The 144,179-nt window shown below is 36.0% G+C and overlaps 1 protein-coding gene and 1 long non-coding RNA gene across 2 annotated transcripts; both read left to right on the top strand.

Annotated features, from left to right (window-relative positions):
• Nucleotides 1-7,409: 7,409 nt before the first annotated feature.
• On the top strand, nucleotides 7,410-10,335 carry BTG1 (BTG anti-proliferation factor 1). Its single transcript, XM_074271154.1, has 2 exons — nucleotides 7,410-7,870; nucleotides 9,013-10,335. Exons 1-2 carry the CDS (start codon nucleotides 7,723-7,725, stop codon nucleotides 9,378-9,380), a joined length of 516 nt encoding a protein of 171 aa, XP_074127255.1. The 5' UTR covers nucleotides 7,410-7,722; the 3' UTR covers nucleotides 9,381-10,335.
• Nucleotides 10,336-60,686: 50,351 nt separating this feature from the next.
• On the top strand, nucleotides 60,687-111,969 carry LOC141544706 (uncharacterized). The gene is made up of 5 exons (XR_012482762.1): nucleotides 60,687-60,929; nucleotides 87,536-87,646; nucleotides 91,388-91,521; nucleotides 99,520-99,677; nucleotides 111,850-111,969. It is a non-coding gene; the product is annotated as an uncharacterized LOC141544706 (long non-coding RNA).
• The last annotated feature ends 32,210 nt before the right edge of the window (nucleotides 111,970-144,179 follow it).

The raw sequence follows: 144,179 nt of genomic DNA, 5'->3' as shown, positions 1-144,179 counted from the left end.
AGAGAATAGGGACTTTCCTTTTTTGGGGGGAGGGGGTTAAACTCTGGAACATGGCACCAGAACCGCAAATAGTGAGCACTTAATAATACTTGTTGACTGGCTTTGGAAGCCCTTTTCTACATAATATGTTATTATTGTTAAATCCTGTCCAACTCTTTGTGATCCCATTTAAGTTTTTTTTTTTTTTTTTGGTTTTTTTTTTTTTTTTTTTTTTTTTTGGCAAAGAATACTGGAGTGTTTTCCATTTCCTCCTCCAGCTCATCTAACAGACGAGGAAACTGAGGTAAACAGTGTTAAGTGACTTATCTCCTGGGACACACAGCTAATAAGTGTCTAAAGCCAGATTTGAGCTTAGAACTCCAGGTCTGTGCTATATCTACTGCACCACCTAACATACCAATCAACAAAATACAAGGAATCGTTCTAGAGACACAAATGCAAAACATGAGAATTGATTTGCTAGTTGTAAATAATCCTCTTTTCTTCATTGGATCAAGTCCCAGAGCACCTTTACTTGCCAAGGAGCTAATGTAGTTACATACTCAATGAGTCAACTTATCTCTAGCATATAGTGGTAGTGCCTAAAATAAAAAGTGCAAGTCCTGTTGTACTCACACAAGAGCACATGACTACAACTGGAATATTAAAGTCAGGTATAGATACCATGTTTTAAGAAAAACTGTTAACAAACAAGAACGAATCTCTGGGAGGCTAGGAAGAAGACAGGAAATGAAGTCACATGAGAACTCTGGATGAAATACGAATATTTATTCTGGAGAAGAAAATATTTAGGATAGGTACCAATAACCATTTTTGAAAGATAGTTAGGTTCTTCAAAGAATAGAGTCCCATTCCTAGAGTCTGGAGAACCTGAATTCAAATCCAGTCTCAGATATTTAAAAAAGGTCACTTGGGTGACCCTTAATTAATCCTTTTTGCCTCAGTTTCCTTATCTGCAAAATGAGCTGGAGAAAGAAATTAATCAGCATCAGTTCATGTAAGTCTTTCCAGTTTTGTTTTGTTTTTTTTCTGAAAGCCACCTGCTTTTCACTTCTTATAGCACAATAGTATTCCTTTGCATTCATATGCAACTTGTTCACATCCCCTCAATTTACAATTCTTTGCCACTACAAAAGGAGCTGCGATAAATATTTTTGTGTATGCAGGTCCTTCTCTCTCTTTTTAATTTCTTTGGGATACAGACCTCGTAGTAGTATTACTGGATCAAAGAATATGCAGTTTAGTTGCCCTTTGGGTATAGTTCCAAATGTATGCAGATGATTCTCAAAGCAATCCCATCCTAACTTCTCTATTGATCTCCACTCTTGCATCTCCAAATGCCTATCTGAAATCTAGAATTGAATATTTAATGTCATCTTAAACTCAATATGTCTCAAACTGAACTCACTAGCTCCCCCCCCCAAACCTCTCCACTTTCAAACTTCCCCTTTACTGTTAAAGGCACAATCAACCCTAGACTCAACCTAGGTGTCATCCTTGATACTTCACTAATTGCCTCTCTCTCAAGCCATATTCAAGCTGCCAGTTTTATCTGTGAACACCCTTTTCAAATAAACCCCCTTTTCTTCTAGATACTGACACCCCACTGGTGTAAGCTCACACATATTACAATAAGATAAGTAGCTGGTGTGTCTGCCAGACACAAACTTTTCCACACTCCAGTGGGTACTATGGTGAGGTGTTTTGTTTTGTTTGTTTTGTTTTGTTTTGTTTTGAATTTGTTTTAATTTGTTTTGGATCTTTGATAGAAATACAGCCCTTGTTCTCAAAGAGTTCATGATCTAATGGAGGAGACAATATGCAAACAGTTATGTACAGCAAGCTATATACATGAAAAATTGAAAATAATCAATAGAAGGCAAGCATGAGTATTATGGGGGATATCAGGAAAGGCTTTCTATAAAAAGTAAGATTTTAGCTGGGACTTGAAGATAACCTGTTTCCTCATCTGTAAAATGAGCTGGAGAAGGAAATGGCAAAACATTGCAATGTCTCTGTCAAGAAAACTTCAAATGGGGTTTCAAGGAGTCAGATTTGACTGAAAATTACAGTGAAGAAAACTAGAAGCCCAGGTAAGGATGAAGAGCACTTAGGTATCAGAATCTCCAACTGCCTGGGCTTAGAAAGTGGAATGTCTTGTTCACGGAACAGCATGGAGGCCACTTGCACATAAAGATTTACAGTAGATTATTTGCTTTTTGAAAATTCTCCTAAAGGTTCAGAAAATCAAGAATTAGAATAATAAGAACACTGGAAACCATGTCACATGAAAACTCTGGATGAACTAAGAATATTTAATCTGGAGAAGAAATTATTTCCCTACTTTGCATATATTTTCTAGCTTCATATCTTCCTTTAAAAAATAATAAAAGTAAGGCTAGATCTCAGTGATGGCATATGGTTTAAATCATAGGAGATTTTCTTGGAAGAATGAATTGATCTGAATTGAAATAAGTAACCCCAAGGGTAATGGAGAAACATGTGGGGCTGTATCAAAGGTAACTTGTGTCTAGATAGGAGCATAATAAGAGATGTTTTGGGCCATATAAACAGGGAAGAGAAAAGGGGTGAACAATAAGAAATAAAGTGGGCAATCTAATCCTTGAGATATTAAGACCTGAGAAGGGTCTCCAATAAGTAGGATAGAAATTCAAAGATATTAATTAGAATCATAGGATGAGGGGATATGGAGAATCATCCTGCTTAGTAGAAAGAAGAAAACAGCCTTTTATTATTAAGCTATATGCTTCTGACTTATCAACAAGGCAGGTGAGTGGCACAGGGGATAGAGCATTGATCCTGGAGCCAAAAAACAACACAGTTCAAATCTGATCTCAGACACTTATTAGCTGTGGGATTCTGGGTAAGTCACTTGACCCTGTTTGCCTCAGTTTCTTCACCTGTAAAATTAGCTTGGAGAAGAAAATGACAAATGACTCTAATAGCTTTACCAAGAAAAGCTCAGATGGGATCATGAAGGGTTGGACATGACTGAATAAATGAACAACATGCAAATATTTGCTCCTCAGAACAAACTTAGGAGCTGATTGATGGTATTATCTGCATTTTACAGTTGAGTAAATTGAGGCCAGCCCTTGGTGTCCAAAGTGGGATTTGAAGTCAGGTCTTCCAGACTGTAGGCCCAATACTCTGTCCTGTATATCACCTAGATGCCTTAGGAGCTCTTGTATGTTCCAAGGGAAGACTTAGAGCATTGATCACTATTTCAAATCCCCTTGTTAAAAATGACTTCTTAAAATTATGGATAACTGGTTCACATATCCATCGATGAATGATTCAGTTACATCATCTAAACACCTTCCAGATGTCCCTACACGTTTAAAACAAATGTAGACTTTATTTAAACTTCTTGAGGGCCAGGATTCTTATTTTTGTCAGTTTTCCCAGCTTTTCATATCCTACTTGGTGCTCTTTATCTTGGGTACATGATATGAGCTTAATAACAAAAGAATTAAGTTAATCTGAACACATGAACCTCAGAGGTCATCCAATCTATTATTATTATTATTACTTTGCAGCTGTGAAAATGGAGGCTTTTTTGAAGTCATGTAGTGATAAGTCACAGAGACAGAATTCACACCTAGGTCTTCAGACTCCAGACATAGATGAGAGATGATTAATTACTCCCTAAATGTGTCTAGGAGCTAATCAATATAAAGAGAATTTCTGAATAGTCATAATTCTCCAAAATCCAGCATTACCTTTTTAAAAAAACGTTAAAATAAAAGGACTTGATTTTGGCACACCTTATCCTTTTGTGAATTTCAAAGCCATATTGCTTTTTTTTTTTTTTACAAAAAATGAAATAATTCACGGGAGTGGGTGATGGACCTGGCACATTCAGGAGGCAGATGTACAGTCTGGCTAGAGACCCTTGGGAAGTGTTATCAGGCAGTATGCAAGAAAAGGGGGTATGTGTAATATGTGTATATGCACACATACATATATACAGACAAACATATGACTACATGCATAAGCACACTATATGTAAGTGTATTATTTTGATGTGCATGGATGACCTGAGAGGCAATTGCATTTGTGTTTGTGTAGGCATGTGTGTGCATTCAATCACAAATCTTTCCCTAGTATTCCGGAGATGTCAGCATTCCAAGGAGGTTATAAGACTCCGAGGACCAAACCATGTTACCTAAATCTGCATTGACAGGCATTTTATTTCCATTTGATATGCAATCCAGTCCTAAGAGCCTTTACCCACACATGCAGAATTGGTGTGACTATCTGTTCATTTTTCATTGCTATGGAAGTCATAAATACACAATTACTCACATCTCCCTCCACTATTTCCCCCACCTCCTTAGATATTTACTCCCTTCCAGTTTGGGGATGGAAACACAAGGCTAACCCCCTTTTCCACTTGGCAAACTGCAAACAAGAGATTTAATATGAGTACGTGTATGTGAAGAAAACTAGCAGTTTGGGCTGTGCACCCAAATAAAAACCAAAGAATGATTTACTTTTCACTTTTTCTGTAGCTATAGAAGAGGGAAAATCACCATTACCCAGCTTGGATGTATTCTTCAGAAGTAGCTTTGTCTTTGTCATTCAGGACAGAAGGGTAAATCTTCCCATCTCCGCTGCCCTTTGAAATTCCAATTTTTAATCCTGCAGTTCACTTTCACAGAGTTCTCCCCCAGAGCTGTTTGGAGCACCATCTCTGGTGAAACCCAGTATCTGCTTTTTATTTTCAAAGTTGAATTTTTTTAAAAAACAGTTTATTCTCCTGTGAAATTCTGCATGTATGGCAAGGGATTTTTGGATGCTAGAAATTTATTTGGAGATCTTTTAAAAAGTAATATCAAATGACAAAGCTATCGTACTAACATTTCTTTTAAATTTAAAAGCTAAGGCGAAACACTTGCATTTTACTCTCCCTCCTCTTTTGTTCCCCTCCCCCACTGGGTTGTAGCTCATCATTAGATTTCTGGGAAATGTATATAATTTTACCAAATTAGGAACTACTCTAAGGGGCGTGATCTTTGACACTTATATATATATTTTTTCTTTCACATTCTTTATTTAGATTTATCTCTTATGTAACTCTTTCAATTTTCCAGGTAAGTAACTGGGGAGAGAAATTATGTTTTCAATGGCAGGGATCTCGATTATGAAACAATTGTCTTCTTGACTCTGAGGAACAATAAGATGATAGACGATTTAATGTAAATATGATGACCACATGCATAGAGTTCCATGGCAGTACAGTTAGAAGGGACCCTAAAAAGTCTTGTGTAGCCCGGTCATTGATTTAACAGATGAGGTAACTGAAGCCCCGCTCAAGGTCACAGACAGTATCAAAAGTGGCATTTAAAACCAAGCCTTCCATCTGGAAATTTTAAGGATAAAACATTGTGTGCATTTAAGCTACAGGACAAACTGCTTCTGACTAACCATGTCATCCTAGTCCTTTGTCCCAAGGAAATATGGGCCTGTTTGTTGAAACCAAGTTCTTACTCATTTAAATCCTTTCCTAGAAATTGACAATGTTGTACTAGAGATTTAATGTTTACTAAGTAAATTACATCAATTTATAAATAGAAAATGAAATTGAGTGTGTGTGCACTGTGTAAGTGATCACCCATTCTTTTTCTCCTTGGTTACGGTACAGTTTTTTGTTTAGCTGGGGAAAAAAAATCACAAAGCGTTTTGTTCTGCGGGACTGACGACCACCTAAACTCAGAGAGAGAAATCGTACGTTCTTTCCCCCGTCTGCCGGGAATGCAATGCATTCTTCCAGCTTCCTCCATCAGCCTACTCCTCTCATCTCCATTCCTCCCCACCCCCACTCTCTCCCTTACGGTGCTCAGGTTAAGTCTCCCCTGGAAGATCGAATCCATCTCCTTAAGCCATTTCCCTAGTTAGCAGAGAACAATAGTTCCGTGGCTTGGTGGTTCTCGAGTTCTGCAGGGCAGTTTCACCAGCAGAATCCGGACGCCTGGTTCGCTCGCTTCCAAAAGTGACTTCAAAACAGTCAGGGCCCCTCCCTCCCCGCCCCGGAGTTGTTGTTGTAGTTGTTGCTGACGGAGGTAACCGAAAGCTCGCGCACCATTTTAATCCAGAAAGGCTGCACTCTTCATTAGCTCCGCTTTTTCTACGCAAATTGCGCCTGTTTTCCTTCGGTGCACGGTTCACTCACTTATTCTCACCTTCTCGGAAGTTGAGGAAATGTCTTTTCTGAAAGACTTATGGCTAACCTGGGAGAGAAATGCTCTTTGCTCAGGTATTGGCCGTTTCTTCTCGAACGCTCCGGGGAGGCATTTGGTAAACTTGCAATTTCAACTTCGCACACACACACACACACGCATGTATGCCCACATTCGCCCTCATGCATGCACTCATGCACTGCCGCATGCACGCGCACGCGCGCGCATACACACACACACATACGCAGACACAGAGACCCGGACTTTATTCACGGCATGTCACAGCGCTCACACAGCCCGCAGGCACGCGCACACTCACGCGCGTGCCCTCACAATGCACACGCACACACCCGGACTTTATTCGCGGTGAGTTACAAGCGCTGGTACACACATCCCTGCATGCACGAGCACACAAAGACACGCTCCCACATCCCCAGATTTTATTATTCATGCTAGGTTGCAGCACCAGCACACGCACTCCCAGCCCCGCATGCACGCGCACACATTCCCACATGCACACGCACACGCAGACAACACGCTCGCACACACACCGGGACTTTATTCACGATCGGTTATTACTGCGCTAGTTCACATACACACGCATGCACGCAAAGACATAAATACACACACACACGCTCTCGGACTTATTCACTACGCTACGCTAGCCCCCTGAAAGGAGAGACCACCGACCACCACCACCGACCCCCATTTCTGGTCCCCGCGCTCTTGTGGCTCTGCTGAGCAGCCCTCCACTAGCCGGACAGGGGCGGCAGCTAGAGGCTCCGGCGGAGTTCGGGCTTGCCGAGCCGCGGTTATCCCCGCATCCGGAGCAGGCCAGTCCCAGCCCGAGAGCCCGGAGCATCCCAACACTAGCAGGAGCAGGGGGCGGAGCCTGGATGAGAGGGGGCGGAGCCTGGGTGAGAGGGGGCGGAGCCTCAGCACGCGCTCCCCCTTTCCCACTCCAGCGCCGCCGGCTCTCGGACTAGCACCAACTCAGGCTTTATTTGTTTACAAGCGGGTGACGTCAGCTCCTCCTCTTCCTCCTCCCTCCCTCTCTTCCCCGCCTCTCGTCCCCGCCCCTTTCTCCCCTCCCTCTCCGAACCTGCTTCCGTCACAATGGTGCGATCGCCGGATTGGCGGGCGGCCCCCTCCCCTCCCGGCGACGCCACTTCCGTTCCGTGGGCCTATAAGAAGGGGAGCCCGGCGGCCGCCTCTCTTCGCCCGTCGGAGCTGGAAATGCAGGTGCTGGGATCCGCGGTCGCTGCGGAGCAGGAGGCGGAGGCGGCCGAGGGGGCTCGAGCGATGTGAACAGGCCTTCGCCGCTCTCCTCCTCCCTCCTCCTCTTCCTCCTCTCCCTCCTCTCCCGCCGCCCCTTAAAAAAAATAACTTTTTTTTTTTACTACAAAAAAAGAGGAAAAAAAAAAGTCGGCGCCCGGGCCGGGACCGCGGAGCCCCCCGCCCGCCGCCGCTCCCCCGCCTCGCCCCGGCGCTGGCTGGCCGGCCCCCGCCCGCCGCCCCCATGCATCCCTTCTACAGCCGGGCCGCCACCATGATCCGCGAGATCGCCGCCGCCGTGGCCTTCATCTCCAAGTTCCTCCGCACCAAGGGGCTCACGAGCGAGCGGCAGCTGCAGACCTTCAGCCAGAGCCTGCAGGAGCTGCTGGCAGGTGAGCGGCCGTTGGGGGCGGGGGCGCGGGCGCTGCTGGGGACCCTCCCATCCCCCACTCCGCCGTGGGGCCGTTGGTAACGGAAGAGGGGGGAGGGGAAGCTCCCCCTCTGGACGGGAGGGGTCCTGGGGGAGACAACAGGGGTCTCTGTCAAAGGGGGACGTCCCGGGACAAGAGGAGTCCTCGGGGAGGGAGAGCCCTCCGCGACAAAAGCAGTCTTTGGAGAAAGTGGAGCCCCTGGAAACTGAGCTCTTCCGGGAGGAAGATAGCCCGGGACTTGGAAGTCTAGGGATGGAGAGACTTTGGGACAAAGGGGGTCTTTGGGGAGTGGGGAGGAGGGAGTCTCTTGGGCGCGCAGAGATCGTTTCTGCCCCTCCCCCATCCTGACCGATAACGGCGGGTCCCTCCCTCCCTACCCCCACTTACCCCAAGTATTGATCCCACCTCCCTTGGGTGCCCACCACGGTCCTGCTCCTCCCTTTCACTAAAGCTGTGCTTGTTCCCCTTGGGAGGAAAAATGGAGGTAAAAAGTAAGAAAAAAAGCTTCACAGGAGCAGCGCCCACCCCTTTGTATGGTGTAATGGGGGGAACACAAAGGAGGCGCTTCTCTCTGGTTCTCCACCCCCTCCCCAACCGTTGTTGTTTTTGCCTGGCTGGTGGGGTTTGCTTCTGGGGCCCCCTGAAGCCCCGATCTTCCCGTGTCCGCAGTAACCCACGCCATCCGGGACGTGAAAAGAGAAAAGGGTCTAAGTGCTCTAATCCCAAGGCATTTTGTGGGTGCTTGTGCCTTTCCTGAGTTAGTCCCGTAGCGTGCGCCTCCTTCCAGAGCCACAAACCCTATTGTGTGTGTAATTCGGGTGGGGTGGGGAAAGTAAACACCGCAGGGGTGGGGTAGGAGGAAGTGAGCCTGGCTCCCAGTTCGGAGTCCAAGCCCCCAGCCGCTCTTTTGTGGGGTCCACCTCTGCGGAAGCGATCTTAAGCTGGTAACTCTCAGTCTGATTCTTTTCAGTGTCTCTCCCGAAATAGGCACAGCTCTGGAGGAGGGAAGAGAAGACCGGAGCGGAGCGCGGCAGTAGCGATCCATCCCGAGTTAATTATGACATCTAAGCATTGTCTCTCTCTATGCTTCCTTTCTTTTATAGAACATTATAAACATCACTGGTTCCCAGAAAAACCCTGCAAGGGATCAGGTTACCGTTGTATTCGCATCAACCATAAAATGGATCCTCTGATCGGACAGGCCGCACAGCGGATTGGACTGAGCAGTCAGGAGCTGTTCCGGCTTCTTCCAAGCGAACTCACACTCTGGGTGGACCCTTATGAAGTGTCTTACCGTATCGGAGAGGATGGCTCGATCTGTGTGTTGTACGAAGCCTCGCCAGCAGGAGGTAGCACTCAGAATAGCAACAACATGCAAATGGTAGACAGCAGAATCAGCTGTAAGGAGGAACTTCTCTTGGGCAGAACTAGCCCTTCCAAAAACTACAATATGATGACTGTATCAGGTTAAGATATAGTCTATGGATGGATCATCTTATAATGGATGGATAAATTTGATTTTTGCTTTGGGTGGGCTCCTCTTGGGGATGGATTATGGAATTTAAACCATGTCACAGCTGTGAAGATCTGGCACAAGATAGAGTGGTAAATTTTTTTAAGTGACAGTGCCATAGTTTGGACAGTACCTTTCAGTGATTTAATAGCCTGTGAGTCCAAGTCAATGATCACTTTCTTTGCTAGGGAGTGAGGTCCTAAGGTGGTTTTGGTTTCTCCCAGACATTTTACTTAATTTCTACATCAGTCCCTTCAACCCAAATCTGTATTTATAAAGAATCTTTCTCTGCAGTAGATCTTGCGGAGTAAATTTGCACTATTACATTTAAAAATTGTTCTAGTTAACCCTTTTGGCAGCTCAGTAGCAAAGCTGAATGTTTTAAACATGGTAGTACTGGAAATTGTATGACAGACTTTTACCTAGCACTTACTTCACAGTATGTATAAATGTACATAAGACAATAAACTAGAGTAAGCATGACCTGGGAAAATGGTCAGACCTTGTATTGTGTTTTTGGCCTTGGAAGTAGCAAGTGACCAGAATCTGCCATGGCAACAGGCTTTAAAAAGACCTTATAAAGACACTGTCTGAACTGTGGTGTTAGCACCAGCCAGCTCTCTGTACATTTGCTAGCTTGTAGTTTTCTAAGACTGAGTAAACTTCTTATTTTTAGAAAGTGGAGGTCTGGTTTGTAATTTTCCTTGTACTTAATTGGGTAAAAGTCTTTTCCACAAACCACCATCTATTTTGTGAACTTTGTTAGTCATCTTTTATTTGGTAAATTATGAACTGGTGTAAATTTGTACAGTTCATGTATATTGATTGTGGCAAAGTTGTACAGATTTCTATATTTTGGATGAGAAATTTTTCTTCTCTCTATAATAAATTGTTTCCTATCTTGGCATTTTAATTAATCTCTTGTCATGATTACATAGGAACAGCTAAACTTTCTCACATGTTAGACTATTAAAAAGGAAATGTGAATGTGGCACACAGGTTATGCTGGGAAACATTTGATAAAGACATGGATTAATGAAGACTTCTGGGGCAGAAATATTTGGGAAGTCTAGGGAAAACACGGTGGTGTTGCATGTTTGATTTATTAAACTCTATGGAAACTTAACTCAAGGGGCTAGTAATTCCACAAGATGAGGATGAGGGAAAGAAGTAAATGTGCTACCAGAGATGACTCATAATAAACCCAGAGGATTAAATTTCAATGATTTCCTGTCGAATTGAAGACATAACATAAAATGTCCATTCTGACCCACCTTTGAAAAGCTCACAGTTTGTCCCTGATGGAATGCCTTGCTCAAATAGAAAGTCCTGGGATCAGTGTCCCATAGTCTTAATGAGCAGACTAATCACTTCTACAGAAAGATTGGTTGCTTTTCACTTCATCAGACGCAAGACAGTTAGAAAAAAAAAAAACACTTAAGCTGGATTTCAACAAAAGGTATGTTTTCTAAATTTTTTATTTCTCCCAAAGTGAAATAATTGTCTACATAATGGAAGACTCCATTTTCAGACTTTATTTCAGATCATTTTCTATGGACTTTGACCATTGAGACTGCAGACAGTGGTGTTTGTTCCACTAACCATATAATAGTCTTGGTAATTCTATGATTAAAGAAGAACAAAAGCACTTCTTAAGAAGGACTGATAAGTTTCACAGTAAAATGCCCAAGATTAATCATTATGTATTTGGACAGGGCTAACATTTCCAATAGAAGTATTTACTGCAAAAATCTATAAAAACGAACACATTTTAAATGGGTCACCTTAGAATTTTATTAAGTGAGTCACAATTTGGAGACATTGCTGCTACCCAGTTCAGACATGGTAGATGGTGGTAGTGAATTGCTTAGCTGCATATAATATGAAAGTTTATTCAGCTGTACCTATGTTCAGAATCCAAACAATCCTCTGCTGTTAATCTGAGAAAGGCCCAGATCCTCAAGCTTTAGTATGAATTGCTTTTAACTCTACAAAGTGAAGTTTTAATGTGCATTTGGTGAACATAGGTCTTCTGGTCAATAGGGTGCATCTCAATTATTTCATTTACCCACCAGCTGTTTTCTTCAAACATGGGCTTTTATATGTTCAAGGTGAAATTTGACTAAACCTCTATGGTTTTTATACTGGTCCCCACACTATATTAACCTTGTTACCTGCTTACGTGTTAAATAAACTTTGAAACTAGATAACTTTGGCATTAAGTTTCAATGAGACAGCATGACCCAATTGATGTGAAATGCCCTCAAATTCAGGAGCCCAAATTTTCAGTGGCATGAGTAGTTTCCATGTTAACTCAGATCAAGTTTTACAATTTCAATATTTACTCTTGTCGTTTGAAGACCCACATTGAAGTCTCTTGCAATATAATTTTGTCAGGTCTTAACCTAATTTTTTTCTATAACTATATAAGCACAACCAGAATAATTTATTTTGAACAGCTTTAAAGCCTCTCTGAGTAGTCTGTATTTGTTAGCAGTGATGGCTTTGTTCATTCCTCAAACAGGCAAGCAAATAGAAGTGTAGGTAGATTGGTAACTATTGTCTGCAACTTCTTTGTGGCAAATGTTATTCAGAAACAGCATTTTTATGCACAGAGGTGCTTGCACTTAAACAAGTTAAAGACTAAGTAAAGCTTAAGAACAACTATTAAGATCGATAACTTAAAGGTTACTAATGGTTTAATCTGTAATGTATTAGTTACAGCTTGAAGCAGTTTGATAAGTTAGTTATTGGCACAGATTTTCTCAGTGGTGCTTTTCTCCCCAACCACATTATGCAAATCTTTAGCTGCTTGTAAAAAGACATTTTCTTTGCCTCCAACTGCTGAGGGCCTTTATTTTTCTTCTTTATGGTACCAGAGCAGAGCTGGAGTAATTTTTTTAAAATCATGTGGCAAATTAACCACTAAGTTTCTCCCTTTGCTGTATTTACACAGAAAATACGATTCTGCCATGGCTTGAAATTTTTGTAGTATTAAGTTGGAAAGAGCACATACTGCTTAGTTGTACAAATCGCTTCTTCAGATCTCAGTAAAGTGTAAGCAACTGAAAAATAGTGAATGGGCATGAGCATTTCAGTTAATGGGGAATGAATGGTCAAAATCAAACATTTTCCCTGGTGGCTTGGAGAAGGGGCTTTTTTTGATTTTCACTTGACAGAAGTAGTTTTTATGTTTCCCTTTTAATGTTGAAACAAATGGTTTCTAGGATTCCTCTGTTTCAGGGGTGCTTACAAATGTTCCTGCCCTTTCATTCTACCCATTGGTTTTCTTAATCCAGGGCAGGGATATAATGTAGCTGATGGCAATGATAGTGCCTATTGAAACTGACTTTTTGTGTCTGCCTCAGTGACTGTCACCCCTACTTAAATCAGATGGTCTCTGGAGCACCAAGGAAAAGAGAGCTTGACTTGTCCTGAGGGACCATGATTGGTGTATGGAACACCAGCTTTGCAAAAGTCATATTTCTAGACTGTAAAGAAAGCTGACTTTTCATAGATCTTAAAATAGCCAGTCTGCAGATGTCAGCTTTTCCTTAAGCACTAGATCCCTCAAATTTAATATACAACACCCTAGATTTAAAACAAAAAGAGACTACCAGAGACAGGAAGGTAACCCAAGGTCACTTAGTGGTGGGAGTATCAACAAAAAAGTGCTCGCTCTCTCTCTCATATGATGCTGTTGGGGGATTGTATTATTTTCACCTTGAAAATTACAGATCCTTGGTTGCTCAAAACCTTTTGTAAATATGTTTTGAAGATAACTTCTAGGATCAATTTTTCCTTTTGGGTTTTAGACCCGTGTTTTACCTTCTGAAATTGAATAAGCAGACTGCAACTAAAACTAAAGAGTGAATATAGGAATTCAGTCACCCACCTTTTCACTTCTATCAATAATGGTTGCATAAAATGAACATTATAAAAACAGGATGTTTGCTAGCTTACAGTTTTTTTTTTATTATTAAAAGCTAGGTCTTGGTAAATGCTTTGTAAATGGTACTGATTTCATTTTTCCTTAGCAGACTGTAGGAGGTATAATTAACATAATAACTTTCACAGTGCTTTAATTTTATAAGTTTTTTGGTCTACTCTGAGATGAAAGAATTACCATGGGAATTGTAAAGGATAGGAATGTTTTCAGCAATCTTTCACCTCAAATATTTTGGAGTTTAAAACTTCAAAAAGGACTTAGTTTAATGCCCTAATTTCTAGATCCACCTCTTTGCTTTAATTTTAATTGTAAGTTTTCTGGAAAATACCACAGTTGTGTAATTGGAAGAGGCTGGAGCTTTGGAATAATCGAAGCTTCTGCTTTGGTGGGCACAAAAGGATGCTTAGAACCAGAAGAAGCTGCCAACAGAGTGATTGGAGGTGACAATAGAAGAATGGGGGGGGAATTATCTCAGTGGGAGACTGTAGGTGTGAAAGATGAAGAGGAAAATAGGTGGTGGTAGGACAGAGAGGGTGGGAAGGAGATAGGTTGACAACATTAAATGGATGTTGGGTGGTAGGACATAGGACAGAGAGGGTGGGGAGGAGATAGGTTGACAACATTGAATGGTGATGTTCTGCCAACAAAAATTCCTTGGCAGGAAGTTTGTGAACCACTCATAGAATGGAGCCCTTTTTATATATTAACTTCATGAATCTGGGGCTAAACCTGTGCTGAACTTAATGCAGTAGATCCCACAGTGATTATATTATGAAGATTTATAACTTTAGAATTTGGTCTGGGAGATGGTGACAGAAAACCTGTACCTAAAACAAAGTTGTTAAAAGGCAAGGGATGTGGAATGTAGTAAATAGCATTTCCTGGTTATAAACTTAATTGACAAACTTACACTTTGGAGCTGTAAAGTCCATTTGGTCTTTGCTATTTTAAGTAGTGGTTTAGAAAGAGGCATAATTAGCTCTCACAATTACCTAGCATCACAATAGGAACCACTATTAAGCTGGAAAGAACCAGCTCTACCTGATTTAGTGAGTCAAAACATATCCTTATAAGTGACCAGGCACAAATGGAGGTTATTTCAAGAAATGCTAAGATTACCACTATCTAATATTTAATAGGTCTCTTATATTTCTGACTTCATACAATTTTCCAAAGCAAAATGAGGCACAGGTATATGCACATAGGTTTAAGTTTTTATAAATTTTAAGCTGCCAGTAACTGGTCAGGGATTAAATGAGCAGTTTTTGAATATAGTATTTTTCCAAAACAATATGCTTCCCTCCTCCAGTGACAAGTGTTAAAAACCAGAAGCTCATGAACATCCAATTGATTTCTTTTAACTGGACTTAAACTGTTTGCAGATGAATCTGTCCTAGAATTTAAAAAAAAGCAAAAGCAAAAAACCTAATAGTGATGACTAAGCTAAGTAATGATCATCTAGGACTGTAGTTCTTTTTGGAACTTCTTGGCAAGATCTTCTGTATTTTCTGAGACCAGATGACAGAGCTTATAAAAGACCTTAAATTAAATCATAAGTGCCATACAAATATAAACTCTGAGGGAAGTGCTTTTCTTCTCTTTTGCCACCTTTATTTAATCTACTTGTATAGGATTCAGAATTAATTATTGTTAACTTCCACATAAGCATTTACTTGTATTTTGATTAGACTATTTTCACCTAGGAGGAAATGCATTTGAATGGGATGGTAGATATAAAGCTGAAAGGGACCTCAGGAAGATCTGGAAATAACATCAGAATTTGGACTCAGGTCTTTAAGTCTCCAGAACTAGTTGTCTTTTCAATGAGTGTGAATGCATATATGTATGTATTTTGGTGAGCATGGCCTACTGCCTCCAAATTTCAAAGGTCCTTAGTGTTTTCCACTGGTTTTTATTAACTTTGGGTTGTTTAATATTAATATTTAAAAAGTAATTGTAAGTACTTTATAAGCAAAAATTTAATGTTTACAAATTTGATTCAGCATATGCAATATTTTAACAAAGATTTTAGTGATTATATTTAATCAGGAGGTATCACCTAGATGTTTGTGTTTTAATTTTAGCTGTAGTCCCCATGGGAAGAGGGAGAGAATGGTAGTCAGGATCAGATTTATACTTGGGTTTGGAAGGATGTTGGAAAAGACTGTAAATTACAAGCCAAGTCATTCACTCTACTTTGTTGAAAAGTATGTTATCAGTATCTTGAATCTCTTAACTTCAAGTTACCATTAGGTTATCATCAAACTTTCTATTACCAAGACTTCGGACTCCTGCCTTCCATTTTCATCTCCCCAATCCCAGGCACACACACAAAACTATGTATTATTGTGATGATTAAAAAGGATCAAGAGACATAGTTTCTGAGTAATTTGATCATTTTATTAATAAGGCCACCAGATTATTAAAAGGATAGTCATTTGGCTGTCTCTTTCACATCAAAGACAGTTCAGACAGCAGATACACCGTTTATATTCCTTTTAAAATTTCCCATAACAGGATATGCTTTGTGGAATCTATTAGAAGTCATGTAGTCCAACCCCATCATGTTTACAGAATAGGAAACTGAGGCCAAAAGAAGTGCTCCATAGCTGAAATAAGTAAATCCAGGGCTGGAAACTAGGTATTAGACCCCAGATCCATCCCTCTTTGCCTCATATCATGTACAGAGCCCAACTGTTTGGTCCTGAAGTGCTTTCTAAAACACAGTAAGATGCCTGAGGACTTGGCTCCCTCTCTTAGATTACAAGTCAGTGCATTTGAGAGTCATTTGACTCCATTATTTGAGAGTCAAAGCCCTGCTTTGTCACAGTGACTGTGATAACAGTTTAGTGAGCCTGAAATTATACCTCTCTCTTTTAGAAATAAATTTTAAAACACTTAAATGGCTTTTTTACAATGTGACCCTTTGTATCTGAGAAGGGTGCAAATCTTAGTAGAATGAATTGGATTTAAGTCCAGTCTCTTAACCATATTAACTGTGTGTGTCATGAATAAGTCATAACTTCTCTAAATTCCTGCCAAACTGGTAACTTAGTGGGAACTCCCAGGCAATAATGAAATCTGCAGATTCAGACCAAATCCAAATGTATACAAGCAAGAATACCTATTTTGAGATGGAGTGTCAAGGAGAATTAAGTACTTGTCAATTTCTGTTAGGAGTTTTCCACTTGGTTTTTTCCTAACCTTTTAGAATTGAGCTTTTCCCTTAAACCAAAGTGTTTCATGGTTGTATTACTTCCAGTATCTAGAATGAAGAAACCTTTAAGTTGAGAAGGTGATGCACACTCAGCCTTTGTTCCAACATAAACTGATGATTTCACTCAGTATCCCTCAGCTTCTATCTAGCTCATGTTTGGGTAGAATTTTTAGCACACAGTAACTCTTAAGGGTTTTTCAAACAATGCAGCAGAACTGAGTCATTAGTTATGTGATCTCAAAATCTGGAGTGATCTAGCCACTTTTCTTTGTGGAAAAGAAAGAGCTCTTTCCTTCCCTGTACATTATCAGTCTGGCTTTAGTTTCATCTTCTGATGTAACCTGATGCAACATTTACTTGCATCAATAATATAATGAACCTTGGTTTTCCCTAGTCATGAGTGAGTCAGTGATCATGGGGTATTTTTTCCCCCCAGTTTTGACTCTGATCCTTTTTTTTTTTTTTTTTTAAATCTAAAGATAATCTCCTGGAATAGCTTCCATTTAGAATACAGCTAAATACTTCAATGCAGTAGATATTCATCTGGCTGTTCCCATGCTAATTTATTTTGCAGTATAGAAAGCAAAGGGCCTATTTGCACTTAAAAGAGTTGGGGAGGCACAAATTTTCTTTTGACTCTTTCTGATATCTTCAGTGGAAGATTCTTTTTATCACTGTTCAACTTGTGTGGTTTGGTCTCTGTGTGTAGTTGGATATATCCCCGTAAATTAATCGGTCAGTGTGCCACTAGGATGATTGATTCAGTGATCTAAGAATAAGAGCTTGGGAGATCAATTAGGATAGGTTTCAGATAATGGAAGCTGTGGCTGGACTTCCACTATTTCTTGGGATGCCCCTTGAAGCAGTAACACAACAGCATCACCTATGGGGTTCAGAAGGGTGAGTGACTCAGTATTCTAGGCTGAAGATTTGGATTTCCTCTTCAAGTTTCCTCTTCCTCTGAAGGCTTATCCAAGATAACCTATTTTATAGTTGGATAGAGAGATTTCTAATTTGTTGATCTGTTGCTGATCTGGAATAGTCTCTCACCAAGGATGCTTTGTAATAATGGAATCTCAGTGTTGTATTCTCCTCCTCCCCAAAAAAGGATTGTGACATTTTTGTTGGGTTAAAAATAGAGCATAAAAAAGATTCACTAGTTTTTTGGCAAACAAAACAAAATACTAAATTTGAAGCAGTGACTTTCAAGTTACAGTCCAGATGTGTGTGTGTGTGTGTATGTAAGTTTATAAACATAAATATAGACACACATACACACATATATACATATAACTCATTTAAACAAAAATTTTGAGTGGAATGGTCTTCGGTAATTATTCAGAGACCATGAAGTATTTCCTGCTTGACTTGGAATGATTTGTTTTGAATTCTGTTTGGGAAGCTCTCCATATGGATCATTTCCATTTCTAATTTGTGTGTGTGTGTGTGTGTGTGTGTGTGTGTGTGTGTGTGTGTGTGTGTGTGGTATTTGAGGTTAAGTGACTTGCCCAGGATCACACAGCTATAAGTGTTAAATGTCCGCAGTCTGATTTGAATTCAAATTCTCCTGACTCCAAGGCTGGTGCTCTCTCCACAATACCATCTAGCTACCCCTAGATCATTTATTCTCTCAATTTTCTTATCTATAAAATGGGAATAATCACTATTTCCCTTTATAGTTGCGAGACTCAAATGAGAATGTTATGTGAAGCCTTTGTAAACTTGACAAAGATCCAGTTATGTTGGTTATTGTTATTTGATAGTAGGGTGTCCATAGAAGAGCATCTACAAAGAAGGTCACTTGGATTGGACACTCCCTAATTATTCAAGAACAATGGAAAGCTACATAAATAAAACTTGAGAATCATTTTGTTAGGTCATTCAAGTTGGGTAATAAGTTATGAAGTGGCCATGTTTGATAAAAAATTCCTTAATCTTGAAAACTGTAGTGTAATTAACTCTCAAGATTGAGGTTTGTTTGTTTTTTTTAATCACTGAATAGATTTCAATTCACATAAATCTGTATATATTTTGCTGTTTTATGTTTCCTCTTTGTGTGTTTGACAAACTAGAAGTTTTATGCTAGTTTCACAATTTGGTTTAATTATGTATATTCCATTCTTACCCTCCTGAAAATTATTTGATTTCTTATCAATTGACTAATCAATATCCAAAGAAAGTTAGGTCCCAGATTAAAATGAAGTTGCTCTTTTCAGTATCACTTCCTCAACACACACAAACACTGTTTATCACCTACTTTTGACTGCAAAGCATGTGGCAATAGTTAGTTTAAACAAGAAACAAATTATTACAAGATGAAACCATTACTTTTCAACTAGTCATGATTTAGTAGTTACTAATGTGTATCCCTGCCCATTTTCCCTATGATTTTTATCCTAAAATGAATAGTAAAGTCTGAGTCATATCCTAAATCCCTGAATCATCCAATCACTTGACTGACTTAAGAATTGCCAGATATATATAGTTCCAAGGCTTAAACTTCATTGAAAGAGATACTCTAATAGCGTATTGGTTTTTCATCATCTACTTCCCCCTCAATCCCCTTTTCACTTGATTATTTCCCTATTAAATGATGGGAAGAAGGAGTGGAGATATGGGAAAATGACTTTAATTTGCATTGAGATTCTCACTTCATCTGGTGATGGGACCCACCTGGATTTATGCCAAAGCTTGTGGTCACACTGCTAGAAGCTGGAGCCAACATTTGTCCCATTCTTTACCAATCCCTTAATGCTTAAAAGTAGAACTACCATTAAAGTGCATGTAATATATTAGAGAAAAGAGGATGATTTGCAAGTGATGGATCAAGGTAGATTTCCTTTCTTTTCAAAGTTCTGTTTTAAATCAGTAGTCTCTGCCTCCAGTCCAGAGATAAATTAAATTGAGCAAGATTAGATGAATACCTACTTTACCAAAGTACAGTTAATCCTTATCATTCAGATTTTGTATTTGAGGATTCGCTTACTCATAAAAATTTATTTGTAACCTCTAAATCAACCCCCAGGATCATACTAGGACATGCTAAGAGTGACCCCCTGCCTCCTTGCTTCAACTATCATTCTGTAAGCCAGTGCCCCTCTTTTTTTCTCTAGTATTTAATGCCAGATTTGTTTTTCTTGTTTTTGTGCTTTTTTTCTTGATAATTTGGCTATTTAAATTGACCCCAAAAGTGTAGAATTGAAGTACTATCTAATCTCTTGTCTGTTCTTGTACCAATCACAAGAAGGCTTTAATGTGTCTTGGGTTAGATAAGCTTCATTCAAGCATGAGTTAGAGTGCTGTTGGCCATGAGTTCAATGTTAATGGATCAACAATATCCTACATGTAGAAAAAGGAAAAGGAAATTTTTTGATCTGTATGTGATGCCTCTCAGGAAAGTCCTTAAGTAAATGTTGTGACTAAGAGGCTGGGAGGAACCTAACCCTGTATTTACCTTAAGAGAGTTGGTTCAGTATTTGCTAATTTAGTGTTCACAAGGTGACTTTATTGAACATAACTGATGCAAATGATGAGAACTGACTATATAATGCAATGCTAAATACTAGTTATTTTGCTAGCAAGCAAAAAATTCATCATATTGACCATTTCTGAATATTTGTCTCCTGCATCCTAGGAGCTACCTCTTTTGTTCAGAAGCAAAAAGCATATTTCATCTTTTGTGTTTCAAAGTCTTGATTGGTTATTGTGTAGATAGGTTTAAAAACCTTTCTAAATAGTTTATATTGTGGGATTATAGATCATTTTCTCCTTGTCTTTTCATACTGAATCAGTTCATACAAATCTTCCAAGTTTCTCTGAATTCTTCATATAATTTCTTAGTATGTACTAGATCACAATTTGTTCAGCCATTCTTCAACTGATCATCTTATTTCCAGTTATTTGTTGAAACCCAAAGTACTGCTTTAGAAGCTTATAAGGTTTTTCCTTTGTCTTTGGTCTCTTTGGAGTATGAGCCTGGGGATGGACTAGATAAAGCTACATACAATTTAATGTCTCGACAGAAGGAATGTAGCAATTCACAGTTCCACGAACAGTGTCTTAATTTTACAGTCCTCACACAGCTCCTCCTACGTTTGACATTTTCATTTATTGAAGGTTTCATTTCACACCCAGGAGATTGGTAACAAACAACAAAAGGTCAAGAATCTCAAGAGTAGCAATGGAAAAAAAAAAAAAAAGTGGGAGGAAGGGGATCTATCAACACCAGATTTCAAACTGCACTTATAAGACAATGATTAACATGATTTTAGTACTGGTTAAAAAAAAAAAAAAAAAAAAAGAAAAAAAACAGGCCTGTGGAACAGATTACGTATATAAAATACAGAAACCAACAGTAATGTTTGATAAACCCAAAGACCCCAGTCACTGCAGGAAAAACAAACTATTTTGTAAGAAACTTGGGAAAACTGGACAGCAGACTTGCCGAAATTAGGTTCACACCATTGGTTTGCACAATATATTGAGATTAAACTCAAACACATAAACATAAAAAGTCACATCATAAATAACTCAGAAGAGCTTGGAGGAATAACTTTTTTGATCTAAGTATTGGGGAAGTGTTCATGACTAAAGTAATATGACATTTGATTCAATATAGTTATTCACACAAATCAAATGTTGTAAAAATTAGGAGGCAGAAAGGTGACTAAAGAAAAAACTCTGAAGCAAATTTCTCTGATAAAAATTTCATTTCCAACATATGTAAAGAACTGATTCAAATTTGGAAAAATTTGTAAGGCAAAGAATTTATCTTCAATGGATAAATGGTCAAAAATATGAATAGACAGTTTCTAGAGAAGTGATCCAAGCTGTGAGTGTTTAATTGCTAATTATTTAATTATTAGCAGTTTTTGATTGAGTATTACATAAGGAAATGCTTTGAATTAATAATAATTAGAAAAATGTAAATAAAAGTGAGTTTGAGTGTTTAGTGCATACTTAGCAGATTAACAAAGAATGTTATAAGTACAAATTGAAAAATATTGGTTGGGCTGCAGGAAAATAGATATATTACTGCACTGTTAATGGAGCCGTGAATAGAGCTTAGAAATTCTGAAAAGTGCTTTGGCTCTATGATTTAAAAAAAATATCCAGCTCTGCATTTCTTTTGACATAGCTTTACTATTCCAAGATCTATACTTCAACAACACCTCCAAAAGAGAATGATTTATATATACAAAAACACTTGTATCTCACTCTTTGTGTTATAGCCAAAAACTAGGAAAAATGGGTTATTGGGGAATGGCTAAACAAATTGTAACATATGAATGTAATAGAATATTATTGTACCATAAGAAATGATGAAATAGACGATTTTAATTGAAACTGGAAAGAATTTTATAAGCCGATATTAAAAAGAAATGATTAAAGCTAAGGAAAACAATTTTGACAGTGGTAATATAGGAAAAAACAACCTTGAATGACTTTAAAATTTGCCAAGAGTCCAAAAAAATGGGGAAGAGGGAATATACTATTGAGATAGAAAGGTGGCAGATCTAATTCTAGAGATATAAACATTGAATATGACTAATGATAAGAATTTGTTTTTCTGGATTATGTTAATAACTATCTAAGGATTTGTTTTTAATTTGTTAAATTGTCTCATTAGAGAGGGGTAGTTGAAAATAGTAAAACAAAACAAAACTTATTCTTAAAAAAAGAATTTTTACATTTATTTAATTTTACTTTTTTTTTTTTTTTTTTTTTAAATTAAGATGTTACTACTTTCAACAAGTTTTGGCTCCATCAGAATACTTCACTTATTCATTCATTAACTTTTACATAACATTCTTTTGGCTTTTTTTTTTTTTTATTACTTTGCACTGTTTCATGAAAAGTCAATCCAACTTTTCTTAATATTTTTTATACTTGTTCTTCTCAATGGCATTAAAATGTTCTCATATGTTGAGGTGCCTCATTTTATTAAACCATTTGTGACTGAATATTTATTTGCATTGCTATCAGTTGCTTTGTGTTTTTCTTTCAAATTATACTAATGCTGCTGTGAGCATCTTTGTAATAATAAAGGCGCTTTTGATAATTATAAAAATAAGAATAATCCACTGTTAGATAGTCCTTTAGTTAATGGAGTACTTCTGAGTGGAGTGACTAAGGCTAAAGCCTTCCTTCTCTTGTGCATCTCTAATCTCTATTGTTTGTACTGTGTTGTTGGACTGTTTGCATGTTATCCTCATTGGACTTCTAGCTTCTTGAGGGCAGGGATTGTCATGACTTTTTGTGTTGCATTTAGCTAGCACTAGTGCCTGACACATAATAAATGCTTAACAAATGCTTATGGGCTTGATTTGAGGGTTTTGGAAAGCTGAAGCGATTCCCCATTGTCCCATATGACTTTTCTGATAAATTCAATGTCCTTTTCACTAGTCCATGGACCAATAGATTTCATGTGTAAAGTATTTCTGTTTTATATTTTCATTGACTCAACTGTGCATTAAAGCAAGGAATCTTGCATATTTATTTCCCTATTCCAAGATGGTAAAAAACCTTCTTCCTCTAAGGATACATATTCTTTTTCCTTTAAAGGTTGGCTCAGGTTGGTGATTATGATTTTTATTATAAGGAGAAAAAGTATAGGTACAAAGCACAACCCATAGAAAAATCATCCATACTTGGAGCAAAATTTCCCCTGGCACTTTTTTTTTTTTTTTTTTTAAGCAAAGCCCAAGTAAAGTAGAGACTTTGGGAATTTAATATTAGAGAGTATAGAAGTTTATCAGTCATCTAAACTCACTCAATACAAAACTAAAGAAGCCTGGATGCCATTTGTTAACAGAAAATAGAAAAAAAAATTGTCCTTGTTTATTAAAAGCAAAAAAATAAAAAAATAAAAATAAAAAATCCCCTCTCCCAATAAATATTAACTAGCTATTTCTAATAGCTTTGATAGAGATGGTTAGGATAAAAGGTTGATAAGGAAATGAATATTAAGTGAGTAATGCCCAGGTAGGACAATGGTTCCATTCCCAAGCATTTTAGTTCCTAAAAGTTTTGACCAAAGAAAGGCCAATATTTACTCAAGGTGCCTTGAGAAGTTTGGGGTCATAATTTTAAATAATATCTCTTATAATCCCTTGTTTCTGTTGACTTTTCATGACCTCATTTGGGGTTTTCTTGGTAAAAATGGTGGAATGGTTTACCTTCTCCAGTTCATTTTTTACATATGAGGAAACTGAGGCACATAGGGTGAAGTGACTTTCATAGGGTTACACAACTAGTAAGTGTTCAAGGCTGACTTCAGGCCTGACACTATATCTACTGTACCACTTACCTCTCATTTATAATTGCAAAAGCTATTCTTCTGTCCACAATGGTTTCAGGTCATTCCAAGGACCATGGCATGGTATAATTATGTTGGACTTGATGTAATAAAAAGAACTAGATTCAAATCCTCCCTCTTTCCTCATCTTTCGTAAAATAAAAAAGACTGGACCTGTGTTCAAATCCTATTACTTTTGTGCTCGAGAAGTGACTCATGATATATAAAGACACCTTTCTATTTTTTCCCTCTGATTATCATCTCCAGTTTGTCTTGTTATCTATTTGTACCTAAGTCTTTGCCTATTGTCACCCCATTAGACTGGGTTCTCTTCAAAAATAAAGGCTCTCTTATTACCTTTCATATTTCATATTTCCCAGCATATTTAGCATGGTGCTGGCAGATAGCAGTCATTCAATAAATGCTTGTTGACTTTTAATTTTTTTTTTTTTTAAACCACATCCTACAGAAAGGTAGGCTGCTATTTTTTTTGGAATATTCAATTAAGAATACAAAATATTGGTATATTGAAGAAATAATACTGCATATTATTAAGAGCTTGACCACTAATAACTAATTAGGGTCTTTAGGCTATTTAAGATAAAACTTTCATTATAGTTTCTTTCAAGTTTGAAGAGTATGCTAGACTAGCCTGGAATTAGATGGAGAATTCTTTGGCTCTGGCAATCCACATAAAACAAGGGAAACTATTATTGATCTCAACATTTCATGTTTTCATATACATTTCTCTAGCATAATCATAAACTTTTAGTATTTTTGGTAATGCAACCTGAACCCTCTCAAATATGGAAGCCAGTATTACCTATGCTGACAAATGAATGTGAGTTTTGCTAACTTGTTCATCTCTTGTATAATATTTTATGACACTTTTCAAGGAGATTTTTCAAAATTTCAATTAGTGCTTTTGATAATTTTTTCCTTTTCTTTTCCTCTTTCTCTTACTCCCTTCCTCTTTTTGTTTTTTCCTTTTCTCACTATCTCATTTTTTCTTCCTTCCTTTTCCCCTTCTTTCCTCTCTTTCGTCATTTCCTCTCTCCCTTTTTTTCCTTCCCTTCCTTTCTGTCTTTGTCTCCCTGTCTGTGTCTCCCTCTCTCTCTAGGAACATACAGGGAAAAGGTAAGTGATATTAACAATTGTAAATTATTTGTAAATTAAAAAAAACAAACCTTGAGATCATAACATAGTTTTGTATCAGAATGGAAGTTGTGATAATTAGTGAAGCCTGTTCTGTGGGAGAATTTAATATCCAGTAGTCCCAAGACTCAGGGACAAGAGACTTAACTTTAGAGCTCTTTGTTATGGTATGTATTTGCCCTCAAAACATAGGTTCCTTTTGGAGTTTTGATCCTGTTCTCTGTTCATTCCATCCAATCCCTCCCCCATTACCATCACTACCACATTAAAAAAAAAAAAAAGTGGTTTAGAAATAACTCCTTTCTGAAGTTGTTCCAGTGACTTAAACATATACCCCTCAAGGGATATATGTTTTGGGCTTCCTTTGAAAAGGACTTGATTTCATGCCCTGATTACTTAAGTTAGGGACAATAATTAAACTTATAATTAACCCAACCATGTTCATTTGATCATTAGTCATTTATTAAATAACAATAGAATAACGTCACTCTATTGCACTGAATTCTAGATTGGCTAGTAGAGGTTTCAGTTCATATCCAGCCACTCCTTGCATCGCCTTAGGCTGGTGACTGACAGCTTTCCTGGGTCCCTAGTTTCCTCAGCTGTTAAATGTGGAGGTTGCAAAGAAAAGATTCTAGGGCTTCTTTCCAATTCTCAATCAAAGATCCTGCTCCACTCTGCCTCTCAAAAATCCTTAACTTTTGCACCAGAAGAAAATGCTCCCAGAAGCCTTCAACAATCTTTTCTCTTCTTTGGATTTATTTTCTTCTGTCTGTATTACATAATAAAGCACAGTTTGGTGCAGTGACAAGAGAAGGCAAGGGAAAGAAACCAGTAATAAAGGAGCCTTGGAGGGAGGAGGAAGATGCCTTTCATCAGATCAGTGAAGTCAAAACTATTAAGATTTAAATAAGACTAAGATGTAAATTTCTAACATGGCAAATATGGATAGATATAACTCATAAACAAAAGCTCTTGGTGTGGGGGAGGTTGTCATCAATTTTTAAGATTGTAAAGGGGTCTCGAGAACTTTAAGTTCAAAAAGCTGCTACCTTATCTAGTGCCTTCTCTTTGTTAATTATTTCCATTTTATCTTGTATTTCTCCTAGCTTGCTTTGTATATATTTGTTTGTATATATATGTTGTCTTCTTTATTAGATTGTTGTCTTCCCCCCCTTTAGACTGTAAGCTCTTTAATAGGTGTTTAGCGATTGAAGGCTGGTCTTCATTAGATTGTAAGCTCATTGAGGGCAGGGATTGACTCTTGCCTCTTTTTTGTATTCCTAACTTAGGACAGTGTCTGGGAACTTAGTAAGTGCTTAATAAATGTTTATTGAATTGAAAATCACTGCTTTAGTCCCAATGCTATTTTCATTTCTTACTCCCACCTCTGCCCTAATCAAACCCAAGGAAAGTGTTACAGTTCTGAGGGCAGGCACTGATTTTTATGTTTTTGGTCATCTTGTCCCCTGCACTAAGCCCAGTACTTGATATGCAAAAAATGCCTTCTTTACCTTTTGTTTTTTTACTTTGCTGTAACCAGCATTGCCAAACCTTGAGTCTCCACCTCCAATAGCCAGCGTCCCCTTATAAATAGGCATTCCAAACATTGCTGACATCATATTAGGTTAGGGCCTATGATCCATCCACCCCATCTCCAGAATGGAAGGAAGGTGTATTTCATCATTAATCTTTAATCAAATTCTGATTAGTGATACACATCCCAAATAATGTGACTAAATTTCTTGAATTAACATATAAGGTAGACTTTTTAGGTTCCTGGAGCTAGATGGTTCAATTTCAATGTTACACAGATAAGAAAAGGGAAGAAAAGCTTAAGAAATTCTGTAAAGGTCCCTAAGGGGTATCTAGAACAGAAGAGACCCTTTCTAGTCCCACTTCTTTAATATATAGATGTGGAGACTGAGGCCAGGGAGGTTACTTGGAGGCACAAGGTCACAAAAATATTAGTGTCAGAGACAGGATTGAACTCAGAGCCTATAATCCCTAGAAATGGGATTTGATTTCAAAAGTAATAATTCCTTTCTTCCACTCCAGGGATTCTCAATTTTTTTTTTTTTTTTTTTTTTTTTTTTGGTAACATGGACCTCTTTCACAATCTTTGGACTCTTCAGAATTGTGTGTTTCCTTTTTTTTTTTTTTAAAGCTGGATTATAAAGGAAATTAAAAGCGATTATGTTGAAATACAGTTAAGTTTTTTGTTTGTTTTTTTTTTAATTCATGGATTCTCAGGTTAAGAAACTATTCTGTACCATACTTCCTTCTGAACTGATTGCATTGATCTTGTATTCACTCTTTGCTACCTATGATAAAGACCTCAAGGAAATCTCTTCTGAAGCTCTCTGGCCTTCAGTTTGTTCATCTATAAAATGAGTGACTTGGTCTCAAGTCAATAAGCATTTATTAAGGACAAGATTATTAAGGACCTTGGAGAGATACAAACAAAAGCAAAAATGGAGGCTCAAAGGAAGATAAAAATAATTCCTTAAGAGTTCACATTCTAATGAGGTAAGAAAACACAACTGTAAAAACACAAGGTATATATCATGTCAGTTGATAGCAATCTTAGAGGGAAGAAGGACTCTAGTTAAAAAGTAGCATTTGAGCAGGGACTTAAAAGGAAGCCAGGAGGTAAAGATGAGGAAGGAGAAAAGGTCTAGTTCTGCACTGAAGAAGATGATCTCAAAGGTTCTTTCCCCTACTCAGTGGGACCATAACCTTGTATATTATTCAACTGTAGGTCAATGTTGTTTTTGTTCAGTCTTGTCTTTTGTGACACCATTTGGGGTTTTCTTGGCAAATATATTGGAGTGGTTTGCCATTTACTTCAGCTCATTTTACAGATTAGGAAACTGAGAGAAACAGAGTAAACTAAACACAGCTGAAGCTGGATTTGAACTTGGAAGTGGGCCACTTCCAAGTATAGTGTTGTATCTTCTAGAGCATCTAACACCAGAGGTTAATGTTCCTGGAAAGCAAAACTTGATTTCTTTTGGTTGTTTAGGGCCAGAGGATCACTAAACGAACATTATTAGACTGATGAATAACCAATAAATCATAAAAAAAAAAGGAGGGAATGGCGTACCATTACTTTCAATAAAACTTTGCCCCTTGACTAGGGGAAAAAAAAAAATTTAAAAAGGGGGGAATGAGTTTGTGTATATTTGAAGACAGTAGTTAAATGGCACAATGGATAAGAATGCTGAACCTCATCTTTGTGAGTTCAAATCCCACATTAGATACTAGTGTATGACCCTGGGCAAGTCACTCAATCCTGTTTATCTCAGTTTCCTCATCTGTAAAATGAACTAGAAAATGGCAAACTGCTCCAATATTTCTGCCAAGAAAACCTCAAATGGGGTCATGAAGAGTCATACACAATTGAAAAAGGCTGAACAACAAATATTTGAAGCTCTGCCTTGGCACAAATCTAGATATCAATGGACATGGGTAAGGGTATGGAGATGGGGAAAAAGCAGACCGTCTCCTGGGAGGCAACTGAAGAAATGTCCAATGCTTATGGTTTTTGTATTCTACAAAGTTCAATTTATTTCCCCCCTTGCTATTGATGCAATTTTTATTTCAATGAATGGTTATTAGTCTATGTCTCCTTATCCCCCCTAATAAGAGAGGGACAATAGCTGCTTTTCTTCTTCATGGTGTGCTTATTATGCAGAAACTTTGAAAAAAAAATTGGACTAAAGTACATGTAAAGAAAATGTACCAACAATTTGGACAGCACTAATAAAAACTTGGAGTTGAGTAACTTCGTGGGTGAGGCAAGAAGTCTGAGTTTCTGGAGAGAACTGGCAGCCAAGGCAAGGAGGGAAGTAAGGGGAGACAAACCACTGGTTTCAGATGGGCCTGGGGTAGGCCCCTTTGGAAAATTTGATGTGAACCTGGTAGAATGGTGATTGAATACATATGTGCTGGATTCCCATAGAATGAGGCAGTGTTTTCCTTATAAGATGATATGCCTACAATTGGAAAGGACCTTGGGATTCATCCAAATCTAATCTCTCACTTTACAGATGAAGAAACTGAGGTTCAGGGAAATTAAGTGACTTGTTACAAGAAGGTATCAAGGTGCACTTCGGTAAGCGTTAGAAATGGGTTTTCGGAAGCTAGAGCTGCTCTTCTATAATAATATACTGCTCAGTGTATGTTTGTGTGATTGAGAGAGAAGTGAATAAATTCTAAATTATATAGTATATTAATGTAAGTTATGTGGTGATGCTGAGCTTTAAGATCAAAAATTTTTTTATAAAATTTCTTTTCACCTTATCTTTACAACTCTTGAGACATAGATGCTATTATTCGCATTTTTTTTTTTTACACTTGAGGAAATTGAGGCAGATAGCAATTAAGTGATTTGCTTAGTCACACAATTAATTTGAACTCGTTTTCTTGAGTCTAGGACCAGTATTCCAGCTGCTTTGCCAATTTGTTTACAAGGTATTCCAAAAAATCTTAATGTCATTTTAAGCTCTAATAACTTAGAATTTCACTAAGACTTTTGGCATACCCTGTATTACATAGAGATAAATGTACACTGTAAATAAAATAACTCCTGTCCTCCTGGAGTTTATAGTCTTAATCTAGTCAGGTCTTAAATATCCATCACATTTTGTCCAAGTGTGAAAATATCCCAAACCTGAAAGAGTAGTTTTAAAATGCTCAAGGAATTACTCAGAGGTTTAAGTAATCATTGACCATTGATTTCAAGTGAGAAAGCCTTTTAGACACCAGCTAATCCAAATTATTCATTTTATGGATGAATAAATCAGGCCTTGAGAGTTTAAATGATTTGTTTTTGGGTCTCACAGGCAGTAACATCAAAGGTGGGTCCCAATACCAATGAACAAGGAGGAAAAGTACAATGATGACTGTAGGGAATCTAAAATTGGGACTGGTTAAATATATGCAAATGGAGTTCTGGTACATATATTTTTTCTCTTTTATAGAACCAATTTACTTGGTGGGTAAAAGTACTAAAACTCTGGAGGCAGGCCTTGTGGAGTATAGGATATGGAGGGCTTAGGTTAGATGAGTCCCAGTGGTTCAAGGGAGAAATACTTTATTTTAGGCCCTTTGTCCTGGTCGGATGAGATCATCTGAAATGTCTGGCTCACATAAGAAAACATGATGTTTAGAGAATGTTTTTGTCTGGCTGTGTCTGACTCTTCGTGACCCATTTTGGAGGTTTTCTTGGCAAAGATACTGGAGTGTTTTGCCATTTCCTTCTCCAGCTCACTTTACAGATTAGGAAACTGAGGCAAACAAGATTAAGTAACCTGCCCACTGGTCACAGAGATAGTGTACATGTCTTAGAGCATTCCTTTGTGAAGGCAAACTAAGTCATCTTTTGCCTCAATTCTTGCCTGGTGGTCTCTATTTATTGAATGGGCATTTGCTCTCACAAAAACCTTAACTTAAAAAGGCTGAGATTTCCCACTGCCTCCAGGGCCATTGACAATAAATACTCTGGAGGAGAAAGTAGAGAGCTAAGAACTTTGTGCAGCTCTACCTCACTTAAATCCAATCCACTTGCAAGTAAAGATATCACCCTACTGATGCCATTGACGACCTTTGAGAACAAAAGGCAACACTCCTTGCTCCTCACCAGGTGCTCTTTCCACTGGACCCCCTAGCTGCCCTCCATCTCTCAGACTGACCTGTAATTCCTCTTCTAGGATTCTCCAAACTATCAGTGAGAATACAGTTGGTTTTGAGGCTCACCCTGGACCTTCAAGGTACTCCATGCTTGCTATTGTTAGCTTTCTTGCTGGGAAAGGGATGTTAGACTTAAATAGTTAAATAGCATTGTTTTATCTAGAACTTTATCTAGCACCTCCTTTTGATATGGAATATTATTAATATTGAGTCAGCTAGGTGGTGCAATGATTAGAGTTCTGAGTCTGGAGTTAAGACCTAGCTTCAAATATGAATGAGATTTCAGACACTAGCCATGTGAACTTGGACAAGTCACTTTACCTTGTTTTTCTGTTTCCTCATCTATAATTTTACCCATCTCAAATATACCCATCTGGAAAGGGAAATGGCAAACTTCAAAATTTTTGCCAAGATAACACGTCCAAAAAAGGGGAGTTGGACATGACAGAAAATTGACTTAAGATTTACAAAACACTTTCCACATCTTATTGATCCTCATAATCATCATGGCAATAAAGTGTTATTTTACAGATGAGTGAAATGAGGCAGACAAGTCTACATATCTAGTGTTCAAGACTAGTCTTGAATGCAAATCTTTCTGACTCCATCTTTGACCTCTGATCTACTGAACTGCTGAGTGGGAGTAGTAGATACCACCCCAACCCAATTATTATTATTTTAAACAAATAAGGAATTTGAGAAGGTTGTAAAGGAATAGAGATCATCTGGTCCAACTTTCTCATTTGAGAAATGAGAAAACTGATGCCCAGGAGAGTTAAAATATTGCTGTTTTTATTATTATTGAAGATCAGGATTTAGGTGTTCTCTGAAACCAGACCCAAGATTCCCATTTTGTCATTACTGTCTGCCTAGGAAAAAAGCAATGACAAAAATTAAAAGAACTTAGCATCCAAAATAAAAACCAGCCTGGAGTTTTAACAACTTTTTTTGTTTACTTTGTAATTTCACCCCCAAGTTGTTTTTTTTTTTGTTTTTTTTTTACTCATTGATGAAATAAATTTGTTCAGTCCACAATTGCCATGAATTTTTTTTATCGGATTTACATTTTCTCCCTTTAATTATTCTATCTTTTTGAATCCAGTAGAACATACATTCTTATCCTACCCAAAGTACCTGAAAATAATGTAGTCAATTGATAGAAAATAGAAAGATTGCAATGGACACAAGGTATGGGGTGGAGGAATGTTGAAGGGGGGGGGGGAGGAAAGGCAGAAGGAGGAAATAATAAAAGATCTCTTATCTTTTAACTGAAAAATATGGGGAACATTTTCCTTGCCCTTCCTTGAGAGTACTCCAAGCCCAAGGAATGCACTTGAGAACAAACCAGTCATCCTCTTCTCTCAAGAGTTTTGTTTGATCATTCTTCAATTGAGTTACCTTGACATGTGAATTCTGTTCTTTACCTGCAAATACAATTAGTTTGGAACCTTTTGGACTATCCACCTAGTTCTGGAAAGGTCCTAGAATACTTGCATTCCTCTGGAATAGCCATAGTGGGAAATACATAGTTAGAAGATAAGGTTCCTAGAAACCAGGACTCCCTTAATGGAATCCGAGGTCATGTTTCCATGTTTGGGCTGCCATATTACATTGCCAACTCATTGAGCTTGCAGTTCACTAATATCCACAGATCTTTCCAAATTTTTGTCTAACCATGTATCTGGAGTTACGAGACTTCAGTTTGAATCTCAGCTTTGCTGTTTATTGTATAACTTTGAGCAAGTCAACTATATCTCTCAATTTAATCATCTATAAAATTTTGACTAGGTAGTCTCTTTAAGTTCCTGCTCTAGATTGAGCATTCTGTGACCCAATAGTTAGGAGTAGGCTAGACCCAGGCTCTTATCCTCTTTAGGTTCAGTTGTGAAATGAAATATGAGGCGTTCTTAGGTCATTCTATAGTTTAAAAAAAAAAAAAAAAAAGAGGGTTATTTGGCTATGGCATAGAAAAGATAATAAAGAGAAGGGAAGGGAACAAGCATTTTTAAGCATCTACTATATTGCTATGTATGAGCATCTAAATGGCTTGGAGGATTGAAAGCCAGGCCTGGAGTCAGGAAAACTCATCTTTGTGAGTTCAGACACCATGGGAGAGAGAGAAAGTAAACATTATTTATATTTTGTTGATTTATATTCAATCTTCATAGTCCTTTTTCTGGATGCAGATGGCATTTTCTGTCCAGAGACTACTGGAATTGCTTTGGATCACTGAACCACTGAGAAGAACCAAATCTTTCATAGTTGATCAATCACATTCTTACTGTTATTGTGTGCAATATATTCCTGGTTCTGCTGCTAGTGAGTGTCTAAGGAAGGATTTGAAATCAGGTCTAAATGATTCTCAGACCAACACACTACCCATTATGCCATCCAGGTACCTCTAAAGACAACATTTCTCCCTCTGCAGTACATTATTCTCTTTTCTGAAGATTCTGAAGAGGGGGGGAAGTCATTGAGAAAAGGGGGAAAATATTACAAATAAAGGTTCAGACAGAAAAGTGGGAAGGCAGGCCCGCAAACAAGCATTTGTTAAGAGCTTACTATGCACCAGACACTGTTGTGGATATAGATAAAATCAAAAACATAGTTCCTGCCCTCAAGGAGCTTACATCATGCTTAAAAGTGGCTCAAGGAGGTGGAACACAGAGAAGGCTCTCTAAGGATAGAGGAGGATATTAGTGACAACTAGAGAGTCAGAAACCCAGCCTGAAGAAGAGCCCAAAGCATGGTCATTCTGGGCTGATCCCCCAAAATCTCCAGAAGGGAACCACTGAAATTTATTGAGCAGGGAAAAATCGGGTCAGAGTTATACTTTAGGAAGATTATTTGGGAAGCTAATTGGAAGATGTATGGGAAAGGGAGAGCCTTGGAAGCAGAGAATCAAATTAGGAGGCTATTTCCAATTATCTGGGCAATCTGGTTGGGATGGAATGGGAGAAGAGGTGACAGTTATGAGATATTATGCAAGCAGAATCACCAACTGATTAGATATGGGGTTTGGTGACCTTCTGGACTTCAGTTTCCTGCTCTGCAAAATGAAGAGCTTAGATTAGCTCATCTGAAGCTCTGTCTAATGTTAGTGGAAATCAGAATTTAAAATGTGTCAGCTTCAATAGCCCTAACAGGCAGTGGTTGCTTTGGAAATGAGAGTTATCTGAGCAATCCTTTCTCCCTGTTTTTCATCTGCTCTTGATATGACAGCTCTGAGAGACAACGCATCTTTCCCCAAAGAAAGCTTAAATTTGAAGCATGCTCTGCTTACTCTTTCAGGCATAAACTCTGTACTGCTTCACTTCCCCCTGATAAGTGAGCTCTCCGGCTTACTCTTGGTAACATTCAATGCCTAGTCTAAAATTGGTCTTTATAGTCTAAGCTTGTTTCATCTTCCATGAAGTTAAAGAATACCATTTTTTTTTTTTTAAATGGACCAACATTCATAGGATAGGGGCTAGATGGTGCAATACAGAATACCAAAGCTGAAGTCAGGAAGATTGATCCTGAATTCAAATTACTAGTGGGTGATCCTGGGCAAATAATTTTATCCTGTTTGCCTCAGTTTCCTCATCTGTCAAATGAGCCAGAAAAGGAAATGGCAAATCACTTCAGTATTTCTGCCAAAAATATCCCAACTGGCATCATGAAGAATTTGACCTGATGGGAAAAAAATGACCAAACATGTACATACATATATGCCCATGTGTACATACATTTCATCTTTCAAAAATCTAGTGTAATTTAATGTTTACTATCTTAAACTGTACCAAGACTTTGGGATACCTTGCATATCCATACATATACAGATATACATTATTGATGTTTTCCAATCATTTCAATTTTGACATTTTTTGGCAAAGATTGTAGAATGATTTGCTATTTCCTTCTCCAGCTCATTTTACAGATGCAGAAATGAGGCTTAAGTGACTTGTCCAGGGCTACACAGTGAGTGTCTGAGGTTGGATTTACACTCGGGTCTTCTGACTCCTGGCCTGGCATTCTATTCACTGTGTAATCTAGCTGCCTGATACATAAACATTATATACACTTATGTATGCATTATGAATCTATTATAGATATAAGTATAATCCTAGTCAATTGTTTGAAAAGCAGGATTTATGTGTGTATGTGTGTGTGTATATAATATATATATATATATATATACACAATATAAATATATGTGTGTGAGTGTATGTATATATCTTGACTAAACAGTTTATAGAAAGTTTAACAGGAATGTTCCTCTTTGTCTTTGGATTACACATGTCTCTCTTCTATAAACACATGCTTCAGTAATTATTTTAATAATTGTCGATCTATCAATTTCAAGCTTGATAATAATTGCCTCACTTGAAAAACCCTTATTCCCCATTAAACATGCTTGCAGACCCCTTTTCTGACTGTGCTAGAAGTTTCTTAGGATTTCAGGTCTTTCCCTCTATTATAGTATGGATTCATCAGCACATTAGCAATTAGGATTCATATAGCTATGGGATTCATAAGAGACCAAAAGGACCTCTAGTCTAGTTCTCTCATTTTATGGCAGCAAAAGTGACTAAGGAGTAAACATAGTTATGGGATTCATAAGAGACCAAAAGGATTGTTAGAGACTTCTAGTTCTCTTATTTTATGGAAGCAAAACTAAGGAGTAGGAAAACAAGAGTAAATGATGTCCTCAAAGAACCTTATGATGAGGGGAGGCAATATAGTAGAACTCAGGATATCAAATTAAAATAGAAATGGAGGCCATTTAATCATATATAAGAAGCCCTGCAGAATGCATATTGACTTCTAATTTTTATTATTTTTTAAAATAAATTATATTTTATATATAATTATATATATTTTATATAATATGTATTATATTTTAATCTGGCTTGGGTACACTTGGGAGTAGACAGGCCTCCATGGCCCATGAACCTTATGATTGACATGTTTGGGGTAGTAGATAGAGTAGTTGAAGTCCTGGGAAATCTGACCCTCAGAATCCTTAATTTGCTCTGTGGCCTTGGGAAAACTACTGATTCCCTCTGAGCTTCAGTTAAATGACTTAATACTCCATTGCTTCTTTCTAGTTGTAAGTATACCTCAAAGGACAGATACTGGATTTTATCCCTTCATTGCATCCTTCTAGCTATTAGTGTGAGAGAGAATTGACTGGTGATATGTCAAAGGTAAGGGTGATACGGACAGTCAGAGTATCATTGGTACCCATGCTGATATCTGGAGAAAACAAGAAAAGCCTCCAGTATTTTGGGTAACCCTCCGGTGAATTCCCTCGAGGATGTGGATGAAAGTCATGAGGATAGAAATCAATCTGTATTATTGGAATCCTAGATTGACATCTCCAGAGCTACAGCTGGTGTGGACCCCACAGGCTGCCTTAGTCCCATCCAACTCCTTCATTTGAACAGATGGAGAAACTGAGACCACAGACAAAGGTGGTCAGCATCAGAGTCGGGATATAAATTCAGATTGTCTGGCTTCCCAGTCAAGGGTTTTTCGGGTATTATATCTATTCTTTTTCTAAATTGATAAGATCAAAGAGTTCATTTGAAGGAAAGAAACTGAGACCCCATTCAGAGATGTTCAGATATTCACTCAGTTATATAAACAATAAACTGAAGATCTCAGATTCTAGCCTAGTCCCTCAAGGCTAATTTTAGAGGTTTTTTTCCTTCTACATTAGACTATAGATACTAAGATCAATAGAAAACAGAAATGACTTACATAAAATTCATTCAGGGAGTGACTAGTGGAATAAGAGTATCATCTTAGCCTTTGATCTCACATTCTTATTTCTGTTTTTTTCTTATTTACTTTCAGCTTAAAGTGGTAGGATGCTCTTATACAATGAAACACTTTGGGTATAATCAAAAGGTATAAACACCTTTTAAAAAATTCCTCCAATTGCAATTTTAATTTTTAAAAATTTTGAATTCCAAATTCCATCCTTCTCTCTTCTCTCTGTCCTGAAAGAGGGAGCAATGTGATATCCACAGTACATTAACAGGCTTTTGTAAGCACTTCCATGCTTGTTACTGGGAATGTGGAGGCCAAAATGACATCTTCCTGGCTCTCGGGAGCTTGCATCCACTGGTCAGACACATGTATTATGCTTTGACTGCATCTCATACAGGGTTTTGATATTCATTCTTTGAAAAGGAATTCATGTCCTCCAAATGGAGTGGCCATATATATCGGGACATTTCAGCAAAGAAGAGTTTGAAAAGATTTGGAAAGGAGAGCCTGAATGGAGATGATTCTGGTCATGAACTGGTCCACTATGACCTAGAAAAATGTCTAGCATAGAGGACAACAATATCATTGGAGAAAATGCAATTTAATTCAATTCAAAATGAATGTATTGAACACTGCAGTCAACAAATAGACATTTAACAAATAATTTAAGTAAATTCATAATAAGTATTAAATGTAAATAATTTAATATTCTGTTGGGGATAAAAATCAAAGAATGAAGCATCCCTGCCCTCAGAGAGCTTATATTCTAAGGGGAGAGACAAGTACATATATAAGGATATAGAGAATAAATATAAAGGTTCATTACAAACAAAAATAACAATGGCAGCTGTGGTAGAGAATGTAGAGAACTGGTCCTGGAGCCAAGAAGAGTTGGATGCAAGTGCTACTTCTAACAAAGGCTGGTGATGTGATCTTGAACAAGTCACATAATCCCTCCGTGTTCTAATGCTGTAAGTTTCAGAAAAGGTGCATAACTGCATTTGTAGAGATAGTTACCTGATTCAGTAGCTCTTTATAACACTGAAGTCATAGATTCAGTTCCTATCTTTTCTCTGGTAGGAAAGAAGGGCTGCATTTGAGAACATTCTGAACAGAAAATATATCTGAGGATCAGCCTATCCCACTGAGAAAGGCCTCAAATAACAGGTGTTTTTAATATCTGGGGGGAGGAGATGATTTTTGTTGACTACATTGACTCATGAAATAAGTCATAGCATGGAAAAGGTACAAACTACATCAATGAAGTCAGGATCCTAAGGGTTTGCCATATAAATTAAAATGGCTTTATTGTACCTCCTCATCTCTTCTCCCTTGATGTCAGCCAAGCAATCAACAAGCAATGTTTGCTATGTGCCAGGTCCTGTGCTAAGGGCTAAAAACTACGAAAGGTAACATATATATGTATATATAATTTTTTAAAAAAAATTTTTACTGTCAAATTCATAGCTTAATGGGAGAAGCAAGATACAAACAACTATATATAAACAAAATATCAATGGGGAGAATGTATGACCATGTTTGGGACTGGGAAAGGCTTTTGGTAGAAGGTAGGATTTTACTGGGGTTTTAAGGAAGCCAAAAGATGAAGAATGAGAGGACTCCATGTATGGGGGACATCCAATGAAAATGAAGAATTGGGACATGGAGTATGAGGAGCAACATGGAAGCCAGTGTCATTGGAACTCAGAAGTCTTCTGGTTTAAAACTTCATTTTAGAGGCAAGGAATTGAAGCCTAAAAAGATACAGCAACTTGACTTGAGTGATCTTGAGCCAAGGTGGAATTCAGACATCAGACATTATACTCCATATTCATATAAATCATTTGTTTCCGGTGTTCTTCCCTGTATGCCATAAATAAATTTCCTATTCCAGATAGAATATATAATTTAGAGCAGGGATGAGGAAACTTTTTTCTGCCAAGACCTGCTTGGATATAACATCGTATTGGGGCTATACAAAAATTATCAAATTATAGAACTCAAGTAGTGGGAGATTGTTGTACCTAGCTTTCAGTCATAATTTTGCTGGCCTTATTCAGCTGTGGGCCGGACGTTCTCCACCCAGTTTTAGAGAAAGAAGATGAGATATCAGAAAGACCTTTAAAAGTAATACAGTAAAACAAGAATTGTTTCCAAAGAGAATTGATTAAAGGAACCCTTACCTTAAGAGAGAAGTTTTTTTTTTTTAATTTTAATAGAATTTTTGATATTAATATGAGAATTTCAGATGAACTCTACCAATGGAAATCAAAAAAAGCTGCACTTTGGCACCTTAAAGAGTTGGTATCTAGGGGTGTTATTTGCCCATGGTCACACATTACAATCAGTCAATCAGCAAGCATTTATTAAACTCTTACTCCTGAACTTTACTAAGTATAGGAGATATACAAAGCAAAACAAAAATAGTTCTTGCCCTCAAAGGGACACAATTAATGTAGGGGAAAAAATGTTTGTAAATGAGTTTATGGAACCATATCCTAGAAAGGGAAGTCTTCTAGTTAGGGAGTTAGGGAGACATGAAAAAACCTCCTTTAGAAGATGTCTTTTGAGCTGACTCTGAAAAGAATCAGGGATTCTAAGAGGCAGAAGTGAATAGAACATTCCAGGAAAGGGGTAAGCCAGTACAAATGTGCAGAAAAGGGAATGGATGGATAAAAGGCAGTTGGGAAGATGGCTGAGCATTGTAACATCATTTGATAATGTCTGAGAAGTTGGATGGAGGACTCTTTTGAGGTGAGATAAGAGAAAAGCTCATTTAGCTGAGCTCTGATCCTTAAAGGAACATTTAAGATTACAATGGGAAGAGGAAAAGGATGGTCAGAGATCATTTGAAAATGAATGGGAGTGAGGTCTAGTACCAGGAATGAGGAGTTGAGGGATCATTTATCAAATTTTTCAGAGAGATGGAATGTTTTATGCAAAGAACTACGTGTTGGCCAATATGGAGGGATTATAGGATGAGCTAGAAGCCATACTTGAATCTGGGTCTTCCTGATGCAAGAGCTACCTCACAATCTATTATCCCCCACTGCTTCTTTTAGTAGTATTTTTGGGATCACATACACACACAACCCCAGGAAATTTCCTAGGAAACACCCATTGTTGGGAGCAAGCCAATGACAAGCAATGCCTGAATGATGTGAATACAGAACTTTAAAATAATAGGAAAAAATTAAATATATACATATATATTTTTGTTGTTGTTGTTGTTGTTTTTGTTTTTTCTTTCATTTGACCATTCTTTTCCAAAACTTGTCTGTAGCTGAGTATGTATGCCAAATTCTGGAATTCAGAACATTTGAGTTTACTAAGGGAGTTTACACAGAATACTCCTCTCAAAATTGGCACAGACAAATTTAAGACAATCAGACTGGTGGCAGCTTATTTTAAATGGAATTTTAAAACATATCACAATGTTGTTCTTCCAACAATAATTTAAGAATGAAAAGTAAATTTGACTTTTTAAATGAGATATTTGATGATTTTAAGCTTTTAAATTGTAAAATAAGCACCAGTTTTCATTGGCAGAAGGACTATTTATATACTAATGAAATGTGTAGTCTAGAGCCAATAGGGAATTTCAAGAAAAAGAGATTATTAACAACTAGGATTGGGGGTGGGATGGAGTGAGGATCCAGATGGAACTTTTGGAGAAAGTGACACCTGAACTGAACTTTGAGAGAAGCTAGAATTTCTAACTGGTGGAAGGAAGTAAGGAGGGAGTGAATGACAGGCATGGAAAATGCGCAAATTCATGGAGATAAAAGCTAAAATTTTTGTATGGAAAATACCTAGCAGATTAATTTGACTAAAACAGAGTTTGTGAAAAGTAATATGAAATAAGAGTGGAAAGCAGGTCACTGAATAAATTTCTTTCTCTCTTGTTTCTTTTCCTTCCTTTCTTTCATGCACTAAGATAGAAAAGGGGTTATCATTTGCTTTGGTGAAGGCAATATCCATACCATGGAAATGGCAGTTATTTAAATATTAGGTGATATGAATGATTGAGAATGGATGGATGCATGGATGAAGTAGAGATAGCATGGTTCTGTGCAAAGCATGCTGCATTTGAAGTCAGGGGACGTGGATTCAAATCTCAACTCTGTTTCTTCTATGTGACTGTGGCTAAAACTCTGGGTCTCAATTTCCTCATCTGCAAAACTTTGGGATTAGATTAAATTACCTACCAACAATTCTAATGCTATGATTCTTAAAAAAAAAAAAAAAAATGATACACGATGACTAGATGAAAATTTGGTTACCTATAGATCTCTTATAGTTTAAAAACATCACCATTCTTTGCTTCTCATTAGAATCAAAGAATAGCAGAAAATAAGAGCTGGAAGGGATTCATAGATAATCTAATCTGAGCTTTCATTTGAATGAAGACGAAAGAACTTCAGAGGCAGAACAACTTGTCTGAGATCATACAAAAAAGTCTCCAATTTAAGCTGAATTCCTGGTTTTCAGCTCCATGTTCTAAAATGTAAGCTCCTTGAGGGCAGGGATCATTTTATTATTGTTTTTCGTTGAATTCCTAGTGTCTAGCACTGAATCAATCCTTGTTGAATCATCTCCACCAATAAAATAAAATAAAAAGTTATGAAATTGAGAGCAGATCAAGTAAGAAAAATCCAAAGTATTAAGTCAATTATATGAGGGCTGTTATTCTTGTTGTTTATATCATCTAGAATTTAGGAAACCAAACCTAAAGTTTAGTTTTAATGAAAGTGATGATTGATATTCCTTAACGTTTTCCAGATTTTTGGAAAGATGACTTTGTTAGGGCTTGTGAAACTTGGAGAGAGTAACTGAAAAAAAAAATTGACTAGAATACTTAGGGATCATAATTCTCTCAGTCACTCAGGCCCTCTCACCTCCTTATAAAGATGTGGACCCTTATCTTGGGAGTGAAGTAATTTTCCCAAGGTCATGCAGAGAGTAAATATCAAAGATAAGATTTGAGATAAGTCTTTTGACCCCAGGTTTAGTGCTCTTTCCACTGTTACCATTTCCTCCAGCCTCTGATATGTACAAATTATTTAATGGATTGAAATCATTTAGTTATCAAGCAAGTTTGATTGGTTTTATTGATAGTCCATGAGAGGCAACATGCTGTACAAAACTTAATATGTTATATAAATACCTTTATGTCTGAGAAGCAATGTAACTTACTTTCTGGAGAGCTAGCCTCTGAATGTGAAGGACTTGGGTTTTAATACTGTCTCTGACACATACTGACTATATGGCCTTGGGGGGCCACTGCCAGTAGTATTGACTTATTTTGGTACTGGACTCACATGATTAGTGAAGAGAGTGAGGCTGATAAGTTTGCTCTGCTCTGCCTTATTTAAATCCAAATCACGTGAAAGACGACTTCTTGGTCCTTCTGATGCAGGGTAAATGAATCTGTTGATGCTCTGGGAAGCTTTATAAAATGTTAATTGGTAGAGGAGATATCAGACTGAATTGGACTGAAGGAGCATAATTACTGGGAGCTCCTTATACCCAAGAAATAACAAGGTTGATCAGGGTGGAGGGGGAGAGTAATTATTAATGAAATAAAGAAGCAGTGACATTGTGAATAATTAGCCACAGAGTCAGAAAGGCCTGGATTCAAGCCTTCTTTTATACCTTCTGTCTCTAATAAGAAGAGCTACTCTCTTAAGACAGTTCTCTAACGATTGCTACCTTGCAGGAACTAAGATAGCAGAAAGAAGCCAGAAAGTTGCCCAAACTCTCCCCAGTTTCCTCTCAGAAAGAATGTTAGATCAAGCCTAGAAATAGATTCTGAAGTGAGAAAATCCACATAAAGATGAAGTAAAACAACTTTTCAGCTTAAATAACTTAGAAGTACTTAAGGACAGATCTATCTCATTTGGGTAAAAGGGGAGTAGAGCTCTGCACAGATGGAGTCCAGGTAAATCAGTGGGATGCTCTTAGCCACAGCACAGATTAGCAGCTGAGGCTCAGCAGGTCAGTGATATAGCATGCCAGCTGTGATGCCTCCAGCTCCAGTACAGGAGCCAAATTTCAAGCCCTGAAACCTCGAACAACAGGTGTAACTAGGCTGGGCCATCCCCACCCAGTGGGAAGCCACAAGTACCTGAAGCACCATTGTGGAAAGACAGTGGTCCAATTCCTGGCCCTCATCTTAAGAATCTTGGATCAGTGCACCCTTTACTCTAGGAGCAAAGTTTAACTTTAAAAGTTATTCAATAGGCTAAAAAAATAAAAAACAGAAAAAAGTTTTAACTACATAGAAAACTACTATGGTGACAGGGAAGATCAAAATACAAATTCAGAAGATAACATTGTCAAAATGCCTACATGTGAAACCTCAAAGGAGAATATACATTGGTCACAAGCTCAAAAGGTTCTCTTGGGAGAATTCAAAAAATATTTTAAAAATTTAGAGAGGCAAAAGGTTTTACAAAGGTTAATATCGGGGAAATTACCCATGCATATGTTTTGTAGATAAAAATCTTTAATAAAATAAATGAGAGGTAGAAGAAAAATTGGGAAAAGAAATGAGATATGCAGAAAAATTATGGAAAAAAAAAGGCAACAGCCTGAAAAAAATTCACTGAAGAAAATTCCTTTAAAGTAGAATTGGGCAAGTGGAAACTAATAACTTTATGAGGCAAGAAGAATCAGTCAAACAAAATTGAAAGAAGAAAAAAAAAAAGAAGAAAAAGTAAAATACTTTATTGAAAAAACAACTAATTTGGAAAATAGATCCAGGAGAAATAATTCAAGAATTATTGGACTACCTGAAGTCCATGATCAACAACAAAAAGCCTGAATAGCATGTTTTAAGAAATTATCATGGAAAACTACCCTGATATCCTGTAACCAGAGGGGTAAAGGTTATTGAAAGAATCTACCAAATACCATATGAAAGAGATCCCCAAATGAAAACTCCAAGGAATATTATAGCCAAATTCCAGAATTACCAGATGAAAGAGAAACTGTAAGAAAGAAATAATTCAAGCATCAAGGAGCCATTGTCAGGATTACACAGGATTTAGCAGCTTCTACCTTAAAGGTTCAGAGGACTTGGAACCTAACATTCTAGAAAGCAAAAGAGCTTATATTATACAGCCAAGATTCAACTGCCCAGCAAAACTGAGCATAATCTTCCAGGGGAAAAAATAGACATTCAATGAAATAGGGGACTTTCAAATTTTCCTGATGAAAATATCAGAGTTATACAGAAAATTTAGTCTTCAAATACGAGACTCAAAAACAGGGCAATATAAAAGCAAAGGAAAAAAACAAAACAAACCTCAACATGTTGTTCAAGAAGGTGAAACTATACTTGTTGATGATACTTGTAACTGTTGAGAACTGTATTTCTACTAAGGCAGTTAGAAGTATACTTTAAACAGAGAGTGTGGGGATTTAAAAAAAAAAAAAGGATTGTACAAGGAGAAGAGGAAAGGAGGGGCAGAATTATATTATATTATTTTATATTATAATTATATTATAAGAAGTGAATTATTATATTATAATTATATTATATAAGAAGTGAAAAAATATCTATTATTATAGAGGGAAAGAAGGGAAGGGGTTTAACATTATTAACTTTATTCTCAATGGATTTGGCTCAAAGAGAAAATATCATGTATACTCACTTGGTTATAGAAATTTATCTTAGCCTATAGGGAAGTAAAGGGGGAATGGGGAAGGAAAAGATGGGGAGCTGATAGAAGAGAGGTCAAAAGTGAAACAATGGTGAGGAGGGACAGGGTAAAAGAAGAAATGTATAAATGGAGGAAAATAGAATGCAAGAAAATATACCTGTGAATGTGAATGATATGAACTATCCCATAAAACAGAAACTGATAGAAGAGTGGACTAAAAACCAGAATCCTATAATATATTGCTTACAAGAAGCACATTTGAAGCAGAGAAATATGCATAGAGTAAAGTAAAAGCCTGAAGCAGAATATATTATTTTTCAGCTGAAGCTGAAAGGAGGGGGTAGCCATCCTGATCTCAGACAAAGCAAAAGCAAAAATAAATCTAATTAAAAGAGATAAGGAAATTACATCTTGCCAAAAGGTACCATAGATAATGAAATAATATCAACACTAAACATATATGCACCAAGTGCTATAGCATCCATATTTTTAGAGAAGTTAAATGAGTTACAGGAAGAAATAGCAAAACTATACTAACAGGGGATCCTAATCTCTCTTAGAACTAGATAAATCTAACCACAAAATAGACAAAGATGTTAAGGAGGTGAATAGAATTTTAGAAAATTTAGATATGAGGGGTAGCTAGGTGGTGCAGTGGATAGAGCACCAGGCCTGAAGTCAGGAGGACCAGTGTTCAGATCTGGTCTCAGATACTTAACACTTCCTAACTGTGTGATTCTGGGCAAGTCACTTAACCCCAATTGCCTAACCCAATATGTGTGTGTGTGTATGTGTGTGTGTGTGTGTGTGTGTGTGTGTGTGTGTGTGTGTGTGTATGGTATTGAGAGTGAAGCTCATGAGTTTGCTCTGGAGAGCAATTGAAATTGCTTTGGAGAAAACTGAATGGAAATAGAAAAGAATTTCCCTTTTTTTTTCCTTTAGCAGTACATAATAGTACACACATAAAAACTGACTGTGGATTAGAATATAAAAGCCTCACAATCAAATGTAGAAAGACAGAAATATTAAATGCATCCTTTTTAGATTATGATGTGGTAAATATTATATGTAATAAAATGCCATGAAAAGATAACACTAAAAACTAATGGGAAATTAATCTAATCCTAAAGAATGAGGTGATCAAACAACAAATTATAGAAAAAATACTCTCATCAAAGAGAATGTCAATAATGAAATAATGTATCACAACTTATAGGATGAAGCCAAAGCTCTTCATAGAGAAACATTTTATGTCTTTTAATGCTTACATGAATAAAATAGAGGAGATAAATGAATAGGGTATATAAGTAAAAAAGCTAGCAAAATAACAAATTAAAAATTTCCATTTAAATGCCAAATTATAAATTCTGAAAATCAAAGGATAAATTAATAAAATTGAAAGAAAAAACTAAACTATTGAACCAATAAATAAAACTAAAAACTGGTTTTAGGGGAAAATAATAACAACAACAAAATAGATAAACCTTTGGTTAATTTGATTAGAAAAAAAAAGTGCACGTCAATTATTTTCATTTTCTATTTTGTATCTAAGTTTTAAATAAATCTCTATATTTTTTAAACTAGAAAGAAGAAAACCAAATAACCAATATTGAAAATGAAAAAGGTGAATTTACCATCAATGAAGGTGGAATTAAAATAGTAATTAGGACCTTTTTTCCCAATTGTATGTAGTAAATCTGACAATCTAAATGAAATGGATACTTACAAAAATATAAATTGCCTAGGTTAACAGAAGAAAAAATAAAATACTTAAATAGCTCTGTTTTAGAAAAAAAAGAGATTGCGAACAAGCTATCAATGAATTCCCTAAGAAAAAATCTCCAGAGTCAGATGGATTTACAAGTGAATTCTACCAAACCTTTAAAGAACAAATTATTCCAATACTATATAAAATATTTGGGGAAATAGGTGACTCCTTCAAATCCTACCAAATTCTTTTTATGACACAAATATTATGCTAATACCTAAATCAAGAACCATCAAAACAAAGTTATAAATTAATTTCCTTAATAAACAAGTGATGCAAAAAAATTAAATAAAGTATTACCAAAAAGATCACAGTAACTTATCACCAGGATAATTCACTATGATCAGGGAGAATTTATACCAGGAATGCGGAATTGGTTTAATATTAAGAAAACTATCAGTAAAATTGACCATCTTAATAGCAAAACTAACAGAAATCATATGATTATCTCAGTATATACAGGGAAAAAAAAAAAAAAAAACTTCATATAAAATCCAGCACCAATTCCTGGAAATTATAGAAATATCTGAAGTTTCCCTTAAAAAGATAATAGGAATAAGCTAAAAGCATTCCCAATAAGATCACAGTTAAAAGAAGCACATTCATTATCACTACTATTATTTAATATTGTGCTAGAAATATTAGCTTTACTAAATAAAGAAAAGAAATTGAAGGAGTTAAAATAGGCAATGAAGAAACAAAACTATCACTCTTTGTAGATGATATGATATACTTAGAGAATCTTAGAGAATCAATTTAAAAAACTACTTGAAACAATAATTATAACAAAGTTGCAGGATATAAAATAAAGCCACATCAACGAATGTTGCAGTAAGATATAGAGTGAAAAATTTAATTAAAAATAACCATTGACAATAGAAAATATTTGGGATTCTACTTGCCAAGGCAAACCCAGGAAGCTGGTTTGAACACAATTACAAAGCACTTCTCAAACACAAATAAAGTCAAATTTAAACACTTAGAAAATTATCAATTGCTTGTGGAGAGGTCAAGTTGATACAATAAAAATGACAATTCTACCTAAATTAATTTACCTATTCAGTGCTATATCAACAAAACTACCAAGAAATATTTCATAGAGCTTAAAAAATTAATAAAATTCATCCAGAAGAACAAAAAGTGAAGAATAACAAAGGAGTTAATGGAAAAAGTTAAAATAAAGGTGGCCTGGTTGTACCAGATCTAAAACTTTTTTTTTACAGCTATCAATACTATTTGGTATTGGTAGAATATAGAATATTGGTTCAGTGGAATAGATTAAGTACACAAGACAGTAGTAAATGACTATAGTAATTTCCTATTTGATAAACCTAAAGACTTCAGCTTCTTGTATAAGAATTCACTATATGACAAAAATTGCCGTGAAAACTGGAAAATAGTATGGCAGAAACTAAGGATAGACTAACATTTCATGGCCTATACAAAATAAAGTTAAAATGGGTACATGATTTAGACATAAAGGGTAATACCATGAGAAAATTATAACAAGAAATAGATTACTTGTCAGATCTATGGAGAAGAATTTTTGACCAAACAAGATAGTGAACATAATAAAATGCAAAATGGATAATTTAAATTATATTAAATTAAAAGGTTTTGCACAAGCAAAACTAAAGCAGTCAAGATTAGAAGGGCAGTAGAAAGCTGGGAAATAATTTTTACAGTCAGTGTTTTGATGAGATTCTCATTTTTCAAATATATATAAACCAAATCAAATTTATAAAAAATGTCATTCGTAAATTGATAAATGGTCAGAGGATATGAATGGCCATCTATAGTCATAAGAAAAAATGCTCTAAATCACTACTGATTAGAGAAATACAAGTTGAAACAACTCTGAGGTACCAGCTTACATCTATCAGACTGGCTGATATGACAAATGAAAATGATAAATCTTAGAAAAGATGTGGGAAAATTGGAACAATAATATATTGTTAGTAAAGTTGTGAACTGATTCAACCATTCTGGAGACTAATTTGAAACTATGCACAAAGGACTATCAAACTGCATAACCTTTGATCCAGCAATATAAGTTCTAGGTCTATATCCTAAAGTGATCACCAAAAAGGTAAAATGACTCATGTGTACAAAAATATTTACAGCAGTTCTTTTTTTTATGGTGGCAAAGAAGTGGAAATTGGGAGATGGCTAAACAAATTACAGTATATGAATATGATGGTATATGAATGTATTGTTCTATAAGAAATGATGAATAGGCAGATTATAGATTTGGAAAGATACACATGAACTGATGCTGAGTGAAGTCAGCAGAACCAGGAAAACATTGTATACAGTAACAGCAACACTGTGGGATAAATCAACTATTATAGACTTGACTCTTCTTAGTAATGCAATTCTAAGGTACTCGTGATGGAAAATGCTATCTATATATAGAGAAAGAACTATGGAGTCCAATTGAAGATTGAAGCTTACTATTTTCACTTTTTTTTTCCCTTTTGTCTTTCATTATTCTTCCTTTTTGATCTGAGTCTTCCTTCACAATCTGACTAATGGGGAAATAAAATATATTTAACATTACACATGGATAACCTATATCAGATTGCTTACTGTCTTGATATATACCTGTCTTGTTATCTTTGCATGCAATTGGAAGAAAATAAAATACTATTAAGTAAAAAGAAAGAGATACAGAGACAGAGAGGGGGAGGGGAGAGAGGGGGGGAAAAGAGAGAGAGAGAGAGAGAGAGAGAGAATCACTCTATCCTCTTATCACTCTGGAAGTTCCTTATGCAGTGAAATCACAGGTCCATTTTACAGCTTGCTGAGATTTTATATATATATATATATATATATATATATATATATATATATATATATATATACTTCACAGGCCCATGGTTAGGTACACACACACAGAGACATACACACACTATACACACACACACACACACACACACTCTCTCTCTCTCTCTCTCTCTCTCTCTCTCTCTCTCTCTCTCTCTCTCTATATATATATATATATATATATATATATATATATATATATTTTTTTTTTTTTTTTTATGAATGCTTTTCAATATACTGACTTCCTTGGTCATTGGATGTATGTTATTTGATACATTTAAAATTCTGAGAAGGGGACATCACCAGACTTCCAGGATGCAAACAAAGTTAAGAACCCTAGGGGTTAAAGGAAGTCTGCTTTTAGGAATCTACTCCCTCAGCTTCTGCAGGGAATAGAGTTGTGAGACAGGAGGAAAGAGAAGCGGGAGAGAGAAAGGGGACTTGGTGTAATCTTTGAGAAAAAGTTCTATTGAGGCTTTACAACAGTTTCACTGCTTTGAGGCTACCAAAATTGAGATGGAAAGTCCTCTTAAAGGACTTTCTTAAAAGAAAGGGAATACAATGAGCCTGTTGGAAATCCAAGTCCTTCATTTCAGGGATTGGGGGACTGGGTGGGGAGGGGTGAGGAGATTGTCCATTCAGTTCTTTTGTCCTTTTGTGTTCTAAAGTTGGAAGGGAAAATCAAAAGCTATCAGATGCTCGGGAGTATCTTTCACCCCACCTCCACCCTCTCACCCTTATTTGTCAATTGAAAACTCACTGTTCAGAAAGCTCAGTTCTGAGTACAGTATAGACACAGGCTTTTTGGAAAATCCTTATTAACCAGCCTTTCAGCCCCCAATTCTCCCTTCCCCCTCTCCAACAAGATTATGAAGGAAGGCCTCAGCTGAAAATGGGTTACTGAGAGGGGAAAAGACTTGACCTGATTGTCATTTTGAGAGGGCCTGATTCTTTTCCAAGTGGGATTAAAAAAATATCCTAAACTATGCATAAATGGAAGAAAAGATTTGGGTGGGACAAAAGAACACAAACTGGGTTTAACAAAGGCGTCCACCTTATTCCTGCTTCCCCAGCAAGTTTGGAGGTGGTGGGTGGGATAGTGGAATGGGGTTAGGGGGCCTTCAGCATTCAAGGCCTCCCTTTTCCCCTTCCCCCAGGTCTCCGTAATTGCTAAGAAATAAAGCAAACAAAAAATCAAATCGAGTGTCCTTTTCATGGTCTAAAGGCTTTGTTTTCATTGGAGATCCTGGGAGGCACTTTTGCTTGCTCCTGCTCCCCACCCCCACTCCTTCAGTCCCCCCAAGCATCCCAGCCTAGGTCAGACAATTGATCTACCCGATAACCAGGCTCACAAGCCCGGTGGCTGGAATTAACTGTTACACCAATAAATAAAATAGGAGAGGAGGGTTTTCCCCCCTCCATCACGGATGGCCTCTGCTTTTAGTGTGCCAGATGGCATTATAGCCCTGAAAAGGAGGCTGGCGGGTGGGGGAGAAAGCTACTGCCAGTTACTGTGCTGATGGGGCTGGGTTACTTTCTCTCACTCACTGTTTAGGTCTGTCTTTGAAGTATTAAAAAAAAGTCCTAAGATAAAGAAATGTGCTGGCTTTTGGTTAATGGCTGGGAGAGTACAAGCTCTCCCCACAACGGTACTATCAGCCTGGGGAGAGTGGGGAGAACCCTCAGCCTGGGGCTGGGCTGGCTCTGGACTTCTGGCTGAGCTCTAGGTGGGCTGTTGTTTTCCTTTCTTGAATAGGGGTGGTGTGGGCCCTGGACAAAAGGAAAGATCTGTTAAGTCATTCATTACCTCCCTAGTAGCCTGGGAGTTGGAACCAGGTAAATAAATGATTTAAAGGGCCACACCACAGAAACTGCCATTATCTGAGGTGGCTCAGAGCTGTTCCCATTGGTAGCTACTAATGAGAGATGACATTTTACCCAAAAGGTTTTGCAGTTGAGGGTCAAAGGTATAGAACTGGAGTGGAGCTTCGGGGTCTAATTTCCTCATTTTGCAAGGAACTTATTAAGGTCATAGATTGTATGACATGAGAGATACTGGCACAGGATCGCCAGCATGATGTGCCCTCACAGAGAAGATGCAAAGCAGAATCAAATGAACGCAAAGGAAACCGGAAATACTCAGAATGAGGGAAGCCGTCCCAAATGTTCATATGGACTATGTGTGTCTGATCTATGGCAGATACTGATCTGATCAACCATAACTTGACTCTGACAAAGTGATGTCAATTTTGGTTCTCTTCAAAAACCATTTTGAAGGACAACATGAAATTGCAAAGGAAGAGAAAAACACAATCACTACTCTCAAGAATCTCAAATTTTAATCAGGTAAATAGCATGTAGATAGATATAAAATACAAAAAAAAAAAAAAAAAAAGAACAAATAGAACAAATAAAAGGCAAAATAATCTTGCACACAATATACATAGAGTATGAAAATAAAATAATAATAACCAACAAATATATTGAGGTGAATTTTGAACCCTTGATTCTTCTCTGTGTTGTTTTATCCCAAATCCGATTTTTTCTGACCCCCTTTGGAATTTTTGTGCAAAGAGACTGCAATGGTTTTCCTTTTTTTTTTTTTTTCTCCAGTTCATTTTCACAGATGAGGAAACTGAGACAAACTTAAAAAAAGACTAAGTCATTAAATATCTGAGGTTAAATTTGAACTGAGGTCAAGCCTGGTACTACACATCTACTGGCCCAGAAGTATCCATTATCAACTCCATTTTACAGATGAGGAAACTAAGTCCTAGAGACTTTAAGAGGAAGTAAGCAGGAAGACCTCCAAATCCAATTTGGGTTCCAGTTGGGTCAAACCCTCAAGCTGGTAGTGAGGAGACTGAAAGATACAGCAAGGAAATGTGGGAGAAGAAATTTCAAGATGATTGACTCCAGATTTCTCTTGAAGCTAGAAAGTATAATATTAATTCCAGCCTGCAGCATCGACCCAATTACATGTATTATATGAATGTATATAGATCTATTTATACATATACATATTGGTTATTTATGTCATAAGACCATAGTTTTAAAGCTTTTTAAAAGACTCTTTAAGGAGTCCTCCCCACTTCCTTGAACCCCAACCATCTGAAACACTTTTTGACAAATGGTCATCATAATTCCCTCTTTAAAACCTCCTGGATAAGGAACTTCCTTCTTCTGCAAGATTTGCAAAGATTTGCACAATCCCTTTGTGAGGTGGTAGATCCTGTATCAGTTGCTAGCCAATGTGACCTTGAGCAAATAAATCACTGCTGCACTACCTCAATTTTCTCATTTATAAAGTGGGTATAGTAATAATAGCACTTCCTCAAAGCATGGTTTTGATAAGTAAACCATTCAGCAAATTTTAGAGCACTATATAGTTGTTAGCTATTATTAGGGAATCAATAAACATTAATTGAACACCTACTATGTATCAGTCACTGTGCTAAATACTTAGTTGGTTCTTCCCTTCATTCTTGAAGAGGACCAAAATTGACATCTCTATGTTGGTGATACCACAAATACCTATAGATATATATGTAAAAAGAGATACATATTATCTTCCTCCATTCTTGGTCTGTAGAAGGCAAATGTTGAGTTGTTATAAGTAAATACTTCCTATAGATTAGAGTCTAATCAAAGTGAAAAAGGCTTCCTTGCTAAATTCCTTATTGCAAAAATGGGTTGGATTCAAGGGAGGGAAAATTAAATTAAATACCCTTTAGGAGTCTTTCCAGCCCTAAAGCAGTAGTCTTATGATATAAATATGACAATATGCACATGTATAAATAGATTTAGATTCATGTATATAAAACATGTAATTGGGTCAATGCTACTGGTATGGATTAATATGATTGTGCAAGACAACTACTTTCCAGCTTCAAGAGGGATCTGTACTCAATCATCTTGAAATTCTTGTCCCATATTTCCTTGCAGTATCCTTCAGTCTACTTACTATCAGCTTGAGGGCTTGGCCCAACTGTACACAAGGAAATGCCCTGAGGGAATCTATTGTGTTTGTGGTTCCAGACATAGTAAAGAAGTGGGTGGAGAATAGAGGAAATCTCAAGATAAGAGACCTCTGATTTCTGTCTCCCCAGCCCCTCACCCCTCATTTTCCAGAGTAGTTTTGCAGATCTCAAAGGTTCCAGAAAGATATTCCCCAAAGCTGACTGTTTATCTGAGTCAAATAAGAATGGGACTAATCCAGATCTTTTTTGACAAAGCCTCTTTGCCTTATTTGGCTTCCAAACATTTTTTTCCTGTAGACTATGGGTTGCCTATATTTTTATTTCAGTTTCATTCTATTTGTTATTAAAGATCACTGGTGACCTAATCCATACCTCTCTGAACAATATAAATTTGGAATTCGAACCCTCTTCTTTTTGGAAAGTTTTTTGGCTATGTCTTTCTCTGAATGATTGCTGTACAATTAAATTCAGTTCCAGTATGTTTCAGTGGAAAGAGTTAAGGACACAAAAGATAGCTTCCAAAACCCAGTTCTGTCGCTTACTACCCTTATTGTCTTAGTTTCTTCATCTGTAAAATGAGGTAGCTGAGTGTGAAAGTGGATGGATATAATATTTGTAAAGCACTTAGCATAGTGCCTGGCACATATTAAGGACTTATTAAGTGCTCATTTCCTCTCCCAGTTCTAAATCTCATTCTACTAAATGTAAATTCTATGGAATACACCTTATTAGGCACCTATTATGTTCTGTGCTTTAATACTACTTAATATTTATACAGTACTTTAAATTTTATAAAGATCTTTCTATGTTTTTTTTTCTCACTCTCTCTTCATAATACTCCTGGGAATAAGTGCTATTATTATTCCTATTTTACAGATGATAAAACAGAGGCCGGGAAAAGCAAAAATGAAATGCAAAAAAATGGCCACTACTTTCAAGAAGGTTAAATTTTTATAAAGTTATGAGTCACACACACGCACAATTATGATCCAAGCCAGAATGAGAAAAAACAAAATATACTTTGGTCAAATTGAGGCATGAGATGTTATAAATAGAGGGAGTCCATTCTTTATTATGGAAGGGTGTAGTAATCTTCATTCAACTCAGAAGAAATAAGAGATCATTAGACTCCTGAAAATTGATTCTAGAAGCCCTGTTGCAAAAACAACATTTTTGTTTTTATATCACAGTTATTTCCAGGTATATTTACAACTTATTTTCCTTTTTAAGTCCTCACTGATGAGGTCTTGGGTTACTAGGTGGGGTTGGCAGAGAAAGCCTGACGTACTGATAAGATTATTCCCTGAGGCAAGCAGGGAAGGGCACTGATGGGGATCAGCTCATCCTTACAGTCTCTCACACCCTATGGAGGTCTTGGGTAACCTTACCTTACTGGATCCAATTAGAAAACTCAGTTATAAGGTCAAACCTCCAAGGTTAAATTTCCTTTATAAATCTGTCCATGGCCCATGCCATCTTTTCTGAATCTCTTTTGGATTAGCTCACCATGGTGTTTTTCCTTTTATTCCCCTCACCCCACATGCTTTCTGTTATCTTTTTCCTTATTATTTCCTTATTATTCTCAAGGGTTTTTTTCTCGAAAAAAAGGTACATTTACTTGTAAGAGGTTACAGACAAAATGAAGAAGTAAAACAGACCTCAGGAGTGGTAAATAGGAAATTGATTTAGGAGAGTATATAGTTAGTTAGCAAGGCAAGGGGTTTTAATGGAAAAGACAAGTTCTCTAGTGGATCATAATTTTCCTTATTATAGCTTACTAACTCTTTTAGGGTGCTAAACTCCTCTGTGGATTTAGCCTGCCAGTTAATGGCATACTCCCACCTCATGGTGAATTCCCTTTCTCCTGGTTAATTGTGAGTTCCACTAGAGAACTTATCTTTTCCTTTAAAAACCCTTACCTGGCTAACTATATGCTCTCCTAAATCTATTTCCTATTTACCACTCCTAATATCTGTTTTACCTCTTCATTTTGTCTGTAACCTCTTCTTATAAATAAATATACCTTTTGGCAAGGAGAAAGCCCTGGAGAATTCTTCACAGTGAATAGCTATGGAATTCCATCATTTGCTGGCAAACCTCATACTTTGGGTGCCAGTTGCTTTCCTCAATCTCATCATTCATCTCAAAACAGTTGGGCAAATGCAGCTAACCCAGTCTTGTCTGAGATTTTATGCAATATTCTGCATCCATACTTGTCAATTATTGGACTAAAGGAAGAAAAGATATTTCGTGATCTGTTTCATATGACTAAGATGTGTCATAGTTAAATTAAACTGAGTTTGGTGGTCTTTTAGAGTGGTTTTACTCATCTGGCTATCAACCGAGTTCCTCTCACTGTCTGCCTGTTCCCAAGTGCTCATTCACAATAAACCTGAGATTTGGACTCCCTACCTGAGTCTTCCAGAATCCAGATTCTTAGACCCTGAGGAAATGAATTCCCTCATCTTTGGTATTCTTGTCCTAGGGCTCAATCTAGTTGAATGGTGACTGATTGTATAGAAATCATTCTATTTACTAACCCTTTACCATGCTAAAGCTTTATATGACATTTGGACATCCTTCCCTTTGTACCTCCTAAAAATAAAACGTTATTTCCCTGGTCACCACTAACCTAAACATTTTGAATTCACCTATTATAATGTAAACTTCCTGAGGACAAGTAATGCCTCTTTTTAAAAGAAAATTCTTATTGTTTATACAATGTCTGAAATATAGCAAACACTTTATATGTGTGTGTATGTTTTATATGTGTTTTCATTTAAATGAGATAATATTTGTTAAACACTTAGTATAATGCCTGACACTGTGCTCTATGAGCAAAGCCAAATTGTAGTAACTCAAAACAAGAAACATGAAATGTGTTTAGATACATGTCCACTCAAAATGTTCATAATGACTATTTGACCCAACATGTGACTAATTCATATTTGTTTGATTAGACATATTCACACATTGACCCCGACATAGTAATGTCATTTTGATTCTCTTCCAGAATAAAAAACAATACTTAAAATACTTATTTTTTCCCATTCATTTATTTATTAATACAATAAATAGTCATCGTATGTATGCATTTACATACTAGATATCTGTTTTCCTGGTTTTGTTTCCACTATTCTGCATCAGTACAGATGTAGAATAACTCTTCCCATAGTTCTCTGTTTTTCTGAGAAATTCTTATAGCTCAGTGAAATTCTGTTGCATTCACATATGACACTTTTCCTCCATCCATTTTTCAATTGATAAGCACCTACTTTGTTTCTAAATTTTTCCTGGATTTCTGCTCTGAGTACATTTGCCATATATTGACCTTCAGAGATGATATGCTTTGACACCCAAAGTCCATGGGACAAATAATATCCTTAGGTAGGTGCTTGCTAAACAAAAATCCCCTTCATCATCTTCCTCCTAAGTGCCATAAGGAAACAAATGACATAGTTTCTTTTTTTCATCTCTCCCTATTTGGTATGCTAATTGATTTAAACAAGGTTTTTGTTTGTTTGTTTTGTTTTGTTTTTCTTTACTGTCCCATGTCTCCTTTCTTCAGAGCTGTTTAAATTCATTATGCATCAGCACACAGGTATGAGCAAACAATAGATTATAAACCATTTTTATGCAGTTTCCCAAAGTCAAACTTATTATGAAATAATAAGCAATACTTTGCTTGAAGTCAGTATACATTGCGTATGGCTTTGTGTAATGTGAAATTGGTTATGATGAAAATAACAGATTGGAATATATGGAGTGTGTGTCTTTTATTCAGTAATTATATATTCAATTTTACTTGGTACTTCCTTGAACTCTTTTATAATAATGCACAGAAACTAAATTTGAAAAAAAAAATTAGTTCCAAGGGAGATAATAACAACGTTTATTTCCCTTTACAAAGTAGAATTATATTTAACAAAGTGGGGAGATAGGTGCTGAATTATAGGAGTGCAAGAAATTTTAAGAGGTCATTTAGTGCTCCAAGCAGAGCTCCATCTTAGCTAGTCTGAGTGGAGAGTTCTCTATTCTTAAGGCTTCCGAATGGAAGCATTTTCTGAAGAAAGTACTGAATCTGAACTCCCAATGGCCATTAAATCCAACTCCTTCATCTTATAGATGAGGATATTGAGGCATTTTCGTCATGTCTGATTCCTTAGGACTCCATTTGGTGTTTTCTTGGTAAAGATATTAGAGTGGTTTTGCTATGGCCTTCTTCAGCTCATTTTACAGATGAGAAAACTGAGGCAAACAGGGTGAAGTGGCTAAGTGTCTGAGGCCAGATTTGAACTCATGAAAATGGATCTTTCTGATTCCAGGGCCAGCTCCTCTTTATCCATTCTGTCATCTTGCTGCCCAAAGCCCTCCACAGGCCAAAGTGTCAGTGGGGACCACGACATAAAAAAGTTTTAGATTTTTTTCTATGGATAAAAAGAAAGGTTTTCAGTTATGGAACGTATATGTCCGTATCTAGATATTCTTACTTCCTAACCCTAATACACCCTCGTGGAATGGATAAATTGCAGGAAATTTAGTCAGTGGACAAAGACCAGCTATTCAGCATGGATAAGTTCTCCCTTAAGATGCTTTCTACAAAATTATGGAAGTCAGAAGTATTAAATGCTGTTGAGTGAGACCAAATCATCCTACGTACTAAAACTGTGTGTACCCATGTACTCAACTACTCCCATTACTCAGATTTACCAAAGCTCCTTCTCCACACTCCTGTAAAGCAAAGAGTATAAATACTGTTTCCCTTCAATTAATAGGCAAAACAATTAAGTCCCTGAAAGTTAAATAATTTGCTCAGGGTTACACATCAATTCTATGGAGGAACTAAGAAAAGTACCTAAATCTGTTAACTGAACTCTGAGAATGCTTCCAGTTGTTTGAAGGGGCTCAATGTCTCTAAATACAGATTCACCGAGTTCCTTAACGTTGTTCCTTAAGGGCTGGAAAAATACCAAATGCTCTTGTTGAGAATTCCAGGTTTTGATTTATTTTGAACGAGTTAATATCTCCCCTTTTCTTCCCATTCCACCTGTTTCATTGCCTGGGGATAAGCTAGTCTGTGCAGAGTAATAGATCCAGGCTATGGGGCTAAAGTGGACAGATTGCTTGAGGTGCTGGCAGCTGATGAAACCTGCCTCTGGGCTGAAAGCACTGTTTATGTGGGGTCTTCCAGCAGTGTAGGACATTACATTGCTCTTTTTTTATCCTGTCACTTCTCTCTGGGAATGACATGGGAAAGAAGAGCAAATGACCTCACAAGGGGCTCCTGGATTTTTCCAGCTGCTGTGAAATGCAGGACTTCATCTTTTTCTTTAATCAGCCTCAGTTTCTGCATCTCTGAATATGAATACATACAGTAAACAAGAGACCTATTTTCCATCCTCAAATAAATAATAAAATAAATGTAATATTTTCTTCTCTACTCAAGTGGAAAGCTAATCTTTAAGTATGCATGTATGAAATGAGGTGGGCCACAAGGTTTATAATGGCATTAATTTTGACATGGTATTATCATAAGATCACAGATTTACAGCTGGAAGGGACCATCGAGACCACCGAGTTCAGTTCTCTCCCTTTAGAGATAAGCAAGCCGAGGCCCAGAGAGGTAAAAGAACATTCCCTTCCATCCAATAATCATTTGTAAAGAGTGCAAAATGCACAAATCCCTGCTCTATGACAAAGATGAAAAATTAAAGGAGTTTGCAACTTAGTAATGGAAAATAAGACATACATAACAATAATACAATCTATTTGGTAGAAAATCTCTTGAATACACACACACACACACACACACACACACACACACACACACACACATATATATATATATCCCCCCCCCCCCCCCCGAGGCTGGGGTTAAGTGACTTGCCCAGGGTCACACAGCTAGGAAGTGTTAAGTGTCTGAGACCAGATTTGAACTCGGGTCCTCCTGAATTCAGGGCTGGTGCTCTATCCACTGCACCACCTAGCTGCCCCCTGAATATATTCTTTTATCTTTACTTCCATTACCCTGGCACAGACCCTCAAATAAATATATAATGTGGGCAAATATATATATATATATATATATATATATATATATATATATATATATATAAACATATTTGTATGTATGTATACAGTGTATACACATACATATATATATTACAAAACTATAATACATATGAATAAGACCAAGTCATCCTGTGTTCCCTGATTGTGTCTACCCATGAGTTTCCTTATACAGGATCCCACATTAACAGTATTTTTATACATACATGTTAATATATATGTATATATATATGTATGTGTGTTTATAATGTATATGAGTGAGATGAAATTATCTTGTGCACCAAGAGTGCATCTACCCATGTATTTCCTTTATAGAAGATCCTTCATTAACACTATATACACACTGTATATATACATATACACAATATATCACTGCTAAACAGCTAAGTACTGGGAATGCAAAGAGGGGCAAAAACAATCTCTATTCATATTCTAGTGAGGTAGGAGAGAGAATGTGCAAATAAACAAAAGAGAAAGGGGGGAGTAATTTTACAAAACTAAGAAAACACAATTAACTTAATCTTAACAGAATATGGAATTTTCCATGGCTGTATCTCTGAGAAGGGAAGATATTGTGTTTTCCCATCTTTTCCTCCAGGATAAGTTTTGTCATGTTAATTGTATAGCTTGAATATGTAATTTGGGTATCCTTTCCATTTATATTGTTGTAGTCATTGTGCATATTGTTTTCTTGGTTCTGCTTTCTTTATCCTGCATCAGATCGTAATCTCAAACTTCTCAGAATTCTTCATATTAATTTTTTCATATTGTACAGTAATGTTCCATTATGTGAACATAATATAATTTATGTGAATGTAATATAATTTTTTAAGCTATTTCCCAGTTGAGCAACACAGATTTTTTTTTTTTTTTTGGATGGTTAATTGTAGGTTTTTATTGATTTTTTTTTTTTTTTAAGGCATCATCATAGTTATCCCTAGTATCCCTCCAAAGAGTATAATTAAGGGAAGACAATATGAGAAAGTTATATGGTGGTGGGGTATGGGAGGGGAAGGAGGATAGTTAGTGCAGAAGTATAATAGGGTGAATGAAAAGTTGATCTTGGAGAGAAATGAAATCATAGATGATTTGGGGTCTTTCTTAAGTCTGGGAGTCTGGGAGTAGCCTTCCAATCTGAGGGAGAGGCCCAGGGATAGTGAATATTTCTGATATGTAAATTCTAGGATTGGACTGAGTTTTCAGATAGATGTTTCTTGGTAGAGAAAGTCAGGGAGGAGTCCTGGGGAGGAATACATAAGAATATAGCAAGTTATATAAGAATTTGAAACAAGAACTGGTAGCCAAAGATAAATCACAAAGCATGGCATGGTCCAATAAAAATAATGTCTGGAGCATTGTAACTTAGGAGGAAGTGAGACTGGTGATGTCTGATAAGGACTTCACAACTGTTTGGGTGCAAAGGTTCAGTCATTTTTGACTCAGCTTTTAAGAATGTTGCGTTCCCCTTTCAGATGGCCTTTGATCTATTGTGCATATTGTGATGTACCTAATAATTTACATATTGTCTCCACCATTAGAATGCTAGCTCTCCAAAGGCATGCTGTTGACTTTGTAGAGTCACCTATCATCTCAGCACCTAGAAAATTATTGGGGCTTAATAATACTTTGATTGATCAACTATACCCTAATGGTGATACTGTCAACAAAAATAGAGAAGTTGAGAGGAAGAACATCTCTCTCTCTCTCTCTCTCTTTCTCTCTCTCTCTCTCTCTCTCTCTCTCTCTCTCTCTCTCTCTCTCTCTCTCTCTCTCTCTCTCTCTCTCTGTCTCTCTGTCTCTTTCTCTGTCTCTCTCTCTCTCTGTCTCTCTCTGTCTCTCTCTCTGTAAAGATGAAGAATTTAGGATATATTGACTTTGAGGGTATAACGTTTCAGATATCCAGGTGGAAACTGTCAAACATGCAGTTGGAAATATAATTGTTTCCATGTGTTGGCATAAATTTTGAATCAGCCTATATTTAAATTTATAACATACTACTGTGGTTTTTTGGTGATTTCTTTCAGGTACTATTATCTTTGGTCCCTTTTATTTTTTAAGCCAAAACACTGCCTCTCTTAGAGAAGGCTTGGGAGAATTGGAGAGAAAGAGAACAAAGAAACGTTGTCAGGTAAGATGGGTGGGGCCATTACTTTTGTCTAGACTGGTTCACATTAAGTAGTAGTCTCTAACTCCTTTGGGGAATTGTATTCCAGTTTCTGGCCTGAAAGAACAAAAGATTTTCAATTCTTCTTCTCAGATATCCTTGATGAATTGTAATTTTTGAGCTGGTGTTGTAGAAAACTAGCAAGATTTGTGGTCAGATGACCTGGGCTTGTATTTATATCAGTTCATGTAGCCTAAGTTTCTTCATCTGTAAAATGAGGCGTTGGACTAGGAGAGCTTCTATCTATTGCTCTATCTACTGTCCTAATAGAATTCTATGAACATAATTTTCTTGGTATCCAATACAGTCAGACTGGAAGAGTAGCATCCCCTATTAGATGCTTGCTTCACAAGTCATGTTACCATGGCCAACTCCAACCTCCATTTTTGTGTTTTTTTTCTCTGGCCTTCCTGAATGCACTTTGTCCTCACCCCCATTTCTTAAAATTCCTTTCTTTCTTTAAGTCACAATTTAAGCACCATCTTCTACATGAAGCTGTTCTTGATTCCCCCAATTCCTACTGCCCACCTTTCTAAATTGACTTGGATTGAACTCCATTGTATATAATATTTATTAATTTAATTTAATTTATTTATTGTCTTTATGCTGTATATATTTATATGACTACTTGTCTCTTTCAATAGAAGGTATATGTTTCATATGCTGGGATTATTTAATTCTTTGCAGTTTTATCTCCAGCACCTCCACAAGGTCTGGCACATAATAGGTGCTTAATAAATGCTTCCTGATTGATTAAAAAATCCCAAGGAGTATTTCTTCTTGGTTCTAGAAGGGTTGCTTATATCAGAAAGAGAAGAATGTTAACATCTATTCAGTCATTTAACATGTATTGTAAAGTGAAAACCTATTTCCCAGATTCATGTTAGAAAACAAAAATGGCTTCTACTTCCTTTTCTTGGAATTGTTTAAGGTTTTCTGGAAGTTGAGACAGAAATACCAAAACCTTTTAGCAGGTGAGACTCCCTTCCAATACCCCAGTGGTAATCAGAAGTTGGTGGTGATTGGAGGGTTTTATTTGGTTGAGTTTCAAATCTAGAACATTTAGTACATTACTTGCCCACTTAAAACACACCCACACCCACAACAACTCTTTTTTTTTTTTTTTTTTTTTTTTTTTAACTTATTAGTTCATCACTGGATTTGGAGTCAGATGAGTTGGTTTGGAATCTTGGCTTTCCTACTTACTACCTGGACAGTCTTGGGTAAATAGCTCTGTGCTGCATTTGGCCATCTCACTACCTGTCTGTTGCCTTTGGCCTGTTCCTCCCCACTTATACTAATACCTTTTATCAACATTGGCCTGAAATCTGGACCTCCATACCCTATAGTCTTCCATATTCTCCATGGGGGTGGGAGAGAAGGGGAAGTCAATCTACTTACCTTTGGAGCTTCCATTCTATTAAAATCTACCATAGTCGATTAGCCCTCTAATCAGTTCTATCTACTTATTAGCTAACATTATATAATACATTGACTTCATATCTCATCTGGACATCCAGCCAGCTATCATACCATCTGTTCTTACTCTTCCTCTCTCTCTCCTTCCTCCTACATTTCCACCTCCTCAGAACAATACTCCTCACCTTACCACAACTTCTCTCTGTCTGTTGTTTTTCTTCATTAGATTATAAATTCTTTGAGGGCAGAAACTATCCCTTTTTAAAAATTCATTTTTATTATAGTATTTTATTTTTCTAAATATCTGCAAAGATAGTTTTCAACATTTACCTTTGCAAAATCTTGTGTTCTAAATTTTTCTCCCTTCTCTTTCCCTCCCCCCTTCCCAAGATAGCAAGCAATCTGATATAGGTTAAAGATGTAAATTCTTTTTTTTTAATTAAAGCTTTTTATTTTCAAAACATATGCATAGATAATTTTCAACATTCACCCTTGCAAAACTTTATGTTTTTTTTCTCTCTCCCTTTCTCCCCACCCCTTCTCCTAGATGGCAAGTAATTCAATATAACGGGAATTCTTTTAAGCATATTTCTATATTTGTTATGCTGCACAAGAAAAATCAGATTAAATGCAAAAAAAAGAAAAAAAAAGCAAACAAACAACAACAACAAAAATATATATAGATATGATTATTTCTACTTAACAAGTTAAGGATAGTTAGAATAAAAGAAAGATGATGTATCCATAATCACATAGCAAATATCCAAATGTAGGATCTGAATTTAGATCTCTTCTGACTCCAGGAGTCCCAATGCCTTTCCATTATATACCAGGAAGATACATATTTTATTGGCAACTGCAAGGTCCTCTATAGATGTCCTTTCTGGTTCCACAGGTGGTAATTGTCAGAAGGTCTTATCCAACACCTTCCAATAAGAAGTTGTCCCTTGGAGAAGAGGGGAATTACTCTCATCAACTTGATTTCCTCATCTACAAAATCAGAATAATAATACCTGTATTATTATCTTTTTAAAAATTTTTAATAGTTTTCTATTTTTTCCAAATACATGCAAAGATAGTTTTCAACATTCATCTTTGCAAAAACTTGTGTTTCATATTTTTCTCGGGGCAGCTAGGTGGTGCAGTGGATAGAGCACCAGCCCTGAAGTCAGAAGGACCCGAGTTCAAATCTGGTCTCAGACACTTAACATTTCCTAGCTGTGTGACCCTGGGCAAGTCACTTAACCCCAGCCTCAGGGAAAAAAAAAAAAAAAAAAAAAAAAAAGAAAGGAAATTTTTCTCTTTCCCTCCCTTACTTTCCCCCTCCCCAAAATAGCAATCAATTTGTTATTGATTAAACTCTTCTAAACGTATTTCCATATTCATCATGCTGTACAAGAAAAATCAGGCCAAAGGGGAGAAAAAACAAGAGAAAGAAAAAAAGCAAGCAATTAGTACCTATATTATTAATAGAATACAACCTCCTTGATGATAGGGACTATGCCTAGGAAGGAAACACTTACTACATGTTATTTGAATGAGTGACTGATTGACTTCTTAGTGCTCAGTTTAATATTTGGGACATAGTAGGTCCTCTATAAAGGTATGATTGGCACATAATAAATCTTTTATCAATGTATTCCTAATACATAATATGTGCTTAATAATTATAATTTGACTGATTCACTAATGCTTAGCAAAGTGCCTGGCATGTGGTAAGCACATACTTATTATTATTAGCTTATTGATCAACCTACGCATTACATGATCATTAATAGAAACATTGATTTCAAGCTGGAAATTACCTTGGAGACTGTGTAAGGCAGCCCTCTCATTTTAGAGATCAAGAAAGTGAACATGACACAGCAGAGCATTTTCACTTTTTTTGTTGTTGTTTGCTTGCATTTTATTTTTTTCTCATTTTTCCTGTTATATTTGATTTTTCCTGTGCAGAAAGATAATTGTATAAATATGTATGCAAATATTGGATTTAATATATATTTCTACCTTGTTTAACATATATTGAATTACTTGCCATCTAGGGGAGGAAGTAGAGGAAGGGGAGGGGAATTGGAACAAAAAGTTTTGCAAGGGTTAACATTGAAAAATTATCCATGCGAATGTTTTGAAAATAAAAAGCTTCAATTTTAAAAAAACCTACCAATTCAGTACTTGATCATTGACTTAGAGATGAAGCACTGAATGTCTTGATCATATTTCAGAATATTAAACACTAAATTATGTTCTCAAAAGAAAAAAGTTCACATGAGAACTTAAGTCCACAGTCTTGTCCATTATCAAATTGTGGCATCTCTAAAAAAGGTTCCTTAAGTTCTCATATGGAGATGCTAGTTCTTGCTGAATCGCCCACATTCTCTAAGTATCAAATGGCTAGCATATATCAAAAGATATAAACTTTTGTTTCTCTTTGATTTCAAGGCAATCACTTCATCTTTAATACCATTCTACCTTTTTGTTGTGAGACTCAAATGAAATAAATTATATAAAGCATTTCACAAACTTCAGCAGGCTATGTAAATAATAATTATTAATAAATATTTGTTGGATTAGGTTTGATTTGGAGTGCTAGGTAGAGAATCCAGAATCAGTCTTGGCAAATCCATTTCCTATCCATTGCCACACATTGTTATCTCTCTCTCTATTTTGATCGTTATCTCTACCCCCTCTTCATCAGAAAACTGGATTCTACCTCTTGGAATTACGTTGAGCTTTGACAGACCAGTTTTGATCTTATTTTGTGTAAATTCAACGCTGTTCAGGACTTCTTAGCCATTTCCACATTGTGTCTGCTGGGACTGGATTTCCTACTTTCCAACTTTACTATGTATTTTCTTCTCTCATTTAAATGTAAGTTTCCTGGGGGTAGAAATTGTCTTATTTGTTGATATTTACATTCCCCAAATCTCCTAATGTACTTGGAAAACAATATGTACTTAGTGAATGGTCTCTCCTTTTCATATCTATCTGTCTGTCTGTCAATCCATTCATCCATCTATTTATCCATCCATCTTTTACCTATCCATCCATTTATCTACCATCTATCCATCTATCTAATCTATTTCCTTTTTTTACTCTCTCTTTTCTCCCCCTCCCTTTCTCTGCCTCCTTTCCTTTCACTAGTAATTTCCTTATCTTTTTCTAGTTTCTCTCCTATTCTTGTTTTTGTTATTCTTCCTGATTCTCTTCCTCCTCCTCTTCCTTCCCTCCTCCTCCTATTCCTCATCCTCCTTTTTCTTCTCTTCTTCCTCCTATTCCTCCTCCTTCTCCTCCTTCTCTTCTTCCTCCTCTTCCTCTTCCTTCTCCTCCTTCTCTTCTTCCTCCTCTTCCTCCTCCTTTTCCTTCTCCTCTTCCTCCTCTTCTTTGTTTGTGTTCAGTTTGCTACTCTTTGGCTGCCTAGCCTTCTCATATAGAGTCTAACCATGAAGTCCCATGAAGATTTACTTGTCCTTTTGCTCCGGGCCTTAACTCTTTTCTCTATCTCCATCAGAAGATGATCTGTTTGATTCCTGAGGTCCCTTCTATCTTGGAATTTATAATTCTATAGTGATGCTTCCCCCCATTAAAAAGTAAGCTCATTGAAGGCAGGTAAAGATTCATTTTTATTTTTATATCCTCAGCACCACATTTAGTGCCTGAAACATAAAGCACTTATGTTGATCGATTGGTTGACTAGGCAACTTTCTAAAACTATCATTTGCAGAAGAGCAACTGATGAACATTAGTGGAGGGAATTTCCTCACCATGAATTCTTGATGTTGAAAAATCACAATCCTAGACAAAATTAAAAAAAAAAATGAAATGGAGATCATATTTTGTTTCAGAGGGGGAGCTTGACAACAACGACTACTCTTTTAAAAATTATATATTGTGTAATGAATATTTCTTCTATATCAGTGATTAGGAACGTGAGACACTGGAAATATTGCTGAAGTTGGAGTTGAAATCACAACTTCTAATTTTTGAGTTTTTTCCTTTCCTGGGCAGGTCACTCAATTCCTCTGGGACTCAGTTTGGGGTTTGGATAAGATGTCTTCCAAGGTATATTCGACTCTAGCTTTATGATCTTATGTATGGCTCTGATGAAGAATGCTGGTGGAGACTTGGGATGGCCAATTAGAAGTCAGTGACCTTAATTTTCAAATTATGGTTTATCTTTTTGTTTTTAGCATACATGGTCTCTTTGACATTTATTCCGTTGAGTTTGTTGGGTTAGTTTTGCTTTTTTTTTTTTAAGGACAAACGGTGTCTGTCTTTTCTATTAGCCATTTACTACTTATTCCCTAAAGAAGGGTCACCACTTAGGAAAGTGCTTTGAGGAAAATGTGTTGGAGAATAGAGTACAGGCTTTCTGAATGCCCAGATCTGATTGCCCTTCCTGAGACCTTTTACAATTCTTAGTAGAGTAACTAAATCCAGGCTCAGCTGCTTCTTGTAGCCCTGACACAACAGCATTCCATTTGAAGTCCTCCCCTCTCCAAGGGGCCTGATCTTTCCTAGAACTGCCACCTGTCCTCCTTCCCAGCTGCTAGATGGAGCCCATCCTGTACCCTGGGCCAGCCCCTGGATGGGCTTGGTCTTCTAAATGCCAGTCCCCCTTGTTGTGCCAGAGACCTTCTCTAGTCCAGGTTCCAGGAGGTGCCTGCTAATCTCCAGGAAAAACAAGGCACCCCTTACTCTATTCTCCCTAAAGGCTTTTCTAGATTTGCATTCCAACCCAGCTGTTTGAAAACAATGCTGGGTTGTGAAAATTAATCTGAATATTTGAAATGGCTTGAGAGACTAATGCCAACTTTTAATGGAAAGTATCTTTGTAGGCAAAGCTTCCCTTTTCCCCTCCAAGTTTTGGAAGTATCGAATATCCCTAACTGAATTAGTTGTAGGATCTGCTCATGAATCCTGGGCCAAAAGTTTATATTTTAAAAATGAATTTTCAATCTAGACTAGGTCAAGGTAAGCACCTTCTCCTAGACTCTTGGAAGTCACTTATGGACAGCCCTCAGCTATCATTCAATGAATATTTATTAAGCATCTCCTGTGTTTCAGGCACTGTGCTAAGTGTTGGAATAACAAGCCAGAAGATGTACGTGGGAGTGGAAAAATGAGGAGAAAAACAAAATCTTTTCTGATTTTCTCCTCCCTCTCTCTACTTCCTTTTCTCCTATTTCCCTCACCTTGCCTTGTCATACCTTCCCTTCCCTTCTTTTCCTTTCCCTTTGTTTTTCTTCCCTTTCTTTTTTCATTAATTTTCAAGCCAGGAGGATAAAGCCATGATCATCTTTGGTTTTCAGGGCTATAGGAGTGGACTGAAAGGGTCTTGACAAATGGTGACGACCCTGTGAAAATCTAACATGACAAAGGCTAAATTTGTCTCCTTGCAAATTCATTTTTAGTATTTGTATTCCCAGTGTTTAGCACAGAGCCTGGGTACATAGCAGCTGCTTCATAAAAGCTTGTTGAATTTTTCATGTAAAAATTGGGGGGTAGGGAAGATTTCCCACCAGCTCCCTACAGATGTGTCCCATGTGGGATACAGTGAATGTTCAGTTGTTTAGTAAAGTAAGTCCAAAACCAAACTTTTATTTCACTTTCTCTCACATTTCTTAGGATGATTTGCCTATATAATATTTATTCCCTTTGGGCCTCAATTCTTTCCTAGGGAATGATCATACAAGACTCAGAGACTGATAGCATGATCTTAGAAATCATTTTGTCTTGAGATCATGGCATTCTGAGTGGAAAGAGACTAGTTCAACCCTTCTTTCCTTAAAAAAAAATTTTTTTTTAGCTTTTTATTTTCAAAACACAGGCATAGTTTTCAAAATTTATTCTTGCAAAACCTTGTGTTCCAAATTTTTTCCTCTCTCTCTTTCCCCATCCTCTCTCTTAGACAGCAAGCAATCTAATATATGTTAAACATGTGCAATTCTTCTATATATATTTCCACAATTACCATGCACCAAGTCCAATCCTTTTATTTTATAAATGAGGAAACTGATCCCCAGAGAAGATCATAGAGTTATAGATTTAAAACTGGAAAAAATCTCAGAGGATATCCAGTCCTATTTATTCCATTTTAGAGATAAAGAAACTGACACTACCCATTGCTCCTTATTCTGTCTTCTGAGACGGAACAAAATCAGTCTACACTCTCTTTTCCAGACAGCCTGTTCATTACTTGCTATCATTAAGATGACTGAGGCCATTTCCAACGATCTTGTGATGGAGAGCCATCTACACCCAGAGAGAGGACTACGGGAACTGAGTATGGAGCATGACAGAGTATTTTTATTCTTTTTGTTGTTGCTTGATTGAATTTTGTTTTCTTTCTCATTTTTTTTTCTTTTTGATCTTACTTTTTTTGTGCTGCAAGACAATTGTATAAATATGTATACATATATTGAACCTAGAATATTTTTAGCATGTTTAACATATATTGGACTACTTGCCATCTAGGGGAGGCAATAGAGGGAAAAGGGGGAAATTTGGAACATAAGGTTTTGCAAGGGCCAATGTTGAAAAAAATTATCCATGCATATGTTTTGAAAATAAAAACCTTTAATTAAAAAAAATAACTTGCTATCATTAAATAATTTGCTCAAAGAAACTCAGAAAGTGACAATACATTTGAAGTCAGCTCCTCTAACATATATTTTTAACATATATTGGATTACTTGCCATCCAGGAGGCAGTGGAGGGAAAGGAGGGAAAAATTGGAACGCAAGTTTTTGCAAGGGTATATATATATATATATATATATATATATATATATATATATATTTTTTTTTTTTTTGCAAAGGTCATTGTTGAAAAAATTATCCCTGCATGTTTTGAAAATAAAAACCTTTAATTTAAAGAAATACTTGCTACAATTAAATGATTTACCCAAAGACATTCAGAAAATGACTAAATGGATTTGAATTCAATCAAAGTCAGCCCAGTTTATATGTAAAGAGCAAAACTGAGACTCTGAGCTTTTCTCAAATTTTTATAGTTAAAAGATAGTGCTTTGTCCTTAGATATCTAAAAATAATGGCTCTGGAGTCAGAGGATCAGGTTTGAATCTTGACAAGTAGCACTTGTCTTGAGTGACTTGGAGTTAGGTTATTTCATTTTTCTGATCTTTACAATGCAGTTAGCAATAGAGTATATTTTGGAATGTCTGTCTATTATGGAGAGGTGAGTTTGCTCTTCTCACCCCTTCCCACCCCCAGTCCTTCCTTCCCACCTACCCCCAATGCTAGTGTGTCTGTTGTTTTTAGGGGCAGAATTACATAACCTCCCTGAGAAGTTCGGCCCAGCTGAACGTTAGCAGCTGAATACTCAAGAATAATAAACTGCTACTGGTTTTCTTCAGAAGAACCCATTTGATGTGAAAGAGCTGCCCTCCCAGGTGCAGTTGAGCAAACTGTGAGTTTGCAACACAACTTGAGGCACAAAGTTCACCACCAACGTAAGGAGACAGGCAATATACTTCTGCTTTTTAAATGTCAGCTAAACGGGCAGGGCTGAGCAATATAAACAAGAATGAAGCAACAGGCTGGAGAGGAAGTCGTTGGGTTGGCAACAGATGAGCGGATGCCCATTTCTGTATCTTTAGAAGTAAGATGCAACTTGGCTTTGACAGAGTTTTTAGGGGGAAAAGTGGCTGACTGTGTAAGAGTCACTTAGAGTTGGGCAAAAATTCATTTATTTCACACTCAAGAGGAATTTTAGAGATCTTCAGGTCAATTAGTACTTGCCTTTATTAGATTATAATATACTGGATTGGCAGCTTTTTTCCCTGAGGCAATTGGGTTTAAGTGATTTGCCCAGGGTCACACAGCTAGGAAGTATTAAGTGTCTGAGACTATATTTGAATTCAGGTCCTCCTGACTTCAGGGCCGGTGCTCCATCCACTGTACCACCTAGCTGCCCCTTGGCAGCTTTTTGAGGGTAGAAACTGTCTTCCACCTCTTTTTAGGGCAGTGCCTGGCACATAGTAGGCAAGTAATTGATGTTTATTGGTTGATTGATTGTTCAGAAAATTTTTCCTTTGCCTGAAGACTCCCATCCAGGATGAAAGAATTATATACTTCCTGGAACAGTCTAATTTCTGAACAGCTCTAATTATTCGAAGGTTTTTACTTAGATTAAGACTAACACTGCCTTAAAAAACAAAACCAACCAAGACATCCTTTCATTGCTTCTTATTCTAAGCTAACACCTAATCTAACCTTATCCCTCTTTCCCATTATAGTTCTTCCTAAACTTGTATCACACCCTTTCCTTCTTGTTTCACTTTTTCTCATCAAGATTTTTTTTTTCCTGAACCAAATATTCCTACTTCTTTCACCTCTGACAGGAAGTTTTCCTCAACCTCTCTTAATTTCAGTACCTTCTCTTTTAAAATTAGTTTTTATTTATGCTGTATATAGCTTTCTATATATGTGCATATATGTCTATTCATACACACACATATATACACATGTCCATATAACTACACATACAAATGCATACATACACACATATGTGTATATAGATACACACGTGGATATACACATGTTTATAGATACACGCGTACACATAGACACAAACATGTATGTGGACACACGTATACACTGTATAGGTATATGTGTGCACATATATATTTTTTTAATTTTTATTTTATTTTTTTTTGCACATTGTCCCTCTATTATATTGAATACTTCTTGAGAGCAAGAACTACTTTTTGCCTCTTTTTTTGTGTGCTTACCACTTGGTCCAGTGCTTGGCACATAGTAGGAGCTTAATAAGTATTTATTGAATGAATGAATACATACTTGGCTCTTTTTGCTATTAGAATACCAGCATGGCCTGGGTAAATAAAATCTCCTTTTGAATAATTCCCTTTCACTTTCTATGTTAAACACTAAACTTTTACTAGAAGTGCTATAGATCACTAAATCAAGTCCTTAGTCCTAACTTTGTTCTCTACACTTCCTTGAAGCCAAGAGATAAACATGACATTATAGAAATTCTTTGAGACAAGAGATATGAGTCTGAATATTGTTTCAGATACTTACCAAGAGTCTGAGTGTGTGCAAAGCATTTCTTAAGAGTTATACAGCTTCAATTTCCTCATCTGTAAAATGGGAATCATAATATTTGTGCTACTGATTTTATAATATTCTTTTGAGGAAAGTATTTCGCAAATCTCACAGATTTATAAAAACTGCAAATCTCACATATTTATAAAAACTGCAAATCTCACAGATTTATAGAAACTTGAGTTATCATTATAAAATAGTGTAAAAAGGGGGGCAATTAGATGGTGAAGTAGATAGAGCATAGGCCTGGAGTCAAGAGGATTCCAGACTCAAGACATTTGTGTAATCTAGGCAAGTCACTTAAACTCAATTGCCTCACCCTCTCTCCCAAATGTATATAAAATATTAGAGAGACAAAAGCAGGGCTGGGAAAAACACCACAGAAATCCAACCCGTAAATGAGATCAGTGGTTTCTTGAGTTGGCTCTGGGGTAGGGAAAACTGTAAAATTTATTTGTGCAGGTTTCAGGCTCAGCTTGGTGTTTTGGATTGATCCCTATTTCAGTCTTGTTTTTGAGCCACCATCTATTTTGTTACTCTATACCTACTCATGCCAAAACCATATAAATCTAAAGGGGAAACAATAAATAAAACTAACTAAATAAAATAAATATGTAATAATTATAACTATATTTATTTATTAAATAAATTAAAAGAACATTCTTAGAAATCCTAGAGAAAAGTATGGAAATCCTTTATACCTTTGGGGTAGTTATATTACAATTCCCCTTCAGTCCTTCTAACTTTGTACCACATCAAAAGGCCACAGTCATTTTGTATTCACAATGTGAGTGTTAAATGCTTAATATGCACTTGGGCCTACTTTTTTTTTTAATTAAAGCTTTTTAATTTCAAAACATACATGTGGATAATTTTTCAACATTAGATCTTGCAAAATCTTATGTTTCAATTCTTCCCCCCTCCTCCATCAACCTCTTTCCCTAGATGGCAAGTAATCCAATATGTGTTAAACATGGTAAGAATATATGTTAAATCCAATATACAATTCTCTTGCTGCACAAGAAAAATCGGATCAAAAAGGAAAAAATGAGAAAGAAAATAAAATGCAAGAAAACAACAACAAAAAGAGTGAGACTGTTATGTTGGAATCCACATTTCCCACAGTCTTCTCTCTGGGTGCAGATGCTCTCTTCATCATAAGATCATTGGAACTGGCCTGAATTATCGCATTGTTGGAGAGTCACATTCATCATAATTGATCATGATATAATCTTGTTGCTGCTGTGTACAATGATCTCCTGCTTCTGCTCATTTCACTCAGTATCAGTTCATGTAAGTCTCTCCAGGTCTTTCTGAAATCATCCTGCTGATCATTTCTTACAGAACAATAATATTCCATAATATTCATATGCCATTACTTATTCAGTCATTCTCCAATTGATGGACATCCACTCAGTTTCCAGTTTCTGGCCACTATAAAGAGGGCTGCCACAGACATTTTTGCACATATTGGTTCCTTTCCCTCCCTTAAGATCTCTAGTATATCAATCCTTGGGTCTACTTTTTAAAAAACATGTGTAAGCTCTGCATTCCTACTCAAGCTACAGATAGGCGTTCAGGATGCTATACCTACCATCTATATATTTGTCTCTATCTACCTTGGTATTCTCATTCAGATTATTCCCAATGGCTCATCAATCCCCCTCCCATAGTTCTCACAAGGCTTATGCCTCTGAATTATTTATTTAAAACGTATTTACTTCTTTTACTTTTCATGTCTCAGGCCTTCTCCTCCCTGATTCCTTGCTTTTGGCATCTTCCTTTAAAATCTTATATATTGTGGATTTTGTTTATCTAATTTGAGTCCTTACCTGATGATGTTACCTGGGAAAGATTCATGGGAATGTAATGGGGACAATAGCCCAATGAATTTCTTGCAATAAGAAAGTTCTTTGATTCAAGCATTATGGGAAATGGATTCCATGGGTATTTTCTATATACTTGTAAGTTTGCAGTCATAATCATCCCTCAATTTATGCTACAACTCCATACTGGCCAGCTCTGCTGCTTTGTACCTGTAGCTATGCTTTGGCAGAAGGACTTCACATCTTGAACGTTTTCTTGTATCTTCATTTTGATTGTGGCTGTGCTCTGGAGTCAAAATCAGGGAAGGGCTTGGAAATAGGCAGATTCCATGATGAAGAATGGAACAAAGAATTGTTGGAGTGTGAATGAGCAACATTTGTACTTTATGGCTGACATTTGTGCTTTTTTTATTTCTTGGCTTTCTTTCAAACAGGATATAGATCTAAGATTGCTTTTCTTTGAACATATAACTGTGTTTAGACTTGATGGAAAATTAACATAAATTCCTGCAGGACCCATGATTTCATCAAGAGGAGGAACTCCCACTGTGGGAATCCTCTCCACCAAGCAGATTGAAAACTACTCCATCTCTTAACAGATCTTCCCTGAAGAGTTGCCCAAGGCACACCGAATGTAAATAACTTTCTAAAGTCACAGTCAATCAATGTCAGAAGTGGGATTCAAACACAATTCTCTCTCTCTCTCTCTGGCACTCTATCCACAACTGCACCAAGACTCTTCACAGCGAATTAACAAAGAAGAGGGAAAAAAGATGGAGAACTCTAAATGCTTTCTAAAACTTTGATTGTTAAAGTCATCATGCTGAATCTGTAGGATAAAGGATTGTCCGGCAAACCCAACTATGAAAATTCTTCTCTAATGGTCCCTGGTTATTTTCTTGCTGTTTGTAGTCCAAAGGAATTCTTCCCTCAAAAGTTCCAAGTTCTGTCCTCATGTTGACATCCAAGCCATTGGATACTTGGAGAGGGAAGCAAGCCCTTGTTACTTTCTCCATTAAAGTCATAATGAAGAGAGATTAAAATAAGGGACAAAAATACCTCTATGGAATAATTAGAATGGTCCCGCTAGAACATCTCAAATCAAGCAGACAGGGTTTCTAGAAAGACAGTTTGGTATTCTGCTGAATTTGGGTGTCTCACCTAAATTTGGGCTAACTATGTAACTGCTGCCAATTGCCTTTTTACATTTTGTTTCCTTTTTTTTTTTTTTTCAGCAAAAAAGTTATTGTGTAAACAATAAACACTTATTAAGCATCTAATATGTGCTAGACATTATACTATACACTGGGGTACAAACATAAAATATGAAATGATACTACTTTCAAACTATTCTTAAATAATGGAGACAAATAGGATTTATATATAAGGGACAAATAGATGGTACAGTGGGTAAAACAGCAGCCTTGTAGTCACGAGGACCTGAGTTCAAATCATTTACTAGCTGTGTGATCTTATACAACTCATTTAAACCCCTCCTCCCAAAAATGTGTATATAATTTATATATATGTGTGTGTGTGTGTGTATAAATATATATGCTCACATGTATTTGTATCTATATGCATATATATACATATAAGTATATACATAAATAACGTATGTCTAGTTTTAATGGTTAATGGAATTAATGTATTAAATATAATCCAATGAATAAATAATGTTAATAAAATTAAATATATTTATATTCTATATAAATACATACAGATTAAATATAAAGTGAATAATAAAAGGTGATTAAAGAATATAGGGAAGAAAGTAGAGCACTCAGGAAAGACTGAATGAAAATGGTAATGCTTGAACTTCAACTTCAAGGAATAGGGGGACTCTACAACATGGAGATAGGAAGAACTAACATGAAGTATGGTTAGTGCAAAGGCAAGGAGGTAGAAGATAGTCATAGATGGCATAGGAAGCAAATGAAGTTTACTAACTGACAGAGTCAAGTGAGGGATTTACCAAGTATAGGGGAGCTGATTCCTGAAGAAGCAAATCATATGGAATATATCGCAGATGCAATGTTTAATTTTCATCACTTGAAGGAATTCTAACATATCATAATTCTTTAATTCAGTTCTAACATAGCTTCATAATTGATTTCTCCCTTAATAAGTATAGTGAAAGAATCTTTATCATGTGATTCTTAATTTTGTATATCATCTTCACTCAAAAAAACCAACCATTTTTGATTCTTCTTTGAGGTGCTGCTTAGAGTTTAGGAGTCTTTGCCAACATTATCACTATACCTAATGGCTTTCTGATCCCAAATAGCTCTAATTTCCATAGAGAAGACTACTTCATCATCATGTGAAGACTAATCATTCATCTCTAAATGGTGAGAAAACAATGAGTTCAAAACAATAGAATACAATGTTTAGAGAATCAATATCATTTTTTTTTAAACTTCTGGTACCATTTTGAACTGGTATCTCAAATCTAGAAATCAAATTCTTGTTTCATGTCATGTGACTGAGTTCATTTTTAATAACTAGTCCCAACATTGTTCTCCCATATTTTGCAACTTACTTTAGTTCCCAATAAAATCAGTCAATCATAACATTTTTTCCGAATTTAAGAATTAAAAAGGCATCTCACCAGTAAGTAAGCTCAACTTATGTGCAAAAGAATTCCCATTTTAATATACCTGATAAATGATCATATAGTATCTGCTTGAAGTCTTCCAAAAAAAGGGGACACTCCCACTTTTAGAGGCAGGTCATTTTGCTTTTAAACAATTTGTATTTTTAGAAATTTTCTCCACATATCAATTTTAAATTGGTTCCTGATTTCTTACCTCTTTTATAATAGCCATCTGTAATCATGAAACATCTGCTGGAACAGCCACCTGTTCTCTGAGACTAACCACCTGTTTGTCTACACTTCCTCATGGTTCTATTAAAACCTTTCCTGTCCAGTTAGTCTCTCTAAATCATAGCTTTCTTAAATCAGGTCCACCCTCATTCTTTTTAACTCTGGTTCTAAAACATGGCATCATAGAAAATCTTGAAGGTTAGGAAGGTCAAACTTGAGGGGCCAATGATCCAAAGGATGTAGACCATTGCTATGTTTGTTAAATATCTATCTATTTAAAATTCTATTTCTTGAACCTTAATGTTCATTAAAATACCTTTGTGTTTTAAGGGAAAACACTTTCTTGAAATCACTAATTAATTGTAGTTTTCTCTAGCTGCCCCTAGATCTATATTTTTTACACTTTTTTGGTGCCCTGCTCATTCCTAGAAGTCATATCCATCTTTTCTTTTAATCTGTCTTTGTGTTGTTCCCATTAAAACTGAACTAAATCTATTGAGTATTTTTTTTTAGCTAGTGATTGCCACAGGATATAAGTATGACAGGTAGACTATAGGTAGGGACACAGGATTCTCCTTTGTCATGACTACATGTTGTATCTTGCCCCTCTTCCCTGCCCTCTAGGTTGTAAGCTCTTTGAAGGCAAGAAGACTTCTTTCCTTTTTGTCTGTGTTCCTCAGCACTAACCACAGTACTTGATACATAAAGCCAATAAATCCTTGTTATATTGAACAGGACCTGTACCCCACCCCCCATGTATAAGGATCTATTGAGGATATTTTTTAAGTGTGACAGGTAGATCACAGTGAGTGGATCCTTTCTAGTCACATATTCCTGTTGTATGTAAGCTTCTTGAGGGGAAGGACCTTTTTTATTTCCCTGATAGTAGTGTGACAGATAGACCACAGTCAAGGATTTTCTCTAGTCATGGGTGCCTGTTGTATGTAAGCTCCTTGAGGGCAAGACCTATTTTATTTTTGTCTTTATATCTCTAGCACCAAGCACCATGCCCAGCACTAAGCATCAACAAATGCTAGATATAGTGTTGTTATTTCCAGAGAATGGCAAAAAGCGGGGTCTGAGTTGTTGTTAGGTAGAGACCATGAGGAAAGAAGGAAGGATTTTAGAGACTTCTGATGACTAAAATCATCCCTGAATAATCCCTGGTTCCTGAATCATCTAATCTCATTTCTTCTAGTCATATGTCAGAGAGGAATTCTTCCTATTTCATCCAATATAGTTCTAAGCACAGAGTATTCTTGAAGCAAAGAAAGATTTAAAAATTTGTATGACCTCCCAGAGAAGTGGTCATTCTGTCTCAGCTAGGTCACTTCCAGACATAAGGAACAAATTTAATTACCCATTCCATTTTTAGGCGGCTATACACCATATGTTTCTTCCTTAGATTTAGCTAAAATCTGACTCCCTGTGACTTTTACCAACTGGTTCTTCTTGGAATCACACAGAAGAAGGCAAATTTCTTTTTATTTTGAGGGCCCACTTCACACATTCAAAAATCACCATTATAGTATTTGTTCCTTAAGACTTCTCTTCCCCAGCCCTAATTCTTAGAAAGATCAAGGATTTAAACGTTGAAAGGGACCTTACATTGCAATGAACTCAGCCTTGGCCCTCTTCCCATCCTCCATCATTGTATCTTTGAAGAAACAGGTCCATGGAGATAAGGGGATTTGCTGAAGGTTCACACATAGAAAGCAAATAACAGAATTGGTATTTGAATCTGCAACCTCTTACTCTAAATTTGTCTGTCAGATGTCTTGGAAGCTCTATCCACTTACTGAAGGGTGATCCTTTTTAGTGAATGCAGCACAATAGATCATTCTATAATAATATTTTAGATTTGGAAGGAGATAGATATTTAGATAGGCTGATGCATAGATAGATCACTAAATGTATGTATGTATGTATGCATGCATGTAAGTATAATATATCGATAGATGGATATGTGGATGGATGGATAGATAGATAATAAGACATTTATCAAACACTGCATATCAGGTATGCTGAGAATACAAATACAAACAAAAAGAAAGATAATCCTTTTCTTTAATGAGCTCTCATTTTAATAGGGGAAAACAATAACATAAAGTGAAGCTGAAAAACAGACACTAGTAAGAAAAAGTATTGGGGAGGAGAAATGTGGAAATTTCCAGAGGGTCAGGAACAGAGCTGGGAGAGGAGAAGTAAATTTGGATAGACTGCTAGTTTCCTGGCAGTAAATCACAAATCAGGAGAAAGGAACATTAGAGGTAAAGTTATCTCCAGACTGGGAAGCCTTTTGGAATACAGATGGAAAAGTATGGAGAGTCAAAAGTAGAGTTGGGAAAGAAATGAGGATGACTGGATTGAGTATTTTCTGAAATGGACATTTATCTATTAATTAAAGTTTATTCAGTTTAAATTTTTCATTTTTACAAATGAGGAAAGCGACCATGACAGAAAAAATAATTTGCCCATAATCACTCTGATAAGACTAAGATTTTTCTGTTTCCCTACGTTAAGGATTAATTTTTCCTAAAATTTAACAAAGTTGTCCCTGGCACTTTGTGCAAGACAAAAAATGCTTTTATAGCTTTCTCATTTGATTCTCACAATGACCCTTTGAGATAGATGCTACTATTCTCCTCATTTTACAGATGAATAAACTGAGACAGAGGTTAAAGGACTTGCTCAGATTCATACAACTAGTAAGTATTTGAGTCTGGATTTGAATTCAGGTCTTCCTGACTTCACTATTTTGCCATCATTGCCTTTAACTGCATTAAATCAGCTTCCAGAAAGGGAATTTAAAATCTCATCCACATGGAATCAGAACCTCTATGACTAGCTCAACAATCTGAAAACTATTTGAGTCATCATAACCTGCCATATTAACTAGAAATGTCCTTATAGTGACAAAGGGAGAAAGCTAAATGCCAATATATTCCTATTGCAGATCTTTGCCATGTTAGGGCAAAATCAACCTCCTTTTGTTAACTTTTCAAGTGCCTCATTTTATCCTAACATTACACCTGACATAAGAGAGTTCTAGATTTTGATCTTTCCCTATTAGTCCCAATACCTGGCAGACATAGGATGTAAATTCAGATTTTCTGAGCCAATCTCTTTGTATTATACCATGCTAACTTCTACTGGTAAACCAGACCAGAAGCATTGGCACTTGGGAAATTTCTGGGATAAGACCTTGACTCCAGAATGAATTGACTCTTATTGGTGTTAAACTAACAGTTGTAGTAGTTGTAGTAGTAGTAGTAGTAGTAGTAGTAGTAGTAGTAGAATTATGTTAAGGGACAAGTCAATTCTCCGGGAGCCTCCATAGCGGTGAATCATAACATCTGAAGGAGTTGCAAGACAGCTTTTGCTAACACAGATGTTGCAGACTGGAAATGAGATAAATTGGAGGCAGAGTGAAGAGGAGAGAGGTCAAGCAACTCTATGGCCTTTCAGTCAGAGAGAACAACAACTGCCTCTCAGACTCCTTGTATCATCCTCTCACAAGAGGAGATCCATTCTGGGTTAGATCTCCAGCAGCCATTATTAGGTGGCTCCCATGTATTCGAATAGAAGTAGTAGTAGTAATAGTAATAGTAGTAGTAGTATAGTAATAGTAATAGTAATAGTAATAGTAATAGTAATAGTAATAGTAATAGTAATAGTAATAGTAGTAGAAGTAGTAGTAGTAGTTGTTGTAATAGAGTAGTAATAGAAGTAGTAGTACTAGTAGTAGAAGTAGTAGTAGTCCTAATAGTAGTAGTAGTTGTAATAGGAGTAATAGTAGTCGTTGTTGTAATAGTAGTCATAATAGTAATAGTATAGTAATAGTAGTAGTAGAAGTAGTAATAGTAGTAGAAGTAGAAATTGTAGTATTAATAGTAGTAATAGTAGTAGTAATAGTAATAGTAGTAGTAGTAGAAGTAGTATAAAAGTAGTGGTGAAGTAGTAGTAGTAGTAATAGTAATAGTAGTAGTTAAAGCAGTATTAGTAGTAGTGGTAGAAGTAGTAGTAGTAATAGTAGTAGTAGCAGTAGTAGTAATTGATGATGACAATGATAATTAGTTTTGCAAAGCTTTTTAGAAACAGCTCATAGGTATGGAACATATAGATTTTAGGCATGGAATGTTATAGACACTGTCAGAATCAATGTGTCACAGTTTTGCTTAGCTATTCTTTTTATAAGAAAGTTTCCTTGGACGACAGTAACTAGAAAATCTATAAAGCATTTTTTAAAAAAAAGTTACAGAAAAGTTTTAAGGAGTATCAGGATATTTTGCCAAAAGTGAGTGATTTCAAACCATCCTTTCTAATGCTTTCCCTCCCTATCCTAATAATCCCTCTCTCCAGCTTGATTATTAATGGCCACTTCCACTGACACCTATGAAGACAAGTGGCCAGTGGTCCAAAGATATGAACAGATAGTTCATATCCTCAAAATCCCAAACAATATTGAAGGTTTGTAGTAACCAAAAAGTTAATGGTCTTGAATCCCCACATATCAGAAAAGCACAATTCAATTTCCTAAATGAAAAAAGGTGATTGATTTCTTTACATACATTTTTATTTCCTAATATAACTTTTACCCTCCTTTACTCAGAAAACCATCCCTTATAAAATAGAAAAAGAAGCAGAAAGGAAAATAATTCACCAAGTGAAAACTACCAGCCTGACAGGATATACAGTGGTCTTCTGTTCCCCATTTCTGAAAAGAAGAGCAGGAAGGAGGTGAATTTTACATCTCTTTTTATGGAGTGAATATTGGTGGCTATTATCATTTTACAGTATTTTGAGCTTTTTATTTTTGTTTGGTTCTTTTCTTTACTCTGTTAATGATCACAGTGCATTTTTTATTTTTCTGGTTCTGTTTCTTGCAGACTGTAGGCTCAACAGCTTTTATTTTTGTGAGTACCAAGCTGGGTACCTGAAACATGGCAGATGAAAACAAACAAACAAACAAAAAACCCAACACATTGATTAATTGATTACTTTACACTGCATCAGTTCATATAAATATGCCCAGTCTTCTCTGAATTTTTCATTTTTAACACTTTATAATATACTATTCTATTTCATCCACATATTATAATTTATTTAGTTATTCCCCAATAGATAAGCATTTATATAGTTTCCAGTTATTTGTGATTACAGAAAGTGCCACAATGAATATTTATTTAGTTCATGAAAACCTTTCTGCTTTTGACCTCCTTGGTATAAATACTTGACAGATGAACCTCTGACATTTTTGGTGATTTTTTAAAAAAAGGCATAATCCTATATTTATTTCCAGAGTTATTGGAGCAATCTACGGTTCTACCAAGAGTGTATCAGTTTGCCTGTCTTTCCACAATCTCTTCAACATCGATCATTCCCATCTTTTTTTGTCATCTTAGCCAGTTGGCTGAGATTGAAGTAAAACTTCAGAGTTGTTTTAATTTGCATGTCTCTCATTATTAGTGATCTGGAACAATCTTTCACAAGCCTATTAATACTCAGAAGGTCTTTTTAGAACTGTTTGTCTTTATCTTCAGACCACTGATCAATTTCCTTTTAACCCATCCCTCTCCAGATTTGCCCCATTTTTACTTTTCTGAAAAGTAGAACAAAACCAGGTCCAAACAATTATGTTACTTATTGACTCTATCTTGAAACACAGTAAGGAACCGAACCTTCATTCTGGGAAACCAAGCCCTAGGAACTCACTTCCCAAATTTCTTCTTGTTAGTTGTACTTGAAGGGAGCAGAACCTTCACTCTGGGTTTTCCCCTTTGCTGACCTTTTACAAAGAGTCTAAGGAAAAACTATTTCCCCCTCTCCCCTCCTACTCATAACTCAGAAATAAATCTGGAGGAAGTGTGGTTTCTACAGATCAAATTCTGACTCCTGGCCAAGGATTTATGAGGAGCAGACGCCTATGGGCAGACAGCTTCACACAAGACAACCTTCCATTTACCCCCCCTTCCCAGGACTTTATGTGTTCAGCTGCTGGTTGATTTAAAAGGAGCAGGGAACACTTGGATGCCTGAGATGGGTTTCATGTGAGGAATCCTCTCTTTCTTAAGACCCTGGGTGATGGCAGCGGTGGGAGGGCTTTCTGGGTGCGGCTCAGCTGGGATGAATGTGTGAGTGTACCTTCTGGCTGGCTGCCTTCTGGTGGTAGTGGAGAGTGTGGGACTTTCCCCACTAGAGACGGTTGGTGCATGTGTGCATTTTTCCTAGTAAGAACAGCTGGTAGTTCCCAACAGGCTTATGTTTGCTTTTCAGTCTAGTGGTGGAGAGTCCTTCTGTCGGTAGTTACTCATTAAGTATTCAAGAATGCCATTTTGCTGCCCATTCACAGGAGAATGAAGCTTTCCCTTCTTTTTCTTGCCCCAAAGGGAAAGTTGGTTTTCAGAAATAAAATTGCTTTCCTTGAAAAAGATTAAAAATAAAGAACAAATAAGAAATTAAAATTTTACTTTGTGCCAAGCAACATGATGGGTGATGGACATTCAAAGACCATCATGAAAGATTTCCTGCTCTCTAAGACCTTATATTCTTTTAGTCTTCTGATTATGATTTCTGGACTCCTTCCTTATGCTATAACACAATAATATTCATAATAACAATTGCTGACTGTCAGAGAGAATGCTTTCACATCTACAAAGGGCATTCTAGACATTAAAGTGTTAAATAGGTATATTTTTTGATCTTTCATTTTGGATGGATCATAGGATCATGGATAAATTTGTAAGTAGAGGTGCATTGATACTAGCTCTGGAAATCAGCAAAAAAAAAACAACTGTAAATCAGGATTGGACTTAGTATTTTATTGCTAGCTTATACTTAAAATAATGGGGTAATGTTAATATCATAGATCAAGTTTAAACATGTGTCATACACAATTTTATTTCTGGAGAACTCATTGTTAAACATTTACCAGCACAATTCTGATGATAAAGAACTCTAGAAATCATCTCCTCATTTTCTAAATTAAGCAACTAAGGTAGTTAGAAACTGAATGACTTGTCTAAGGTAGGAAATGGTAGAGTAGATTTGAATTTAGGTCAATTATTCAATCCACAAGCATTGTTTACTAGGCATACCATTAGGTAGAGCAAAGACCAAAATAAAAGTGTCCTTGCCCTCAGGAACTTTACATTTTTCTTGTCAGCAGAAGCTCACCAATCCACATTGATAATAGTAATAGTCATATATAGTGTTTTAAAGTGTGCAAAATGCTTTACACATATTGTTCTAATAATCCTGTAAATTAAGTACTGCAAGCAATATTATTTGCATTTTATAAAAGAGGAAACTGAGACTGGGAAAGTAAAATTAAAATTCAGCCTTTCAGACACTTCTTAGCTATGTAACCCTGGGTAAGTCACTTGTCCTAGTGGTCTTAGTATCTTTTCTGTAAAATAAGTTAGAAAAGGAAATGACAAATCCCTTCAACAAACTTTGCCAACAATTCCCCAAATGGGGTCATGAAGAGTTAGATACAACAGAATAAACGAACAACAACAATCACATCCTTTATACTTTTTCCCCGTTCAAGATCAAGATCAAGACATAAATTTAGAACAAGACATAAATGTGAAAACAGCTAAAAGCAAGGCCTCAAAGAAAAATTATAATTGGACCCAAAGTTGGCAAAGATTCCTGAAGAGTTAAAGAAAGAGATAAGGATGGTAGAGGAAAAATTAGGAAAAGAAATGAGACTGACTCAAGAAAATTATAAAAAGAGAATTGATAACTTGGTAAAAGAAGTACAAAAAATACTGAAGAAAAAAATAACTATAAAAGCAGAACTTCATGAGTAACTTCATGAGTCTTCAAGAAATAATAATAAAAAAGTTTTCAAAAGTTTATATTTTATATATGTTATCCCAAGAGTGTTAGTGCAGCTTTAAAGTTTTAAGAATTTAGGACTTTTAGAACACCCCATACTACATACTATGTAGTGTTTGTATATATACATATATATGTTATGGGTGTGGGTGTGTAGGTATGAAAGATCAAGGAAAAGCTTTTTCTTTAGTCTGGGTGATTGGGAGGTCCCTGGTGACTTTGGACGTCAGTGGAGTAGTCAGGATGGAAGTTAAATTATGCAGGGCTATGGAGAGAGTGGGATGAGGAATTGTTCTTTTGTTTATTTTCACACTGAGCTAACACACCTGCTGGAGTCAAACAGGGCTGTCTTTTCATAGTACTGTGAAGTGAGTGAAGTTTATTTTCCATTACTTCATCTTTTTTGCACATACTCCATGGAGAGCTGGGAGCTATGTTTTTTAATTTCCCTTAGGATAACCCCCCTATGTTCCCCCCTCTACTTTTCCTCTTTTGGACCCTCAGGGATCCAGTATCCTGTAAGATTTGAATAGCACAGTAAATTCTATGAAGCAGGATAGGGATTGTTGTTCCCAGTTTATAGATGAAGAAACTGAAGCTCTGAGAGACGTGGACAGCTGGCTTATGGACACATAGTGATTAAGTGGAATTTGACCCTAAGTTTCTTCCTTTTAGCTCCAGACTCGTTTTCAGGACTGCCCCTGCCTGATAGGACTCAACCCTTCTCATTTTAAAACATAGTACTCTATTTGTACTTTGTCTCTGAAATACTCTTGGTTCAGCATTATAGTAAGTTATAACTAGGAATTCTGGTACCTAGAATATTGTGTGTGTGTTTGTGTGTGTATGTATAAGATCTTAAATTATGACAATGTTATGATGCTCTTGAGAGTAGTTGTTATAGACTAGAGAGATAGACATTGTATTGGGGAAGATTAAGCAATTGAAAGTTGAAGGTGTTGAAGGAGACAGAATGGCAGTGGAGAAGATAATTATAAGAAAGTACCAAACTTATTGAGGAGGAGGAAAAATGATCCAGAGGTCCATAGAATCCAGTAACAAAGGTGAGGACAGGATGGAATGAACTTTAAGAAAAGATGAATAGTTGCTTAGTGATGTTGGCAGAGAGAGAATGTGAAAATGGCAGTGGGGATTAAGACATATACCTACTCTTTCCTAGTTCTGTGGGGCATGAGTGTGGGAAGAGCAGCCAGCCTTAGAGAATGTCAGTTAAATTGGTCAATAATCATTTATTCAGCCTTTACTCTTTACAGAGGATTCACAGCGATATAGATTAGAATAACACAAAATGAGGAGCCATGGAAGAAATGGATGGTCTCATCAATGTGAATTTTCCCAATCAAAATTTTTTTATGAGTCTTCATTTGTGTTATTCTATCTCATACTCTTCTGTGAAACCTCCATAGAGAAGAATCTTACTTAACTAGAGACCTTTTCAGAGGTACTTTTATATTTTTTGGTTTAGGGTAGAGCCTCCCCTCTTTGGTAGGTGACTTCCTTCCTTAAGGGTCAAAATTGAATATGCATCCTGGCCCTCAGCCTTTAGACAGGAAGTTGATGAGAAATGAGGAAGTGACTGGGATGACCAATCTTCCCAGCAGGGAAGAGAACCAGAATTCATTAACTCTTTATAACTCCCATTATTCCAACAATCAGTCTTTTAGAGAGAAGTTAATTGAGTGGTATAATTTAAGGAAAAACTCTTGCCTGAGACTGTCTCAACCTCATCAATTAGAAATTAATTTAGGTTAATTGGCAAATGCTCAGAGAAGTTTTGGGTTGGAAGAGGAACACAAAGGAACAAGAGGAAAGATAGAGAAAAAAAGGAAAGAGAAAGAGAGGAGAGAGACAAAAGGGAATGACACACAGAAAGACACACACACACAGAAAAAAGACACATAGGGAGAGAGACAGAAAAAGAGAGAGAGAGAGTATGTGTGAAAGAGAGAGAGAGAGAGAGAGAAGGGAGGGAGAGAAGGAAGGAAAGAGGGAGGGAGAGTAGGAAGAAAGGAGGTAGGTAAGGAGGGAGAGAGAAGGAACATCATGAAGTCGAAAAAGAATATATTGAATATTGAGGTGGGGGGTGATGGTGCAGTGATATAGCAAAAAAAGTCAAGAGTTAGAAAAAGGGTCTAGAAATAGGTAGGAATGATGAAGATGGCTGTTCAGAGGATTTTATAGGCCAGTCTTTCTCAGGCTTATCTTTCATAACTTTCAAAACCACTCTGGACAAAACCTCATCCTGGAAATTTTTATTTTTTGCAATTTAGAGAACATAAAAGGAACAAAAAAAGTCTTTCCCCACCTCTCCCTGCCATATAGAAGTTACAGAGAGAAGTGTGCACAAAGGTAGATTGTTGAAATGTTTGGGCTCCAAATTTGTTTCTCAAACAAAAGGTGATTACAGATGAATAGGAGACAGCTAGCTGTTGTTTGGAGCATGGCAGGGGATACACACTAAATAGACTAAAAGGCAACTGGCTTCTACAGACCTCAGACTTTGATCTTAGAAAATTCTGCTTTACCATTTGGCTTGAGAAATAATCTTTAAAAAAATAAAATAAAAATAAAGCTATACCTCCCACCCCTCCCCATACACACCCCTCTTAATCCTTTTCCACTTTTACTAGACCAATTTTCCTTGGGTGTGCCCAGATTTAAAAGCCTTATAGAATTTATAGACCAAACCAAAAAAGCATTCTCAGATTTCCAGGGTGGCTATGGTTGGCTGCTATAAAATCCTATATTCAGCACATCTATAACTGAAATTCAAGGAGTAGAAAGTTGCTTTGTTTGAATAAGTCAACATGGCCTTAAAGCATTAAACAAGTGAACTTTTCTCTCAAAGTTTGTTTTTCCTTCAGGGCAAGAATGGATTCTGCATTCTATTCCATGATGCTTTAGGACATCAGATTTTGCTTTTCTGTGTTCTATCAATAAATCAATGAACTATCACATATTGAACATGTTTAGGCAATATGCTAAATTCTAGGGATCCAAAGAAAGGCAAAAACCTGGGTCTCTTCTTTCTTCAAAGAGCTCACAATCTACTGTGAGAAACAACATTGTATCACTCACCTAATGAAGCTCTCAGAGAGAGTGAGTTTTTGGAAGGTGGCCCAAGTTGGTAGTAGTACAGGAAGAGTCTCTGTATCAATTTAGATCCCAAGATACTTTTTATGGAAGACCTCTCAGCCACTTTTCAATGGATGATTCTGATATAGGATGAAGAATTATTTCCCTTGTCAGAAGACCCTGATATTCCTAGAGCTGCTCCTAGTGTTCATCAACATCTCATACCTGGAGAAGATATCTGTGACTATGGTAGTGTTATTATCTGTGCTGTGGCTCTGAGATTCTTGGATGCTGCTCTAATTCCTTGTTACCACTTATATCAGGAGACCCACTGTGAATTTCAAAGTTTTGATATCACCCATCACATGCACCAGATTGTGGGAGTTAATCTTTTTTTTGAAGGAGGGAGGAAAGATTTAGGAACCTGGCTTTTGTGTTCTTCCATATTCTTGTTTTTGGTTTTCTTTGAAGGTCCTGTGTCATTCTTGGACCTTGAAGTTGGAAAAGGAGGAAAGAAGGTGACTGTTTCAAACCTGCCTAGAGATTCAGAAGGCCCACAGAAGAACAGATGTGAGAATTTTGGTATGAAGATCCCATGCCAGCTTAGTTACATATTGCCTCAGGTTGAGAACTCTGACACTTACTTATTTTAGCTTGGCTAAAAGAATGCTAGTAATGACTTACATTTATTTCTTGATTTGTAGCTTAAAAATATGGGAAGGAGGTGATGTAAGAATTATGGAAATCAGAAGAGCTGATGATTTATTTGAGCAATTCATGGGGAGAGCTGGGATTTAAATCTGTTGTCTTTCTCAACCAGCATCTTGGCATCTTAGGGTCTAGACCTGGAAGGAGTATTAGATGCTATTATATCCAAACGTTCTCATTTTAGGAGTTTCAGTGACTTGCCAAAGAGCCCACTGGGAGCATATATCAGAGCCAGGATTTTAACCCAGTTTCTCTGACTCTTGAGACAATATTCTTTGTATTATATTATTTAGCTTCCTTAACCATTAATCTAAAGCTGGGTAAAACCTTAGAAGCCATCTAGATCAAATCTCTTCAAATCATTTGAAGAAAATGAAGCCCAAAGATATTGCAGCTTTACTTTCACAGCATAGCATTGTCAGTCAATAAACATTTACTAAGTACCTACTGTATGCTAGGCACTGTGCTAAGTTCTAGAGATACAAAGAATGGCAAAAGTCCTTGTCCTCTAGAGCTTTACAGTCTAATAGGAGTGAAGATGTGAACAACTATGTATAAATAAGTTATAGATGGAATAAATTGGATATAATTAACAAAAGGAAGGGACTAGAATTAAAGAAAGTTAAAGACTTACTAAAGAAGATGGGATTTTATTTATTTAATTTATTTAATAGCTTTTTATTGACAGAACATATGGATAGGTAACTTTTTTACAACATTGTTCCTTGCATTCATTTCTATTCCGACTTTTCCCTTCCCTCCCTCCACCCCCTCCCCTAGATGGCAGGCAGTCTTATACATGTTAAATATATAAGTATATCCTACATACAAGATATGTGTGCAGATCTGTAAGTTTCTCTTATTGCACAAGAAGAATTGAATTCAGAAGGTAAAAATAACCTGGGAAGAAAAAAATGCAAGTAGTCCACATTCATTTCCCGGTGTTCCTTCTCTGGCTGTAGCTGATTCTGTCTTGGAACTGAATTAGATCTTCTCTTTATTGAAGATATCCACTTCTATCAGAATACATCCTCATACATTATTGTTGTTGAAGTGTATAATGATCTTCTGGTTCTGCTCATTTCACTCAGCATCAGTTCTTGTAAGTCTTTCCAAGCCTCTTTGTATTTACCCTGCTGGTCATTTCTTACAGAACAATAATATTCCATAACATTCGTATATTACAAATTTACCCAACCATTCTCCAACTGATGGGCATCCATTCATTTTCCAGTTTCTAGCCACTATGAAAAGGGCTGCCACACACATTTTGACACATACAGGTCCCTTTCCCTTCTTTAGTATCTCTTTGGGATATAAGGCCAGAAGGAACTCTGCTGGATCAAAGGGTATGCACAGTTTGATAACTTTTTGAGCACAATTCCAAATTACTCTCCAGAGTGGTTGGATTTGTTCACAACTCTACCAACAATGCATCAGTGTCCCAGTTTTCCCACATCTCCTCCAACATTCATCATTATCTTTTCCTGTTATCTTAGTCAATCTGACAGGTACATACCTTAGATTTGTCTTAATTTGAATTTCTCTGATCAATAGTGATTTGGAATACCCTTTCATATGAGTAGAAATAGTTTCAACTTCATCATCTGAAAATTGTCTGTTCATATCCTATGACCATTTATCAATTGGAGAATGGCTTAATTTCTTATAAATTAGGGTAAATTCTCTATATATATTGGAAATGAGGCTTTTATCAGAACCTTTAACTGTAAAAATGCTTTCCCAGTTTATTGTTTCCCTTATAATTTTGTTTGCATTAGTTTTGTTTGTACAAAGGCCTTTTAATTTGCTATAATCAAAATTTTCTATTTTGTGATCAATAATGATCTCTATTTCTTCTTAAGTCACAAATTCCTTCCTCCTCCACAAGTCTGAGAGATAAACTATTCTATCCTCTAATTTATTTATAAACTCTTTCTTTATGCCCAAATCATGGACCGATTTTGATTTTATCTTGGGGTATGATGTTAAGTGTGGGTCCATGCCTAGTTTCTGCCATACTAATTTCCAGTTTTCCTAGCATTTTTTGTCAAATAGTTTTTGTCAAACACTAGATTGCTATAGTTATTGACTATTTTGAGCTGTGAACCTAACCTATTCCACTGATCAACTAATCTGTTTCTTAGCCAATACCAAATGGTTTTGGTGACTGTTGCTTTATAATATAGTTTTAGATCAGGTACAGCTAGGCTGCCTTCGTTTGATTTTTTTTTTTTTCATTACTTCCCTTGAAATTCTTGACCTTTGTTCTTCCATATGAATTTTGTTGTTATTTTTTCTAGTCATTAAAATAGTTTCTTGGGAGTCTGATTGGTATAGCATTAAATAATAGATTAGTATTGTCATTTTTATTATATTCACTCGGCCTATCCAAGAGCCCTTAATATTTTTCCAATTATTTAAATCTGACTTTATTTGTGTGGAAAGTGTTTTGTAATTTTGCTCATGTAATTCCTTACTTTCCTTTGGTAGATAGATTCTCAAATATTTTATGCTGTTGATAGTTATTTTGAATGGAATTTCTCTTTGTTGGTGATGTATAAAAATGCTGAGGATTTATGTGGATTTATTTTGTATCCTGCAACTTTGCTAAAGTTGTGAAATTTTTTAAAATAGCTTTTTAGTAGAGTCTCTGGGGTTCTCTAAGTATACTATCATGTCATCTGCAAAGAGTGATAATTTGGTTTCCTCATTACCTACTCTAATTCCTTGAGTCTCTCAACTCTTATTGCTGAAGCTAGCATTTCGAATACAATATTGAATAGTAATGGTGATAGGGGGCAACCTTGTTTCACTCCTGATCTTACTGGGAATGGCTACACATGATGCTTACTGGAGGTTTTAAATAGATGTTCCTGACTATTTTAAGGAAAAGTCCATTTATTCATCTACTATCAAGTGTTTTTATTAGGAATGGATGTTGGATTTTATTAAATGCTTTTTCTGCATCTATTGATGCAGTACCATGTCTGTGTCATAAAAGGAATTTGGTACTCCTTCAATCCCTATTTTTTCAAATAGTTTATATAGCATTGGAGTTAATTGTTCTTTAAATGTTTGGTAGAATTCACATGTAAATCCATCTGGTCCTGGGGATTTTTTCTTAGGGAGTTGATTAATAGCTTGCTCTATTTCTTTTTCTAAGATGGGATTGTTTAACCAATTTACTTCTTCCTCTGTTAATCTAGGCAAGCTATATTTTTGAAGGTATTCTTCTATTTCATTTAAGTTATTGAATTTATTGTCATAAAGTTGGGCAAAGTAACTCCTAATTATTGCTCTAATTTCCTCTTCATTAGTGGCGAGTTCTCCCTTTTCATTGTTAAGACTAACAATTTGATTTTCCTCTTTGTTTTTTAAAATCAGATTTAATAAGGAGTTATCTATTTTGTGGTTTTTTCATAGAATTAACTCTTAGTTTTATTAATTAATTCAATAGTTTTTTTTTTTTTTTACTTTCAATTTTATTAATTTTTCCTTTTATTTTTAGAATTTCAAGTTTAGTGTTTGGGGGTTTTTAATTTGTTCCTTTTCTAGCTTTTTTTTACTTGCAAACCCGATTCATTGACCTTCTCTTTCTCTATTTTATACAAGTAGGCCTCTAGAGATATAAAATTTCTCCTCATTACTGCTTTGGCTGCATCCCACACATTTTGGTATGATGTCTCATTATTGAGAAGATGGGATTTTAAATGAGACTTGAAGAAAGCCAGGAAATGGAGATGGAGGTGAGCATTCCACATATTCCACATGCTAGTGAATATACATGGAGTCAGCAGATGAAATATTTTGTTTGAGAAACAGCAAAATGATCAGTGTAACAAAGCATGTGTACCAGAAAACTGGAAAGTTAGGGAAGGATACATTGTGAAGAGCTTTGAATGCTAAACAGATGATTTTATATTTGGCCTTAGAGGTAATAGAAAACCACTGAAGTTTATCGAATGAGGGCAGTGATAATACTAGGAGACACCAGCATAGGACTGCCCATTATGATGTGCTTTCTCATCAAGAAAAAGTGCTGTACTCTATGAGCAAAGCAGAATTGAGTTAGCTCAAAAGAAGTGTAAGATGTGCAAAATTATAGAATCCAACCCAAATTCTCATAGGAACTATTTGTGCAGCAGAGTATTCTAGGTTTTTTATTGGTTTGATCAGTTATAGTTGGACACAATGTAACTTGATTCTAATGCAGTGATATCATTTTGGTCCTCTTCAAGAATGGACTAAGTTTGGGAAAAAATCACTGGCATCTGAGTAAGAGATGGACTGGAGTTTGGAGATACTTGAAGCCGGGATACACACACACATACACACACACACACACACACACACACACACACACACACAGAGAGAGCTGGAGGTGTGAAGTGATGAGTGCCTGTATCAGGATGGTGACAATGTCAGAAAATGGTGGATAGAGTGATGGATTTGGAGATGGAAAGACTTCAGTTTGAATTCAGCCTCTGATCCATATGTTTGTAGATCTGGGGAAATGATTTCGCTTTTATGATCTTGTTTTTTTTTTCTCTATAAAATGGGAGTAATACTATTTATCCCACAATACTTGGTGTGAGACTCAACTGAAACAATGCAGAAGTACTTCACAATCTTCAAAAGATAAATTAATGTCAATGAGCCTCTTCTTCTTCTTCATTGCCCTTGTAAAGGTGAGACAGTAGAATAATAAGGTCCCCCCCAAACCCACTTAAAGTAAGTGATGTTGATAAATCACTCAATCTCAATCATAGGCTTTAGACTAAGTGTCCGAAGAATTTGACAATCTTTGGATGATGTGAAATGAGGATTGTATGATGACGAAATGATGCTCTAGTTGGCTGAGGGATTTTGCCATAGTGTCTGAGTCCTGAATAAGGGCATTGAATTAATCAAATCTCTACACCAGGAAAGGATTCAACTCTTTGTTTTGCTGACAAAAAAGGCCAGGTTCAGAAAGGTCAAGTTACTAAAGTGCTCAGAGTCACAAAGGTAGGATTTGAACTCTGCATTCTGCCTTCAGAACCACTCCCCCTCTCCCCCCATGTAATGTACTCATGAGCAGGTAAGTGGTGCAGTTCATAGAGTGCCTGACCTGGAGTCAAGAGCACTCATTTCCTTAAGTTCAAATCTGGCCATAGACATACTTATTAGTTTCTTCATCTGTTGTGTTAAAAAAAGAGAGAGAGAGAGAGAGAGAGAGAGAGAGAGAGAGAGAGAGAGAGAGAGAGAGAGAGAGAGAGAGAGAGAGAAGGCAGTGGCAACCACTCCAAATATCTTTGCCAAGACTCCAAATAGAGTCTTGAGGTTGGACTTGACTGAAATAAATGAATGCCAACAATGTGTTCACTCTCAAGGACTTTGTCATGTATTCAGTAATGACCATTAACTCATTCTTGTTTTACTGTTAAGATTACAAAGTCCTTTTCTCATAAAAAATTTATAAAGTGTCACAAAAATATTTTACTTTATTTTAGAGATATATTTGTTTCCCTGAGGGAAAATGGCATAGTGATATGTGATATTTGGGTTCAATTACTCATTCTAACACACAGTAACTTTGTTACTATGGAAAAGTCATCAAATCTCTCTGTAGAGCCATAACTAGTAGTGTGATGCCTGTGAGACAACCCAACACAGGTGAAAAGATCCATCAAATAAAAAATTTTTAAACATAAATTTAATTGATCCAGAGTAAGGGGGAGAGACTGGACTTCAGGACATAAGGTCCTGGTCGTGGGGGAGTGGAAATTAAATCCCAGACCACCATTTTGACAAAGACTATGACAAACAGATTCCCCTGAAAAACCAAATGATTTATTTACTATTCCTCTAAGACATTCCATTTTCCTTCTTTGTCTTTGAATTAGCTATTCAGCTCTATTCCCTTTCCTCCATCTCTTATCTAAGAAAGGTATTTCCCATCAAGGATATGGATACTAGGGAAGGGAGTAGGGTAGCACCAAGTCATGGAGAAATTCACTTGGGATGTAACTTTGGGGGAAGAATTCATGCCAGTGTGTAGCTTCTTAATTCGACTAATGATTCTTCTTAATTAGTCACTTAGTTCATCTCTTTCTACCCATTAAGGAAAATGTTGCTGAGAAGCCTCTAAATTTAGGGACCTTGGTACAAAGTTCTGTTTGTCCTGCCCCGGGTAAAGTTCTACCTCTTTGAGACTTAATTTCTATTTTTAAAATGGGAGTGATCATATCTATGGAGGAAGTTGCTTCACAGGATTGTTACAAGGAAAAAAAACTTTATAAGTTTTAACATGTTAATGCATTTTAAAATGTAACCCATGAAGATCATCATTATTATTTTCAACTCAAAAACTTTTTTGTAGGATCTATTTTATGTGAGTGTGGTTTCTGGAGAAACACTTAACTTCTTTTTTAACTAGCAACCATTATTTTTGTCTCCATCAGCAAAACTTCTGATTTTTTTCCAATGACACCTTAACAGAGAACAAATAATAGTTTCATCTTGAAAGATGCATCATACATAAAGAATATTGGAAGGGAGAACACCAATTATAATAACACATTGCATCCATTGTTCACAGAAATTTGCTTTTCTAAGATTCTTTTCCTAATTACCTGCCAAACTTTCAGGTCCAACACCCACTCCTTCAATTGATAATGTCTATTTATAAGGCAGGAAATCCTTGCTTACATCTGTCCCTTACAATGCATGCCATGCCTGGCCCTGGGAAATGACTTATAACTAGTAGTTGGACAACCCAAACAGTGTTGGGAAACTTTCTCTGTTTTTCTGAGTGGGAAGTGACCTTGTTGAACCTTGAAAAATCCAAGAACTGTTTTCTGGATAAAGCTAAAACAACTCAAAGAAAGAGAGCAAAAGGCTAAAGTCACACTCATGTAATGAATAGGTCTGGGAGACTAGCAACCTATCAGAATTGTTATTGTATTTTTTTAGGAGGAAATGGAATCCATTTAATTAGGTCAATTCAGAATTTTAGAATCCTTACAGGGAACAGTTGGCAATAGGAAACATGATGTGAATTTAAAAATCCAAGCAGGGACATATTAGGAAATTTTGGAGCTTTTGTTAAGCTTTCATTGATTGGCCAAACTATTTATTAAATCTATAATCTACAACCCTGACCTCTCTTCTGAGCTCCAATGTCTGTATCTTCCAATTCATGGAATCATAGATCAAGAGTTGGAAAGAATATAAGGGACTTATCCAATCCAACCCCATCATGTTAAAGATGAGAGAGCCATAGGGAATTGTCCTTGTAAGTTTTTACTAGTAACTGTATAAGGTTTTTAGTTCTTTTTTATTAGGTGGCTCAATGGATAGAGCACTGGACTTGGAATCAGCAAGGCCTGAATTCAAATCCTGTCAGAGTTACTAACTGTAGAGTCTTTGAATAGGGAATAATAATAGGACCTAACTAACTCATTGGGTTTTAGTGAAAGCTGAAGTAATTGCAAAACCTAAAGTTCTATGTACCTATTATTATACATCCATATTATATTATACTATATATTATATTACATATGTTTTATATCCAAATTAGAATGTAAGCTCCCTGAAACCAAGGTCTAATTAGACTTATAGTCATTGCTTTGTTAAATATTTATTGAATGAAACCTGTCCAAAATGAAGTACCATGGTTTTTCTTTCTTTCTTTTTAAAATTTTCAATAGCATTTTATTTTTTCAATATATGTAAAGATAGTTTTCAACATTCATTTTTTTAAGATTTTGTGTTCCAAATTTTTCTCTCTTCCCCCCTCCTGAATACAGTAAGCAATCTGATCTAAGTTAAATATATGCAATCCTTTTAAACATATTTCCATATTTGCATGACTTTTCAAAAAAGTATTTTAAAAAATTATTTTGAATTTGATAAACATCAAACAAATATGATCATTTGCACATATACCTTTCCACCCTGTGAGGAGCTAATTGCAGAATCACTTGATCCTGTTTGTCTCAGTTTCCTCTTGTTTAAAAAAAAAATGAGTGGGAGAAAGAAATAGCAAACCATTCCAATATCTTTGCCAAGAAAATCCCAAATGGGATCATGCAAATGGTAAATTTCTATTGTATGTAACTTTATTTTAAAATTACATAATAATGATTGCACCCAAACTATTCTGCTAGTTTGTCTCTTTCAAGCTCATTTTATATTCTGCCTGAAAGTCCTCTTTCTGACTTAATTCTTCCTCTCTTCATTCTTTCTTCTTCTTACACTCTAAATCTTTGAATAATTCATATCTAACCAAGTCTTGAGTCCTGGCTTTTCTCCATCTATAGTATTTTTCTTTTTATTCTAAATTGGTGGATCAACAAGTGTTTATTAAGCACCTACTATGTGTCAGATGGTGCTAGGTTCTGAGTATATAAAAATAACAGCAAAAAAGAGACAATATACTTAGGTATCCATTAATCAGAGGCAAAGTTGAGGATACCAGCAGCTGTGGCAAGAGATCAAGGAACCATTCAAGGAGAAGTGTGTTAGCTGAGTTTGAAAAAGAAAACAAAACAGATATCTGAAAGTACAGAAGGGAGTGAATTGCAGTTATGGAAGACTACATATGAGTATACTTGTGTATATGCATATAAGTATATATGTATTATGAATGCTAAAATATATATGCATGTGTTTATGCATGTGTATACATACATATGTATGTACAAATATACAAGTATTTTATGTGCATATTTATGTGTGTACGTGTCTCTTTATATTTTTTCTTTTTCTTTACTTTCAGAAAGTACTAGAGTAAGTAAGTCACTGGGCCCATGGCCAGGAAGCCTAAGTTCATAAAAACACATATATACGCACATATATATATATATATATATATATATATACATATATATATGCATATATTAAAGCTATTTAATCACTTTGAAGTATTTCAGAGGCAGCTTTGGGATAGTGAAAACAGTATTGGTTTGGAAGTACAAAACTTGGTTCAGATCTTATCTCTGATGATTATTTTTTATGTGCCTCAGTTTGCCCATCTGTAAATTAAGAAGACTAGATAGTCTCCAAGGACTCTTCTCCTTCTAGATCTATGATTCTGTAATTGAGTGATCTAGAATATAAGATATATATGCATGTGTAGATACATATACATACACATATATACATATATACACAAATATCTCTCTTTAAATATGTATGCATATATGTGTGTGTATATATGTATATATATATATATATATATATATATATGAACTACTTAATTCATACTTAAGTATGAACTTAAATGGAAGGAACACTGACTTTAGATCAGTAGACCTGAGTCTGACTCTCAGTTCTGCCTTTGTAACTATTTGCCATTTGAGTCACTCCTATGAGTCCCATTTTCTTTATCACTGCAATGGGAATAGTAATTAACCTGACTCATTACCTCATAGGGCAATCATGAAAATCATATGAGAGAGTGTATTTAAAATATACTGCAAATCAGGAGACTTTTGTAAATTCTGGCTATTATTATTATTAGCAAGATCTTCAGATAATGGAACATGTGATTGGTTAATTTTCATAGGTCCAACTGGCTTAAGAGAAGTCAAGGGTATGGAGAGGAAAGATGTACATATTACTGATGTTCTGTGACATTTATTTTATATTTATCTGTCTATGAGATCTCCCTTTCCCATGCATCTCTTCCTCCTCTTTACTCCCCTCTCGAATACTCACTTCTTCCCACCCCACCCCTGGGCCTTAGAGCTTTATTCTCCTATTTCTTCTTCCCTTACTTTGAGAAAAGAAGATTAGTTTATTAGGTAAATCAAGAAGCTCTAGTTTCACATCTCATCTTAGACATTTAGTCAGACAGCAGTCTGACTGTGGGAAAGTCATTTAATTTCTTAGTTTCCTCACCTGTAAAATTAGTGGATACATGCATACTTTTTGACCTAGTCAAACCATTACTAGTTTTATATCCCCCAAAAAAATCAAAGGAAGAGGAAAAGGACCCATATGTACAAAAATATTTTTAGCTGCTCTTTTTGTGGTAACAAAGAACTGGAAGTTTAGAGATGTCCATCAAATAAGGAATGACTGAACAAATTATAGTATATGAAATAATTGAATACAATTGTACCTAAGAAATGATGAAAGGAAAAGTTTTAGAGGAACCTCCAAAAAAGTATAAGAATTAATACAGAGTGATCTGAGCAGAACTGGAAGAACAATTTATATAACAATATTATAAAGATAAACAACTTTTATAAGAACTTTTGAGTAATGCATTAATTCTAGAATTATGTCAACTTGTAGTAAAATATAATTATCCACCTCTTGACAGAGAAGCAATGGTCTTGGGTAGATTGAGACTTTTTTTTTTTAACATAGTAAATGTAGCAATTTGTTTTGCTTGATTATGTATACTTATCACAAGACTTGTTTTTCTTTCTTTTTTAGTGTTGGGTCTTGGTGTAAGTGGGAGGGAGAGAAGGCACATTTTTGCTAATTGGAAAAACTAAATTAAAAAATGATTAAATAGAATGATTGGTGGTAGTGGGGAGGTTGAGTTACATGGCTTCTAAGGTTCCTTCCATGTTTATATCTATTATCTTGCCAAGTTTTTAATCCTCACTCCTCATGTTCCCTGCCCTCAGAGTCCTCCCTATTTCTTTTTGATTTCATTATCATGGAGTTGACCTCAGCCATGGCCTCTACCTTTCTTCCCACAGCCCATTGGTGGGGGAGAGATGTAATATTTAATCACTGGGGAGGATTCCAGACATAACATGAATCAAGTGATGCCTGGTTCTTTGCTCATTCCTTTCTGGTTACCATCTGCAGAAGTCATTGCCCGTCCTTCAGACTCCAACAGATTCTTCATACAGTAACTTACTGACCTGACAGATGCAAGCACAGGCTTTCTGCAAACCCTCGTAGTGTTGTCTGCCATGTGAATAGCTTTTTAAGTTGACCAACTTGAATTTGGTGCAGTTTTCTAAATGATTATCCAGAAATTCTTCACTGGCTCTATTTCATAAAATGTAATATCAACAATATAGGAGGAAATTAGGGACAAAGAATATCCAAGGATAAAACTCATGATTCCATTAATAGAGAAAATTCCTGGGTTAGAAAATTCCCTCTGTCAATAAAGCCTGGCACTTAGATGGAGCAGAAGATAGATTGATAAGCCTGGAATCAGGAGTTCAAATCCAGCTTCTGATACTCCCTGGGCTAAAACACCTTAACTTCTGCTTGCTGCAATTTCCTTAACTGTAAAATGGGGATAATAAAAGCAAATGTCTCCAAGGACTATTTGGATTGAATGAAATAGCATTTGCAAATTGCTTGTCATAGTGCATATATAGCAGGTACTTAGTAAATATTTGTTTTCTTTATCTGTAATTTGTATTCTTAGTTGCTAAATTGCTTAGTTGCATAGGGAGAATTGACAATTGACCAGGGATACACAGCCATCAGAGTCAGAATTTGAACCTGGGCCTTCCTGATTTTGATCCAAGCTCTCCAACCACCACACTAGAGGTTCCCCAACTATTAAAGGACTCCATTTTACTACTAAAATTATTGAGACACTCCCAGATATCTTTGTTGTATGTGAGTTATAGCTACTAATATTTGCAGTATTAGAAATTAAAACATCAGTATCATATTGAAAATAATTTTGACCTCACAGACCCCTTGAAGAGGTCTTTTTTGGTCCCTGGACCATACTTTAAGATTACTGAACTCCATCATGTTGTCACTTTCATTAGGTAATGAAGTTACAAAAATTCATCAATCAACAAACATCTATGAAGTTCCTGTTATATGCCAAGTACTGTATTAGGAAATGGAAATACCAAGACAAAAACAAAACATTTCCTATCCTCAGGGAACTTACATCCTGTTGGATCAGATACAATTTATATATGTAAGTACTATATACAAATATTTTACAGAATTAATACCAAGTCATTGATGGGAGGGGAGGAACATAGACGACCATAATAAATAGAGGACAAAAAAAGAAGGTGACTTTTTTTTTAAATACAATTATTTTATTTATCTATTTATTTATCTATTTATTTATTTAATTTTAGTTTTTATTTACCAGATATATGCATGGCAATTTTACAGCATTGACAATCGCCAAACTTTTTGTTCCAATTTAAGAAGGTGACTGTTAATCTAAGGATTTTCCCCATCCTTGTCAAATGCAGGCTTGCATTTCAATGGGGTCTTACTTGGTAATTAGAAAGCTGGAGAGCCAGCTCAGAGAAAAAACTTTACTTTTGGAAGGGTCATCTGTCTCTAGTTTTACAGCTGGATTGTCAGTAGCCCAAATTAAACAAAAAAGAGAATAGGATTTCAGCTCAAGGAAAAAACCTACTACTTTTCCCTTCTCCATCTTACTTTGGTGTCTTCCTTTCAGCTTCTTATTCTTTCTTCATTTCCTGCTCAGTGACTATCTTCTTCATTGTAGGAGACCAAGTCCTGGAGGTTTTAACCTATTCTTCTTGAGAACTTCTATCCCTAGGGTGCCCCTGTGACTACCTTACTTGACCCAACTAGTCATGTTTCATTTCATTCCTTATTTCCCATCCATCTTCTCCAATCACATCACTGCTGCATCAATTCTATGGGTATTCTCAACTCAGTTTAATTTAATTCATAATTCAATTCTTGCTTCCTAAGCTCTTACTGATATGTAAGAAAGTGTGTTAGTATCTGGAGATTCAAAAATTAGGGGAAAAAAGAAATACTGTCTCCTTTTAAGAAGGGTACAACAAAGGAATAAGATGTATGATGTATATAGAAACAATGATAAACTAGTTATGAGTATAGGAAGCAATAGATATAACAGGAGACACCAAACAAAGAGAGAGAGAGATAGAAGGAAGAAGAAGAAGAAGAAGAAGAAGAAGAAGAAGAAGAAGAAGAAGAAGAAGAAGAAGAAGAAGAAGAAGAAGAAGAAGAAGAAGAAGAAGAAGAAGAAGAAGAAGAAGAAGAAGAAGAAGAAGAAGAAGAAGAAGAAGAAGAAGAAGAAGAAGAGGAGGAGGAGGAGGAGAAGGAGGAGGAGGAGGGGGAGGAGAAGGAGGAGGAGGAGGAAGAAGAGGAGAAGGAAGAGGAAGAGGAGGAGGAAGGAAGGGAGGGAGAGGAGGAGGAAGGAAGGGAAGGAAAGAGAAAATAAGAGAGTGAGAGAGGTTGGCACCAAATGAACTTGTTTTCAAATACTGGCTCTGTTATTTACCATTTGGGTGATCTAGAACTAATTACAAGCTCTCTGGGCTTGAAGTTCCTATATCCATAAATGAGGGAAATTGATTTCAACTAGGGATTATTAACTTTGTGTGTGTCATGAATCCTTTTGGTAGTCTGGTGAAGTCTATAGATGTCTCAGAATTATATCTTTATATGCATAAAACAAAAGAATAGGACAAAGGAAAACAATTCTATTGAAATATGATTATCAAAATTTAAAAAGAGAAAGTCCATAGAGTCCAAGTTATAAAACCATAGACTAGCTGATCTCTAAAATACGTACTACCTCTAATTCCGTAATGATTCTATGAAAGACTGAGGAGGCAGGGAGTCATTGGGAGAGCCTTGAAAGCTCTATGGAAGATATGGCAGCTGAAGTCTTTAAGGGAGAAGACCTCAATAAGTGGAAAGACAGAGGGTATTGACATTAGCCATGAGGACACCATGTTCAAATGTGAGGAAGTAGAAGAAGACAGGACGGGCAAGGTCCTTTTTTTTTTTTTTTTTTTTTTTTTTTAAACCTCAAATGGTACAATTCTATTATCATAATGTGGATATTATCCTATTATCCTAATATCACCTAATTGGTGAATGTGGTAAGTATGTGGCAGCTAAGTGGTTTGGTTTCCTTAGATTGTGAAGGGGAGTAGTTTTAAAAACATAAGCTGTTAATATTTTGTTTGCCCCTTTTTCTTTCAGATCATTTTTTTGAAGATTTGTCTTCATTATAATCTAGATTATTTTATCACAGGATTCTAGGATTCTAGATTTAGTTAGAAGAGAAACTTAAAATCATTGAGTCCATTCCCCTCTCCATTTTATGGATTAGTAAAATGAGGGCCAGAGAGATTAATGCAGTTGCCCAATATCACATAGTTACTATATATTCAAAGGAAGATTCAAACCCAGATGTCCCTGACTACCCAACATTCTATCTAATATGAGACTTTGAATTGACATTAATTGATGTTTTGTCTGCTTAAATTTGGGCTTTCACATTTGGTTCAGTAATGAAAAATATTCTGATGGACCAACAGAAGACTGAGTAACAAGACTGTAACATAAATAAGGTGAAATAAAAGAAGATTTTTCCATAAGGAATCCAAATTTAGAAGGTCACATATCCTCTTCAACAGGTAGAATCAACTCAGTTGAACACTTATTTGCAATAATTAGCAGCAAGAATACCTCTCCAGACAGGCTAGATACTGTTTCTTGATCTTGTCCCAAACAGTGGTCACTCCAGTGGAGTCAGTGGGCTCAGAATCCCTGCTATGTTGCCCATTGGGTAGTGTTTGGGGTTTCTCCCACTGTAAAACTTTGTGTCCTCAGATATGAGTTCTCTCCCCAAGCCCTTCCTCCTCCAAACTCAACTGAATAAGGGACAAAGATTCCTAGTTATGACTCTAGTATCAGAAATCTAATTAATGATTCATTATATAACTTTGAATCTCAGTTTCCAAATTTGAAAAGCATAATTGCTTTTAGTCACACTTCAAATATTCAGTGGTAGATTTTTCTCTGAACATTTTAGGGCAGGGACCATAGCTTCTTTGTTTCTGCCACTTATCTAACATTGAGCAAATCATCTCATCTCTTCCAGTCTCTGTTTCTTCATCTACAAAATGAGGGGGTTGGATCCAATGACTTCCACTATCACTTTTAACTCTATAATTCTATGATCTTTGGTCCTAAGATAGTTCTTTGTAAGTGGTAGGCAGTTAATAAGATGAGTGTTGATCTATTTATCATATGTTGTTATTATTGGTCCTTTAGTCTCAAAGAAGATCAAATAGATCAGTTGCTATTGTTGTTATTTATCCTTCATTCTCAAAGAAGGCCAATGACATCATGAGAGTCCATGACTGACCAAATTCTATCTTGATATCTGTCATTGCACTCCCTTCTTTTACCCCTTTATGAAACTGTCAGCTTTAGATGTTCATGTCAAATTATGAGCCTAAATGATCTTTGAAGAATGCTGTTAAAACTGGATTTCTTTCATTTTGTTTTTGTTTTTGGTGAGGCAATTGGGATTAAGTGACTTGTCTAGGGTCACACGGTCAGTAAGTATTAAATGTCTGAGGACAGATTTGAACTCAGACTTTCTGACTTCAGTACTAGTGCTCTATTCACTCTACCATCTATTGCCCTTAGAGCTGGATTTCAAGGAGATTATTCATGTTGATTTATTATTTGTCATTGGCTGAAATGTGAATAGCTATGAAATGAACCCACTCACTTAGGTGAGGACAGTGATAATGATAAACCAAAACAGGCTTATTTCACTTAAATAATCTGCCTCTAGTCAAACCAGTCATCGGGAACTTTGAATCACAGTAGAAAAGTCTGGTATGGTTTGTTGTATGACATGTACCCCAGAAACTTCAGAGCTATTAATGAATAGTGAGATTTTCCCAAAAGGACCTTGATATAGAGAGGAAATTGGTCTTGTGTACATAAGCAGTACTTATTGTAGAGTTTTTTTTTTTTTTTAACATATCTCTATACTGACTATATTTTTAGAAGTGGTAAGAGTGAGAAAATATTCTTTTTCTTCTTCTCTCTCCCCCCAGCTTAATTTCCTTTTTAAAAAAATATATAAATAGATTTCTCTTCTAGGAATTCAGTCTGTGATCAATAATTGGGGGGTTTTCGTGGAAGAATGAATTCTTGGAGTTAAACTCAAATATACGAATAATTTTTCATCTGTACATTGTTGGTGATGACTACCTGAAAACTTGTTTTAAAAAAATGACAAAACTTGCTAACCCTTTCTCTGCTTGAATGCATTCTGCTTATGGTGCTAGAATAATTCTGCTCTAACAGCATCTTCTACATGAAGCTTTTTCTGATTCCCCTAGCTGTTAGCAATCTCCCCAAAACACCAAAATTTACCTTGCATGGATTTTTGTATGCATTTTGCATACATGCATTTTTGCATATGTTATTTCCCCCTTAGAGAACATGAACTCTTTGAGTCCTGGGTACTTTTCTTTCTTTCTTTCTTTCTTTCTTTCTTTCTTTCTTTCTTTCTTTCTTTCTTTCTTCTTTCTTTCTTTCTTTCTTTCTTTCTTTCTTTCTTCTTTCTTTCTTTCTTTCTTTCTTTCTTTCTTTCTTTCTTTCTTTCTTTCTTTCTTTCTTTCTTTCTTTCTTTCTTTCTTTCTTTCTTTCTTTCTTTCTTTCTTTCTTTCTTTCTTTCCTTTCTTTCTTTCTTTCTTTCTTTCTTTCTTTCTTTCTTTCTTTCTTTCTTTCTTTCTTTCTTTCTTTCTTTCTTCTCTTCCTTCCTGTCCTTCCTTCCTTCCTTCCTTCTTCCCTCCCTTCCCTCCTCCCTCCCTCCCCTCCCTCCCTCCCTCCCCTCCCCTACCCCTCCCTCTCTCTCTCTCTCTCTCTCTCTCTCTCTCTCTCTCTCTCTCCCTCTCTCTCTCTCTCTCTCTCTCCTCTCTCTCTCTCTCTCTCTCTCTCTCTCTTCTCTCTCTCTCTCTCTCTCTCTCTCTCGTCTCTCTCTCTTCTTTCTTTCTTTCTTTCTTTCTTTCTTTCTTTCTTTTCTTTCTTTCTTTCTTTCTTTCTTTCTTTCTTTCTTTCTTTCTTTCTTTCTTTCTTTCTTTCTTTCTTTCTTTCTTTCTTTCTTTCTCTTCTTGTCTTTCTTTCTTTCTTTCTTTCTTTCTTTCTTTCCTCAATACCTGACACATAGTAAGCACTTAATACATGCTTGATTTTCTGGTTGGTTATTCCTCATCGATTTTCCCAGAGTACACAAAGGACTGTTCTTTTAGCTTTCATTATGGCCTCACTATTTAGAAAAGTGCCTGGCACAGAGTAGACACTTAATGACTACGTGTTAGACTGCCTGCCTGACCAGATTAGAATGATCATTTCCATGTTCTTGATGAGGAAAGTTAGGAGAGGCATGGGTGAAGAGTCACTTGCTCATGTGCACATGGAGAATCATTGTCTGAGATGATGGGGTTTTTAGGCATATGGCTTAAGAAGTTAGATTCAAGGCCAGGTAGAGAAGAGGTCATTGCTGAGTTACCATTTCTAGGCATATTAAGATTGAACTTTGTAGATTAAAAAAATTCAGTGACTGATCAATACCACAGTGTCTCATGATAGAAGATTGAATTGGTCATATATTTATTATTTATCCTAGTTAATTGGTGCTACAGCTGGAGATGTAACCATCCTGAGAACTGCAGCAGAGGGAGTCTCAGCTGTATTCAATCTTGTGTTAATAAATGAGCATAGCAAAGTTCCATGTGTTTCCAGATCTCTCATTGGAAATTGATTACTATTTGTTGTGAATTCTACTCATCACCACAGAAAGGAAAAAAAAAAAGCAAAACCTGGAAAAATAATGGACATATATATATATCCAATAAAAAAATCTCATTTATTAATTTATCTATTTATTCATTCATTTATTTATCCATTTCTTTTTTCTTTATCTATCTATTCCTCAGTTGTTACTGTCTGTCTGTCTATCTATCTATCTATCTATCTATCTATCTATCTATCTATCTATCTATCTATCTCTATCTTGGTTAATTTGCCTATTTGTCTGTCTATCCATCTATCTTGATGAGCAGCATTAGGTCATCTGTAAAGTAATGAAATCCTCTTAATGCAACTTGATTTAGAGGAAAGAATACTGGGTTTGTTCTGGTTACAAATTCATCTTCTGAACTTACTAGAGTGGTACTTACTTTCTCTTAGTTTCATTTTCCTCATCTACTAAACAGGCATGATACTATCACTTATCTCTATCTAGAAAGATTGTTGGGAGAACCAAATGCATGCTTAAAATAAGTTGAACTTGGTTTTGATGTGATGAGTTGGGAACCCAAGACCAACCTCAGAACTTTTGAATATTATTATTTATAATGAATAAATTATTAGCGATGGTCTCTGGGATGACCCTTCAGATTGGTAAATTTACTAGTCTCTGTCTTTTTTGGCTTCTAACTTTGGAGTCCCATTGGGGACTTTTTTCTGGGTGATTCTCTACGCTCAGACCTTTACTATTTTCTTTCTTCATCTCTAAACAAATCAAATTTATTTTTCCTCATATCCCTTTTCAAAGAATTTTAGAAATAGAAACTGATCTCCTGGGGTTATCTAAGTCAAACACTATCTGAAACCTAGGACTTTCTGGACAAGTGATCATCCAATCTCTATTGGAAAACCTTGAGTAATTGGAAATGGTACCCTAGACTAGAGATTCTTACACTATTTTTGTGATGGATCTCTTTGGCATGTTCATGGTAAAATCTATGAATATCTTCTCAGAATAATTTCTTTAAAGGGATAAAATAAAATATGTAGAATTATAAAAGTGACTAGTTATTTTTAAATATACGTTTTTCCCCATTCAAATTTATATATTCCCTAAAAAGTCTGTGGACCACAAGTTGTGAATATCTATTAAAAGTTGGGAAAGCTCTATATTTTCAAAAAAAAATTCCCTTTTATTCAATTCTACTTCCCTATAACTTCCACTCACTAGTCATATTTCCTCAAGGACTTACTGGGTACTGAGCAAGTAATTGTTATATTAGTGGATATAATGGGAAAAAATCCAGTTGGGGAATGCAATTGTAAAAAGCAGGAATTCTAAGCTAATGACTCCCATATGGGAAAGAAGTAAACAAAATTATGAGTAATGGGGAAAAAAACTACCTGAAAAACAAACCTTTCAATTTGAAGTCAGAATACCTAGGTTCAAATCTGGTAGTTTTACTTAATATTTGTATAATCTTAAACCTGTCAGTTCACCAATATAGAGCAGAATAGTTTTCTTATTTGTAAAACTGAAGAGTTGAGCTATGAATTTGTTATTTTCTTAGTATTTTATTTTTCTTATTACATTCCAAGACAATTTTCAGCATTTACCTTTGCAAAATCTTGTGTTCCAAATTTTTCTCCTTTTTTCCCCTCTTCTCCCTCACCAAGACACAAGCAATCTGATATAGATTAAACATGTGCAATTCTTCTAAAGAAATTTCCATATTCAAAAGAGACATATTTTCGCAGGGATAAGATTTTTCCTCAAAAAACTCTTGACTCTTCCTAGATAACAAATTCACATTCCCAACAAGAACATTTTAGAACCATAATACCTTAACCCAAAGGAATGAGTTTAATAGCAAAAACTTTAGTCACTATGGCTAGCCACAGTGAAAAAAGATGATAAGATATATGGGTCTTTAAGCTTTTTTTTTTTTTTTTTTTTTCATATTCTTTTGTGGAAGGATGACCTACTTTCAGTACATATAGGATTGGTTTTGCTGACATCATCATTGCCCCCATATGGGACTTAACCTAGTGTGGGCAGAAAGTGGAAGTGGTTTGATGAAGAGGATACATGAACTAAAGTCAACAGGGTACCATTTTGTGACCTAGCAAGAACTTACAAAGGGGAATGCAGTCAGAAATGATAGGGATCTATGATCTTGTCAGCAGTGGAAACTCCTCAAGTGGGAACTTCCTCCACCAACACAGTTGTAAACATTTCTGGTTTAGCACACAATCAATTGCTCAGTCGACTGATAGATACTTCTTATGTACCTACTATATGTTCTAGGAGCTGGACACTAATACAAAGAATGAGACAATCTTTATTGGCAAGCCATGGAGCACACATATAAGTATAGAGAGAGTAAATATAAAGAGAAGAAATGATAATTAAGAAAATTAGTTATAATATTAATTAATCATTACCTTATTTTGGGAAGAGAGAGAGAACTAGCAATGGAGGAAAGCCTTCATGGAGAAAGCAATGTTTAAGCTGGGTCTTGAAGTCTTGAAGGAAGGGACTCTATCAGAGATAAGTAGGGAATGCATTTCAGGAAGGAGAGATCTCCAGGAGAAACACAGAGATAAGAGATGGAATGCCATGTATGGGGAACAGAGAGAAGGCTAATTTGAGTGGATTATAGAATGAAGGAGGAAAGGCAATGTATAATGATGCTAGGTTATGAAAGCTCTTTAAAAGCTAGATGGTCGAGTTTGGATTGGATCTTAAAGGCAACAGGGAGTCATTGGAGTTAATTGAAGAGAAGAATGATATTCATATTTGTACTTGAGAAAAATCATTTTGTCAACTATCTGTGGAATAGTGTGGAGATGTTTAGAGTAGAGAAACCTACCCCAACGAGGTAGTGAGGGGTTATGGTGGTCTGAACTAAAGTGGAAGCTGGTAGAGAAGGAACATATTAAATATGTGGAAGTAGAAATGTCAGCAAAAAAGAAAGGTTGTAGAAGTTAAGTCTTAGGGGGTTATCCAGGGTCACACATCAAGTAACCAAAAGGGGTAGAATTTGAATCCATAACTTCCTGACTCCAAGCCCAGTACTGGGCCACATTACTCTTACTTATCACACTATGCCTCTCAGAGTCATACTGCCATTAAAAGTGATGATAATTTTAATGATGCAAAATGTCCCTTCCAGAGGTGAGTTGACATTGTTCTCAGTGAAAAGATCAGGTCAGTGCTATCACAACTAATTTTTTAAAAAATAACTGAATTTTCTCATGTCTCTTTGGACTGCCCATCACAGATATTGTTTTTCTGCCCTGGCTCTTCCTGGTCACCCTTGTCTCTTATTTTTGTCTTAGCAGACCTCATCTTCACATTTCACGCTGAATGATAATCATTAAGAGGCGTTCTCTTGAAAGCACTAGATCTCTGCAGAATGACCAATTTACTGCAACATGAACAAATCAAGGGTCTCACTGTAGGTGCAGGGAAGGTTTTAGACTTTAATGAATACTCTGTCAGGCTTGATTTGGATCCAGTTAATGAGGATCTAATCAAATTTGCTATCTGCCAAACATATTTCACATTTTGGTTGTCTGTCAACTCTTTTTTTTGCCCCTTTCTCTTTTTAGAAATATAGATGGTCTAGTTTCTTTAGCAAGGCTGTCATGCCATATGTCAAAGGTTCAGCTTATGATTTTGCTGTGCTATATCAGGAAGGTCATTTAATCTTTCTGTGTTTTACTTTCCCCATCTGCGAAAGCAAGATAACATTTGTTCTTGGTATTTCTAAAAAGAGGATTATTAGGAAGAATTACAAGGTGTTGGGAGAATCTATAAATGTCTTTGAAAATGTACAAACATCTTTCACTCTGCTGCAAAAAGCATGTTTTTTTTTTTTTTTTTTTTGTTTGTTTTTTGGTTTTTTTTAATTGAGCTAATCCCATTTATAACAAATTCTGTGTATAAAGATTTGGATTGGAAGCTAGAAGCTCATGAACTTTAATTTCTGGGGCTGTCAAATCCCTTTTCATGATTCCTAACAAGAAATTCATTCGTTCCTCAGTTTCTCCATTGGTAAAAATAGGTTGAATGGGAAAAAGAAATAAATGCTTAGCATGTGCCAAATACTTCACTAAATACAGGGCATACAAATTAAAATTTAGATGATCTTTCCTTTCAAGAAGCCCACATTCTTCTAACTGGGGCAGGCTACACATTTAGCAGTAGTTCACATGGAGAGGTCCAATAGTCCTTAGGGGTGTAGCAGCTATTCAAATAGTGATACCCAGAGGATCAGTAGTAGAGACAGAAGACTCCATTTTTGAGAACTCAAGTTGGGTTTACTTGTAAATTAAAAAAGAAACACTTTGAATTCAAATTATCCATTATTGGCAATAACTTGAAATTTACAAAAGTTAACTTGTTTTATATTCTGGCAGCCTTCAGAATTCTCTTTGCAACAGCTGCTTATGCAGCTGCTTTTCATGTATTAATAATGTGAAATCAGGATTGTTGCTAGCAATTTGAAATGTATAGATAAATATTTATTGATTTGTTGCCTTGTACTTATAAAAAAAAATCTTACCCCAAATATCCTAGTATAGACATGTTGTTTATGTACAATGAGGGCATTTTTTTTAAATAGAGAAAAAGAACAATTCTATCTAGTTACCTGTTTAATACAATAGATGGGGGGGGAAAATAATGGTCTGATTGTTATAGGGAATTATACCTTAACAGCATTTAAAACTATTTGCATGCCTTTTGCCTTGTGGCTCAAACTCCCTATCAATCCCTCTGTTTCCCATCATGTCCTCATTCATCTATCTTCCTTTTTTCCCTGTTCCCTCTGGGATTCAATGAGAAGACATGTTGCATTAAGCCTGTGAATTTCCCATTGGCGCAATTCCAACTTTCAGAATTTTTTTTATTTTCCCAAAGTGAATCACCAGACACTGTTGTTTGTGATTGGTGTGTCATTTGCTGTGAAGTCTGGGCATGTCCAAGTGTCATTGCAAAAATGTAAACAGAAGGACTTTGTGGTTGCCCTAGGCTCAAGGAACACTCCTGGTTTTACACAGAACTGAAATGAGAATGGGAAATGTGTGTGTGTGTGTGTGTTCACATGTGATACTCAATAATATGTAGCTAATGTTTAAGAAAAACCTTTTAAACTATATAACATCCATTTTAAGTTGGAGTAAGCTGAGAAAGGGGCCATTTTTGTTCAGTTATTCATGACTTTTCATGAGCCCATTTGGGGTTTTCTTGGCAAAGATACTAGAGTGGTTTGCCATTTCTTTCTCCAGCTCATTTTACAAATGAGGAAACTGAGGCAAACAGGGTTATGTGATTTATTCAGGATCACCCAGCTAGTAAGTGTCTGAAGTCAGATTTGAACTTCCTGATTTCTGACCCAGCGCTTTATCAACTGCTCCACTTAATTGCCCTAAAGGTACCATTAGCTGATGAAATATTAAGGTAAATGATGAGATATTTGGAAGAACAGTATCTGAAGTCCCAGAAGTCATTTAGTATTACAACTGGAAACCTCTATAACATCTCTGACAACTGGTCTGTCCTTGAAGTTTGAATACGAAATGTATGCTCGCCAAAAAAATTTTATGGAAAACTCACACGGGGGAAGCATTCACAGGGCGGTCAGAAAAAGTAATACAATTATCCTGTCAAAGTCTCAAGAACTTTAGAATTGATTATATATCATGGAAGACACTGGTACAGGACCTCCCATTATGGTGTGCTTTCATCATAGAAGGTATTGAGCAAAGCAGATTGAATTAGCTCAGAAGAAACATGCGATATGCAAAGTTAGAGAAGTTGTCCCAAGTGTTCATAGAGACTATTTGTGTGTGACCTGTGGTGGGACATGTCAAGCTCATATTGGTCTGATCGGCCACATTTGGACACTTTAACTTGATTCTAACGTAGTGATGCCGTTTTGGTCCTCTTCAAGAACAAAACAGCAACCAACCAACCAACCAGCCATTGACATGGAACTTAACAATGCCCTAAACCAACCCACTTGAACCATTCTAATAAGCTAGTTTTGTTTTTCCTCTCCTTAAAGTTTAGATGTAGAGATGAAGTGATTTGCCTGGGATTATACAACCAGGAAATGTGTGAGTTGGGATTCTAATCCAAATCTTGCCAACTTTGAGTCCAGGCCTCAATAGACTACATTGCTTCCCAGAGAAGAGTTCACTGGCATTGGAGGGAATCCTCATATAAACAAAATCACTAGTCCTGCAAATATTGACCAATTCATGTTGAAAGTACCAAATATGTGGGTAATATTTGTTACTCTTGAAGAGATGGCTGAGGCAGAAGCTATGAACAAACTCAAAAAGACTGGACAAATTAATAAATGATCCAGCTTAGATGGAAGAGCTAGGAGGTCTTGAACCTATAAGCTAAACACAGAATGATAAGTTCCTATGGCATTTGCTTTGTGGATGTTAGTGGAAGTTAGATTTTGATGGCTTATGATCTATCCTGCTGACTATTTCTATTTCCCTTCCATTTTCCTGACTCATTTGGTCCTTGTTTCTTGGATTTTCAGGTAAACTCTTGCTACTTGATATGGAGATCATAGAAAACAACTCCAAGATGGGAGATTTGGATGAATTTGTTTTACATTTATATGCTCTAGAATTTTGATGGTTGTAAGTACAAGATAGTCTGCTCTGGCCATTAAATTTATAATTCAAATTCTTCAATAGTATAATTTTTTGGGGGAGAAAATGTTCAACAAATGCCACCATATATGTGTCATTTCTCTGGATAAAATGTGTTTGTTTTTCAAGCTAGTAATATTTGTCTTTTCCTGAAATTACTTTGTATTTACTATATATCTATTTATATGTCTATACTTATATCTATTTATGCTTTTCTTTCCATTTCTGAATCTTCCTCCCTCTCTTTTCTTTCCTTTCTGTTTATGATTTGTATTTTAAGTAACTTCTCAATGCTCTAGACAACTCTCTAACTAGAAATTGCTGAGAAGGTATAGATCAGTAATGGAGAAGGAGTTTCCTCCTCTGGGAATTCCAGATACCAATCAACTCATGGGTCCAGTTTTCTTTATTTTGTGTTTATTTATCTGTGAATGCATCATTTCCCCTCTGAGATTAGGGACCACTTCAACTTTAATTTTGCATCTCCAGGGCAAGAAAAGTGCCTAGCATGCAGTAGGTACTTAATACATGCTTACCAAATTGAATTGAATTTCAATGATGTGACTTTTTCCTGAGTATGAAATAGTATTTGTTTGAAGAATTCTAATCAGGAAGGGAATAAGCATTTATTAAATACCTGCTCTGTGCTGGACACTGTGCTAAAGACAATCCACCTTTAGTGGCTCGCTGGAGTCTAGTGTCTAAATTTCTATGGGAACTCAGGACTTCCTAACTCCAGCTAGCTCAATCTGTCAGGCCTACCCAGACTGTATTTTGTTTTTATCAGTAAATTTTTCCAAGTATGAGGAAAATGCAAAATTTGCTTAATTTCAATCTCATACCAGAATTTGTCATTTGTTTTAAATCAAAAGAAATGCAGATGTGACAATCATATCCTTTTTTTTTTTTTTTTTAACCATCCAATGATTCCATTAGAATAGGAAGTTCCCAGTGAAGGGACTTCCTCTACTAATGTGAATAGTAATTTACAGTCTTCAAGGGTTGCTTATATCCCAAAGTACCAAGCATAGGCAGACACACCAGTTGGAGTACCAACAGATCAAGTAACCACAATGTATTGGATGGGACTTGAACCCAGTTCTAACCTGTTATAAAGACCAGCTGATTATTTATTTTTATACAATTGTCTCTCATACATTTTTAAAAGTTGAAAAATACCATTACTAGATGTTCTTATATAACCACAAAGTGTGTTCTTTTTTATAATCATTATGAAAATTAAGAGGTTTCTTGTCTTCACCTGCCAGAAAGAAAGCACCTGTTATGTGTTAGACAGAAGGAAGAACAGTTCTTTCTTGAGCACACAAACTAATAATGTAAATATGCTTACCAAAAGCACTCTGTAGCTTAAAACAACTGCAGACCAGAGGTTCATATTGTACTGATAACATCCTGTCCTGTCTGGTTGCGATGTGGTTGATATAAGCCTTCTCCTTCCGTCAACAATGATGAAGCTTGTTTTGCCCAAAAGCCACATTCTCAGATCGATGTCCATTGAATGGCTCTTGTTGCTGCTTTTTCTTTGCTTCTCTCTTTTTAAGGACTGTATTCCTAATTACTTTAAGAAAGATCCCTGTTGACATTAAGCTTTATATTTTTCTTCATTTAGTATTTTTTCTCCTTTGTTTCTCTCTTACTTATGCTCATTTAAAATACCAAGAATCTTTCTAAATGGCCTCTTTATCAATTGCACCTAGGACTCTGATATTAGGATACTTGTTTCTTCAAAACCTTATGCCATGAGCCCCCATCACTGCATTTTTTTTACCTGATCAAAACAGATAACCATGAAGTCAAAGCAAGGACATTTACAGAAAGAGAAAAATCAGTCAAAAAACTGTCCAAGGCATTAAATGCTCTGAACCCTCACATGACTGCTTTTTCCTCCGGTGTCCTGGAGGAGTGCTCATCTCAGTGCCCAATTCACAAAACTATCACTATGAATAATTTGGACACTATATTATTATAGTCATAGGAGTGTTCTGTTTCCTTTTACAATTTCCCTGCTTGGTAGTCATCTAGAGTCTCCTTGAAGATACTCTTCACCTCCTTAAGTCCCATAATGGACTCACAAGGGAGTCCACCCAATTGTTAGAATTTTCTTCTTCATTTTGAGCCAAAATCAAACTTCCTGCAATATCAATCTATTGGTTTTCCTTTGTCTTTTTGGCTTCATAAAAAAAGAATAGTCTCTCTTCTACATAACTCTTTAAATATTAGAAAACACATTTATATCCCTTTTCTCCTTACTATTCTTTTTAAAAAATTTTTTGAGATAATTTTGAATCATCTCATCATATTATCAGTATAGTACTTATATGTACTGAGCTTATTAAAATCTTGAACTCTTTTTCCTCATGTACTTCTTTATTTCTTCTACCAGCCCAATCTCTACTTGTTCAGGTATTTTTCCAAATCTAAGGACAGGATGTTGTCTATTGGCCATCTTTTCTAGCATTCTGCTTTCCAGCGATGTCTTTATCAAATGTCATGGAAAATGATGGACAGAATAGGATAACAGTATGGTATCTCTCCTCTTGCACCCTTCCCCCAATCTCATCTTTGGAGAGATGTGAACACATTGATTAATATTTTTTGGATCCAATCAGTCAATTCCAAAGTTTTTATATTATGGTATTATACAACTCTCCATCTTGTGCACACAGATATTATCATTATTTTTTTTTTACTGCCTCATTGAAACCTAGATATACTCTATACATAGAATCCCTGATTGACCAGACAGAAAAGGAAATGGGGTTCAGTTTATCTGGTGATTAATTAACTTCCACTGCCTCTTAAAGATCACTTTTCCCCCTTTTAAATGCTCACGAATATTCCCTTTATTAATGCATTCTATAATTTTATTAGGCATTGAGGCAATCTCACAGCACTATAATTTGAAGGAGACACAATTCTACTTATGAAAGTCAGGACTTTTGCCCATCTCCATCTATACTCTATTTCTCTTATTTTTTTGTGATTTCTCAAAGATCACTGATGGTAACTCAACAATATATACTCTTCCTTCTATATCCAAGATTTAGGTCATTATCTGAGCCAGGTGACTTGAAGTTAATTAAAATGGGAGCAGTTAGATGCTCTCATAAAATTTTGTTCATCTTGAATTATTAACCATTTTTGTTTTATCCTTCCCATTTTGAAGGTGTTTTGGTAAAGAAAACAGAAAATGGGATGGATTCCCAAAAGGAGCTCTAATGATCATTTTTTCCTGCTTTTCAATATAATTAGAGATGGTATTGTTCCTCTTTATAGCAGGGTTTTTAATCTATGTGTCATGAACTCTTTTCAAGTCTGGTGAAAATTGTATACCTCTTCTCAGAATAATGTTTTAAAATGTATAATAAATGTGTAATAAAAACAATAAATAAAAAAGGAAACCAATTATATTGAAATATGATTATCCATTTTTTTTTAAGTTCAGACACTCTTAAATTAAGTACTCTTGTTCTGTTTGGTTAACCAGAAACCTTATAGATGACAAAGTCAAGAGCTGAAAGGTCCTTAGAGTTCATAGAGTTCAACCTCAGCAGAACTGAATTTCAAAATTGGACTAAAGATTCATCAGATTTATTACTGCATCATCACCAAATCAATCAATCAATCAATGAAGCAAGCTAGCATTGTGCTAGGTTATGAAGATACAGTGACTAAAAGAAAAATAAATCAAACAGAAATTTTTAATAATTTTGCAAATGCAATTAAAGGAGGTATGGGACAGAGTAGAGCTGCATGAAGAGGTCCTGTATATCCAACATAAATAGGTCAGAGCCAGCCTTCCTTCCATACCTAAGGCAGGAAAAAACCCATATTCTTGAGTGCCTAAAGGCAAGACAAAGATGAAGGTATCCAAATATCAAAGTAAAGAGTCTGGAGATCAATATGGCTTAGTTCATGGTGTGGAGCTATTGTTTTTTTGAAGGTGCTCCCAGGCTATTTCACTGGGTTTCCTAACAAGCTTCTAATTTGCCTGATGCTTGGTATTGTTGAGACTTGCCACTAATGTGGGCTGTGATTTCTATGAGATGGCATCTCTCCATTTTTATAAAGGTTATTCCATTTCCCTCCTCTTTCTCAGAATATGTTTTCTCTCGCTGTCTCTCTCTTTCTTGCTCCTTCCTTCTTTCCTTCTGTTACATCTTGGATATCAGTAAATGCTAGAGAGTTCGATTTATTATTTTTGATTGATTTTTGATTTTGATTGATTCCTAGGTTTAGGAAAGTGATGAAGAAAATGTTAATAATATACAATAAACTTAAAATGTATCCTATATATATGTATATATATATACATATATATATATATATATATATATTTTTTTTTTATTAAGCTGGCTTTTAAACATTTTCCATTATATTGCTGGGCAAAATGTACTCTCACTGATATATTCTGTGAATGTGTGAATGTATGTGACTCAAAGTCATTCCCAATTTCCAATTTAAAATATATTAATTTAAGAACCTCTTAGTCAAGAAGGTCTTGCTTCAGTGACTGGGAAGAGATAGCAGGATAATGAGACATGTTTTTTGGACATGGTCATTGTGGAGATTTGTTTTGTCTGACTATGAAAATCTGTTGCTTTTTTTTTTTTAATGAAAAATAGAGAAGAGAAGAAAGAAAATGCATTTTTGTTAATCCAAATTAATTAAATTAAAAGAAATAAAATCTTTGGAAAACATGTGATGTTTGAGAAAAGAAAAGATAGAAATGAGAGAGAGGCAATGAGACAGAGAGAAAGGAGAATAGAGAAGGAGAGAGAATGAGAAAGAGAGGGAAAGGGATTGAGGGAGAGAGAAAGAGATAGAGAGAGACAGAGATGGGTAAGTTCTCACAAGCTCCTTTAAAATGAGCTTTAGATGGATGAGTTGAGACAAGGCTTAGATACAAAGACATGAAGACCAGGATCTTATTTTGTATTTTTAAACTGAATGCCTTCCAAGATAGGCCAGGGGAATGTAGAGCTAAGAGATGGAAATAAGTCATTGGAAAAAAGAATAAGTAACCAAGGACATTGGGGGTGAGAGGGGTAAAAATGGAAATTCTAATTCATAGTGAACAATAGTTATGCAAAAGATGATACTAAAATAGGAAGGAGCATTACTTTTTTGAAAGGGCAAGACAGAGAAAAGTTGTAGGAGTGAAAAGAGTTTGCTGAGCTGAATTGTACCTTGTGTGTACTTTTTAGGAGCTAACCCACCCACTTTCATTTTATCCAGCATGGGGCATTAGTTTTGGTGAGTCATTTTGTGAAAATGTAATACAAAAACATAAGATACATTTATATATATTTTTGGATTGCATTGTCTGTTTTGGGCATACATCATATATAAATGTCCCATTTTGTTTGGACCAAAATCAAGGTTGTGCTGGAGCCAACTCTAACTGAAGTGGGAGAGTGGATTGTTAAATAAGTAGCATAATAAATTACCTCAGAAGTTAGCAAATACTACAATTTAGGTCTTGATTTATTGTTCTGTTAATTGTCTAGGTTTAAGAAAGTAATGGGGAAAATCTTAATAATGCATATTAAGCTGTGTGCATTTTGTTTTCTTGAACCAACTTGTTAAATATTTAGTAGCATACCACTGGACAAAATGTGCTCTCATTGATCTGTGCTGTGAGTCGAAACCGGAAAAACTCTTTAACTCAGTCTTTCTACACACATCTCCAACTGCATTTAGAAAGACAGTGTTCATAGACAGAGTTGTGAATATAAAACAGAGTTTATAGGGGAAAAAACTGAGACTAGGGTATTTGCCATAGGTCATGGAGGTGTGAGATGGATCAAAATAGATTTTGAGCTCAAGCTTCAGAGCCAGGTAATCTTTCTGTTGTACCAATCACGGGTCTTTATGGCTCCTTTGAGATATCATGAATTTAGGGACAGAAAGGACTTTGCAAGGGTATGTAGCCCAACACTTTTGTTTTATAGTTGGAGAAACAAATGCCTGGTACATAGTAAGCACTTAATAAATGCTTATTGACCATCTGACTGAAGCCCTGAGTAACTGAAGTGACAAAGGAAAAAAAAAAGTGGAAGATATTGGATTTGAAACCAGGTCTTTAGATGTTAAATTCCATATTTTTTCTACTGTATTATGTATTTCTTAGAGTTGGCTGCTCTTCAGTAGAGGCTTTCAAGCAAAAGTTGCAGACAATTAGTCAGGTGTGATATAGATCAGGTTTTTGTTCATACATAGAATTTTTTTGTGCTTTGTGGTCTGAGATCCTGTGAAGCTGTGATCCCCAGAACGCAATGATTTGTGGGGTTTCCTCCCTTTCCCCAAACTCTAAGTTTGTGTCTCAAAGATGCTTTTTAACACATATGCTGGATATTCCATTGCTGTTTGCTAATGCTGTTGATGTCTTAAGCATTGTTTTGTGTTCTCTTTATGATGAACTTGAGTTATATAAACAAATACAATCCAGGCACCATTCACACTGATTCATAAGTAATTGATAGGTGACAAATTTGCAGGCTTAAACATTTGATGTCTGGGTTCTAAAACAGACCCTGCTTTAAAGACAAAGATCTTGACTATTTTATTGGGAGTACAAAAATTTCTGAAACCACAGGCTAACAAATAAAGGTTTATCAAAACCACAGCTCACGAAAAACGGACATTGTATGTGTTTATGTCATGATAAAGAAAGAAAGTGAATAAGCATTTATTAAGTGCCTACTATGTACCTGTCACTTAATTCTGTTTATCTCAGTTTCCTTGTCTATGAATTAGAGAAGAAAATGGCAAATCAGTCCAGTTTCTGTTCCAAGAATGTCCCAGACAGGATCACAAACAGTTAGACGTGACTGGACTGAACAATATTCACTTATTACGTGATGTTATGAATAAGAATGACTTATGTGAAAGTCTTATTTTTATTAAATTGTAGATTCCAAAGGTTGATGCTTATATCTTATCTCTATGTCTCCAAGGACCTAAAACAGTCCCTCTAATACATTCTATATATGTAAATAATAGTTGACTTTTTGGAACCCCTGCGTACAACTTTGCATGTGTCTCTACTTATTCAATTTGTTATGCATACATGTTAGGAATGTTCATAAATTCTTACTAATAGCTAAATAAAATATTTAATAATAAATTTAATAAATAAATTTAAATTTATTTACATTTATATTAAATTCAACAATTAAATTAATGAATGAATAAGACGATTTATGATTAAATTTCCTAATAACTAAAACAAAAATGAAATTTCTTTGCCATTGTTCAAACCTCTTTGGATGATCTAAAAAAATGTTTCATATAAAACACAAGTAAAGCCCTGTTTCATGTAAAACACAAGTAGAGCCCTGGTTTGGTGATGTTAATAGGTATTACTAGATGCTCTACCACTTGTTTTTATTTACAACCCCTGTTTTATGTTGTATTAACTGGCTCCTTTTTTGTGCTAAGTGTAGAACCCCAGTGAATGGAAAGCTTTCTCACTATTTATCTACCTTTTTTTTTCTTTTTTTTCTTTTTGCAGTAAGCACATTCTGCACACCTAACCCCCTTGCTTTTCAGAAAGCATGAGTAGTCAAGCCATTGCTTCTCAAATTAATGCAGCTACAAATAAACACACACACACACACACACACACACACGACACACCAAAAAAAGCCTCCAAAGTCAAGAGATTTAGAAATAGGGAATTTTAGGGATAGCTGGCTTGTGTAGTGGATAGAGTACGAGGCCTGGAATAAGAAGGACTTGAGTTCAAAATCCATCTTGGATACTTATTAGGTATGTGGGCATTATTTAATTTCATATAGAATTATAGAACTGGAAGACATCTGGAGATTATCTAGGCAGATGTGACCCTTACCAGTGATCATGTGGAAAGATTCTTAAGTGATGTAGACTATAGAGCTCTGGACTTAAGACTGGAATATAAATGCTGCCTTTGGCACTTATGGAATTGTATGACTCCAGTCAAGTCACTTAACTCCTCTCAACTTCAGGTCCTTCAGCTGTAAAATGGGGATAATGGGCCAAGTGCTTGTCACTGAGGGCCAGCTTTCTTCACTTTGGCATAGCTCTATACACAGTTAGCTACAGGAAGAATGCATTTTTCAAACACAGCAACTCTGGAAGACTGACTGCTAAGTTAGGTGCACAGACAAAAGTAAAGCTGTTTGCAGACTTAAAAACTCTATGTGAAAACTACTAATATATCTGAAATATGGAAATGTTAATTTATATTGCTATGCTAGATCTAGTTGGATCTGACCACCTGCCATCTTGTAATCCCTTATCATTTTCTCTTTCTTACACTTCTTTTGTATTTTGTATTTGCATGCATATTTATGCCCTATCTTCTCAATTTCTCTTTGGATTAGAAGTACCTTTCAAACTATTTTTTCTTTGTCTCTGCATCTCCAGAGCTAGTTCCCTGTTTTATTTTATTTTATTTTATTTTTTGAGGCAATTGGAGTTAATTGACTGGATCAGGGTCACACAGATAGTAAGTATAAAATGTCTGAAACTGGATTTGAGCTCAAGTCCTACTGAATTCAGCACCAGTGCTCTGCCTAGTATGTCATCTAGCTGCCTCTCCCTCCCTCTTAAAAAATCAGAACTGGGATTTCATCTAAATAGAGATCTCCTAGTAAGGAAACTTCATCTACCAGTGTAAGTGGCTACCTATCCTACCCTATCCTATCTGTCCTATCTCACTCTACCTTAATCTATATCCCATCCTGTCCTATCCCATCCCAGTCCACATCATCCTATCCTATCCCATCCCATCTGAACTTTTTTTTTCCCCATTCCATCCTTCCTCATTCTATCCCATCCTATCCTATCTTATTCTATCCCATCCCTCCTCATTCTATCCCATGTCATCTGACCTTATCCTATTCCCATTCTATTCCTCTTCATTCTATCCATCCTCTCCTATTACATCCCATCCTATATCATCCCATTTGACCTTATCCTTTCCACATTCTATTCCACCTAATTCCAACCCCCCCATTTTATTCTATCCTGTCCTCTCCCATCCCATTCCACCTCATCCTATTCCATCCTGTCCGATCCTATCCTATCCCATCCCATCCTCTCCCATCTTACCTCATTCCATCCCATCCCATACCATCCCATATCATCCCATTCAGCCTTATTCTATTCCCATTCCATCTCTCCTTGTTCTATTCCATCCCATCTGACTTTTATCTTATCCCCATTCCATTCCACCTTATTCTATCCCATTCCCTTCCATCTTATCCTATCCCCTTCCCTTCCTACTTCATTCTATCCCATTCCATCTCATCTCATTCTATTCTATCTAATCCCACCTCATTCTATCCCATCCTATCTCATCCCATCCCTCCCATCCCATCCCATATCATCCAACTTTATCCTATCCCCATTTCATCCCACCTCATCCTCTCCCATCCCATCCCATCTGACCTTATCCTATCCCCATTCCATCCCATCCCACACTCTATTCTATCCAATCCCACCTCATTCCATCCTATCCCATCCCACATCATCCTATCTCATCCTATCCTATTCTTATTTATCATTCCATCCCATCCCATCCTATTCCATACTACCCTTTTATCCTACTGCCCTTATTCTATCCTATGCTTTCCAACCCAGTCCTTTTCTCTCCCTTTCTTCCTCTGACCTCATGTTAATTGGTGGATAAATTTCAGTTTTCTACATGTGAGAAGATGTAGGCAACCTATATAAACTCAGCTTTTGCAAGTTATTTCCAGAGTTATTTGGGTGGGATGAGGAAACTGTCGGTTGTTATGATTGAGGCAGAGGATAATTGCCTATCCAAATCTGTGGATTACTTCTCTTTGCTTTTCATGTTTTCTAGTTGTTCAGGCTATTTTGGTAGAGAAGGTAGGGGTATTTCATTACTTATTGGCTTTAGCTTGAGAGAAGAGTGGAGATTATGGCTTTAATCTGGTGTGGAATTTCACACATGGTTATATTTCCTTACCCCTGAGGTGAGAGAAATGGCCTAAGCATTTTCCATATTTACTTATATCACTTGAGAGTGATGGGTTTTCAAGCCTTTGTGAGCAGCTAAAGGGAGATGCAAGGACCTAGCAAGATGATGGCTCTGGCCTGTGGGTTTATTCTTATTTGGGTAAACTGCTTATCCACAGTTTCTAATTCATTGCTCTCGGGGAGAATGGTGACTCTAACTATCAGTCTCCAGAGCAAATAAAATTGAGAATGGGGAATAAGTGGCTCACTGGCAGCTATGTCTGTGCCAAGGGGAGACAGCAATTGCTTTGACTGGATTCACAGTTTTTTGGTTCTTGTTTATCTGTTTCTTCTGGCTTTGCTTTCTTTGCCCCATTTCAGTTCATAAAGTATTTTGATATTTCTCTGAATCCCACATAGTCATCATTTCTTATGGCTCAGCAATAATCCATTTTATTCACATACCACAGTCTCTTCAACTATTCACCCAATGGTGAACATAAAATATGTTTACAGTTTTGTGCCTTAGATATTTCAAATGTATGCATATATACATGCATGAGTGCATGTATATACATATAGACATACATATAGTGTACCGTATCTATGTATCAGTGTGTAGATATATACATAAAATACATATTACATGTAATCTAAATGTATATTATATAGTACATGTATGTATGTCAGATATACATATGTGTGTGTCTGCATGTGCACACACATTTGGACAGACATATATATTGTACCATATCTGTGTGTAGATGTGCATAGGTCCACATTTTTATATATATGCATATATATACCACTTATATATTTATATTATATATGTGCATATATCCACATGTGTATATATAATGCGTATATGTATGTATGTATGCACATACATATCCACCATTAACTTTGGCTTGTGTAATCCTGAAGATGAGATCTCTGAGTCAAAGAATATGAGCAATTTACAAACTTCTGGGGCAATTCCAAAATCTCATGCAAGAACCATTTTATTAAGCACCTACTATGTGCAAGAAACTGCTACAGCAATAAAATAGTGTGGGTTCTGTTTCTGACACATAATGGCGATGGAACCAGGGACATAGTACAATATATAAAGTGAGTTGCTAATGCAGAATCATTCTGAAGTAATACCACATTTTAACCTTGCCTGCCTGACCATGTGTCATATGTGGAGCCTCCAAAGGAGGACTCAGGGAAGGAATTAACTCCATGCTCCTTGGGGCTAATCCCATCTCCTAAAGAGCCCCTAAGTACCTACCATGATCGCTAACCCATCTCCTCATTTGAAATATGGGTGAATCACAATATTAAGAAGCTAAATTACCCTCTTTTGCAAATGTATACCCATCAGAATTGTCTTTCGAAAAGTAGTCTTTCTTTGAATCCCTATAAGTGAACTATAGTGTTTCAGCTTTGGTAATTAAATTAAAAAAAAAATAAACTCCTTTTAATTTTTCTTGCCGAGTTTTGCCTCTTTTATCAGGACAAAGACCCAAATGTAGAATTTAACATTTAACAATAGGTTTATGGGATCAGGGATGGAAAGACAAAAAAGAAATCTGAGCCTACCTACTTCAATACTCCCATTTTTCAAATAATGAAACTGAGACTCAGGGAGTCACACAGGTAGCAGACATTGGGTATAGTTCTTGAATGTGGGTCATAGAACTATAGGACTGGAGAGGGTTTCAGAGACCATTTAGTACAGTCTACATGTAGGGAAATTTCAGACTTAAAAACTGAGCAATTTGTCTAGATTTACACAGGTCATAGGGTCATAGAATTAAATTTGAAAGAAATCTCAGCGGCTATGTAGTTTAATTCCATTTTATAGGTGAGAAAACTGAGACAAGTTTAAACAATTTGTCTCAGGTTATATTGATAGCAAAAGTCAGCCAAGAGTATCAATCTATAACAGGTTGTCTCTCTGTCTCTGTCTCTCTGTCTCTCTCTGTCTGTCTCTCTGTCTCTGTCTCTCTTATCCAGGATCACACACAGCTAGTAAGTGTTAAGCATCTAAGTCCAGGGCTGGTGCTCTATCCATTGTACCATCTACCTGTCCCCAAATCTCCTTTTTTCCTTTATAAGAATTCAGTTAACTTTATTAAATTTAAAAATCAGTACAAGTTATGACTAACATTTTATACACAACTGGGTGGTTGGCCAGAAATAAATAAAACCACAAATAAGCATTTTTTTTTTTCTTTAAAGAGAAAGCAAGTTCAAAAAAACTAGGTTTACCTAGATCTCCTAGTTTTATTCTTTCCCACCTAAAAGATTTGGTCATCACTACCTTTTTTAGAGTAGCTGAAAATTTGGCTTTTGGAAGATATTTTATAATCAGTGATAGATAAAATATATCTATGTGTGAAACTAATCCATAATATTTAGGATGTGCAAGAGCAAAATGAAGGTGAAAACTGTACTAGACTAGAGGCTTATGCTCAACCTTTATCTGAAACATTGATCAACATTTCCCATATTATAAATTATATTGCTGAAAAACACAAAATCTTTAGTATGTTACTAAACTTTATCAAATAGTCCCAACCAGAACATTTTAATTAGCAGCATAACTAGGTTAAAACAAATGAACAGGTTTACATATTCAGAGAGGTGCTTTTGAAAATTTAGGTGTAAGACTGAATACATTTCACCAAATAAGATTTGCTTTATTTTACATATCGCAAATCTCCTTTTTCTTGAAGAAAAATAATAATTATTTTTGTACAAAAAAGGGGTAGCATGCTTTAAAGAAATGAAGTCAACTGAAATATTGGTTCCAGTCCTGCCTTTGGTAGACTGTGTGCCATACACACTTAACTTCCCTGATTCTCACTTTCTTCATCCGTAAAATGGGAATGGTAGCTTGACAGGGCCGTTGTAAGGCTCAAATGATGTATCTAATCAACCTGAACCAACCAGGTTTAGTCTTCCTGATTATCTGCTCATTCAGTCTTGTGTAACCCACAGGAACACCTTCCTATCAGTGAAGCCAGGAAATCTTCCTTCACTTTACTGAAATGAGATGAATCTGGTTACAGTGCAAGGAAGCATTTATCCTGTTCTGCTCAGACAGTTTCCTACATGGAGTCTCTATCCATGAGCCTAGAATGGGGGAAGGGCTAGGTAAATGAAGAGGGGAGATAGGGCACTTTCTCTGTGAGCCTTACCCTGGCTCAGCTCCCATATCAGTTAGCCCCTCAGAAATCTAAATCCCTGATGGAGAATCTCAGCCTGCCTGTGCTAAGTGATAACCTAATTACCATTTCACTTTCTCTGGAGTGAGGAGATAAATGATACAGAGATCAATACACTGGGATGGGGAAGGATTTTTTTTTTTTTTTATTGACTCACATAGTTTATCTTCAAGCCAACACCACAGAAAGTGCAATCCCTGCCTGCCCATCTTGCAGGCGAAGAGGAGGTCACTGGCTATGTCTTTAATAAGAAAGTTTTAGAGAAAGAATTAACTCAGTGAATTCATTTCACTTTAATTCAATAAATATTCCAAAAATGCCAGGCACTGTGCATTGGAAACACAAAGAGAAAAATATAATAGATAGTCAGTTCCTGGCCTCAAAGAGCTTTCTATTATTATCCCCATTGTAAAATGCGGAAAATGAGACTGAGAGAGAAGTACCTAGAGTCTCATAACTAATAAATGTCCAAGGCAGGATTTGAACTCAGGATTTCCCAACTAGCAACACATCCAAAGTAGTCTGAAGAAGCTAAGAATACTAACTCTAGTTCAGGGAAAGACTTTGTGTAGGAGGAAATACCACATAAGTTCATTTTAAAAGAAATTAATTTAGAGTCAGCATGGTGTAATAGCCGGGGAAGAGTCAGCTAGTTGGAAGAGTGGAACTGAGCATTGTATTTGGACTCAGGAAGATCTGAATTCAAATCTATCCTTGAATATTTACTATCTGGGTGACCCTGGACCAAGCACTTCACTTCTTTTTATTTCAGTTTTCTCACATGCAAAATGGCTATAATAACAGTAGTTGTAAGGATCGAGTTATTTGTAAAAATGTTTAGCACAATGCTTGATAAGGAGATACTTAATATTTATTAAAAAAGTGAAGTGTTAAAAACGGACTAACTTGAAGCGATCCTAGCTTCATATCTTTTAAGTTAGATACTTTTAAGCTAGATAACCTTGTGGAATTATTTAACCCCTTTTCCTCTCTTTCCTTATCTGTAAAGTGAAGGGCTTCATTCTTTAAAGTCTTGCCTATGATCCCAAATAGTGCCATGCTGGTGACATATTATAATTAATCAACTTTTAATATAACATGATGTTGCATGACCCCAATCACTTTACTGGGCTAGTAGTACCTGGAACAGAATTGAAGCTGTTTGCTACTATGCAGTGTTTTTTATGCATCCAAAGTCTATTATTGAGAGCATGCTCCATTAGCCTGTGAAATTCTCTTGTCTTAGAGAGGTCATGATTACATACTCTGAAAACAAGGAATTGATTTCCATTCAAAGCAAAGGGCCTAGAGCTTTAAAATGGAAAGCCTCAAGAATTGGGCAACCCAAAATTTTGAGTACATCTCTTGGTCCCTTGTCATCATTATTTAATTTAGAATATGGAGGGACCTTAATCATTTTTTTTTCCAATGCCCAGTCAAGCTGTTGATTACCCATGATTCTTTTCCTTGATGGTGCAATGTCGTGTTAAGAATTGTTTATTTGCTTTTTCCCCCTGAGAAGTGGTAAAGAGCAAAACATCTCACAAATAACTAATGGACTGAGAGTAAAACCACTTTTTGATTTATGAGCTCTTTTCTTCTAAGCCTATTTCTGAGCAACACAATAAGCATGGGATTAGTGAGGTTCAAAGCCAGCCCTGTCAATGGGAATCTGATACAAAAATGGCAGCTTTGTGTTTTCACAGCCTAAATAAAGTCAAGGTTATGAAAAACTGGGATATGAAATAAGGGCGCTGTCATGATTTCAAAATGGAAGCCAAAGTTCCTTCATTATTGTTCTTTCTGATGGACTGATCAATATTCCCTTTCTCCTATGGTTAATTAACCAAATCCTCCAGTTCATCTCCTTATTTTGTACTCCTGTAAGCCCTGGCACCCAGACACATAGACCTGGACACAAATCCCATTCTGTTGCTACCTTCCTACCCCCTCTCCCTACCCTTAACCATAGTTTCATTTCATCATAAATCATAATTTTAAAACTCAAAGGGACCAAAGAAGTTGCATATAAAAATTTCTCCAGGCACAATTTCCTCATGCTCAGAGTCTTGGATAGCATGTTAATAAAGGTTTTTTTTTTTTTTTTTTTTGTGGGATTTTCTGTTTGCAACCTCCCCCCCTCCATGTAACCATAAATCTCCTTTTCTCTGATTTCAATTCAGTTTTTAAAATTTTAAAAAATTCTTTTAAGTGCCTCAAGTAGTTGCTTTAAGTACCTCCCCGCAGTGAAAATGGTAATTTTGTGTTTCAGAAGCAAGAAGATAAAAGTTTAGAATGATATATTTTTAATCTTTAACTGGGCCTTGAATAGCAATACTAATGGTTACAGCTTTTCTTTCTTTTCCTTTCTTTCTTTCTTTCTTTCTTTCTTTCTTTCTTTCTTTCTTTCTTTCTTTCTTTCTTTCTTTCTTTCTTTCTTTCTTTCTTTCTTTCTTTCTTTCTTTCTTTCTTTCCTTCTTTCTTTCTTTCTTTCTTTCCTTCTTTCCTTCTTTCCTTCTTTCCTTCTTTCTTTCTTTCTTTCTTTCCTTCTTTCTTTCTTTCTTTCTTTCTTTCTTTCTTCTTTCTTTCTTTCTTTCTTTCTTTCTTTCTTTCTTTCTTTCTTTCTTTCTTTCTTTCTTTCTTTCTTTCTTTTCTTCTTTCTTTCTTTCTTTCTTTCTTTCTTTCTTTCTTTCTTTCTTTCTTTCTTTCTTTCTTTCTTTCTTTCTTCCTTTCTTTCTTCCTTCCTTCCTTCCTTCCTTCCTTCCTTCCTTCCTTCCTTCCTTCCTTCCTTCCTTCCTTCCTTCCTTCCTTCCTCCTTCCTTCCTTCCTTCCTTCCTTCCTTCCTTCCTTCCTTCTTTCTTTCTTTCTTTCTTTCTTTCTTTCTTTCTTTCTTTCTTTCTTTCTTTCTTTCTTTCTTTCTTTCTTTCTTTCTTTTTCTTTCTTTCTTTCTTTCTTTCTTCCTTCCTTCCTTCCTTCCTTCCTTCCTTCCTTCCTTCCTTCCTTCCTTCCTTCCTTCCTTCCTTCCTTCCTTCCTTCCTTCCTTCCTTTCTTTCTTTCTTTTCTTTCTTTCTTTCTTTCTTTCTTTCTTTCTTTCTTTCTTTCTTTCTTTCTTTCTTTCTTTCTTTCTTTCTTTCTGTGAGGCAGTTGGGGTAAGGTGACTTGCCTAGAGTCACACAGCTAGGAAGTGTTAAGTGTCTGAGAGGTCCTCCTGAGTTCAAGGCTGGTGCTCTATTCACTGTGCCACCTACCTGCCCCATAATGGTTACAGCTTTAAGGAAAAAAGGAAGAGTTAAAGGAACCAGTACTAGCCTTTAATAGCCATTGTCTTTAAAATTTAATTTTAATCTGTAAAATTGAAAGCAATAAAAGGATTATTATTATTATTATTATTTTGGTTAAACCATATATTAGGTGTATCAATGTATCTTACTGGGGTCCAAATCCTTCAAGGAGAAGCCATTATTATCCAACACACTTTACAATATTGAGTCTCTTCTGTGTATTTTGTACGTAGTAGTCAAATGTAAATGTTTGTTAACAAATAAAAGACATCAATAAACATTTGGATTTAATGAACAATTGGAACTCAGTTGGATTCACCTGATTCTGAGAAAGTATCAGAAGTGGAAGGGCTTCAATCAGGAAAGTTGTCAGTCAACAAATTTTTTGGTCTTCTATTTTATTTTTATTTATTTATTTATTGGTAATCTTGAATAAGACTTCTCTAGCAGTGCCTTGTCTATCACAGTTGAAAATAAACAAAGACTTGAAAATAATGTTCCAGTGAATCCTGAGTTAGTGATTCTGAGCTCTCAAAGGTTCTGGGAAATGTAAGAGTTAGAGAGACAATAGAAAGAGGTTTGGAGTCAGGAGACCTAGATTCAAATACTTTCTGTATGATCATGGGCAAGTTGTTTCATCTATCTGGTGGGCTGCAGCTTCCTTATTTCTAAAATGAAGAGTTCAGACTAAATCGCTTCTTGATTCCTTTTTGTTCCTAAATCTATGAACCTTCTGTGGTGGGAAGTTGAAAATGTAATGCTCTCTAAGATTCAGCTTAGTGAAATATGAAAAAAAAACAAAAAACATTCTTATAAGATTAAGGACTATTTAATTATTCTTTAATTTTATTTTAAAATGTTCATGGATGTCTCTTGTTTTTAACATTACTTTTATTTCCTAATGTATCTCTGTCCCTTCCACTTATCAGAAAACCAATTTTTTTATAGGAAAGAAGAAAAAAGAAGGAATAAAGAATTCAATAAAATTAACTCATATATCAAACAAAGAAGAAAGGGATATCTATTTGATCATCTCTCCTTAAGATGCAGACTCAGTTTTTTAAAGTAATGGCTTTTTTTAAAAAGGATAAGATATTGATATAATTCAATAAATATTAAGCACTTTTGCTGCAGAATGAGATTAAGAGTATATATAAAAATATAAAAGCATAAATATAAAGCAAATAAGTACATTTATAAATATAAAATGAATAAATGGGGGAAATGTTGCATTTCCCCATAATTCCCTTTCCAAAATAAGAAAAAGGAGTAAAATAAAGAAAAAAGTCAAATTCAACTAACCAACATCAATGAAGTCTGATACCATTTATGTATGTATATATACATGTATATGTAGTATAGTATATATATCATATATAGAACAGACAATATTTTATGTCCATTTTCTCCTCTCCTGCAAAGAAGAGAAGAAAGTCTAAGTTCTTATCTCCTTTTCAGTTCCAAGCTTTGTCCTTTTTAAGGCAATGACTACACACATACATATATACATAGATATACTGTTATTCAGTCATTTCAGTTGTATCCAACTCTTTGTGATTCCATTTGGGGTTTTTTTAACAAAGATAATGGAGTGGTTTGCCATTTCCTTCTCAGAGTCATTTGATAGATGGGGAAACCCAGGCAAATTGGATTAAGTGACTTGTCCAGGAACACACAGCTAATAAGTGTTTGAGGTCAGATTTGAATTCACAAAAATGAATCGTTTTTATTCCAAGCTTGGCACTTTATCCACTGTGCCACTTAGCACCCTGGTACACAGATATACTCATGCATTATATAAACACATGTATATACAGTGAACTCACTTGCAAATATATGCATGCACAGTGCCCACAACACACATATACACATAAATACACACTTACCAACAGATAGGCATATATTCTCATATGTGTATGCATGGGTATACTTATTACACATATTCATTGCTCAGTGCTTTCCAGACCTTTAGGTTTTGGTTTAATTTAATTTTAGACTTTTATTTTTCTTCAAGATTGTATCACATATCAATGTGACAGAATGTCACATTGTTGGTTAATACTGTACAGAAACAAAATAAATGCTATTTTTCCAGGAGGAGAAACTTTTTAAAAAATGAAAGCAGGCAGATCTGCTCTGATGCAGGTAGATACTTGCTGAAGATGCCTTTTTCTTAAAAGATAATAATATTTGATCACTTGTTCCATATTGAAGCTTTGATGTTAGATATATGATTAAAGATAAACACATAGGATCATCAGATTACAAAATTCATAGCAGAAATACTTAAGGCTGAAGACTTATGATTTGTTAAAACAGGCTTTTGTTCATCTGTAATATTTGTCCAAGATTTTTTAATGTGATACAGACCACATCCCCACAAATCTAATGCAATCTTAAGTCATGATAATAGAAGCCTAGCACTCAGAATCTGGGAAGTGATCATATCATGGTGCCACTGTATTGAGCCTTAAGTCAGATAAAGCCTGGAGTATTGTAGTTCTGGGTGACATATTTTAGATATTTTTGGCAGCCAAAGTGTACCCATGGAAGTTAACCAGGATGAAAAAAATTTGTGACCTTACATTTGGGAATTAGCGAAGGACCCAGGTTCATTTTCCCTTGAGAAGAAAAGACTTAGGAAGATACTAATAATAACTTGTGCTTTATGGTTTCTAAAGCACAGATCATTAAAACATATGGGTTTTATAAGGATCCCTATGAGGTAGGGACTATTATTATTATTCCCATTTTACAGATGAGTAAACAGATGTCTTTACCAGGAAAATCCTAAATGACCTAACAAAGACTTAGACATGACTGAACAACAACATGAAAGTATAAATATTATTACTGCCATTGTTATTGTTATCATCATTATTACAAAAGGACTCATGATTTCATGATCTATGAAGTTTCCATCAAGGAATTTCCTCTACCAATAGAAATTGGTATCTGCTTTGAAATTTATAGTCTCAAAAAGTTCCCTGGGGTAGTAAGAGTTAATTGATATTCCCTGAGTAACATGGCCAATAAATGTTAGGGCAAGAATGATGGCATTATAAAATGGTAAGTTTAGAACTTAACTGGGACTTTTTCACTTTACAGATAAAGAAACTGAGTCACAGAGTTGTTAAGCACCTGAAACAGCTATTGTCTTTCTAAATAAGACTCTTGTCATTTCTGCCATGCTGCTTTTCACAATAGATATTATTATAATTATATTATACTATAATATACAATATCAAAGCTTTTTAAAATGTGGGTCACAACCCCATATGGGGTTGCATAACTAAATGTAGGGCTCATGAAATTATGATTTATTATCAGTAGATGTTAGATTTGTATACCTATTTTATACACCTGCAATACCTATATAACTCAGGGTGGTGTAAAAATTTCTTAGGCAAGAAGGGGTCATGAGTGGGAAAAGTTTAAGAAGCCATGTTCTATACTACATTATACTATGTGGTATTTCACAGGTAACAAAGATTGTTATCTTCAAATAACAAACGGGGAAACTGAGGGAGATAGCAGGAAGCAGTGGAAGTAGGGCCTGCTCTTAATTTTGAGAACCTAGATTTAAACCCTGGTTCTTGTCAGTTAATATTTATGCTAGATTAAAACACTCGATCTTTTTGACCTGAGTTTTCTCATCTGTAAAATGAGAGGGTTGGACCAGATAGTCTCTAAAGATCCTTTTAAGTATCAAAGAGGCTTCCTGACTTGCCTATGATCACATGGTTGCTAAGTGTCAGCATCAGGACCAGAACCCAATGTCTCCTGACTTTAATAACCTAAGCTTATCTTGCCAGTCTTTCTATTGCTTCATGATGCTTCTTGAAATATTAGTTTACTGGAAATGTAGGCTAAAATGCCAACAAAAATAGAAGCAGAATGAGAATGAGAAAACCCTCCAAATGGATTCATGGTGAGAATGAAAAATTGATCTCCTAGTCCTATAGAAAGAAGAATCAATAAAACCTCAGATCTCTACATGTGAAATGCAGAATGAGAAGAGGGCCAATGTGAAACCATGAGTGCTTTGTCCCTGTTGTGTAGCTAAATCTGAGACAGGCAGGGAGCTAAGAGAAGAGGTCTTTTTGATAGAGAAATGTTAGATAATTACAAATCAAAACCTATTAGATGGTAGCAAAAATTACCTCTCTCTGTCTATGTCTCTCTGTCTCTCTTCCTCTCCCCTCTTCTATTTTTTTCATATTTACAGCATATCAAGAAAGGAACTGTTGCTCACTAGGACTCTGGAAAGATTCTGATCCTAGATAAATGAAGTCAAAATGAAGCATGAATTCTTTCTTCATCCCACAAAACTGAATTTACTTCTATTGGACTATCTTTTAGTCCAGTATAAAAGAAAGACACAAGGACTTTGCATCTATCACCTCCTTTCAGTGCTGTTTTAGGTCCTTGTTGTTTTTCTCTGGAATTATTGTCATGCCTCTTATATGTCTTCCCTCTCTATTGTTTTTTTTTTCCTGTCCAATCCATTCTTATTACCCCTATTTGAAAACTGAAGAAATTGAGGCAGACAGAATTTCAGTGGCTTGCCTGAGGTTGCACAGCTAATAAGTGTCTGAGGCCAGATTTAAATTCAGAAAGATTTGAGTCCAGGTCCAGCATTCTATCCACTGCATCATCTAGTTGTCCATATAAATGGTGACTATTATCAATAATTAGCCCTCACTCAACAATTGTTGATTTAAATTAAAAATTATCTCTCAATTTAGAGAATACTAAGGAAAAAGAATCAATATAAACAGGGAACTATAAAAAGTAAAATTTATCCCCATTACTTATCAGGCTAATTTTGCTTTGAGATATCATTGTTTTATCTGTAGGGGCTGTCTTTTTTTTACAAACTCTGATGAGGTATTCTGGTGTAAAGTGAATCTAAAGAGTTTATGTTCCCTTTCAGGGAAGTGTTGACATTTTAATTACTTTTTGTTTTCCTTGGAGCTATATTCAAGAGTTGGAAGCAAGTTGGGGGGAAGGAGGAATAAGAATTGGCTTTATGAGAAACAAGATTCATTAACACAAAAGAGCCGATTGGAAAAGATCCAGGGAACTCCATAATGTGAAGTCTCCAGGAAGGAGAGGAGAGCCAAAAACCATGGCCAGTGAAAAACTGATTACTGGCAGTCCAGCTCTTGGCTTATCTTTTCTGGGTGCTGGAAGAAATACCTCCATAAAATCTAATCTTTTCCTATCTATCCATCCCTGCATTTTCCCCCATCTCTAATTAACTTTGGTCTTTTATGTGTAAGGGCCTGGAAGGTGATATTATGACTAGAAAATAAGTGGATGTAGGATTGTTCAGTTTTGAGATTTGTCTGAAGTGTTTGATATTTCTAACAAAATCTTGTGAAGGTTTGGGAGGCAGAGTGGTCCATTGCAAAGAAAACTGGATAGGAATCAGAACACCTTGGTTTGAACACGGCCTTTGCCATTTGCTAATTAGATGATTGGGGTAAATCATTCAGCATGGGCTACAGTGGACAGAGTGATGGTCCTGAAATCAGGAAATTCTGAATTCAAATCTGGCCTCAGATACTTACTAAGCTATGTAACTCTGTTTGGCTCATTTCCTTCTGAGATGAGAAGGAAATGGCAAATCAACCCCTATCTTTGCTAAGAAAACTCCACAATGGGATCATTAAGTAAACAACAGCAAAAACACCACATGTTTGAGCCTCAGTTTCCTCATTTGTAAGAAAAGATAGGCAGACTATACAGCCTCAAAGTTCCATTTTAGCTCTAAACCTGGTTCCCAAAATAAATCTAAACTTATTTATTTATTTTTTAATCAAAGCTAGAATACCCTGCTGAACCATAAATGAATCAACCAGGGTAATTTTGAGTTAAGAACTCTCTACTTCTTAAATCTCAGCATTGTTTAACTACATGAATTATTTACAGGTAATGATTTTTATGAAAAAAAAAAAAACATCCTAGGTTAAGGGTTTTTTTTGTTGTTGTTTGTTTTGTTTTTATTAAACAGTCTATCTGTCCTAGTCAGCTCTTTTAAATGGACTTATCAGTCACAGAAGATATTGTAAAGAACTCTGAGTCAAGTAGTGCTTTAGGATAATGCCAGAAAAAATATTTATAGAATAAATTTAGGGCAATAAAGGTTAAAAAAAAGTTTGAAGGCTGTGATATAGAAGAGGATTATAATAATATTTATGAAAGTTTTCCCATTTCTTTGGTCTGCTAGCTTTATAAACATTTGGATGATTAGAATGGAACTTATTTGTAATGTTCTTTTTCAAGAAGTAGTATGACAACTTTAGAACTGAAGGGAATTTTAGAGACCATTTCGTTCAACTCTTTCTTTTTATAGAGAAGGAAATGGAGACCACAATAATGAAATGACTTGACCAATGTCTTAAAGGGAGTAAGTAATGGAAGCAGGATTTGAACTGACTTTTAAAATTAAAAAAATTTTTTTTTATTGTTCATCATGACATTTAAAAAATTTTAATAACTTTTTATTTTTCCAAATACATGCAAAGATAATTTTCAACATTCACCTTCACAAACCTTATGTTCTAAAATTTTCTTCTTTGTCCTCCTCACCTTCTCCCATAGACAGCAAGCAATCAGATATAGGTCAAATGTCTACAATTCTTCTAAATGTATTTCTGTATTCATCATGATATATAAGAAAAATCAGATCAAAAGGTGAAAGAAAAAGGAAACATGAGAAAGAAAAAAAGCAAGCAAACAACAACAACAAAAAACAAGATGAAAATACTGTGTTTTGATCCACATTCAGTCTCCATTATTCTCTCTCTGCAGGTGAATGTCATTTTCTATCCCAAGTCTATTGGCATTGCCTTAAATCACTGCATTGTTGAGAAAAGCCAAGTCTGTGCTTGTTGATCATCCTAAAATCTTGTGGCTGTGTACAACCTTCTCTTGGGAACTGACATCCTTCTGCTTTAAATCCAGTGTTCTTTCTATATATTATTTTTGTAGCTTTGGACAAATTGTAAAATGATGTTTTTAGACTTGATTATCTCCAAGGTTTCTTCAGATTCCAAAATCCTTTGATCTTCTGCCACAGAATGTTGGAAATGTAGTCTGAACACTTACTTTGTGGGTGACCTTTCTGAACTTCTGTATCTTCATTTGTAAATCGAGGAGGTCAAACTGAGTGATCTCTAGGGTTCCTGCCAGGCTTGATGCTTTTATTCTCTGATCCTGGAATTCAATTCAATGATAAAAATGCTTTAATTGGGGTTATAGAGGAACACAGTTGTCTTCAGATCACAAAAGGACCACTCACTGGAAGAAATGATTAACAAAGTTAATTAAATCTGGATTCAGACACTTCCAAGCTGTGTGAGCCTGAACAAATCACATGATCCTGTTTGCCTCAGTTTTCTCATCTGTAAAATGAACTGGAAAAGGAAAATTTTACTGGCCAGTATCTTGGCCAATAAAATTCGCTCATTAAGATTCAGAGATGACTGAAAACAACAGTAACCCCAGTCAACCCTTGAAAATTATAACATTGCTGACCAATATTGATTAGAAGGCATTTTCTCATCCAGAGCTACCTGCCTCAGTCGATCCATCCATTCATCAGTCAACATTTATTAAATACCAACTATTTGTAAGGCAATGTGCTACTCAAATGGGGATACAAAAAGGGACAAAAATAAATCTATATTCTCAAAGAGCACACAATCTAATGGGGGAAAATAACATTCAAACAAATATATACAAAGTAAACAATATACAGAATAAATAGGGAAGCATTAACAGAGGGAAGGCACTGGAATTAACAAGAGTTGGAGGAGACTTCGTGTAGAAAGTGGGATTTAGTTGAGACGTAAAGGAAGCCAGAGAGGTTGGTAGGTGCAGATGTTTACAAGTCATTAAAAAACAAAACAAAACAAATTATAAATAAGATTCATCCTTTGAAAAAAAGTAGTAGTGGTTTAGAAAAATCATATAAAGACAGGAAAAGGAGTGGATGAAATATTTTGCAATTATTTCCTCCTAATTGAAATATGAACTGCCAGTTCATTTGCTGGCAGATATAACTTCCACTTGGAGAGAGAGGAGATCCCACCTTCTCTGCAGTAAGCATTGATACTACTCAACCTTGTTTTGGTAAATTTGCTGCCTGCAAAGAAACCTGAGCAATAATACGTTTGGCACTCTTCTCGAGGAATTTGCTGTGCCCCTGACATGTTCAGCCCTTATTGTCCACACCTCCCAGACAGTAGGTTCTTTAGATTTCAAAGAAATTGAAGCCTGAAATAATATAATTAGAATGTAACTGCTATTCACTGCACAAACTCCTCATTTTCAATGGAACAGATCTGATAGAGGGACAATGTTTAAAATCTTCTCTGTGCAGATGGAGGGGCGTGAATAGATAATATAACTATGGGAGCATGTAGGAATTCATCAGCCCTTGGCCCTTTATTCCCTTCTATGGAGCAACTGATGGAAATATGGGAGGAGAGAAAAATCTGTCCCTGTCATCAAAAAGGAAGTATCTTTTATGTCTCCTAATTTGAATAGCTCTCTTTTAGAATAATGCATAGACTTTGCAGCATTTGAAGTGAGAGAGAGAAAAAAGGGAGTGGGCTGGTTTATGTATCTTTCAATTAAGACCAAAGGAAAATGAATGAATTATCCACAGGTGCTAAGAAGAGGTTGGATGGCTTTAGGCCTTCTTCAGTAGGAAGGAGTTTTGGTCTTCACTCCAAAACTTCCCACTCTGACACTAGTGAATTTGGGCAACTCTTAAAGCCATATTAGGTCATAAAAAGATCTGGCATTGGAAGGGAACTTAGTAGGTGTCTAGTCTTAGCCCCAATTTAATCAGATGAGGAACCCAAGAAATTAAATTGTTTATCTAATGTCACTCAAGTGTTATGAGGCAAGGAACTAAATGTGCACATAAATGTCTTGACTTTGCACCTAATATTCTTTAAACTATATCAGATTTCCCCTCTAAGTCTCAATTTTCTCATCTGTATAATAGGTATTATTATAGTAAAATCTAACAAGATTATAGTGAAAATCACTTGAGAGAAGAAAGCTTGATAAATATTGGTTATTTGTTTAATTTCAAATTGTGTCATCCGGTGTCACATAAAGTATTATCTGAATCAGTAAGCAATTAATTATCATCATTCCCTTTCCCCATGAACATAATTATAATTTGCTTTTTGTTTGATGCTTACAATATGTGGACTAGATTATTATAATTTTTTATTTGTATTCTTTTTTTTTTTTTTTTGACTGTTGTTGAGGCCATAGAAGTAAAATGATTTGCCCAGAGTGAACTCAGGTCCTTCTGACTCCAGTGCTAGTGCTCTATCCATCTTTGCATTATTCTTGCATATGCTCTTAGTGGTTTTCGAAGTTGCATTTTCAATGTCTAACTCTGTATATGAAACCATCTTTGAAAGTTTGGAACTCTTCTCTGAATCCTCATTGCCATGTTGGAAATATCCCAACCTATTTGGGTGACCAAAAACTTTTCCATTATTCATACCAATGTTCATGCAGATAGATAATCAGGACTTGATTCAACAGGTAGGCTGTGATACTCTTTTCTACAAATTATAGAGTTACAGAGTAAATCCAAACCTATTTAAAATGTATGAGACTGAGTATGTCTAAATAAGCTAGAAGGGACCTTGAAGTCAGTGTAACCCAATGCCCTCTTTTTACAATTCAGAAAACTGAGGTTAAACGGAGCTAAGAGATCTGTTCAAAATCACACAGAAAGTAAGAATCAGAGGTAGAATTTGGACTCCATTCTTCTCCTTGAAGGATCTACACTCCTGCTGTAAACAGCTCATAGCATTATGGAATTATCAAACTGAAGTGGAGACATTTCAAAATTTATCTAGTCACATGTGACCTGAGGGGACCTTCTTAGATTAGATAATGGAGAAAGTTCTTGATTTGGAATCAGAAAGTTCTATTGTTATGGTTATTCACTTGTATCTAACTCTGCTTGTCCCCATTTAGAGTTTTCTTGGTAGAGATACTGGGATGATTTGCCATTTCCTTCTCATTTAAAGATGAGGAAATTGAGGCAAACAGGATCACTTAATTAACTTAATTAAGTGACTGCCCCAGAATCTTTTGTTGTTCAGGTATTTTAGTTGTGTATCACTCTTCATGATCCCACTTGGGGTTTTCTTGGCCAAGATATTGCAGTGATTTGCCATTTCCTTCTCCAGCTCATTTTAAAGATGAGGAAACCAAGTTAAACAGAGTTAAGTGACTTGCCCAGGTTTATACAACTATAGTATCTGAGGCTGGATTTGAACTTAGAAAGATGAGTCTTTCTAACGCTAGGTTTGTGTTCTACATACTTAGTAGTTATATGACACTGGATACATTGTTTACTCTTTCTCATACTCAGTTTTCTCATTTGTAGAAAAAGAATAATACTAACTCCTATTTCACAGAGATGTTATGAGGATCAAATAAAGTAACATGTAAAATGCTCCATCAGCTATCACTCAGACTGTATTTGTGAATAATAATAGCAATTTCATCCATGGAAATCACTTTAAGCTTTGAAAGTATTTTAGATACTTTCTCTTATTTGAGTCTCACAAGAAGCCTATGAGGTAGTTACCTCATAATCCCTGTTCTGTAGATGAAGAAACTAACTCAGGAAGTTATAACAACCCATGAACAACCCATAGAGTAAGTAAATATTAAGAGATGGAATTTAAACCTTGGTCTTCCTGACTCCAAGTGTAGCAATCTAGTCACTGTCCTAATCTGTCACATCCTCAGATACCTCCCCTCCTAGAGTTTACAATATTTTCTGCTGTCTTTTGAGCATTTAGATAGTATCTTGTATAACAAATAAAATCATATTTTTGGGTGAAAGAAAGATCCTTAAATACTACAGGATGGAATAGGATGGGAATAGACAAGTCTGCAAATTCACTGGTAAAGAGATTTCCAGATGAGAGAACTCCCTCTTACTTACAATTTAGAGGTTGGCACTTGCTCTATAATTTATGTTCTTTGAAAATTTCCTGGAGGCACTGAAGGACTAAATGATTTATCCTGGATCACACATTCAGCATGTGTTAGGGGGTGCCCTGGACCTGTCTTGAATCTGGCCTTTTATCCACTAGACAATGCTGTCTCTAAGAATCAACAAAGAATCAGTTTCATTGTTGTAGTTATATCTAATTTCTTTTTTAATTTCTTCAGTTGGACTTTATTGATCTCTTCTTTAGGCAAATCTGCTCCGATGCATTATTATTTCTTTATCTAGCTATCCATCCTCTATTTCATCTATCTATCCTGTATTTCATCTATCTTTTTATTCTTTATTTCATCTCTCTATCTCTCTGTTCTTTATTTCATATCTCTGTCCTTTATTTCATCTGTCTTAACTTTATTTCTTCTCTCTCTCTGTGTTTTTCTCTTCATCCGTTCATCCACCAATCCATTTATTCTGTAAGAGACCTTAGCTTAAAAAGGCCAAGATCTTTTACTTCATCTAGGTCCATCTCCAGTGATCCTGCTCTGCATCTTTCCACTAGACCCAGATGGTTCTGGAGAAGAAAGTGAAACTGGTGACTTTGCATACCTCACCCTCGCTTAAATCCAATTCATTTGTATATCATGGCATCACCTCCCTGATGTCATGGTTATCTTCCAGGACAAAAAAATAATAATAATAACATTTATTTAATTTCATTTTCAAGAGATACAAACCTGTGTCTGAAAATTAATATTCGAGGAGAGAGAGAGAGAGAGAGAGAGAGAGAGAGAGAGAGAGAGAGAGAGAGAGAGAGAGAGAGAGAGAGAGAATATTTTCAGAAAGGTCTCCAAGATATAAAGTTGGAAGTGACCTCAAAAGGCCATTTAATTTAATCCCACTATTTTGCATATATTAAATCCAAGATCCAAATAAATGAAATGACTTGCCTAAACATGTCTACGTAACAAATATCAGAGGAAGGATTTGAATTCAGGTGCTTGGTCCCCAGAGCCTTTGTTCTTTCAACTATAACACATTATCTTTTTATCTTCTCTTAATCAGACTGGGGTGGGGGAAGGCAAGAAAAGAGAAGAAAACAGTAGTTTTGTAGAGCAAGCATATTTGTCCTTAATATTGGTGGAAGTTTTCTATATTGCCAGAAGTTTCCCATGCCTTCAGCAAGAAAGTGTTCTGGAGTAAAATCATATTAAAATTCAAATCAATTTTAATATCTCATTACTTTTTTATTTTTAAGAATGAAAAACATTCATAATGGAAACTATTCCCTTTTGGCCAGATCTGTTTTTCTGAGCTTAGCAAGCTGGCCGTGGGACACAGAAGGACTGTGTCATAACGACATCCTTGTGAAAACAATTGTCCCGCCTGAATGTTTGCCACTGGGTTTTCCTTCCTCTCCCCTCTCCCATCCCTACATTGTTTCAGCTGCCAATCCTTCATTATTTTCTGTGTAACAAGGGAAAGGGAAGGACAAAAATGACTTTAAAAACATAACATTTCTTTTAAAGGCTTCAAATAGAAAAACTAAGTGAAACATGCCCAAGTTATTTTGTTATTGTTGTAATTAACACCATCATGTTATGATAAAATACATAATATTCAATATTATAATGTAATAACATTTGCATAATTATGTAATTATAAAGCCTATAAATAATAATTATATTCCCATAGATAATTGCAATAAAACATAATAAATTATAATACTCAATATATATATTTAATAGTGATTAGTATCTATATAATAGAATTATATACCAATATAATGAATAATTATAATAAAGACTAATGGATTATAATTGAATAACATCTCAATAGATTGTGAAGATATAGGATTAAAATTAACTTATTAAATATACTATTAAATAATATATTAATCCACTATAACTACATCTGTTTATAATTGTTATATAATAATTATTATTGCTCATTCGTAGCTCTAGAGATGGAAGAAATAACATCTAGTTCAGTCTTTAGTTCAATTTGTCCTGCCCAGTCTAAGCTCCCTGTGTCTTTTAAAACAACTAGTTAGAGAATTTAATCAATCTCTCTCTCTCTCTCTCTCTCTCTCTCTCTCTCTCTCTCTCTCTCTCTCTTCTCTCTCTCTCTCTCTTTCTCTCTCTCTCTTTCTCTCTCTCTCTCTCTGTCTCTCTCTCTGTCTCTCTCTCTGTCTCTCTCTGTCTCTGTCTCTGTCTCTCTCTCTCTCTCTCTCTCTGTCTCTCTCTGTCTCTCTCTCTGTCTCTCTCTCTGTCTCTCTGTCTCTCTCTCTCTCTGTCTCTCTGTCTCTCTCTCTCTCTCTCTCTCTCTCTCTCTCTCTCTCTCTCTCTCTCTCTCTCTCTCTCTCTCTCTCTTTATCTCTCACTTTAGCAGGGAAGACTTCCCCTGCTTTAATAGAAAATGTTATGTGTGTATTTTAATAGTAACTCTAGAGCAAATGATTCACCTTTTATGTGAAGCCCAGGCAATGGAATATTTTAGTGGAAATGGAAGTTTGGGGAAGGGTGAAAGGTGATAGTAATCCCAGGCTGGTGGAGCAGATGGGCATAAGGATGGGGGTAAAATAGTGAAGCCCTTCAAATCTAACTGGCTAAATGATCATTTGCCCATGCCTGGCTAGGGACGGGGGTGGGCTGAGTTAATACAATAGTTAATGACCAATTCTTTTTAAAAACTCTGTATAGGAGGGCACATTTTTAGCCTATAATTATTATATATAATTTATATATTATTATTATATATAATTATAATTATAATTTTAGCCTATATTATTAATATTTTGCTTTTAAAGTCTGGACAATCAATAAAACAATAAGCCAAGTTTGATTTATAGCATTTGCAGATTTCTGAGGCATTAATGATTGGGGGAAGATTTAATAACTGACTCTTTTCAGCAAGTTATTGTTTGTCCTTCATTCATGAAGAGTACCAGTGATATCAATGCTATCTTGGCTTGCAACTAAATTGGATTTAAGCAAGACAGGGATGTGCAAAGTCATCAGCTTCATTCTCTCCTCCAGTCATTGGAGTCCATTGGCATGACATAGGTCAAGACAACTGGCAATAGCCCCAATAAGAAAACAGATCTGTAAAGAGAAAGTAGTCTATCTAAAGCCGTTCTGGCTAGATGTATCAGAGTTAAGATTTCAGTTCATGTCCTCAGGCTCCAAGTTCATGGAAATTGTACCCCATGTTAGTAAGTACTAGCTGGCTCTAGCACACCATTGCCTGGGGTGTTGACATGGTATATCAGGTAATTTCAAGCGGCTAGACTATGTAGTTAGCTTTTCCCTCCCCCATTCAATCTTCTCACAATTGACAAAATAATAAAACGATAATTTTATATAGCATTTTAACATTTGCAAAGCTCTTTACATATCTCATTCATCCTTGCAACAATCCTCTAGTGTAAGTTCTGTTATTATTCCCATTTTACTTATGACAAACCTGAGGAAAATAGAAATTCTGTGACTGAACCCAGAGACACAAGCTAGTAAGTGTCTGAAGCAGGATTTGAACTCACATCTATCCTGAATAAAAGCCCAGGCCTCATACTTACTGTACCACTTTCTTGCCTAATATTATTAAATTATTGCTCTAATCATGTTATCCTTAGATTACAAAAACCTTCAGCAGCTTCATTGTTTGCAGGATAAAATATAAGCTCCTTAGTTTACTTTTGAAGGCTCCCACCCTTATCAATAAGTATTCCCCTTCACAGACTACATTCTAAACAAATTAGAATACTGGCCATCCCCAGAAGTTGATATTGCCTCTCCAGTTTTTGAGCATTTATATCAGCTTTCCTTGCCCTCATAAGGGAAAAAAAAAAAAAAAAAAAGAAAAAGAAAATCTACTCCCTTCTTCTTATATTTCTTCAAGGCTCAGCTTGGGCTACACCCTCTCTATGAAGCAATAACTACTGCCTTGCTCTCTTTCCTCTCTCTCAGTTATTGAAATTCTTTTCTTTCTCAATTTTCCTTTTACTATATTAATTTTTGTATGTGACATTGACTACTTATGTGGCCATGGCCAGGGTGCTTTACTTCATTTGGTTTTGGTTTCCTCATTCTATAGTGTAAGGAGGTTGGACTAAATGGCCACTGAGGTCTCTTTCTAGATCTGTGATGCTTCTGGTTTAGGCTGTGTCCCTTCAGGTTAGAGTAGAAGCTGCATGAGGTCAGAGGTTGTTTTACTTTTGTCTTTATGTCTTAGGTGCAGATTTTTTCACATTTGTTTTTGTTGTTCAGGCATTTCAATCATATCCAACTCTTTGTGACTTTGGGGTTTTCTTGGCAAAGATACTGGAGTGTTTGCTATTTCTCCAGCTCATTTGACAGATGAGGAAACTGACAAGATCACACAGATAGTAAGTGTCTGAATCCAATTTTGAACTCAAGTCTTCCTCACTCCAGGACTGGTGCTCTTTCCATTGTGCAGCCTAGCTGCCTGCTTTTCATGTAGTAGGGGTTTAATAAATGTTTGTTGAATTAAGTTGAATTGTGGAGGGTGGCTAGAGGGAATTGTGTCTTTACCATAGTGCCTGGTACAATAAATAGTGATAGATAGATTAGCCAGGAAAAGTAATAACAATACTTTATTTTATCTTTTAGAACTAATTTTAGCTTATTTGTTCATTTTATATATTTTATCTCTATTAAAGGTAATTATCTGTTCCTCTTCTTTCTCTCTCTTTTCTA

The sequence above is a fragment of the Sminthopsis crassicaudata genome, chromosome 5 (genome assembly GCF_048593235.1).
Source record: "Sminthopsis crassicaudata isolate SCR6 chromosome 5, ASM4859323v1, whole genome shotgun sequence".
NCBI lineage: Eukaryota > Metazoa > Chordata > Mammalia > Dasyuromorphia > Dasyuridae > Sminthopsis > Sminthopsis crassicaudata.
Note: the sequence above shows the minus strand (reverse complement) of the source record. Positions and strands in the feature narration are given on the sequence as shown.

Bases quoted from the DNA above. Each gene is read 5' to 3' on its own strand.
- BTG1 (XM_074271154.1), top strand. From the start codon at position 7,723: ATGCATCCCTTCTACAGCCGGGCCGCCACCATGATCCGCGAGATCGCC. The intron at 7,871-9,012 runs GTGAGCGGCCGT...TTTCTTTTATAG, and splicing joins CCTGCAGGAGCTGCTGGCAG to AACATTATAAACATCACTGG.